The 144,179-nt window shown below is 44.5% G+C and overlaps 3 protein-coding genes and 1 non-coding gene across 4 annotated transcripts; 2 read left to right on the forward strand and 2 right to left on the reverse strand.

Annotated features, from left to right (window-relative positions):
• Positions 1-2,274: 2,274 nt before the first annotated feature.
• LOC144492413 (transforming growth factor beta activator LRRC32-like) lies at positions 2,275-9,432 on the reverse strand. Its single transcript, XM_078210423.1, has 2 exons — positions 9,305-9,432; positions 2,275-6,845 (listed from the first exon to the last, which is right to left on the reverse strand). Exons 1-2 carry the CDS (start codon positions 9,398-9,400, stop codon positions 4,812-4,814), a joined length of 2,130 nt encoding a protein of 709 aa, XP_078066549.1. The 5' UTR covers positions 9,401-9,432; the 3' UTR covers positions 2,275-4,811.
• A 36,156-nt stretch (positions 9,433-45,588) lies between these two features.
• Positions 45,589-104,573, reverse strand: LOC144493177 (retinal guanylyl cyclase 2-like). Its single transcript, XM_078212073.1, has 19 exons — positions 103,835-104,573; positions 96,755-97,056; positions 95,450-95,804; positions 87,249-87,333; positions 85,966-86,062; positions 85,311-85,454; positions 84,119-84,199; positions 79,414-79,590; positions 77,757-77,913; positions 67,651-67,800; positions 64,849-64,997; positions 64,518-64,681; positions 62,289-62,481; positions 61,351-61,525; positions 57,925-58,023; positions 53,389-53,483; positions 51,690-51,775; positions 51,481-51,585; positions 45,589-45,700 (listed from the first exon to the last, which is right to left on the reverse strand). Exons 1-19 carry the CDS (start codon positions 104,571-104,573, stop codon positions 45,589-45,591), a joined length of 3,465 nt encoding a protein of 1,154 aa, XP_078068199.1.
• Positions 57,016-57,087, forward strand: trnap-agg (transfer RNA proline (anticodon AGG)). The gene has a single exon. It is a non-coding gene; the product is annotated as a tRNA-Pro (tRNA).
• Positions 104,574-121,929: 17,356 nt separating the features above from the next.
• Positions 121,930-128,046, forward strand: nxt2 (nuclear transport factor 2-like export factor 2). The gene is made up of 4 exons (XM_078210424.1): positions 121,930-122,052; positions 123,101-123,187; positions 124,374-124,518; positions 127,540-128,046. The coding sequence occupies exons 1-4, from the start codon at positions 122,038-122,040 to the stop codon at positions 127,716-127,718; spliced, it is 426 nt and encodes a 141-aa protein (XP_078066550.1). The 5' UTR covers positions 121,930-122,037; the 3' UTR covers positions 127,719-128,046.
• The last annotated feature ends 16,133 nt before the right edge of the window (positions 128,047-144,179 follow it).

Consider the following 144,179-nt stretch of genomic DNA (forward strand, 5'->3'; position numbering starts at 1 on the left):
TGACATTTCTAGCTGAAGCTAGTTGTAGATGCTCCAGCCTTATCTTTTGGACTGACACGCTGGGCTTCCCCATCATGGAGGATGGGGACAGTTTGTGAAGCTTGAGTTAGTTGTTTAATTGTCAACCACTATTCACAACTGGATGTGGCAGGACTGCAGGTTTTTGATCCAACCCATTGGTCGCTTATCTGTCTCGAACATGCTGTTTAGCATGGACATAGTCCTCTGTTAATCAGGTTGGCACTTCATTTGTAGGCATGCTTGCTGCTGCTCCCCCTAACCCCTTCATTTATGTTGGTACCCTGGTTTGATGGTAACGGTAGTGAGAGAGGAATCCCGAATCAGGAGGTTACTTCCTGATTGTGGTTGATTACAATTCTGCTGCACTGCCAATGATCCACAGTGCCTCTTATATGCCCAGTTTGGAATTGCTAGATCTGTTTTGAATCTATACCATTTAGTACAGTGTTAGTGCCACACACGATGGAGCACATCCTCAGTGTGATCTCCACTAAGACTGTGCCATGGTCACACTTACCAATACTGTCATAGACAAATCTTCAATAGGTAGATTGGTGAGGGTGAGGTCAAGCAACTTCTTCCACTCACATTGGTTCTCTCAGCACCTGGCCCAGCCTGGCAGATATGTCCTTCAGAACTCTGCCAGCTCGGTCAGTCATGGATGCTGCTAAGTCACTCTCAATGGACATTGTCCCAAATTCAGAGTATATTGTGTCCCTTCAGTACTTCTTCCAAGTGGTATCCAACATGGAGGAGTACTGATTCATCAGTTGAGAGAGGGCAGTAGGTACTAATCAGTAGGAGGTTTCCTTGTCCATGTTTGACCTGATGCCATGAGACATGCTGAAGATTCCTAGGGCCACATTGATCTGACTGTATACCCCCGTGCTGCCACCTGCTGATGGTGGAACAGATCATACCCAGGAATGGTGATTGAGGTGTTATAAAGATGTGTCATATAAAATATTAATTTATGTTATCAGCTGGGCATACCTATATATTGGACTTTTTTTGAAAGGACACTTTCAGCCAAGAAAAGGACACAGGTACAGCAGATACAATGTTGCATTTGCAAAGAACATAAGCTGGTTTATGGAGACACAAAGTCTGTGGAGCACCCCGAGAGAGGTCATTGTGATCCAGCTCTCGGGTGTAAAAAGGATACTGGGTTTTGTATAGTCAGAGCGAGACTGCGCAGGGACAACAGCCTTATCCCATCTTTTTTTCTTCTGAAATCTATGTCATCAAAGCTGAGCTGTTTGCGATTTGGAAAACCCACCAGAGGGCCTCATTGCTGCAAACCAAAAGTTCTTAAAGGAGAATTCCGAATCAACCAGCCATGACTGCAAACTAACTGCTCCATTGTGGACTTTTCGGTTGTAAGTAAGGCTCTGGATATTCCATGATTATTTTCTGACTTTTCTACTTTTCTTGTTACTTGGCCAAATTATTTGAGATTGCCGAGTTTTACTTTTTTGCATGCCTGGAGGGATTGTGTGTGTGCTGTTTTTACATTAACAGCTATTTGGACTTGTTAAATTAAGAATCTTGGCTGGCTTGTTTCTCACACCAAGCTATACACAATTAGCACCCCCCTTCTAAATTCAAACTCTTGTTATGGCCAACTCAGGAGTGGGAAAAAAAAGGAGTCTGTTCATCCTTGTTAACCTGGTTGTAAGAGGAGTCAAGGACATTATCTGTAAGGAATGATTTGGTGAGTATGACTATATCTGGCTGCTGCTTGACTAGCCTGTGGGACAGATCTCCCAACTTTGGCACAAGTCTTCAGATGTTAGTGAGGAGGAATTTGCAGAGCCGACTGGGTTTGTGCCTTTGTTGATTCTGTTGGGTGGTCTGTTCAGTTTTATTCATAGTTAACTTTCTATAGCTATTTGATACAAGCAGCTTTCCAGGCTGTCTCAGAAGGCAATTAAGAGTCAACCACATTCCTATGTGTCGGGAATTAGATGTAGGCCTCACTTGAGTAAGGACAACAGATTTCTTTCCCTGAAGAAATCAGGTGGGCTTTTACAATCTGATGACTTCATAATCAAACTTTTTTATTCCTTATTTATTAGTTAATTGAATTTAACATCCCCCAGTTGCTGTTGTGGAATTTGAATTCATGTCCTTGGAGCATTAGTTCAGGCCTCTGGATTACTAGCTCAAAAATATTACCATTAGGTAGCTATCCTTAATCGATTTGGAAATGTATGCAAATGATAAAACAAAAGATAAAAAAACATTCATATCCATAGCTATTTTTATCAAAGATTTTAACAGCAAACATTGCTTAGTATTTCCAATAGATAGAATAAAGTTACATAAATACAAAAAAAAACAAATACTGAAATAAAAACAGAATTTACAGTTATAAAATACATTGGCTGATACACAATAAATCCAAAATCATCTCCTAAACAATATACAAGAAAGAGATTGCAACTATAATTTATTGGGTTGGATACTGGGTACATGCTCTTGTTCATTCTGTTATATACATCCCCAGAGCACAAGATACGGATGCTTGTATCCAACTCCCACTTATAAAATTTGCATATACATATGACACAAGGATAGATATTTTTCATGAGAAAAATCTTTGCTGTCATCTCTATGTATTTAGTTAGACCAATGTGTGATAGCCATGCGTAAATAAATAGTTTGTGCGTTTAATCTCATGGAGTAGAATTTTAAGGATGGCGAGTGATCAGCACTCGCCAGCCCGAGAATCGCTGCCGATCACACAACCACTGCCTCTCCAACTCCCACTGCTATTTAACACTCAATTAAGCATTGATTGAACGTTGGCAGGACTGGGTAGGGATTCCTGTCTGTGAGAACTATCAGCCAATTAGATTGGTTGATAACTCTTTAATCCAGCCAGGCACAGAGCTGCAGTGGCCAAAAGCAGCACTGCACCCCCCCCCCTGCCCCCCCCTTCCCGCCTGAGGTGGGCAAAAGGTGGAAATGTCTATTTCCCACCCTCTCCGCATCCACCAGCCTAAACATTGAGTCCAAGCGGGATAACGGCCTTAATAGGTGAATGGGCAGGTTTCCCAACTAAGGACAAAATTGCATCTGGGGTTGGGTGGGTGGGTTACTGGGAGAAGTGGGAGGACTTCTGTCCATTCAATTTTTTGCCCCCCCCCCACCTCAGAACCCGCTTTGTGGGGAGTGTAAAATTCTGCCCATGAACATAAACTAAATGTGGAATAAACACACCTTGTATTGATTCAGTAGTGCTCTGAATAGTGTTTCACTTCCATGGATAAGATACACAAAATGGCTCCAGTAGTATACAGCTGGACTGTCCTGGCATGGTCACTGCCCAAAACAACTTCAACTGAGAATCCTGAGAATATAACATGGGACCAACTTTCCCGTTCTGCCCGCCACTTAAAATAAATAAAAGTTTAAAAACAAATGGAATCAGGCCACCGCCATTTTAGGTGCCGGCCCCGAGCAAGAACAGCTGGTGAGGGGCGGACCATGTAAAGATCTGTTGACCTTGGGTGGGAATTTCTGGTTTCGGGGTGAGTGTGGCTAGAAAATCCCGGCCTATGAGTCCGAGTTAACAATACTCCAAACAGCAACAATAGATATTACACCATCGACAATATTAATCCTCTGCCCCACCAATTGTTTCCTTTTGCCTTCTCTCCAGCAGACAGCATCTGGTTTTTGAGATTGACTGTATTCTGGTATCTCTCTCAAGCAGCCATTTGTTTTATCTTAATAATAGTTAGACCATTTGAGGAATGAAATCATGAAGCACTTTGTCACTCAAAAGGACAAAGAACATATGGAAAGGCCATGAATCTTGGGTCAATTGAAATTGATAAATTTGTGCTAGTTACAGGTATGAAGGATCATTTACCAAGAGTGGGTAATTGGTACAGATTCACCATAATATAAATGAGTGGCTGGAGAACTTGAATGGTCTGCTCTTGTTCCAATCTTCCCATATTCTTTTGTGACTCAGGACAATGAGCATTAGGGAGGCAATCACTCCAGGACAAGTCCATTGGAAAGAATGAGCAACTGCCAATTGTGTTCCCCACATAGAGGTATTGTAGCATTCATTCGTGGGATATGGGCATTGCCGGCTGGGCCAGCATTTGTTGCTCACCCCTGAGGGCATTTAAAAGTCCACATTGCTGTGGATCTGGACTCACTTTTAAGCCAGACCAGGTAAGGATGGCAGACTTCCTTCCCTAAAGGACATAAGTGAACCAGATGGGTCCTTATGACAATCAACAATGGTTTCATGGTTATCATTAGACTTTTAATTTTTTTATTGAATACAAATTTCACCACCTGTCATGGTGGGATTTGATCCCAGGTCCCCAGAGCCTTACCCTGGGTCTCTGGATTACTAGTCCAGTGACAATACCACTAGGCCACTGCCTCCCCACTTCCTACACTAACTGTAACTAAGTTAAGTCAGTACTAACAAAGCATAAAAATACAGGGACATTCCTGGATCACATGACTCATTGTCACACCACAAGATGCACTTAATCGCAGAGCCATCCAACATTTGAAAAGACTTTCACATAAAAAGACAGAATTCCTTTACTTATTATCAAAGAATCCCAAGTTTCGATCCTGAGCAAAGTTCAGAAGGGTCAGTCTCATTGCATTCAGTAGTTCAGTTTCACTTGGTGTTGTACCAGGCTGTTAGTGAACCTTCCAATGGGATCCCAAATCTGCATTATATTTGAAGTGGGATCCCAAGCTTTGATCCGTCTATTCCATGGTGCGGTTCAGAAATGCATTTCACCACTTTATGTTTGTATTTTAATGACGCTTAGAGACAGCTGGCGTTCACTCTTTGTTTGAACTGGATCAGTGTCTGTCTCAAGACTCTCCTCTCCAGAGTTCAGACACAATCTGCAGCACTCCCCGACAATTAATGTTATCACAGATCCAATAACCAGTAGAAAGGCAAGTGCAGATATTAGAATCAGGAGGGGACTGACTTTTGTGATGCTTTCGGCATGACATTCCTCCGAGTGATCATTTAATAATTGGACTGTTGAAGAATCATTCTGCTTTGGGTAAAAGCATTCAGCTTTACCCATATCTGGTATTTCAACATTAGTACTATTCAGTGCATCCAGCCAGGTCAATGCGCAACAATTAAAATAATTTCCACTCAAGTACAGTGTTTTAAGAGTTTGGGACACGTTTCTAATTATTAAGTCTTGAAGAACATGAAGATTGTTGCCCCGAATATCCAGGATTTGCAATGGAGAACATCCAATGCCATCGGGTAAAAATTCTAACTGATTGTGTGACAAATCCAAATTTTGGAGGTGACTCAGGCATGTCAGAGTGACTTTGGAGGTTTGGATCGAATTCCATCTTAAAGAGAGATATTGCAAAGATTGTTCTAAGCCTGCCAGGGCCTGCCTGGGTACTTCCAGGTATTTATTTCTTGAAACATCCAAATATACCAAAGGGGTCTGATAGAATGTGTAAGGTGCCAACTGTGTAATATTATTTCCATCGAGGTTGAGGTACTTAAGAGAAGGGATTCCAGAAAAAGACACACACGTATTATTTTTATTATGGGTCTGTTGAATTTGGCCATCATACCCCATGATTTCATTTGCCACGTTGCAAATCTTCACATTATTGTTCGCAAGATTGACTTTTTCTATTTTGGGAAGAGCTTTAAAAAGCAGCGAGGGTAATAACCGAATGGAATTATTTTGAAGGTACAAGTATCTTAAAGACAGGAGCTTCTGATTATCTGCCCCCACAGATAGATTGTCGAGTATATTGTCACTCAGATCTAGAGAAGACAGAAAATTCAATTCATCACCATTTTCTATGCTAAAATTCTGAAAACAGTTTCCACTGAGGTTCAAGTGTTGGAGGGAACTAAATTTGTTCAGAAAACCATGTGATATGTCCAGCAGTACATTGTTACTTAAATCCAGAAATATTACTTCTGATAAACTTGCGTGGGCACTGTGGTTGGATGTCTTGCTAAACACCGAAAATTCTTCATATCTGTTTCTTATGTCCCATTCAGCTGAATTGTTCAATAGATCAGGTGTTACACTGATCATTAAATTGTTAGACAAATTCAAATGTTTTATCTGATGCAGTCTTGGAAGAAATGGAAAATGAAACAACCTGTTGTGACTCAGATCAAGCACTTGAAGACGGTACTCTTCCTCATTCTCGTTGGTTATGAAGAATTCAATGCCGTTTCTGCTCAGGTTCAAGACCCGGAGCTTTGGAAGATTGAAGTTGGAAATGCAAGAAAGTGAATTCATGGCCAAGTTTAGTTCAACCAAGTTTGGTAAACACTCAAAGGCTCCCGCGGCTATTTCTGTGATATAGTTTTTTTCAAGGAAGATATATTTCAAAAGCAGCAGCTCACAAAACATATCAGGTGTAAGTTTCATCAATAAGTTCCCTGAAAGATGTAATACTTCCAGTGAAGACAGATTTTTCAGATGTACAGTCACTGTGTCACTGTCCCAATAATTCTCTGACAGATTTAGCACTTGAAGCTCCTTTAAACGGCTGAAGGCTCCGTCGCTGGATGTAAAGTTCCTGCCCAGGTGATTGTTTGCCAGAACGAGCACTCTCAGGCTAGTCAGATGTGCCAGAGCCCCTGATGCTATCGTTTTCAGTTGGTTATAGGAGACATCCAGGTGCTGGAGTGAACTGAAATTTAGCAGCGATTCCTCGGTCAACATTTGGATTGAATTATGGGATAAGTCTACTGTTTTAGTCCCCGCCATTGGAAGATCAGGTACTTGGGAAAGATTATGGTACTGACAGGACACAACATGGTCTTTCTGCCAAATAAGATTGAAAACAATAAGTATTTACTTTTCTCACAAACTTTTCATATAGTTTAAAGAACACATTTGCACTACAATAAAAAACTCAGCTGGCATATTGGGGATATTCACAAATTGCTAGCAGTGAATACATGTTCTGTGGGTCATCTGTATATGACAAAGGGGAAAAATTGGCAGCTTAGAAGCACCTCTTCACCAAGCTAGGATATTTCACAAACTGAGTTGAGTTGAGGTTATTGATTTCTGCAATTCTACTTTATAAAGAGTCAGAATTTTGTAGAAAACATCTTAAATGACAGGAACACTTATATTTTTTGGTCAACTGCTACCCAAGGGGTCCACTAATACAAATAAGAAAAACTAAATAGTAAAAAAATTGTTGAAATCTTCTCCCGCCATTTTAACATTGTTGTGAAACTGTTTATTTGGAGTGAGTCTTTGGCTTAGCATGTCCTGCCTTTTGAATTAGAGGATGCAAGATTTAGATCCTATTCCAGACAATTCCAGTGAGTGAAAACCAGAGCTCCAGCTCCGATTTCTAATGCTGAGATGATATCCAGGACAGTGCTCAGGTCCGATGTCCTTTTATGGCCCTGCTCATTGTACAGGTTGTTGGAGACCATAAGCCCCCTTGCTGTAGATTAAGCACGTTATCAGCTACTATATATAGGGGTGGCATGGTGGCACAATGGTTAGCACTGCTGCCTCTCAGCGCCAAGGACCTGGGTTCAATTCCGGCCTTGGGTGACTGTCTGTGTGGAGTTTGCACATTCTCCCCGTGCCTGTGTGGGTTTCCTCCGGATGCTCTGGTTTCCTTCCACAGTCCAAAGATGTGTGGGTTAGGTGGACTGGACATGCTAAATTGCCCCTTAGTGTCCTAAGAGGTGATGGCCTAGTGGTATTACCGCGAGACTATTAATCCAGAAACGCAGCTGATGGTCTCGGAACATTCTGGTTTGAATCCTGCCATGGCAGATGGTGGAAGTTGAATTCAATAAAATCTTGAATTAAGAATCTACTGATGACCTTGAAGTGATTGTCGGAAAAAACCCATCTGGTTCACTAATGTCTTTAGGGAAGGAAATCTGCTGTCCTTACCTGGTCTGGTTTACATGTGACTGCAGAGGCACAGCAATGTGGTTGACTCTCAACTGTCCTCCAAGGGGAACTAGGGATAGGCAATAAATGCTGGCCAGCCATGTCCCATGAATGAATTCTTTTTAATGATGCGTAGGTTAGGGGAATTAGCCATGGGAAATGTGTGGGGTTACGGGGATATGGTGGGGGAGAGGGCCTGGGCAAGATACTCTGTCAGAGGTTCGGTGCAGACTCAAAAGGGCTGAATGGCCTCTTTTACACTGTCGGGATTCTATAAAGATACTTATGGCACAACACATTCCTACCTATGGATCTTTCCACTTTAACATTCCACGGTAGCACAGTGGTTAGCACTGCTGCTTCACAGCTCCAGGGACCAAGGTTCGATTCCCGGCTTGGGTCACTGTCTGTGTGGAGTTTGTACATTCTCCTCGTGTCTGCGTGGGTTTCCTCGGGTGCTCCGGTTTCCTCCCACAGTCCAAAGATGTGCGGGTTAGGTTGATTGGCCAGGTGAAAAAAAAAATTGCCCCTTAGAGTCCTGAGATGCATAGGTTAGAGGGATTAGTGGGTAAATAAATATGTAGGGGTAGGGCCTGGGTGGGATTGTGGTCGGTGCAGACTCGATGGGCCGAATGGCCTCCTTCTACACTGTAGGGTTTCTATGATTTCTGTGATTACTACTTCCAAGGAAGACTGTGAAAGCACAACAAACAAACCAAATTTATGATTTCAACCTGTAAGAAATTCAAATGTAATTCTCCTTTATAAAACTGAGGTGCAAGTTTTCAGAAGACAGCTTCAAAAAAGCCAATTGAGAACAAGGTGTAGACCAACTCAAAAATATGGGTCAGAAGGGAGGGGGGCGCGGGGGTCCATCACTTTTACCCGATCTAAGTGACCTTGTAAAACTTTTACTAACCGTGTCACTTGGATTGACTGACTCTCTGAGCGGGGCTGACTAAACCACAAATCAGAAACCTCTGACATTACTACCTGACCCACAAAGTCCAAAACTATTAATCAAACACGCCAATCCATTTGAATTCAATGCTAACTCAACCACATAGGAATGTGGGCAGAAATTGGAACAGGACATAAATCAGAAATGTTCAGATTCTCTGATAATCTACAGCAATAAAAAGCGGCCTTTCATCAGTCTGTGGACCTATATATCTACACTTCTTTCATAATTGGTATAGCTAAAAGGGAGGTAAAGGAATTTATTCTCCTCAAAATATATAAAATGACTAACTTAGTATCTCTTCTAAAAATATATTCCTTTCTTCTTCAGTAGGCAGCACGTTAACACTGCGAAGCAACAGGTTTGGAATTCAAAGGGAGAGTGGAGACCTTACCGTTTGACAGGCTGTGATCAGAGTCTGACTATCACCACTGCTGCTGGTTAGAAGGCAGGGCACCGCCGTAAACCACAGGAACAGCCAGGAATTCATCTCTCCGCCCCAGGCAACAAAAGAATGACATGACTGCTACACAGCGTGTTCAACATATCCCTGGATCCTGAGCTATCGTAATCGGGGAAAATTGGGCGAGTTTGGAAGTCATTTTACGCACAACGTGACTTCTGACCAAGTGTGTGTGTGTGTGTGTGTGGGATAGTGGCCAGGAATAGGATCAGCCACCCCCATACACACAACACGAGATTGGTGTTGTACTAAACGGGTAGGTTTTCCTTTTTAGGGTAAACGCTCGTTACTGTTTTTCTGGGTAATTTAAAGCAATCATAGGACAAATAAAAGACAGAACTCGACCCCCCCACCACCCCCCCCCCCCCAGTAGAGACCAGTCAACTAAATTTAAACTTAATATAGTGATTGTTGGAAAGTCTGGAGTGCCCGCATTCCTTTATTTTCTACCTTTTTACCGATGTGTATAAATGTAGATGTGTTTGTGTGGTACATGAATTTGTGGATGAGTGAGCTTGTGTCTTTGTGAATGTTGTCTATGGACATATGTTTGCATTTGACTCTGTATGTTTGTGTATGTGTATCTCTGGCATTTGTGTTGTTAGTATGTGTGTGAATGTTTTCGTTTGTGTGTTCGTGTATGTGAATGTTAGCATGTGGACATGTGTGTGGATGTGTTTGTGTGTGTATGTCCACTTATGGGAGTTTTTAAAAATTAACTCGTGGGACATGGCTGTCGCTGGCTGGCTCCAGCATTTATTGCCCATCCCTAGTTGCCCTTGAGAAGGTGGTGGTGAGCTGCCTTCTTGAATCGCTGCAGTCCACCTGCTGTGGGTTGACTCGCAATGCCCATTAAGGAGGGAATTCCAGAATTTTGACCCAGCGATTGTGAAGGAACGGTGATATATTTCCAAGTCAGGATGGTGAATGGCTTGGAGGGAAACTTGCAGGTGGTGGTGTTCCCATGTATCTGCTGCCCTTGTCTTTCTAGATGGAAGTGGTCGTGGGTTTGGAAGGATCTTTGGTGAATTGCTGCAATGCATCTTGTAGATAGTACACACTGGTGCTACTGAGCGTCGGTGTTGGAGGATGTGGGTGTTTGTGGATGTGGTGCCAATCAAGTGGGCTGCATTGTCCTGGATGGTGCCAGGCTTCTTGAGTGCTATTGGAGCTGCTCCCATCCAGGCAAGTGGGGAGTATTCCATCACACTGTTGACTTGTGCCTTGTAGATGGTAGACAGGCTTTGGGGAGTCAGGAAGTGAGTTACTCGCCACAGTATTCCTAGTCTCTGACCTGCTCTTGTAACCATTGTGTTTATGTGGCGAGTCCAGTTGAGTTTCTGGTCAATGGTAACTCCAATGATGTTGACAAGGTTGGATCTGTAAACACGTGAGTTTGTGTGTGAATATTTGTTTATAAGTGTATTTGCATGTGCATGTTTGTGTGTGCTTGTTGATGTCTATGTGTGTTTGTGTGTAAATATAGGAACCTGTTCTGTCATCCACCAAGATCAAGGGTGATAGAACATAGAACATAGAAAGCCACAGCACAAACAGGCCCTTCGGCCCACAAGTTGCGCCGATCACATCCCCACCTCTAGGCCTATCTATAGCCCTCAATCCCATTAAGTCCCATGTACTCATCCAGAAGTCTCTTAAAAGACCCCAACGAGTTTGCCTCCACCACCACCGACGTCAGCCGATTCCACTCACCCACCACCCTCTGAGTGAAAAACTTACCCCTGACATCTCCTCTGTACCTACCCCCCAGCACCTTAAACCTGTGTCCTCTCGTAGCAACCATTTCAGCCCTTGGAAATAGCCTCTGAGAGTCTACCCTATCCAGACCTCTCAACATCTTGTAAACCTCTATCAGGTCACCTCTCATCCTTCGTCTCTCCAGGGAGAAGAGACCAAGCTCCCTCAACCTATCCTCATAAGGCATGCCCCCCAATCCAGGCAACATCCTTGTAAATCTCCTCTGCACCCTTTCAATGGCTTCAACATCTTTCCTGTAATGAGGTGACCAGAACTGCGCGCAGTACTCCAAGTGGGGTCTAACCAGGGTCCTATAAAGCTGCAGCATTATCTCCCGACTCCTAAACTCAATCCCTCGATTAATGAAGGCCAGTACCCCGTACGCCTTCTTGACCGCATCCTCCACCTGCGAGGCCGATTTAAGAGTCCTATGGACCCGGACCCCAAGGTCCTTCTGATCCTCTACACTGCTAAGAATGGTACCCTTCATATTATACTGCTGCTTCATCCCATTGGATCTGCCAAAATGGATCACCACACACTTATCCGGGTTGAAGTCCATCTGCCACTTCTCCGCCCAGTCTTGCATTCTATCTATGTCTCGCTGCAACTTCTGACATCCCTCCAAACTATCCACAACACCACCTACCTTGGTGTCGTCAGCAAACTTACCAACCCATCCCTCCACTTCCTCATCCAGGTCATTTATGAAAATGACAAACAGCAAGGGTCCCAGAACAGATCCCTGGGGCACTCCACTGGTCACTGACCTCCATGCAGAGAAAGACCCCTCCACAGCCACTCTCTGCCTTCTGCAGGCAAGCCAGTTCTGGATCCACAAGGCAACAGCCCCTTGGATCCCAAATCTGGGATCTAATTCCACATACCCTTTGTTTAATATCCTTTAATATCTTTGGTTGACAAAAATCTATCCATTTCAGTTTTAAATTTAATAAGCGATCAATTGCTGTTTGCAGAAGGGATTTTCACATTTCTACCACACTTTGTGTTACCCCATTTTGCTCCTTAAAGGTGTGAGTCCAATTTTTAGACCATAACCCCGAAATCCAGACACCCTGAACAATACAAATAGTTTCTACCTATCATTTTTCTTTGTTCATGGGATGCAGGCATTATTAGCTAGGCCAGCTTTTCTTACCTGTCCCCAATTGTGAGGGTGATGGTGAGCTGCCTTCTTGAACCACTGCAGTCACTGAGGTGTAGGTACACCCACAGTGCTGTTAGGGAGGGAGTTCCAGAACCTTGACCCAGCGACAGTGAAGGAACAGCAATATAGTTGCAAGTCAGGATGGTGAGTGACTTGGAAGGGAACTTGCAGGTGGTAGTGTTCCCATGCACCTGCTGCCCTTGTCCTTTAAGTGGTAGATATTGTGGGTTTGGAAGGAGCCGGAGGAGGCTTGGTGAATTGCTGCAGTGCATCTTGTAGATGGTACACACTGCTGCCTGTGTGTGGAGGGAGTGAGTGTTTGTGAATGGGATGCCAATCATATGGGCTGCTTTGTCTGGATGATAAGACCATAAAATGTAGGAGCAGACGTAGGTGCTCCATTTAAATGTCTGATGGCACAAGGGAAGAAGCTGTTCTTGAGTTGGTTGCTACATGACCTCAGACTTTAGTATCTTTTTCCTGATGGAAGAAGGTGGAAGAAAGTATGCCTGGGGTGTGTGCGGTCCTTGATTATGCTGGCTGCTTTTCCAAGGCAGCAGGAAGTGTAGACGGAGTCAATGGATGGGAGGCTGGTTTGCGTGATGGACTGGGCCAAGTTCACAATCCTTTGTAATTTCTTGCGGGCTTAGACAGAGCAGGAGTCATACTAAGCTGTGATGCAACTAGAAAGAATGCTTTCTAGGGTGCATTTATAAAATCTGGCAAGAGTCATAGCAGACATGCCAAATTTCCTTAGCCTCCTGAGAAAATAGAGGCATTGGTGGGCTTTCTTAACTATAGCATCGGTATGGAGGGACCAGGACAGGTTGTTGGTGATCTGGACACTTAGAAACTTGAAGCTTTCGATTATTTCTACTTGGTCCCCATCAGTGTAGACAGGGGCATGTCCTCCACTACGCTTCCTGACGTCAATGACCATCTCCTTCATTTTGTTGACATTGAGGGAGCGATAATTGTCGTTGCACCAGTTCACCATTTTCTCTATCTCTTTCCTGTATTCCATCTCATCATTATTTGAGATCCAACCCACTACAGTGGTGTCATTGGACATTTTTTTCTAGCTTTTCACCGTTTACTTTGTACTATCCTTCTTAGGTCCAAAGTGGATGGCCTCACATTGAAATCCATTTGCCACAGTTTTGCCCATTCACTTAATCTATCCGTATCTCAGTGGCTCCCAAACTGTGGGTCACGATGCCAATTGGAATCCCAGAAACAGCAAGTGGGGTTACGATCGCCGGACAGAAGGGAACGCCAGCAGTGGAAGGTTCCAGTCAGGGAGACAGTCCCCGGCACCTGCTCCCGCAGAGTCTGGGTAGAGGCTGGAAATCAGAGCTAGGGCAGGCGGACAGCTTTCCGGAGAGCTTGGGAAGAGCATTCCTGCTCCTCCAAACCCACACGGAGTGCTAAAAGAGCCCCTTACCTTGGAGAGCCACTGATGATGTCATTGGGCATTCACTTTGGTACGTTAATTAGGCCTTGCCTAGTGGAGGTCATGCCCCTGTCTACATTTTGGGGCAGCGATTTCTGCATTGTAAAACTTAAAAGGGGGCAGAAATGTGGTTGGGTTGTCCGATCCATCCATTCTGACTTTCTCCTGCCCCCCAATTGGGGGTTAAAATTGAGTCTTCAAGCTCCATTGTTCCACGAGTTACCAGAGGGATGGTCACATCTGTGAAGGTCTCTGTCAGTGAGAACCAGTACCTTCAGAACAGCAAGAATGAGGAGAGGCCAGAAATAGAACCAGATGAAAATAAGAAACATTCCCAAGAGCTGCCACTGAATTGAAGGTTAGAGTTCAGTTTTTGTTGACATCTGGGTCAGTCACATTAATTTTTAAGTGTTAAAATGGGGTCATATTTGAAAATAGTTTGGCTTTATGATGCTACGCTTCCATTTACACTGCTTACAATATTTCCTAACTTTGTGCGATTGGCAAATTTGAATACACAACATCTAAGTATTGAAATAGAGTGAAGCCCAAACACCGATTCCTGTGAGCACCAGTAAGTCACATTCTGCCTGTTAGAGTATCTGTCCATTATTCCTACTCTCAGCCTCCCTCAGCCTTCCATTAAAAAAAACTGAGATAATAATCTATCGATGACCATGAAACCATTGTCAATTGTCAGAAAATAGGCCATCTGGTTCACTAATGCTCTTTAGGGAAGGAAATCTGCCCTGCCTACCTGGAGCTGGGAAGGCTGCCCCTCCAGGTGTCTCGCCCTGTCCTGGGGGTCATGCTGTGGGGATGTGGGTGAGGTTACAGCGAGCAGAGCTCTTACAAGGACAGAAGGAGGAGGACAATCTCTCCAACCAAGCAAGCATGGATGGAAGTGGCCATGGGAGTGTAAGAGGAATTTTCCAAGGTGTCTCTCTGGGGGTTCTTGTACTCAGTTGACCTCACTCGACCAATACAGAGACCATGAAAGACAACATGTAGTTAAAGAACAAAAGGAAGTTTGTTGCTAATGCATGCATCAGGAGAAAAGATAGTGAGTGCCGACTACCCTCTCTGGCTTCACAGTACATGTGTGAGATAGATATAGTTTTTCTGAACACTTAGATCTCCCGCCCAGCTTGTCGCTCAAACTGGAGAGTCCAATTACAATATTACAAAGTATTACCTTAGCCAATAATGCTCCACCCTGTCAGCAAGATCAGGAACTCATTAGTCCACTGCACCCGAAAGTTCCTCCCTTGTTACTAAGAATCCTAACTAGCAAATCTGGTAGATTCAAGAATATTCTCTGATCCCTGTGAATTTTAATTGGTAAAGGGAGTCAGTTCTCTTGCCTGAATCCAGCCCCCTTCATCAGTATGAGAAACTGTACCAGCCCCACTAACCAGGAGTGAATGTATTCCCGTACATTCCAAAGCCCTGATTAACTTGCAGCTGCCTAGCCCAAGCTGATAAGGAGAACTGCCCTCTTCATACTCCATTGTCTTAAAGAATTCGGTCTGTCTGCTACCGTCTACTTCCCAGCATGCTGAGCAGTAAGATCATTGGTTGACCAAGATTCACAAGACACACATTAAGAATACAGTTTAATTTCATGATACTTGGTTAAATTAATTATACAGACAATATCTTTGCATATATTGCATTAGGCACATGGTGAATCCTTATTCTATATATAAGCACCTTGTAATATTCACCTTAACCTAGTCTACTTATTATAGTAAATTTAAAACAAGGGCCTTTTATACCAGCAATTTTATACTACCCTCCTTCAGTGCCCACTTTTGGACGTTGGCCAGTCCAAGATAAGGCCACTAAATAGAGGTGTTCCAACACTTGTTCTTACATCCTGGAGGACGACTGGTTCCTTTGTATCCTTTCTTGCTCAACTTAACTGCCGTAACTGGTGCTATCCCTTCTGTGGACTTGGACAGTCTCACACCGGCACACTTGACTACATTGATGAGTGCCATCAATACCAAGATCGTCAGGAATAATATTGCAATTGCTTGTAGGATTGATGTTCCCACAGCTCCCAGCCATCCTGATAGCCATTCACCCAAGGTAGACAATGGCGGTTGTTTAAATTTCTCCACCTGTTTTCTGATGTGAGCAGTGAGATTAGTTATGTCTTCTGAGCTGTCTGGTATGTAGGTGCAGCACTCTGAACCAATCACTGCACACGTCACAGCCCTCTCTGCCAAGACATACTCCAGTGCTAATCGATGCTGGAGCACCACAGTGTGCATGGCAACCATCTCATCATTTATTGCAGCCAGGGTAGCAGCTGTGTCATTGGGGACTTGCTCCAAAATGGAGCGCAATATTATAACCTCTAGCATTGCCTTAGCCACTCCATAGCTAGGAAAGAGCATGCCAAGGAATCGTTCTGTTTCTGAAATCGCTCATCGATGTCTTGGCGAGAGAGAGAGAGTTTGTGAGTGTGGTACAGATACGGGAGCATACAATCCAAGGTAACACAATCCCTTCCATCCAATAGGGAGCCAAGGATATGCTTTGTCTCCACAGATCCAATAAGTACCATTGAGTGTTGGGTAGGTATTGCTTCCTTTAAAGTAATAGGATATGTTACATAGAACATAGAACATAGAACATAGAACAGTACAGCACAGAACAGGCCCTTCGGCCCACGATGTTGTGCCGACCTTCATCTGAAACCAAGATCAAGCTATCCCACTCCCTACCATCCTGGTGTGCTCCATGTGCCTATCCAATAACCGCTTAAATGTTCCTAAAGTGTCTGACTCCACTATCACTGCAGGCAGTCCATTCCACACCCCAACCACTCTCTGCGTGAAGAACCTACCTCTGATATCCTTCCTATATCTCCCACCATGAACCCTATAGTTATGCCCCCTTGTAATAGCTCCATCCACCCGAGGAAATAGTCTTTGAACGTTCACTCGATCTATCCCCTTCATCATTTTATAAACCTCTATTAAGTCTCCCCTCAATCTCCTCCGCTCCAGAGAGAACAGCCCCAGCTCCCTCAACCTTTCCTCATAAGACCGACACTCCAAACCAGGCAGCATCCTGGTAAATCTCCTCTGCACTCTCTCCAGCGCTTCCACATCCTTCTTATAGTGAGGTGACCAGAACTGCACGCAATATTCCAAATGCGGTCTCACCAAGGTCCTGTACAGTTGCAGCATAACCCCACGGCTCTTAAACTCCAACCCCCTGTTAATAAAAGCTAACACACTATATGCCTTCTTCACAGCTCTATCCACTTGAGTGGCAACCTTTAGAGATCTGTGGATATGGACCCCAAGATCTCTCTGTTCCTCCACAGTCTTCAGAACCCTACCTTTGACCCTGTAATCCACATTTAAATTAGTCCGACCAAAATGAATCACCTCACATTTATTACATGACTGATCCCCTTTGGGTGGACTCAGGTAGATTCAGCTGGTCTGACCCACTTTGTAGTTGCATTCACTTACCCCTAAATTCTTCCCAGGGCCTTTCTGATTCTCCACACAGTAAGTCCCCTTTGATTTCGGGTTTGGCTGTTTCAAAATCAGATTAGGAGCTGACTTCTTTAGATTATAGGCAGATTTGTACCCGATCATATAACCTATCGTCCCTGGACAGTCCCTACTGCTATGGAACCTTCTCCACATCTCTGTATTGTCAAATCCTGATATGAGGTGTCTAGGATATCTAGTCTGCTGAGATACCTGATCTGTCATTATCAACTCTGACCATGTCAGGGGCGTTAGCTGTAAAGGTATTCCTTCTCCCCGTGACTGCATAGGTTTCCTCCGGGTGCTCTGGTTTCCTTCCACACACCAAAGACTTGCGGGTTAGGTTGATTGGCCATGCTAAATTGCCCCTTAGTGTCAGGGAGATTAGCAGGGGTTACAGGGATAGGGCCTGGGTGGCATTGTGGTTGGTGCAGATTCAATGGGCCAAATGGCCTTTTTCGACACTAGGGATTATCTGATCCTCCCCCCGCATGGATGGGAATATGTGAACAAACCCAACACTTGGACTGGTTAGTCATCTTTGCATATGTGTGTTCCAGATATAGATAAGTGTTCACACGTACCTCTCCAGATTGATGAAACATCCCAGATATTGTTGCTACTTCAGCCAACACCTGTATATTCAATATTAAAATGATGTAAACACTTGTATTCATTATAACAGTCTCTACAACTCCTGTCTTACAATCAGACACAGTTATTGGTTAATGTCAAATAACAACAAAACTTGTATAATCAGCGCGCTGCATTTTATACACGCTCTCGACTTGCTTCTACGTTGGGGGATGTCCGGTCGATCTTGATTGAAGCTGTGCCTTGACTTTAGCTCCAGGTATCTTTGCTAGTGTATAATCTGTAATACAATCCAGAGTGCCTCACGGCCTTAAAACGAGTAATCAGGACAAATTTGATCTCATCAGATTCTCTCTACTTCTTCTACTATAATAAATCATTCAGTCACTGGGTCAGGTTTGCCATCTTGGGGTTTCTCACTGGGATAAGGTTTTACTGGAGTCCAGTGTCTCCTCCACAGGCTGCACTTCTCCTTAATAAAGGTGCATGTCTGCCCTGTGACCCACCACATCAAAAGGTCCTTCCCAGTGAGTTCCTAATCCCTTTCTGTCAGTCATGAGTTCCGCCATTACCTTATCTCCCGATGTAGGCAATTTAAGAGTACTCTGTCCTGCCAGCTTAGTCCAAACCCGTTGCTGCTGCACCGTGATTACCTGCTTTCTGAGAAAATGCAGATGGTCTATTAAATCCTTCATACATTGAAATACTGTTCCTGGGCTTGTTTCTAATTCTCCTCCACCTGTGATTGTTTCCCCTGGGAGGCACAGCCCTCTCTCTGTCATCAGCTCAAAAGGGATTCATCCTGTTCCACGAGCAGGAGTGGCCCTTTGAAGCAGCAATATTGTAGGCAAGACCCACGCCCAGTTGTTTCTTCATCCAGGATAGCCTTGACTAACTGTTCTTCAGTCTTCAATTCATCCTCTCCACCACCCCTGAACTCTGAGCGTGATGTGGTGTGTGAAACCTCTGCTTAATTCCCAACATTCGACAGACCTCTTTCAAAACTCTCCCTGTAAAGTGGGTTCAGAATCTAACTGAAGAGGCATTCGCCATCTGGGAATTATCTCATTTACTAATATCACAGCTACTGTCGTAGTTGTGGCATATTTACATGGGAATGCTTCAATCCGGCGAGTAAACTGATCTACAATTACTAAACAGCACCTCTTTCCCTGCACCCATGGTAACGGCCCTGTGAAATCCATTTGTAAATTTTCTTTTCTGCACTAACAACTACTGTAACTCATCTGCTGTCATCTGAATTACTGTCTGTGAGGACTGCTGCTGTGGACGTACAGCTTGGAGCGGCGCCTCAGAAGGTTGTGGGGGTGGGTCCTCAGACGATTGCCTTCTCTGTCTGGGACCCTGTCCTTTCCTCCCTTCCCCCTTCTACCAGCTATCCTTTATACGATGACCTCTTTTCTGACAATTACTACACTGATTACCCTCCATTGGTCTGCTTTTTGACATTCCCTGGCCCTATGTCCCTTTCTCCCACAGACAAAATGTCCGCTGTCGTCCCCCTGCTGCGGCCTCACGGAGTGTTGCCCATAGCTACCGGGCTGTAGATTGGGGTCATCATTGGATTTTTCTCAGCATTGGCTTCTGCTCTCATAGCCCAATTTATAATTTCCCGATAATTATTTCCTATCGAGAAACTCATTTCTATCATTCTAGTCAAAACTGAACTAAATCCTTCTTTAAGTAAACTTAAAAACATGTCACCCCTTGCAGACGCAGTGACTTCTCCTACATCTGTGTATGATCTGAATTTTCTCTCTCCCTATTTCTCAACTGTTTCTTTCGGGCGCTGTCTAATTAGTTAATGCCCCTTCTCCTAAAGCGCCTCTTCGCTAATTCTTCACTTGCCTCTTCGACTAAATCTGCGACACATTCATGTTCCGTTCCCTGTACAGTCAATCCCCTTGCGGGATTTTCCCTTGCATCTCTGCTGTTTACTACATGCTTATCTCCCGGTAAGAGATTCGCAAGTTTTACATAACTTCCCACAAAATTCCTACACTAATTAAAAAGTCTTCAATACTTTTTTACCCCTTTTCCGCTGAAAGGTCTTTGTACCCAAATAACCTTCCTCCGATCCTCTGGAATTTCTTTTTTTTTACTAAATTCTATAGCATAATAACATCTTTGAAACAGAAATCAAACCTTTCAATTTGATTCCAGGCAGTAACTTATTTTTATTTCTCCTTCTTCATCTTAAATAACATCATTTTATTACGGTAACTTGCTTACAGCATATTTTCTTATGTCAGAATTATCCCAAACTCAAAACACAGTGTTGTGGGCTTTCAAATGTCCATTAGTGTCCATCTCATCTCTTTTTTAAAGCACGTTATTCCTTCATCCATAGCTATCACCTAAACTGCGTTTTAAAGAACAAAGAACAATACAGCACATGAACAGGCCCTTTGGCCCTCCAAGCCTGCACCGATCATGTGTTTACTTTCTAGAATCCCTTTAAACGATAATGAAGGGGCTCGACAGGGTAGAGGCAGAGAGATTCTTTCCACTTAGAAAGGAAACAAGAACTAGAGGACGCAGCCTCAAAATAAGGGGGAGTCAGTTTAGAACAGAGCTGAGGAGGAACTTCTTCTCTCAGAGGGTAGTGAATCTCTGGAATTCTCTGCCCATTGAAGCAGTGGAGGTTACCTCGTTAAATATGTTTAAGACACAGGTAGACAGATTTCTGATCAATAAGGAAATTAAGGGTTATGGGGAGCGGGCGGGTAAGTGGAACTAAACCACTATCAGATCAGCCATGATTTTATTGAATGGCGGGGCAGGCTCGAGGGGCTAGATGACCTATTCCTGCTCCTATTTCTTATGTTCTTATGTCTCTCTTTTATCCAATGAATCCCACCCTTAATTCTGTCCTCCTCTGTTTCCTATTGACTCCTCTATAACGTACCTTTTTTAATCTGTTCACTTTCCTTTCTCATTTATCCCACTGAATTATTTCCCTCATCTCTAATATTAATCTGTCAATTTGGTATTAAGTGGACTCTCCCTTTTAGCTTGTCTGGCACCTAATACAGTTTTCAACCTTCCCATATTCAAAATTTACAACAGGGTTTGCTTTGTGTTCAGAACTTCTCCCAATCTTGTGATTCATTCACTAACTTTGAACATCCGTGTCACACATTTCATGTAGAATGCATTATGGCAGCATAATAATTCCCATCATTAAACACGCACTCCCATTCTACCTTATGTAATTCCTCACTAAACATTCCCTCCCTTTCTGTTAGATTTTTTATTTAAGCCAACAATTTCTACTATATAGAAAATCTACAAATAAATTCTCGAATGTCTTAAATCCACTGCGAATCTTATATCCAAATTCTCTGCTGTTTCAGCAGAGTAGGTTTGCTCAGATGGACGTCATGACGTCATCACATTTTCTTGGCAAGATTTATCATAATCACCTTTAAATATTCCTACTAAATGAAGACTTTTACACTTACAATCTCTACAGTTTAAGCTTAAAATTTGCATGTTTAATTATTGGTGCGGCTCAGGGGCACTGCTGCCTCACAGCTCCATGGACCCAGGTTCGGTCCCTGACTTGGGGCACCGTCTGTGTGGAGTTTGCATGAAGTCCAAGTCTGTGTGGGTTTCCTCCGGGTGCTCCGGTTTCCTCCCACAGTCTGAAAATGTGCAGCTAAATTCTCCCTCAGTGTACCCAAACAGGTGCCGGAGTGTGGCAACTAGAGGATTTTCACAGTAACTTCATTACAGTGTTAATGTAAGCCTACTTGTGACTAAGAAATAAACTTTAACTTTTCTGCAACTCTGCTCCCAGCCTCAGAACGATACAAAATCAAATCAGCTGTTTGCTGAAAGTTTAACTCTCCTCACAGCCTTTTAAACAGAATGTAACACCTTTTATGATTGATGCAAGTACCTTCCCAAAGGTTGCAGAGTTCAAATCTCTGTCTGATTCCTATTCTTGAAAATGACCATGGCCATCGAAAATTAGTAAGATTAAGGAATTTAGAACTTATCTTGATCCTGCATCAATCTCACTATTGTAAAATCTCAACTGGGGGAAAGTAATTTATTGAACTCACACACAAATAGAAACCTTTGCTTTCTTTTGTCCAACCGATAATTAAATTCCAAAGATAAGATTATTTGTCATACTCTACTCCACCACACGAGGGTGCTCCAACCCTTCTAATCTTACTCACTCGCTCTTTCTAAATACTCTCTTTAATCTGTGACTATCCCTCTCTCCACACACACTGTACCTGTAAAGACTCACATTCCAACCGTGCTTCACATTCCAATCTGTAATTATCTTCGCCTATATATGCTGTGTTTGCGAACCTACCTCCACTCACCTGATGAAGGAGCAGTGCTCCGAAGGCTCGTGATTCTAAATAAACCTGTTGGACTTTAACCTGGTGTTGAGATACCTCTTACTGTGCCCACCCCAGTCCAATGCCGGCATCTCCACATCTTTCTAAACAAACAGGCTTTTGCATTTCTGTCTCCCTCCCTTTTTTTTAACTCCTTGAATCCTGCTCTCAGCACACTACTCTGTGACACACACAGAAAGCTGGTTCTTTTAACCTCCCTCCCTCTATGGAATTCCAGACCAACCAATTTCACTCTGTCTCTCTCTCACACGAGTCTCCCACAGGAGAGTTGTACTCCTGGGACCTCTCCCTACTGGTTCACTCACACGCCCTTCGTCCCCTACTCCTCCGGAACCCCGCCATGTGAGTTCCACATGCCCGAGCCAGCTGCTGCCACCCGTACGGTCAACCCCTTGACGCTGCCCTACTACGCGGCTTTACACGTTGCTGCATAGGAGGTCCGAGTGTCCCTCCCTGGCCCCGCTATGTTTACACAGTAAGAGTTTTAACAACACCAGGTTAAACCCGCTATGTTTAAGCTTAGCTTCTCTGCAAACACCCTTTCTACCCAGGTGTTTTTTTGCTCCACTCTGTAGGAGGTCCAAGTGTCCATCCCCGGCTCCACTACGTTAGGTATTGTTTTCTACTATCTTTTAGGCATCCCAGCTGTGTTTGGATATTAGAACATGGATCACTTATGATTTAAAGGCCTTCTCCCAGCATCGTAGCTTTCTCTATTCCTCATCTGAAGGTTAGGTGTCTGGAATTAGCTGCTTACTGTGCTGCAGTTAAACATTGTGTAGGCTTTTGTGATTTGTCTCTGTTAGCCCTTTCACTGGACACAGTCATTAATATGACTATCATTTTCCTCCATAATTATTAGTATGGGTATCAATCCCCCTCAGACCTGACCTTCACTCACTTAAATCAAAGGAACACACACTCAGAAGGTAGATGGCGGGCAACTAGTTTTGCCATATATTGCTCGGTCTGGCTAGGCCACATGACGCACTATCACCTCCTTCCACTGTTGGCCAAACCTGCTCTCTATCCAGGATCATCCTGGAATGTCATCTTTTCTTTATTGGAAACCGTGTGCACAAACCCCTCACCTGCTTCACCTGCTTCACCTCCGAAACAAATGGAGTCGCTCAGAGACCACTTTGTCACTAAGATCGAGACCACCCAATTGGCTGCCTCCTCCACTTTGTCGTGATCCCTGTGGGGAAACCATAAACCAAAATAGCCCAAATTTACCCAGCAACCTCCAAGTGTAGAGAACACCAACAAGATTCCATCTTCTGCTGGTTTCACTTTAACACAAATCAGAACCAACACAACCACAAGTTAATGGCAAATTGCACTTCAAATAAAAAGATCCATTTTATTTCAAATAGTCAACAAAACAAAGATGTGTCTTACATAACCACAAGCATTCACATCACTTCCTACACAAATGTGGCAGTACAAAGTGACACAGTTCCACAATATGCTGTTCTTTATTCACAGTAAGAAGTCTCACAACACCAGGTTAAAGTCCAACAGGTTTATTTGGTAGCAAATACCATAAGCTTTCGGAGCGCTGCCCCTTCGTCAGATGGAGTGGATATCTGCCCTCCATCTGACGAAGGGGCAGTGCTCCGAAAGCTTATGGTATTTGCTACCAAATAAACCTGTTGGACTTTAACCTGGTGTTGTGAGACTTCTTACTGTGCTTACCCCAGTCTAACGCCGGCATCTCCACATCGTTCTTTATTCATACAGGATAGGTCAGGAGTTTGATCTAACAATAGTTTTTCACCTTCGAATTTCACGAGTACAACTATCATCAATAAGGTTCACGATCATGAAGCCTCTTTCCGCTGGATCACAAGACTCCACTGTTCCTTTTCAATTGACTAACTAATAGTATTTGATTTAGCCAGCTGTAGAAGGCACCCAGCTCTTTAGCGATGCCAAACTACCCAGAAAGCTCTCCAGGTTTTAGACTTTTTTAGCCAGTTTTCCCAGTGCCTTCAGGAGTACTCCCTTTAGGAGTTATATGGACCTGAAACGTTAACTCTGTTTCCCTCTCCACAGATGCTGCCAGACCTGATGAGTTTATCCACCTTTTCTGTTTTAGTTGTCTTCAGGAGGTCCTAGCTCCTTTTCTTCCAAACAGAAAAATTGGACTCTTCCTGAGAGTGAATCCCTTTTTCTCAAAAGAATTCTCTATGTAACTTTTTTTGTCTCTGTCGGCTTTCTTTTTGTGTCTGTCTGTGCACTGATCACCTTCAGCCCCCAGTGGCTCTGTTTGTAGCTCTCCTATGTGCCCGCTAGTCACATAGTTTCTTTCTTAATTTACTTGCTATTGGTATTGCTGCCACCAGCTGACATGGACCAATTTTTCTTAAAGCACGTGCTTTAGAATTGATGCAAACTCTTAAAAGTTATTTCAAAACATTCTTAAAAACAGTTACAAATTCCACAGACATTTGAAGGAAACTCCCTTTACTGCTTCTGGAACACAGGTGGTCACGCACTTCTTTCCCTTCCCCCAGCCTTCTGGGTCAAACTTCCTCTTCAGTACCCCCTCCCCAGGTCTGTACCAGTATCACTGTCTCGTTTCACTCCCACCCCACCCCCTACACCCATGATGTCTCTGTGCTCATTTTCTTTATGTGTCATCCCTCCTTGCTTCTTAGTGTCAGGGGATTAGCAGGGTAAATACATGGGATTACAGGGATAGGGGTTAGGTGGGATTGTTGTTGGTGCACGTTTGTTTAGTTTAGTTTATTTAGTTTTGTTTATTTATTAGTGTCACAAATAGACTTGCATCAACACTGCAATGAAGTTACTTGTGAAAATCCCCTAGTCGCCACACTCCAGTGCCTGTTTGGGTACACTGAGGGAGAATTTAGCATAGCCAATGAATGTCTTTCAGACAGTGGGAGGAAACCGGAGGACCCGGAGGAAACCCACACAGACACGGGGAGAACGTGCAGACTGCACATAGACAGTGACCCAAGGATGAAATTGAACCTGTGTCCCTGGCGTTGTGAGGCAGCAGTGCTAACCCCTGTGCCACCCATAGCTCGAGGCCATTTGGCTCGATGGGCTGAATGGCCTCCTTCCGCACTATAGGGATTCTATGATTCTATAAAACTGCTGTAAGTGCTCAAGGGCTCTAATATGTTAAAGGTGCTATGTAAATACCAGTTGTTGCCATAACACATCTCATTGATTTTCAGATAAATAAACTGGAACAATCTCTAGTCACTGGGGCACATTTGGAAGTTGGCAAGTAAATAGAACATAAAATGACCAACCACCACAATAGTGGAAATGACTTAACCATTGGGGGATGTGTGTGGAGATGTGTGTGGGGGATGTGTGTGGGGGGAAGTAGAGGGTTCAAGTATTAGAAGGGATGTGGAACTTAAGAGGACTCTTAGAGAACATCAGAAACCAAAGGACTAATGTGACGGGGAATCTGAGACAGATGAGGAATTTCCAATCTTATGCCAAAAAGAATCAGAGAAAAGTTCAGGGCTTGAAGTCTAAAATTGTGTTGTATCCTCTTGCGTTTGATTAAAACTAAATTCAGAAATATTCCGGCATCAAAATGCATGTAACAACTTAATCCTGCCTTTTCATTGCTCCTAATTAACATTTAGTTTCCTACTATTTAATAAATATGTTGATTACTTTTGTTAATATGATGGTAGAACTCAAAGATCTGCATTTAAACAACAGATTCCCTTGTGGATAGTCCAGAACGGTGTCCAAGTTTACTAATCCTTCCGGGATTGTCTCACCAGGAATTAAGGTTAAACGACCCAGACACTGATGGGAAAAAGCCAGGATTAAAATCAAAGAGGCAATTCAAAATATATGGGGTTTTTTTTGCTTTCCTTTGAACACTTCCATTGACTGGTTATTAAAATGTCGGAAGAAATGCTGTTCAACAAGTAGATGGGAGTGAGAGGTCCTGTGATAAAACCAGAGGTGGACATACAACACAGAGCGATCATCCCGGCCAATGGGACAGGCCCATACTGAGAGGTGGCCGTGAGAGCACAGATCAGAGCCTGGTAGTTCTGAATTTGCTGATAGGTTCATTCAAATTTCTTGAGCCTATCAGCAGGCAATGCAGAACAACTTCGGGCTCTGATTGGTGGAGTCTCCTGAGAGCGGGAAAGCACTGTCCCAGATGTTGAAAGGTGGTGGTGACTTACAATAACTTATTTTTTCTGCGATCTTTACCCTATATTTCTTTCTTTCCCTTATCCCTCTTTTAAGAACAAAGAACAATACAGGAGCAGGCCCTTCAGCCCACCAACCCTGCGCCGATACTCAATTTCTATCCCTCTGTTTGCCTCCCATTCACGTTTCTATAAGATACACCTTGACCGTTGCTAACGTGCCTGCTTCCGCCACCTCACCTGGCAGTGCGTTCCAGGCACCCACCACCCTCTGTGAAAAACTTCCCCTGCATTTCACCCATAAACTTACCACCTCTCACCTTAAACCTGTGCCCTCTTGTAGTCAACTCTTCCACTCTGGGAAAAAGCGTCTGACCATCCACCCTATCTATACCTCATAATTTTGTAGACTTCTATCAGGTCGCCTCTCTGCCTCAGACTTGAAAGCAATTTGGACGGATCTCCCGATTATCTGCCCTGGCATTTCTGATCTTGAGAGTTTGAGGACTAAGCAGCAACTGGACCAGAGAGGGCGGGGCTGCTGCCCTAGGGTGAGACCAGGGCAAGCCAGATAAAGCCAGCAGCAGCAGACAGGCAGGAGCACACATGGCCATCGAGGCTCAAAGCCCAGCCCCCTGAGCCAAGGGTGAGCAGCTGGGAGGTAGGAGGGCCAGGCAGGCGCTGATGTAGTTTTCAGGGAGGAGTGGGGGTGACTCGACCAGAGGCCAGGGCTTTGAGAGTGAGGAGGGCTGAACAACCAGACCAGTGAGGGCGAGAGTGCAGGCCAGGCCAGACAGGCAGCAGCTGCAGCCATTGAGCTACCAGTACACCAGCGAGCTTAGATGGTCGAGCACCATGACTCAAGGACAGGGCTGAGGAGGGCTGGGCAGCTGAAGGCGTGGCCACACCATAGCCAGGCAGCCTGAGCCAGCAGTAAGGTGAGGACTCCACATCTGGAGTACTGCGTGCAGTTTTGGTCTCCTTACTTGAGAAAGGATATATTGGCACTGGAGGGAGTGCAGGGGAAATTCACGAGGTTGATTCCGGAGTTGAGAGGGTTGGCTTATGAGGAGAGACTGAGTAGACTGGGGCTATATTCATTCGAATTCAGCAGAATGAGGGGAGATCTTATAGAAACATATAAGATTATGAAGGGAACAGATAAGATAGAAGCAGGGAAGTTGTTTCCACTGGCGGGTGAAACTAGAATGAGGGGGCATGGCCTCAAAATAAGGGGAAGCAGATTTAGGACTGAGTTGAGGAGGTACTTCTTCACACAAAGGGTTGTGAATCTGTGGAAGTCCCTGCCCAGTGAAGCAGTTGAGGCTATCTCATTGAATGTTTTTAAGGCAAGGATTGATACATTTTGGAACAGTAAAGGAATTAAGGGTTATGGGGAGCGGGCGGGTAAGTGGAGCTGAGTCCACAAAAAGATCAGCCACGATCTTATTGAATGGCAGAGCAGGCTCGAGGGGCCAGATGGCCTACTCCTGCTCCTAGTTCTTATGTTCCTATTAAGATCAGCAGAGACAACTTGACCCGAGGCTGAGGGGGGCAAAAAAGCCTGGTCTTTCTGAAAATTCACATTAATTGAAATGAAGACAGATCTGTCATAGAATCCCCACAGTACAGAAGGAGGCTATTCGGCCCATCGAGCCTGCACAGACAACAATTCCACCCTATCCCTGTAACCCCACGTATTTACCCTGCTAGTCCCCCCGAACTAGGGTCAATTTAGCATGGCCAATCAACCTAACCCGCACATCTTTGGAGTGTGGGAGGAAACCGGAGCACCCGGAGGAAACCCACACAGACACTGGGAGAATGTGCAAACTCCACACAGACAGTGACCCGAGCCGGAAATCGAACCCGGGTCCCTGGCGCTGTGAGGCAGCAGTGCTAACCACCGTGCCACCGTGCCGTCGCTGTCAATATGAAGCAACGCTATGAATCTGGCAGTCAAAAACAAGAAAATTGAAGGAGAGGCAAGAGGATGAAGCCAGACAAAGAGACAGTTTGGCAACTTTATTTTAGAAAGTTCCAAGTATTGACCAGTGCCCAAACTGGACACTCATCCTCAACAACAACATCCACTGGAGGTTTTGGTGACTTGTCTGATGATTTCGACTTGCCGATTTCCAGAGGCAACACATTGCCTGAAAATCTTGCAGCAGAATTGGACTCTGAAATGGGAATGGAACTACAAGATACTCTTCAAACTCATTCTTCTGCAGCTGGATCTAATGGCCAAAATCTGATCCACTGAGCATGATTGAATATTTCAGAATAAATAGACTAGAATACATAGGTAATATGGAAAATTGGAGAAAAGAGTTGGAGGTTTGAGGCCAGAAATCTTCATGAGTCCCATTTTCTAAAGGGTGAAGTGAAATGGTAAGACGGAAAGGGGAAATTGGTTGATATTTTTCGGAAACCTCTGAAGTAGCCTACTGTTATGTTTCAAATTATTCCCTGACCCGAGTAAAGGGAAACAATCGACCGGTGCCCTAATCATCATAACGAGCCAATGTGTGTGCATTCATTCAAAGATCATTGAATCATAGAATCCGTACAGTGCAGAAGGAGGCCATTCGGCCCATCAAGCCTGCACTGATAACAATCCCACACATGCCCTTTTCTTGTAACCCCACATAATCCCCTTGACTCTAAGGGGCAATGCCACCCAGATCTGTTCCCCGTAACCCCAAGTAGTTACTCCGCTAATACCCCTATCTTGGGACACTAGGCAATTTAGCTTGGCCAATCTACCCAACCCGCACATCTTTGGACTCTGGGAGGAAACCGGAGCACTCGGAGGAAACCCACGCAGACAGGGGGAGAACGTGCAAACTCCACACAGTCACCTGAGGCCGGAATTGAACCCGGGTCTCTGGCACTGTGAGGCTGTAAATCATCTGGAAGAACTGATTCTGTGATATCAGCTGAGTTACAAAAGGAGTGTTCTTACTGGAGGAAGACGTGTTGTTGCCACAGTCAAACTGCTCTCCTCCTTCCTTCAAGAGGAAAGGATGAGTCATCGGTGTCAAGTCGAAGAGGTAAGTTTTTAGCGTGCCTTGAATATCTCAGTGAATTTGATGAACTTCTCAAAGAAGCTATCAATATTGTGGCTCAGGGAAACTTTTTAAATGCACAGAATCCACGTTGATTTCATTACTATAATGGCAAAGCAGCTCAGAAACTAATTGACTAATGAAGTTAAAGATGCCAAACACTCTTCCGTAACAGTTGACTCAACACCAGATGTTAGCCATGTCGACCAATTAACATTAATTTTACACTATATAACCAGTGATGGTGAAGTTGTAAAGTGATTTCTCTGTTTATCCAGCTACAATCTGACACTTCAGAGTGCCTGGAGGTGACAGTTTTGGAAATCATTGCAAGTTTAGGTTTGGACATCAGAAAGATTGTCGTGGACAGAGAGCTTTGATAATGCAGGAAACGTGACAGGAGAATGTTCCGGTCTACAAGCAAGACTGAACAATGCAAGCCCCTGTGCTTTATTCATCCCATGTTCCAGTCACTCCTTGAATTTAACCTTCAATGCAGCAGCTGAGGCAGCTGTACATTTTTTTACTTCGCTCAAAACTTGTAGGCCTTTTTTTTTCGGTTTCTACACATCGATGGAATATGCTGCAATCACACGTGGAGCAGGCATAGGGGAAATACTTGATGGTTAAAAGAATTTGTGACACCAGGTGGTCCACTCGTGCAGATACTCTTTTGGATTTGAAATTGAACTTTGTTGATGTAATGGGAGCCTTATCAGGTGTAGTCGTATCAAATTCAAAGAACCCATGCATGAAAGATGAAGCAAAATCCTTAACAGTGAAGTTTGAAAGGTATGATATTGCTGCCTTTACTCTTTTACTTCAAAGAATCAATGCCAGCAACAAGTCCTCGGAGGCAGAAGTCCCTTCACCAAAATCCTTTTATCTACAAGTCTGACAGCAGCATACAGAGTTAGCAGTCTACATTCGGAGTCCCAGGGGAACTGACACTCCTGGTTAAATGCAAAGCAAGAGGCTCCCTAACTGGCCCATCAATTTGGCCCTTAATCAGGGAGTTCATATTCTAACAAGCCCACTTTAGTTGCCTGATTAAAGTCATTACAAAATCGCTGCAAAATTTTGATACAAATCTATTGATTGCTTCACAACTGTTAGCCCCGGTTAGAAGTTTTGTCATGGAAGTTCAAAGTAACTATGGCTATAATTCTCCAGCCGTTCACGCCCCTCCAGAGCTGCCAGCAAAGATGGAGAATTTGGCACTCAGCCAAGCCTCCATTCACTGCAGCGGGACCAGAAAATCCCATTGACATGAACGGCTCGAGAATCCCGGCCTATATCTCAGTGGAAGCAGAGGCGCTAAAATTAGCAGAATACAGGTCACTCTGATGATGAGAAGTGCCGAGGAAGTTACTTTTTGATGAAACTAGAGACAATGAAATCACTTTAAAAGGGAAGGAGAAGATCATCATTGAGACTGTCAATATTATTTGTAATGCAATAATGGAGCAAAATTGCAGAGTAGAAATGAATCTCTGAAGAAAACAGAATTATTTTCCATGCTTTTTGAAAGAAGTTTGGATAAGAATGCTAAGAGCTGTTGCAGTAAGAAATTAACTGAATTCTACCGGGAGGATATAGACACAAATCTTTTTGAAGATGACGTGAAACAATTCATTTGCTTCATCGATAATGATGAGCACTGTGCTTTTTTGAAATCCAAATACACTACATCTACTGGTTCCCTTTATTCTAACCTGCTTATTATAACCTCAAAGAAATCCAATTAATTTGTCAAAGATGATTTCCCTTTCACAAAACCATGTTGAATCTGCTTGATTATATTATAGGTTCCTAAATGTCCTATTACTGCCTCCTTACAATTGGATTCTCGCATTTTCTCAATGACAGATGTTAGGCGAACTGACCAATAGTTTCCCACTTTCGGTCTCCCTCCTTTCCTGAAAAGAGTTGTTACATTTGCAGTTTTCCAATTTCCTGTGACCTTCCCAGAATCGAGGAAATTTTGGAAGCTTTAAAGCTCCATTCTTCTCTTAAAACATTAGATTGAGGACCGCCAGGTCCAGGTGATGAGGGTGGTTCTCTTTTTATTTCTCCAGCCCATCACCTATCTCCCTCACTCCCCCAAATGCCTGGAAAGAAGTTGAGGTGCATGTAGTGCATGAGAGGCAACCTCATTGAGACATATTGGACTCATAAGGGGCTTGGAAGGGTAGGTGCTGAGAGGTGAAAGAGACCAGGGCCAGAGGGCATAATTTCAGAGCAAGGTGTTGCCCATTTAAGACAGAGATGAGGAGGAATTTCTTCTCTCAGAAGGTAGTGAATCTGTGGAATTCTTTACTGCAGACAGCTGTAGAGCTTGGGTCCTCGAGTATGTCCAAAGCTGAGATGGACAGATTTTTAAGGGAATCAAGGGTTAAGGGGTTAAGGCGGAATAGTTGAGTTGAGGGTTATCATATCAGATCAGTCATGATCTCATTGAATGGTGGAGCAGACTCAATGGGCCGAATGGTCTATTCCTGCTCCAATGCCTTATGGTCTTATGCATGTTACCTTTGGTGCCCTTATAACAAATGGCACAGTTCTGCATCTATCTATCTAAAAAGAAGAGGACAGCATTAAGACTGGAGACACATAATCAAAATTGAGAATACTATGGGTGGAAGTATATAAATAGACAGCTTCATGTTATTCCATTTTCAGTCTTTTGAATCATTTTAATTGAATCGATTTCACCACCTTCTTCCGTCAGGAAAAGGATACAAAACTCTGAGGTCATGTGCCAGCCGACTCAAGAACAGCTTCTTCCCTGCTGCCATCAGACTTTTGAATGGACCTACTTCGCACAAAGTTGATCTTTCTCCACACCCTGGCTTTGGCTGGAACACTACATTCTGCACCCTCTCGTTTCCTTCTCTATGAACGGTATGTTTTGTCTGTATAGCACGCAGGAAACAATACTTTTCACTGTATACCAACACATGTGACAATAATAAATCAAATCAAATCAAAAATATACGTGGGCACTTAGAATTATTTGCCACGCAACAGTTCAAGTTTCCACATGGCCAGGATTTTTTCAGCGCTCTTAACTTGCCCCCAGACTTAAGCATTGATTTTAATAGTCGGACAATAAGAGCAATATAAACAGAAAGTGCTGGAAAAGCTCAGCAGGTCTGGCAGCATCTGTGGAGAGAGAAACAGAGTTAACGTTTTGAGTTCAGATTGCTCTTTTTCAGAGCTGCTATTTATTTCCGATCTCCAGCATCCGGAGTATTTTGCTTTTATTTTAGACAATAACAGGGTGTGTGGCTGTACAATTTCCCCATAACTGTTCACTGTTTACACCAAGAAACTGAATGTGGAAGATCCCAACTTGCAGCTCTGAAAAAATATATATATAAAATTCATAATTTATCATTTTGTAGATTCAGTGTGACTGGAACAAAAACATAAATAAATGGAACATTACTTGTACCAGCAATAATACCCTACTTCCTGCTTCAGTTCCTTTTTGGGCAGGTCAGGGAAAGTTTCTCCTTTTCCCTCCAGTCTGGTGAGCCCACAATATTAAAATACATTAACCCTGAGCAATTTGTATACTTCATGCGAGTCATGGGGCTGGAAATTTATCATAAATGTTATGTTTTTACTTGGAGGGGTTGGCTTTCATGCAGCCACATGTCTTTCTTAAGCTTTGTATACATGTTCAATCCTGACCAATTTCTGGGACCTTCCTGTAATTTTCCCTCTCTTTAGTGACAAACTGTCTGGTCTGCCCTTAGCGTTGTCACATCACCGGAAACTCCCCAAAATGGGAGTCGGGCAGAGTGGAACCTACATCCTGAGATTACATCCCATCAGACATTGGAGTCCAACGCTCTGAAGCATTGCACTATTTATCCTCCAGCCTCTAATTTTTAATTCCAATTGTTTCTAAGTGTACTACTCAATGTTTCTAGAGAGATATGAATGTCAGTCTTTTGTATTTACAGGATTAGAGAGGCCTAGAGGATCGCTTTATACTCAAACCCCTTAGAGGCTAGGAAGCCCATCTCAGTTCTCCAACACAGCAGCCCAGCTCCCAAAATTAAACCACACCCATAACCCACAATCAATGCCCATGCCACTCCTGCCACCTCACATTCGTCCATGCCACCCCATAGCTCCTTGAAATCCTGTGCTGCCTTTCTCCCCGAAATGCCATCTGATGCCCCACTCATATTTCCCCCCATGCCACCCATTGTCCCTTACATTTCGCATGCCACCTCTATTCCCCAAATGCCATGCCCTCTCACGTTCCACCTATGACCCTCACAATCCCATTCTACCCCATGCTTCCATGCCCTATCACTTTTCCCATGCCACCCTGCTACCTCACATTCCTCCATGCCACCCATGGCCCCTCACATTCCCCATGCCTTTTCTATATCCCAAATGCCACCCGATGCCAGCTAAATTCCCCATGCCACTTCTATGCCCCCATGTATCCTCTATGATCACTCGCCAGTAGGCAATACATACAGTTTTAGGAGCCATGCAGTAGGAAATGAAAATATTTTAAAATCATTGGAAAAACATTAAACTTCTAACAATCTCAGTGAAAACAGAATTCAAACTCACTATCACTGATACAGGATCAAAAACTCAAAGGGAAATAATGCTGTAATCATTTGTGTCTATTAAGCTTGAAAACAAATAACAAACCACACCAAAGACGTAAACTGTTACTGTAGGTTTGTGAAAGTTGGATCAATAAGACAACCTACCGGGCTGTATCTTCTGAAACACAGCCAAGCATTCATAATGGAACAGCTGTCATAACAAAAACCTCCAGCTCCACTGACAGAACATACATCCATTTTAATTTGAAAACAGAACGAGTGTCAATCAATGGATGGGGCAGGTATACCTTCTGAAGCAGGGTTTTATTTTTAAACAGTCAGATCTGCCAGGTAATTTAAATCAGAGAACAAAAACATCACAGCAGAGGACATTTTAAAAACATTTTAATACATTATGGCACTTTCTTTGAAGTTTGAGTTCTTCAAAGATGTAAAAAGCAAGGTGAATAATGTGGATACTGTCGTTGTTGTATATCTGGTTTTCCAGAAGGCATTTGATAAGGTGCCACACAACAGGTCAATACACAAGGTCAGTTCACATGGGATTCGGGGTAATTTATTAGTTTGGATAGAAGATTGGCTAACCAACAGAAAGCAGAGAATCGGGGTGAACAGGTCCTTTTCTGGTTGGGGAGATGTAACTAATGGGGTGCCACAGGGTTCGGTCCTCAGGCCCCAACGATTTACAATGTGTATTAATGACTAGGTGCAGGGATAGCAGGTACTACAGCCAAATTTGCAGATTGCACTAAAATAGGTGGGATAGTAAGTTGTGATAATGAAATTAGTAATTTACAAATGAATATGGATAGGTTAAGTGAAAGTGGCAAAATAAGTGTGAGGTTATCTATTTTGGTAGGCAAAATACAAAGGCAAATTATTATCTACATGGAGAAAAACTTTGGAGTGCTTCAGTGCAGAGGGATCTGGGTGTCCTCATGCATAGATCGCAGAAGACTAGTATGCAGGCACAGCAGGTAATAAGGCAAATGGAGTCTTAACATTTATTGCTAAAGGAATAGAATATAAAAGTAGTGAAGCGTTGCTGCTTCTGTACAAAGCATTAGTGAGACTGTATTTAGAATATTGTGTACAGCTTTGGAGGGATGCAGTTGCATTGGAGGCAGTTCAAAGGAAGTTCACTAGATTGATTCCAGAGATGAAGGGTTTGTCTTCGGAAGAGGGATTGGGCAGTTTAGACCTAAACTCCTTGGAGTTTAAAAGAATGAGAGACCTAATTAAGGTGTACAAGATGAGAAGGGGAATCATCAAAGTAGATGTGGAGAGGATGTTTCCTCTTGTAGGGCAGTCTAGAACACGAGGCCATAATTTTAGAATAAGGGGTAGCAAATTTAAAACAGAGGTGAGGCGAAACTACCTCTCTTAAAGGGTCGTGAGTCTGTGGAATTCACAACCCCAGAACATGGTGGATGCCAGGGCATTGAGTAAATTTAAGGAAGAGATGGACAGATTTTTAATTAGTAATGGGATGAAGGGCCATGGTGAACGGGCAGGAAAATAGAGCTGAGGCCAAGGTGTGATAAGCTATGATCATATTAAATGGCGCAACAGGTTCAAAGGGCTGAATCGCCTACTCCTGCTTCTCGGTCTTATGATTCTTATGATTTTCTCCATTGAGAAAGTACTGGAATGCATGTGAACAGTGGCTCAATGCTGGTCAATGTAAGAGTCAACGTACATTTGCACAAGAGATGACTGTAGACTTTAGCAATTTTCCAGCAACAGATATTTTTCTTTTTATTAAGCAGCAACATGACAAGTGCGTTTTGCCATTCTAAAGGAATATTTCCTGAACAAAAGGTTTGAAAGATTTGATAGGGCACCTGCAATGCTCTCACCTACAACCTTTAAAATTGTAGAATAGAAACTGTCCAGTCCTTGGAATCTGTCATTCATTAGTTTTGTTTTTTCTTTAATACTGCTTTTTGTTTATGTTGACTTGGATGAAGACCTCTTCCCGATTCAATATTCCTTTCCTTAGGGTATCTGGCTTGCTGACTTCTTCCCTCCGCTGCAAATATTAGCACAAATTGAGCAGGTCTGCTTGTTCCGCATTTTCATTAACAGTGTCACCATTTTCAAGGGGCCAATATTTCCCCTACCTGCCTACCCTTTTCCTAATTTAATTGTAAGAAAATATGATTTTGATATATCTTACAAGCTTATTCTCACTCCTCCTTTGTAGCTGTTACTATCTGTTTTGTCACCTTTTGCTGCTCTTCAGATGAAAAGGGAGGAAGCCAACAGAAAGGGTGTCATCAAGTCATTAAGGTTTAGCCTTTGCATATTTTTCGTGGTGTGTGGGGAAAGATGGAACTTGAGTTGAGTTTATTTAATACTGTCACAAGCAGGCTTACATTAACACTGCAATGAAGTTAGTGTGAAAATCCCCTGGTCGCCACACTCTGGCGCCTATTCGGGTACACTGAGAGGGAATTTAGCATGCCCACTGCACCTAACCAGCATGATTTTTGGACGGTTGGAGGAAACCGCAGCACCCGGAGGAAACCGACGCAGACACGGGGAGAACGTGCAGATTCCGCACAGTTCATAAGACATAGGAGCAGAATTAAGCCACTCGGCCCATCAACTCTGCTCCGCCATTCAATCATGGCTGATATTTTTCTCATCCCCGTTCTCCTGCCTTTTCCCCATAACCCCTGATCCCTTTATTAATCAAGAACCTATCTTTCTCTGTCTTAAAGACACTCAATGACCTGGCCTCCACAGCCTTCTGCGGCAAAGAGTTCCACAGATTCACCATTCTCTGGCTGAAGAAATTCCTCCTCATCTCTGTTTTAAAGGAGTGTCCCTTTAGCCTGAGGTTGTGCCCTCTGGTTCTAGTTTTTCCTACTAGTGGAAACATCCTCTCCACGTCCACTCTATCCAGGCCTCGCAGTATCCTGTAAGTTTCAATAAGACCCCCCTCATCCTTCTAAACTCCAACGAGTACAGACCCAGAGTCCTCAACTGTTCCTCATATCATCACTGTCATACTGTCACCCAAGCCAGGAATTGAACCCAGGTCCCTAGCGCTGTGAGGCAGCAGTGCTAACCACTGTGACACAGTGCTGCTTTGTAGTTGAGAGCAAACACCCAATTAAGTGATGATTGGATCCAGGTTTGAGTACGGTGGGCAGAATCTTTCGTTCCAGCCAACAGCAGGAAGCTTACTGGGCAGTGGAACTAAATTTGGCCAAATATTTGTTTCTCAACAACAGGATGGATTATGTTTCTTAGGATTTTAAAGGTGGGCCAAACTTCGCAACAAACAACCGACTCAAGAACAGCTTCTTCCCTGCTGCTGTCAGACTTTTGAATGGACCTACCTCGCATTAAGTTGATCTTTCTCTACACCCTAGCTATGACTGTTACACTACATTTTGCACTCTCTCGTTCCCTTCTCTATGAACGGTATGTTTTGTCTGTATAGCGCGCAAGAAACAATACTTTTCAGTGTATGTTAATACATGTGACAACAATAAACCCAATCAAATCAAATCAAAATCAAACATTGAGAAGCCCTTTAGCAATGTAGTCGCAACTCATGCATGCTCATTAAAAGACCAGCTCAACAGAATTAAGCGCAGCCTCTAAATTAAGTTCCCCATCACGGAGGAATTAGAATGTTCACTTTTACCTCTGCGTGTTAATGGTGTGGACCTGACGATGTCGATTCCGTCCATGGTTAACAGTGAGTTGCTGCTGCATTGTTGTCTTTAGGATGCGTCTGTAAATGGCAGCCAATACTTGAGACTGGGTGATGGCAGTGTAAGTTGCCATCCAAACCCCCCCCAGCAGAAATCGCCCCCACCTCCGCACCCGCCACCAAACATAGAACAAAAGATTCCAACCAGTGAAACACAGGATTGGAAGCTGCTCAGATAGAGACTACACACTGGTTTCAATCAGTCAGACCAAAAGGCCAACAGCCAAGTGTTATTTTTACTGGACTTTCCAAAGTTGTTCCACCTCAATAATGTGAGCAGGGCACTATCGAGTATCTCATAGTTTGGTTCTATTTTAAGGCACATTTTGCCCCAGTGGTGCAACTTTTACACAATAAGCAATGCTGACAGAAGTCCTCAAATAGTCAGTGTGCCCTTTACCTGAAGGGTCCTGCATACTGACCACCGTGGAATAGTGCACAGCTAAAATTCAAGACTGTTGATTGTATAGACATTATGCGACTTCTGATTGGAAGCAGTCTACCTGAGCAGTTCTTCATCAGAAACTCCAGCAATGGAGGTGCTCCAATTTCTCCCACTCAGCACCACTGCAGCCAGAAAACTAACAAACACAGCTATCTGTTCACACTGCTGTCACAATACACTACCTGGCTTCATTTACTAATGCAGTAAGAGTTTTAACAACACCAGGTTAAAGTCCAACAGGTTTATTTGGTAGCTAATGGTGTTTGCTACCAAATAAACCTGTTGGACTTTAACCTGGTGTTGTTAAAACTCTTACTGTGTTTACCCCAGTCGGATGAAGTTGAAAGAGACTCAAGAATGCAGCACAATACAGTGGAGATGGTAATAATCAAGCTTTTATAGTTCTATTGTCAGACTTCACCTTGAGTACTGCGTTCCGTTAGGTTGACAAGAAACCAGGGACTTTAAAGTGCTGGAGGCAGTGTGAGGAAGAACCATGATGCTGATATCAGAGGGATTGAGTTTCGGAGCCAGGAGGTCATGTTGCAACTGTACAAAACTCTGGTGCGGCCGCACTTGGAGTATTGCGTACAGTTCTGGTCACCGTATTATAGGAAGGTTGTGGAAGTGTTGGAAAGGGTGCAGAGGAGGTTTACCAGGATGTTGCCTGGTATGGTGGGAAAATTGTATGAGGAAAGGCTGAGGGGCTTGAGGTTGTTTTCATTAGAGAGAAGAAGGTTAAGAGGTGACTTAATAGAGGCATACAAGATGATCAGAGGATTAGATAGGGTGGATAGTGAGAGCCTTTTTCCTCGGATGGTGATGGCTAGCACGAGGGGACATAGCTTTAAATTGAGGGGTGAGAGATATAGGACAGATGCTAGAGGTAGGTTCTTTACTCAGAGAGTAGTAAGAGCGTGGAATGCCCTGCCTGCAGCAGTAGTGGACTCGTCAACATTAAGAGCATTCAAATGGTTATTGGATAAACATATGGATGATATTGGAATAGTGTAGATTAGAGGGGCTTTAGATTGGTTCCACTGGTCGGCGCAACATCGAGGGCCGAAGGGCCTGTACTGCGCTGTAATGTTCTATGTTCTAACACCGGCATCTCCACTTCATTTACTAATGCCATTGTTGTGTGACACTGACAAGAAAACTAAGAAAATGGTAATAAACAGGAGAAAGTTCAGAGTCAGAATGTTATATTCCCATAATGTCGCACTTTGCTGAGCAGAAACATACTTTCCACCATCCACTCACAGTAAATGAGCCCACAGGAGTTAACTAAAATTTTTGAAATTAGCTAATTGTGGCACAGTGGTTAGCACTGCTGCCTCACAGTGCTAGGGACCTGGGTTCGATTCCCGGCTTGGGTCTCTGTCTGGAGTCTGCACATTCTCCCCGTGTCTGCGTGGGTTTCCTTCGGGTGCTCCGGTTTCCTACCACACTCCAAAGATGCGCGGGTTAGGTGGATTGGCCAAGATAAATTGCCCCTTAGTGTCAGGGGGACTAGCTCGTGTAAATGTATGGGGTTATGGGGATAGGGCCTGGTGGGATTATGGTTGGTGCAAACTCGATGGGCCGAATGGCCTCCTTCTGCACTGTAGGATTTATGATCAATTAAATTAAAACATGTTCTTTTCCTGGACCCAAGATGTTTAATCCCGATTTAATGCTGCTCCTTCACCTTATTTTTAGTATGTATCTTGAAATAACTCCACTGTAAGAGTTCATTCTTCAAGCCTTCAAGAGAGAAGGGAGTACAGATCTGTCGCTTTGAACAGGGTTGTTTCATGGGAGCACAGGTCAATGAATCTACCCCGCTGTCCAAACACAGTCTGATAGAAATGTTATCTTTAATTCCACCACTAGGTGGAGACTGCTGTTCAAGCAAGCAAAGGATCAACTAACCACATTTTCCTCTTGTATAAAACTAATGGGACTTTGGTGGGTGATACTAACTATTTGTCTGTGATTAGCACTGCTCTGAGGATTCCTACTCTCAAAAATGGATTCACGAGCCTTCGAAGAAAGTTGACTTTTTTCCAATAACAAAAGCATCATGTACTAGAGTGGCACGGTGGCACAGTGATTAGCACCACAACCTCACAGTGCCAGGGACCCGGGTTCGATTCCCGACTGTCTGCGCAGAGTGTGCACATTCTCCCCGTGTCTGCGTGGGTTTCCTCAGGGTGCTCCAGTTTCCTCCCACTGCCCGAAAGATGTGCTGGTTAGGTGCATTGGCCGTGCTAAATCCTCCCTCAGTGTACCCAAACAGGCGCCAGATTGTGGCGACTAGGGGATTTTCATAGTAACTTCATTGCAGTGTTAATGTAAGCCTACTTGTGACATCAATAAACTTAAACTCACGATTTGCTGGGATCCCTATATTCATTGTTACAGAATATGTTGTTGCTACATTGCTAAGCACTCAGGCAGATTTGGTTGCTGGATCATTCGAGAAGAGTTTACTTTAAATCCTCCACTTGGAGCCCATCCCATTGTCCTCGGAGTCATTGGATGTGATCAGAGTGTTTAAAGGCTGCTCTGTACGCTGTTGTAGTCTTGGTGTTATGTTTGTCATGTATGTTTCTGTGTCGATTACCCTGCAGCATTGAACAGCCTGTTCACACTCCCAATCTAGACTTTCATATGAAGATTGGCCATCTGAATCTAGCAGAAAATGACAAAGTTGATCAACAGGTTGGTTCATGTATGATAAATGGACAGGGGGAGGCGATGGTCTCGTGGTATTATCGCTAAACTATTAATCCAGAAACTCAGCTAATGTTCTGGGGACCCAGGTTCAAATCCCACCACGGCAGATGGTGGAATTTGAATTCAATAAAAAATATCTGGAATTAAGAGTCTACTGATGACCATGAAACCATTGTCGGAAAAACCTATCAGGTTCACTAATGTCCTTTACGGATGTAAATCTGCTGTCCTTACCCGGTCTGGCCTACATGTGACTCCAGGGCCACAGCAATGTGGTTGACTCTCAACTGTCCTCTGAAATGGCCTAGCAAGACATTCAGTTCAAGGGTGACTAGGGATGTGCAATAAATGCTGGCCCATCCAGTGATGCCCATGTCCCACAAATGAATTTAAAAAACACGGGGTTCAGATATCAGAGGACCACTCAAGGAACTCTACTGCAGAACGTGTCAGTTGTTCCTGTAAAGCTGATTGGTGATACTAAGTCACCCAACTCACTGTGTATCCTGTTTACAAACCTGATGCAATGCCTGGCAAACTATTCCGCCACCTAGCAATGGCTCTTTAATGATATTGCTGAGAAATACTTTTCCCTCCAGCGATATATGATTAAATGTTGTCATGTTGATTTGCTGGACATTAACATAATGGAAAACTATTGAATGAGTAATGGGAGAGGGGAGCACCTGGTTACATTAAAAAAACATGTGCGTAAAAGGATGACAGATGGCTACTGGAGAGGTAGATGGATTAATCTAACAAAGTGATTCTCGTGTTATAATGGACTGTGAGTGATACATAGCAGAATTTTATTATAGCAATCAAGATCCTCAAACCGATGTGTATGTGTATTATGTACATTCAGATCTTTCCTGATAGTCCCATTAAGGTGACTAAAGCAAAACTGAACCAGACAAATGTTTAAAGATTGGGGATCAATGCTTCACTGATGATGATTTAACTGATCTCAACTCGAACTACAAAGGCAACATAACGTGGATGCTGAAAACTGGAAATTTAAACTGAAAATGCTGGAAATTCTCAGCAGGGCAAGCGGCAAAAGGGAGTGTCTGTGATAGGGCGCAAGACCTGAGAGGTTAAATGACTAAAAAGGGGTGGTGCTGAAATTCGGAAGTTGGTTTCAGTGTCCTTGGGGTGAATTTTCCCATCCCGCCCACCACAGGAATCATAGCGGGCGGCGGGGTGGGGGTAGGATGTGGGCAGACCATGCAACAGCCAGTGACCTCCAGCAGGATTTTCCAGTTCTGGGGTGAACGCAGCTGGATAATCCCACTTATGTTGGGGATATGGGACTGGGAATGCAACATAATTCAGGGTTTGAGCTTCTCATGGTTATACAATTACCCGATTGGATAGTAGTGGTTGGCAAAGGGCAGGATCCGAGAGGCTGTGATGACCTGAAAGCCCTGTGGCCTAGTGACACTCACTGTGAGGTTAGCATGTGAGCGAGGTACTGGGGAGAGTGGGAGGTACCCAGTGACGTATATCCCAGCGAGTTAGTAACTTGAAAGCACAAGCAGGGAGTGCAAAGATGAAAGGTTGGGGGAGGAGATCATTATTGATTTTTCAAAAAAACTATTATCAACTTTCAGATGAAACAGGGTAGAGGTAGCAGTGGTATAATACCTGAAGATATACAATGCCATAGGTAGTGGCGCAGTGATAACATCACTGGACTGGTGATCCAGAGGCCCAGACTAATTCTCTGGGGATATGGGTTCAAATCCCATCTTTGCAGCTGGTGGAATTATTGTTCAATTAATAAGTCTGAAAAATAAAGCTAGGCTCATCAGTGGTGATCGTGACAACTATCATTAATTGTTGCAAAAACCCATCACGTTCACTAATGTCCTTTAGGGAAGGAAATCTGCCATCCTTACCCAGTCTGGCCTACATGTGACACCTGACCCACAGCTATGTGATTGACTCTAAACTTTCCTCTAAAATGGCCTAGCACGCAACTGAGTTCAAGGGGCAATTAGGGATGGACAACAAATGTTGACTTTGCCAGCGACACCCACATTCCATGAAAGAATAAAGAAAAAACCCCACAAAATACCCACAACATTCAGCACATACTCTATAATGCAACGATTTCCTGGCTGTGGATGCCAGGGCAATATAATTCATGTAAATAGCATCAGGTATAATTACAACCTGAATTGGTACATAAAATTCTCTTCAATATATATTGGAGCAAGATTCTTCCCTTTTCTATTCAAATAGAATGGTATAGATGAGTACGAGTGGATGCTGCCAATTAAAGGAAACCTCCCCTTCATAGTTAACAAAGAACAAAGAACAATACAGCACAGGAACAGGCCCTTCGGCCCTCCAAGCCCGTGCCGCTCCCTGGTCCAAACTAGACCATTCTTTTGTATCCCTCCATTCCCACTCCGCTCATATGGCTATCTAGATAAGTCTTAAACGTTCCCAGTGTGTCCGCCTCCACCACCTTGCCTGGCAGCGCATTCCAGGCCCCCACCACCCTTTGTGTAAAATGATGTCAGATGCACATCAGACTTTCATTATATTTGTGTAATTTTATGTATCATAGAACATAGAACATAGAACATTACAGTGCAGTATAGGCCCTTCGGCCCTCGATGTTGCACCGACCAGTGAAATCAATCTAAAGCCCATCTAACCTGCACTATTCCAATATCATCCATATGTTTATCCAATGGCCATTTAAATGCCCTTAATGTTGGCGAGTCCACGACTGCTGCAGGCAGGGCATTCCACGCCCTTACCACTCTCTGAGTAAAGAACCTACCTCTGACATCTGTCCTATATCTATCACCCCTCAATTTAAAGCTATGTCTCCTCGTGCTAGCCATCACCATCTGAGGAAAAACACTCTCACTATCCACCCTATCTAATCCTCTGATCATCTTGTATGGCTCCATTAAGTCACCTCTTAACCTTCTTCTCTCTAACGAAAACAACAAGTCACTCAGCCTTTCTTCATAAGACCTTCCCACCATACCAGGCAACATCCTGGTAAATCTCCTCTGCACCCTGTCCAATGCTTCCACATCCTTCCTATAATGCTGTTCGCAATACTCCAAGTGCAGCCGCACCAGAGTTTTGTACAGTTGCAACATGACTTCCTGGCTCCGAAACTCAATCCCTCTACCAATAAAAGCTAACACTCCGTACGCCTTCTTAACAACCCTATCAACCTGGGTGCCAACTTTCAGGGATCTATGCACATGGACACCGAGATCTCTCTGTTCATCCACACTACCAAGTATCTTACCATTAGTCCAGTACTCTGTATTCCTGTTACTCCTTCCAAAGTGAATCACCTCACACTTTTCCGCATTGAACTCCATTTGCCACCTCTCAGCCCAGCTCTGCAGCTTATCTATGTCCCTCTGTAACCTGCAACAACCTTCCGCACTGTCCACAACTCCACCAACTTTAGTGTCATCCGCAAATTTACTAACCCATCCTTCTACGCCCTCATCCAGGTCATTTATAAAAATGACAAACAGCAGTGGCCCCAAAACAGATCCTTGCAGTACACCACTAGTAACTGAACTCCAGGATGAACATTTCCCATCAACCACCACTCTCTGTCTTCTTACAGCTAGCCAATTCCTGATCCAAACCATTAAATCACCCTCAATCCCATGCCTCAGTATCTTCTGCAATAGCTTACCATGGGGAACCTTATCAAACGCTTTACTGAAATCCATATACACCACATCAACTGCTTTACACTCATCCATCTCTTTGGTCACCTTCTCAAAGAACTCAATAAGGTTTGTGAGGCACGACCTACCCTTCACAAAACCGTTAGGGGTTGCTGTACTAATATAGTTTAGGATGTTATTCAGGGTGGCACAGTGGTTAGCACTGCTGCCTCACAGCTCCAGGGACCCGGGTTCAATTCCAGCCTTGGGTCACTGTCCGTGTGGAGCTTGCACATTCTCCCCGTGTCTGCGTGGGTTTCCTCCGGGTGCTCCAGTTTCCTCCCACAGTCCAAAGCTGTGCGGGTTAGGTTGATTGACCAAGGTAAATTGCCCCTCAGTGTCAGAGGGTTTAGCAGGGTAAATATGTGGGGTTGGGGGGATAGGGTCTGGGCTGTCGATGCAGGCTCGATGGGCCAAATGGCCTCCTTCGGCATTGTAGGGATTCTTTGATTCCATGATTCTAAAGTTAATCCCACTTCAGCAATGTAATACAGTGCAAACGCCTTGAGAAAAGCATGTATCATGTTGATTGATGTTTGAATAAATTCCTAACTTGACCGCATGTGTAGAAAGTAGTCTTAGGTCTTCTGAAGCCTTGAGATTCATGCTCAAAATATCTCTGCCACATGTTGGATTTTTAAAACTCTTTTTTTAATGGGGTAAGATCAAAAGCCCTTTACACGAGAAATATTCAACATCTAAATTTCTATACATCATTACTGTGATGGACGGGCATCAAATTGAGTTAACGTTCCTCCAAGATTACTTTTAATAATCCACCTCTGGTTTATCTGCCGCAATGGTCCTAATGCCACTAAGAATAACCTTTTGCAATGTCCTTGTTAATCAGGTGATAGCCTCTTAATCAGAGGATGAGGATTAAGGTTGCCATCTGTGAAGCTATCGTTGTCCCCCTGGCTGTGGGAGCTGTGCTGTCGCACATTGTCTTCTTCCTAAACAGATTTTTGTTGTCAGTGCTGAAAGTAAAAAGCGAAAACATGGGTTAAAAGTGAAACTCACGGTCCACCACCATTCGTTCAATCAATATTATACTGTAAATGGCTTGATAGGTCTTAGGATCATAGAATCGCTACAGTGCAGAAGGAGGCCATTCGGCCTATTGAGTCTGTACCGACCACAATCCCACCCAGGCCCTTATCCCATAACACCACGCATTTACCCTGCTAATACCCCTGACACCAGGGTTAATTTAGCATGGCCAATCAACCTAACCTGCACACCTTTGGACTGTGGGAGGAAACCAGGGCACCCGGAGGAAACCCATGCAGACACGGGGAGAACATGCAGATTCCACGCAGACAGTGGCCCGAGGCTGGAATAGAACCTGGGATCCTAGTGCTGTGAGGCAGCAGTGCTAACCACTGTGCCACCATGCCATCTCCTAATGTCTGATTTTTCCCGAGAATGCTGATAGCCTTTGCAGTTGCTCTACACATTTGATGAATACCAAAACAATAGTAAAAAAGGACTTGCACCCTTTTGCAACCTCAAGATGTTCCAATTTCCTTACAGCCAATGAAGTACCATTTAAAAGTTGTAATGTGCCGGCCAATTTGTGAACTGCAAGGTTTAAAAAAGCAATCATGTGAGACCGGAAATCTGTGTTAGGTTTTGGTTGAGGGATAAACTTTGACCAGAGGATGGGAGAACTCCTGACTCGTTTTCGAATTGTGCCCATGGGAACTTCTACATCCACTGGGGTGGAACGGTGTCCCAGTGGTTAGCATTGCTGCCTCACAGCGCCAGGGACTCTGAGTGGATTCCAGCCTTGCGTGACTGTCTGTGAGGAGTTTGCACTTTCTCCCATGTCTGTGTGGGTTTCCCCCGGGTGCTCTGGTTTCCTCTCACAGTCCAAAGATGAGCAGGTTAGGTGGATTGGCCATGTTCAATTGCCTCTTAGTGTCTAGGTTAGGGGGATTTACGGGATAGATGCGTGGGTTGCGGGAATAGGATGGGGGGTGGGGGGGGGGGTTAGGCCTTGGAAAGATTATCTGTCGAAAAGTTGGTGCAGACTCGATGGGCCGAAGGGCCTCCTTCTGCACGATAAGGATTCTATGATTCCACCTGAGAGGGCAAATGGGACATCTGCCAGCATTCCATTTGAACGGTAACACCTTAACCGTGCTGTACGCCAGCATTGCACTGCAGTGTCATAGAAACAAGAAGCAGGAGTAGGCCATTCGGCCCTTCGAGCCTGCTCTGCCGTTCATTTTGATTATGGCTGATCATCAAATTCAACATCCTGAATCCTCCCCTTCCTCCCATATCTCTTGATCCCTTTAGCTCCAAGAGTTATATCTAATTTCTTCTTGAAATCAGACAACGGTTTGGCCTCAACTATATTCTGTGGTAGTGAATTCCACACATTCACCACCCTCTGAGTGAAGAAATTTCTCCTCACCTCAGTTCTAAAAGGTTTATCCCTTATCCTCAAACTGTGACCTCTAGTTCTGGACTCGTTCACCATTGGGAACATTCTTTATGAATCCACCCTGTCTACCCCCGTTAGAATTTTGTAAGTTTCTATGAGATCCCCTCTCACTCTTCTAAACTCCAGTGAATATAAACCTAACCAATTTAGTCTCTCCTCATATGACAGACCTGCCATCCCAGGAATCAGCCGGGTAAACCTTCGCTGTACTCCTTCTATAGCAAGGATATCCTTCCTCAGATAAGGTAGCAAAACGGCACACAATACCGCAGGTATGGCCTCACCAACGCCCTATACAATTACAGCAAAACATCCCTATCTCTATACTCAAACCCTCTCGCTAGGAAGGCCAACATACCATTTGCTTTCTTTACTGTCTGCTGGATCTGCGCGCTTACTTTAATGCATGAGGACCCCAAGGTCTCGTTGAGTATCTCTCTCAATTTACACCCATTCAAGTAATAATCTGTCTTCCTATTATTTCTACCAAAGTGGATAACCTCACATATATCCACATTATACTGCATCTACTATGTAGATGCCCACACACTCAGCCTGTCCAAATCACGCTGAAGCTTCTCTGCATTATCCTCACAGCTCACCCTCCCACCCAACTTTGTATCATCTGCAAATTTGTCACTAGGGATTATGTGTTCAAGTTTCAGGATTGGGACTTGAACACATATCTTCATATTCACTTGCAAGAGCCACAGTATATTGAAACATTGGATACAATGCTGTGAAATTGTTTTATGAGTGTATAAAAGGCACAATATGGGTTTATTTTGGGGTTCAACATCCTTTGCCCAATTTAAAATGATACTTGATTCATGCTGGGATATTGTTTCATAGTATTGGGTATTAGCAGGTTTTTGGACTAAGCTGTGGTTAAGTCCTAACTTACCCTCACCTCTTGTGCGACAGCAGTCCATGGATAGTGATTGAGAGCAGAGACTCTGGCTGGCTTTCCCCTTTCCCCAGATCAGGAGATCAGAGGCCATTATGGGAATCCTACACCAGCTTGACTGAGGTCAGCTAACACAACACTAACCAGGGGATCAAATCTAGGAATCTCTTAGTCTGGATGGCTCTGTACCATATTGGGTGTTAAGTTAACCCAGTAAACCACTGGGGCTATTATTTTCACCCAGTTTACACTTTTTCGCTCCTAAGAGACCATAAGACCATAAGTAAAAGGAACAGAGCAGCACAGTGGCACAGTGGTCAACACTGCTACCTCACAGCGCAAGGGGCCCGAGTTCAATTCCGGCCTTGGGTGACTGTCTGTGTGGAGTTTGCACATTCTCCCCGTGTCTGCGTGGGTTTATTCCAGGAGCTCCGGTTTCCTCCCACACCCAAGGATATGCGGTTGGGTTGATTGGCCATGCTAAATTGCTCTGTAGTGTCAGGGGGATTAGTAAATGGGTGGTTCCGGGATAGGACTTGGTAGGATTGTTGTCGGTGCAGGCTCGATGGGCCGAATGCCCTCTTCCTGCACTGTAGGGATTCTTTGATTCTGTTCTATGAACAGGAGTAGGCCGTTTGGCCCCTTGAGCTTGCTCCACCATTCAATAGGATCATGGCTGATCTGATATTCCTCAAGTCACTTTCCTACTCTGAGCAATAATAAAGGATGGTCCCATGGATCCTTCTCCAGTAGCTGAACAAAATGCTCATTCTTTGTGCATCAGCCTACACAGCGAGGGTTACTGGGGAATATCAGACCAGAGGGAGTATCATGGCTGTGATTCATAGACATCCACACGTCCCCTTTGGAGCAGGAGTCACTGCTTAGTAATCAAAAGCAGGAACCGTGACCACATTTATTTCCAATTGCACTACGCTGCGTCCTTTCATTCCCAATGCTAAAATAAGTTTTAAGTTTATTTATTAGTGTCACAAGTAGGCTTACATTAACAGTGCAATGAACTTACTGTGAAAAATATAACTGCTTTAGGATTGCTTTAAAATACTAGATGTATGGGCACCGTATACATCATTAAAGTACATATAGAACAAAGAACAAAGAAAATTACAGCACAGGAACAGGCCCTTTGGCCCTTCAACCCTGAACTGACCATGCAGCCCGACTGAACTAAAACCCCCTACCTTTCCGGGGACCATATCCCTCTATTCCCATCCTATTCATGTATTTGTCAAGACGCCCCTTAAAAGTCACAATTTATCATTAAAAGTCATATTTGGAAATCAATGATAAAATTGATAAATCATTGCCTGCTTTAAAGGTCATGATGTGGAGATGCCGGTGTTGGACTGGGGTGAACACAGTAAGAGTTTTAACAACACCAGGTTAAAGTCCAACAGATTTATTTGGTAGCTAATGGTGTTTGCTACTAAATAAACCTGTTGGACTTTAACCTGGTGTTGTTAAAACTCTTACTGCTTTAAAGGTCACAGGAGCAAATAAAGTGATGGAGTGCTTCAGGATAAATTTGGGATGCCTGGATTTAAATGGGATGCTTCGGTTTTTTGGGTTGGACAATCGTTAACAGTCACTATTTAATCCAGATGTTAATACCTAGAAATTGATGTTGATCCTGTATAAGAGGTTAAACATATACCATATTCACAAGATTCCTTTGTCGAAAACAGCAGCATTAACCACTGAGAATGAACCATTGAGAATGGATAAATGATACATTGGGGCGATATTTATCTCTGATAAAGACCGCTCTCAGAAATCAGAGATGCTGTCTAATTACAAGAGGAGAATATTACCCAGTACATTGTTTCCCATTGTTACTTACTCCTGAGCATTAACTAAAATGGCAGAATTGAGGCAAATAGAGTGATTTTGCCCAACATGTATGGAACATGGAACTTAAGAGCAGGAGTTGGCCATTCACTCCTTCAAGCCTGCTCTGCCATTCAATAAAATCATGGCTAATCTGGGTGTGTCTCAACTTCACTTTCCTATCTGCCCCCACCACCCCCACCCCCCCTCCCCACCCCAACCCCCATGATCCTTAACTCTGTTGTCTATCAAAAATCTGCCAACTCTACCTTAACTAAATTCAATGACCCAGCCTCCACTGCCCTCTGGGGAAGAGAATTTCACAGATTAATGGCCCTCGTGAGAGAAAAGAAATTCCCCCCCTTCCCCCTCTTGAATGAGAGACCTCTTATTCTTGTTCTGGTCTCTCTCACAATGGGAAACATTCTCCAGGTATCCACCCTATCAAGTTCCCTCAGGATCTTCTGTGTTTTAATAAGACCACCTCTCAGTCTTTTAAACCCCAATGGGTATAGGCCCAACCTTTTCAACCTTTCTTCACAAGGTAAGCCCCTCATTTCAGGGATGAATTGAGTGAACCTTCTCCGATCTGCTTCTATCACACAGTACACAGTATTCCAGATGTGGTCTCACCATTGCCCTGTCCAGCTCCAATACAACTTTCCTGCTTGCATATTCCATTCCCCTTGCAATAAAGGCCAACATCCCATTTGCCTTCCTAATCACTTGCTGTACCTGCATACTAATTTTGGTTCATGTACTAGGACACCCAGATCCCTCTGCGCCATTGAGTTTTGCAATCTCTCTCCAAGTAAATGGAGTGGGGTTGGGAGTGGGTTTAGGGGTGGGGGGGAGGAGGGAGTACTCTGTAGGTAAAATCACCTCCAAAAACCTATTGGCTTACTGTTGTTTGATTCCTCCCCTCCTCTACCTTAACTTTAGTAAAGGAAGTGTAGACCTTGACTGCCCTACATGGCCTCCCACTCTCTCCACCCGCAAGACTCTGCTGAACTTTTGTACTCCTCCCTCACCCCACCTCCACATGTCTTAACTGAGCACTAGGGAAGAGCTCTGAACTGTCCAATCATCATCTATCAACAGTCAACCATTTCAGGTGGGCAACTGACTAGTGGGTTGTGAATGAAGGCTGGGAATAAAAGTCTGAGCCACAACTGATAAAATAGATTGGGGCACAAATTGATTTTAAAAAGTCTTAGCCACAAATTAACGGCAAAGGGACCTCATCCACCTGAAACACAGCCTTTATTCAAATTCATCCTCCTTTGCCAACCCCTCCACCCCAACACATACACACACACACACAAACAGACACACACACCCACACACATACTCACACACACACACACCCATGAATTAGAACCAATATAAAGTGTTTTTGGTGAATGAGTAAGAATGGTGATAGGAAAAATTTTTTTTTGATGTAATCATACACAAAAATGTTAAAGTGAATGAGACAGTGCACAAGACACAGAATAGTATACATTTATATACACAGAATAGTATACATTTATATATACAGAATAGTATACATTTGTGTATACGGCTTTACCTGGACACTTAGTTTTTGCCGTTTTTGGTCTTTCATTTTTTTGTATCTTGCCATTTCTTCCATCTGCAAACCATGAGTGTTTTGCCTATGTGAACAAGAACATTTTGTGATGAGATGGGGTAACTACAATTGACAGCAATAGTTAGTTCACCGTTGCTTCAGTTGTAAAGGTTTGATTGTTTTGCTTACCCTGGCTTCAATTCTGGAGGTTTTGGTAATGGCTTGGTAAAGCCCTCTTTCCCTACCAGCCAATAGGTCTCCTCAAAGCCTTGGTCCTTACAAAATAAGGAGAATGACACCATAGCAACTTTATTTCTGTAGCACTGAACCCAACACTGGAGAAATTCTGACGAACAAGACTAAGTAAGAAGTCTCACAACACCAGGTTAAAGCCCAACAGGTTTATTTGGTAGCAAGATCCACTAGCTTTCAGAGCGCTGCTCCTTCATCAGGTGAGTGAGAGTTTTATTCACCAACAGGGCATATAAGCTCAATTTACAAAATAATGGTTGGAATGCGAGTCTTTACAGGTAATCAAGTCTTAAAGGTAGAGACGGTGTGAGTGGAGAGAGCGTTAAGCACAGGTTAAAAAGATGTGTATTGTCTCCAGACAGGACAGTTAGTGAGATTTTGCAAGTCCAGGCAAGTCGTGGGGGTTACAGATAGTGTGACATGAACCCAAGATCCTGGTTGAGGCCATATACACAGGATCTGCTCAGATGAGGAGGATCGCAACAGACACCTCCAGACGCTGAAAGATGTCCTCATAAGAACAGGATATGGCGCTTGACTCATCAATCGACAGTTCCGACGCGGCACAGCGAAAAACCGCACCAACCTCCTCAGAAGACAAACACAGGACACGGCAGACAGAGTACCCTTCATCGTCCAGTACTTCCCCGGAGCGGAGAAGCTATGACATCTTCTCCGGAGCCTTCAACATGTCATTGATGAAGACGAACATCTCACCAAGGCCATCCCCACACCCCCACTTCTTGCCTTCAAACAACCGCAAAACCTCAAACAGACCATTGTCCGTAGCAAACTACCTAGCCTTCAGGAGAACAGTGACCACGACACCACACAACCCTGCCACAGCAACCTCTGCAAGACGTGCCGGATCATCGACATGGATGCCATCATCTCACGTGAGAAGACCATCCACCAGGTACACGGTACATACGCTTGCAACTCGGCCAACATTGTCTACCTGATACGCTGCAGGAAAGGATGTCCCGAGGCATGGTACATTGGGGAGACCATGCAGACGCTACGACAACGGATGAATGAACACCGCTCGACAATCACCAGGCAAGAGTGTTCTCTTCCTGTTGGGGTACAGTTCGGCGGTCACGGGCATTCGGCCTCTGATCTTCGGGTAAGCGTTCTCCAAGGCAGCCTTCACGACACACGACAGCGCAGAGTCGCTGAGCAGAGACTGATAGCCAAGTTGCGCACACATGAGGACGGCCTCAACCGGGATCTTTGGTTCATGTCACACTATCTGTAGCCCCCACGACTTGCCTGGGCTTGCAAAATCTCACTAACTGTCCTGTCTGGAGACAATACACATCTCTTTAACCTGTGCTTAACGCTCTCTCCACTCACATTGTCTGTACCTTTATGACTTGATTACCTGTAAAGACTCGCATTCCAACCATTATTTTGTAAATTGAGTTTGTGTCTCTGTATGCCCTGTTTGTGAGCAGATCTCCCACTCACCTGACGAAGGGGCAGCGCTCTGAAAGCTAGTGGCTTTTGCTACCAAATAAACCTGTTGGACTTTAACCTGGTGTTGTGAGACTTCTTACTGTGCTTACCCCAGTCCAACGCCGGCATCTCCACATCAGAACGAGACTAAGACAGGGGAATGGGGACTGCTACCTACCATCAGGTCTGTCCTTTCTCTGGGCACCAACTTATAGCCTTCATTCAGACTGAGAAGAATTTTGACAGTGGTGTGGTTGACATGAATGCGATAAGCTGCGAAGATATATTAAAAAGTCAAAATCATGTGACATTGTTTTGATGCATTACAATAATAGAATCTCTACAGTACAGAAGGAGACCATTCGGCCCATCAAGTCTGTACCGACCACAATCCCCACCCAGGCCCTATTCCCATAACCCCACTCATTTACCCTGCTAATCCCTCTGACACTAGGATTAATTTAGCGTAGCCAATCAACCTAACCCACACATCTTTGGCCTGTGGGAGGAAACCGGAGCACCCGGAGGAAACCCACGCAGACACGAGGAGAATGTGCAAACTCCACACAGACAGTGACCAAGGCCGGAATCGAACCCGGGTCCCTGGCACTGTGAGGCAGCTGTGCTAACCACTGTGCCACCGTGCCACCTGTATTGTATCATTGTAGCACCCTTCCACCTAATCTATGTTATCTCACCACCCCAGAACAGCATTGTAAGTAATCTACAAGGAAGCATGAAATTACAAAGCCATGTTAATAGGTTAAATCACTGGGCAAAAGTGTGGCAAATGGATTCCAATGTAGGTAAATGTGAGGCTGTCCAGTTTGGACAGAGAAAGAATAGAATAGTAGATTCTACATTAGTAGTAATAATAGTAATAGAATAGTATTTTTTCTCATGTGTGAAAAAGCAGGAAGAGTGGAGGTCCAAAGAGATTTTGGGGATTTAGCTGCATCAACCATTAACGTCTCAGAAAATAATCAAAAAAAAGCTCATGGAATGCTTGCTTTTAGATCTGTAGGGCTAGAATACAAGGGATAGGAGTCATACTACAGCAATGCCCTGGTTAGATGTCACTCGGAGTACTGTGAATTGCTAGGGACACCACAGCCGGAATCTTTTCACCATTCACACCGGTGGGATTTTCCCATCCCGCTGCAGTGAATGGAGATTTCGCTGGCTGCCAAATTCTTTGACCTCGCTGCAGCGGGACAGTGGCATGGACGGACGGTAAGATCGCTCCCCGCATCTTTAGGAAAGCAAAATTGGTCTTGGAGATTTACTAGAAATATGCCTGCACTTCAAGGATTGAATCATGGCATGAAGGTACACAAGCGGGGTTGTATTTCCTGGAGTGTAGAAGGTTAATGGGTGATTTGATCCACATTTTCAAGACATGAAGGAGAATGTCTGTAGGGTAGATAAAGAAATGATTTTCACTGGTTGGGGAATCTAGGATTAAAGGACATAGTCTAAAAATTGGAGCCAGACCTTTCAGGAGTGAACTCAGGAAATACTTCTACACACACAATGGGGCAGTAATAAACAGAGGTGGTGGGCTACAGCTCCTCGGACGGTAATTAATGGAGGTTAGAGAGCCAGTAGGAGACCTGCGTCGCCACTTTTAGCCAAGTATGGTCAGATAACTGGTCAGCAACAAGCCTTTGCCAGGATCAAGCACTCCATGGGTTGCAGGCACATGGGAGCAGAAGAATCACCTGCTCTCCATTGCTCAGCAGCGCCACCCAGGAGGCTCCTGCTGGTACTACATCCACTCAAATCCTAGCATCGTCGTGGGCCCAGATGCAGGTGAATGATAGCGGGGAAGGGTGGGGGGGAGGGGGGGGTGTTGCAGGAAATGGGGGGTGGCGCCATCAGCACAGACAAGGGCGGCTCTCAGCAGCCCATCTCCCCTTTCCACATGGTGCGATCCCCACTCACTGCTGGGTGAATTCCAGTGGCAGCTGGATGAAGCTTTCCCACTTAAAGGCCTCAGTTGACAGCGGGTCAGGAGATCACCCATGGGCTTTCCCACTGCAGCCTTTATTGGGGCAGAAGTGGGAAGGTGAAGGGGTTGCCAATTGCCACCCTCCCATCTGTTTAAATGCCCCCCCATCACCAAACTCTCCACAGGGGAGGGGGCATTAAATTCTGTCCAAAAGGTAATAGATGTTTGACACTTTCTTCCACAAATGACAACTGATGCTGGATCCATTGTTAATTTTAGATCTGAGATTGATAATTAACCAAAGGATGAAGGGACATGGGGCAAAGGTGGGTATGTGGATTTGGGTCACAGAACAGTCATGATCTCACTGAATGGTGGAACAGGTTCAAGAGGTTAATGGGGCTAAATGGTTGACTCCTGTTCCTGTGATCCATTAGGAAAGAAGGAAACCTTTTTTAAAAATCATTATTTGACCCCCCATTTTTCTCTCTCATGAAGGCAATGACTCATCATAAGGTACAATTTCTTCCTTCCTGGAATATCTCATCCAGTGGGTCATTGGTCATGTATGAGACAGTTAATTTTGTGAGGCTATTCAACCAGGTGAGGGACCACAATCAAGCCCAATTCTACCCTCACCCAACATCCATTTACCGGGAGAAATCACTGGCTAGCAATCAGGTGCCAAGAGTACGTGATGAATCTTTCCATTCCTGGCCAAGAGACTGAGACAATATTTCAATGCTGCCAAGCTAAGATCAATTGACTCAAAGGGTGACATTTATTCATCCAATCCTGGAGGCGAGGGGCCCACGTAATCAGACAGGAGGAAGGTGGGTGAAGGCCGTATTGCTTTCCCAACCAAGTCCAGAGCAGGAAGGATCAAGACAGCGTTCCTGCCCGGAAACCAACTGAGGGTCTTGAATGGCTCTTAAGGGCCTTATCGCACTAGTGCTCCTAGTATTCAACAAGAGGCAGGTGGGGAACATGCCATGTGGGCAACCCAGCAAGTAAACCTTGACAGGTATGTCTGTAGCAGGTTTGGGTGGGGGTCATCCCACCTACTTGGGCAGCCTATGCCCAATGGAGAGACCTTCTGGAGTTGTGAGCTTAAAACTAAACTGTTGACTTTGGGGCCTCTTCCACTGGCCCTGCTTTACCTACCTTCATTCTAATCTCCAGCAATGATCTTCAGCCTGGACCTCATACAGTACCCGATGGTGCGATTGGCAGCTCACAGAGGCGGGATATCCGCCTAGACCACAACAAGGACCCTGCCGCCAACTAGATAAGTTCCTGATTGACATTAAATTGGATCAGGGGCTCAGAGTGGCCACGGTGGGGTTGGCACCAGCTCTCTAGCCAATGGGCAGGCAGCACCACCAAGGGCATTTAATTCCTCCCAACATCCGCTGGGGTTTGAGCCTGGGAACCTCGGCTCCCTCAGGTACCAGGTAGCATACTTACCCAATTCAATGATTCAAATGATAGTACATCAGTGAAGACATTTTGTACCCCAGACAGCACAAAAGATCAAGCCTAAAAAAGTAATTTATTTTTAATGAACTCTCCCCACTCATTGTGCCTGTGTTGGATGCTGCTTGCTTCTTCCTGAGGAAGACACCATTGCTTCTTCTCCTTCTCATTGTTTCCATGGAGAGCAAGAGAAAGCAGGCAAACAAGGTGGAGACAGGATAGTCTAGAGGTGTGCAGGTTAAGTGGATTGGCCATGGTAAATTGCCCTTTAGTGTTCCAAGATGTGTGGGTTAGATGGATTAGCCATGGGAAATGTGTGGGGTTACCATAAGACCTTAAGATATAGCAGCAGAATTAGGCCATTTGGCCTATAGCATTGGCTCATTGGTCTAGGGGTATGATTCTTGCTTAGGGTGCGAGAGGTCCTGGGTTCAAATCCCAGACGAGCCCTGTTTTAATTTTCTATTTTTTTTACCAGGATGTTGCCTGGTATGGAAGGGCTTAGTTATGAGGAGAGATTGGGTAAACTGGGGTTGTTCTCACTGGAAAGACGGAGGATGAGGGGTGACCTAATAGAGGTGTATAAAATTATGAAAGGCATAGATAGGGTGAACGGTGGGAAGCTTTTTCCCAGGTCGGTGGTGACGTTCACGAGGGGTCATAGGTTCAAGGTGAGGGGGGGGAGGTTTAACACGGATATCAGAAGGACGTATTTTACACAGAGGGTGGTGGGCCTGGAATGCGCTGCCGGGCAAGGTGGTGGAGGCGGACACACTGGGAACGTTTAAGACTTATCTAGATAGCCACATGAATGGAGTGGGAATGGAGGGATACAAAAGAATGGTCTAGTTTGGACCAGGGAGCGGCGTGGGCTTGGAGGGCCGAAGGGCCTGTTCCTGTGCTGTATTGTTCTTTGTTCTTTATAGAGTCTGCTCCACCATTCAATCATGGCTGATATGATTCTCATCCCTATTCTCCTGCCTTCTTCCCGTAACCCTTGATCCATTTATTGATCAAGAACCTATCTATCTCTGACTTATAGACACTCAATGACCTGGCCTCCACAGCCCTCTGTGGCGATGAGTTCCACAGATTCATCATCCTCTGGCTGAAGAAATTCCTCAAGGATAGGGTGGGAGAGAGGGCCTGGGTAAGACATCTCTGTCAGAGAGTTGGTGCAGACTGGATGGGCTGAACAACCTTCTTTTGCCCTGTAGGGATTTTATGACTCTATGAATCATTCCTCGTCAATGATCTGAAGCTGGTTACTCAAAGTCGGTTACTCACGTTGCCCTGTGGACTCCATGCGTGAGGCTGTAGTAACGGTATCTCCAAAGAGACAATAGCGAGGCATGGTCAGCCCCACGACTCCTGCAACAGATGGCCCTATAAAAAACAAAATAACTTCTGATCTTCTATAGAAGCGGTGAAAGTGGAAAAACAATGTTTGGTGATAGAGGTGGGCAAGATCCTGAGAACACATTGTCAGTTATCCCCTTCTCTTTAACTGCAGGCTCTGATTCATCTTCTGGGATCATCCCAGGACAGCACCAGCCCTCTGCTACCTCATTCAAGTCAACCACCTTCACACATTTAACAGCGACTATTGGCAACCCGTTCAATCATGGAGAGTATCACAGGGAATAGAAATCTTATCCAAATGTAATATTCACATACACAAACATTTTCCATCAGGGGTTACTGGATGCCAATCAGGAGTGGGAACTTGGCTAATTTCCCTGCCCCCCCCCCCCCCCCCGCCCCCCCGCCGCCCCTCCTCTGCAGAGTAGGAGTAATGTCACCAAAATCACTCTCCCAACTATACTGCTTTAATTGTGATGTGTTATCTCAGCCTATAGATCAAAGGTCAAAAATTGACTAAGTTTCCCATTCCTGTGACAGTGACAGATGGGCCCTCGATTCAACATCTTTGCAATGTCCCTGGAGCTTAGAAAGTTCTAGCAGACCCGGTCTCTTCTGCAGTTTGAAACCATGTACTCCACAAGGGCAGGTCAGCTATAATCTGCTAAGGTGCAGGACAGCACCAGTCCCCCCAATATCAGCCCATACCTAACAGTGAGGAAGGCTGTGGCACAATGGTATTGTTGCTGGACTAGTAATCCAGAGACCGAGGGTCATGCTTTGGGGACCTGGGTTCGAATCCCAACATAGCAGATGGTGAAATTTAGGCTGCGATTCTCCCATCGTGACCTGCAACTTTTCTGGCAAGTCAGGGTGGGAGATGTGTGTTGCTGGCCTTATTCCGGGATTTGGGCATGTGCCGGGAACACATGCACATCTCCCAGAGCCGGAGAACAGTCGCCGGTCACACCACGCTGGAAACTGGCGAGTAGGTAAGTAATTTAAATCTGATTTTAATATGTTTTAAATGTAATTTGAATGTAATTATTGGGTCCTGATTGAATCTCCCACCCAGCCAGGAGTATTTCATTCCGGCGGGGTTTACACTAGCTCCCCATGTTTGGAGAACTAGCGGGAGACCCCATCCAGAATGAAGTGGGGGGCAATCGGGGCCCCCAGGAGGTTGGGTGGCAGGGGGGTGGTGCCCCCTGGATATGGGCACCCTGGCAGTGCCAGCCTGTGCTCCGGCACTGCCCAAGGGGCAAAGTGTCCATGCCCAGGGGACACCTTGGCACTGCCCACCAGGCTTTGGGCAATGCCAAAGGGATGGGCCTGCTGTGGGCAGGGCCTAGGGGCAATCGGTGGGGCTGGGGCTCCTGCTGCCACTCTGCATTGGGATTGGTCTGGGATGGAGGGAGGCCAGCGATCAGGGCAGGCTGGGGGGTGGGGGGGGGGGGGGGGGGGGGTGGGTGGGGGGGTGGGTGGGAGTGGTCTGCTGGGGGAGAGGAGGGGGAGACCCGCCTCCGGGAAGGGGTCTGCTAGGGTGAGGGGGGGTGGGGGGATCACCATGGGATGCTCCGGGGCAGGGGTGGGGTGGGGTCAGGGCTGGCCTGAGAATTGTTGTGGAGACCACGATCAGGCCGTGGGGGGGGGGGGGGGGGGGGGGAGGGGAGGCGGGCGCGGGGGGGGAGGGAGCTGGAGGGGCAGCACTGCAGGGGGTACTGGGCTGGCCAGCGATCAAGCTGGCCAGCAAATGGGGAATCTGGCATTTCGGGGCCACTGCGCATGCGCAGAGTTCCAGAACTGTCAGACTCCGGCATGAATAGCCCCCCCCTCCCCCCACCGGGTTTTTAATGAGATTCACGACTGGGACCTCTGCAGTGCACAGAGTGCAGAGATTCAGGTGAGAAACTAAACTGACAAAACAGTCGGGATCTAGAACAGGTTTCCCGCCAATTTGGCACTTTTGGGAGAATTGCGGCCTTGGTTTCAATAAAAATCTAGTATTAGAAGTCTAATGATGAGTCATGAAACCATTGTCGATTGTTGTAAAAATCTGCCCTTTAGGGAAGGAAATCTGCCATCCTTACCTGGTCTGGCCTGCAGGTGACTCCAGAGCCATTGCAATGTGGTTGACTCTTAAGTGCCCTCAGGGATGGTCAATAAATGCTGGCCCAGCCAGCGATGTCCACATCCAATGAACAATTCAAAAAATACCCTGCATTCTGGGAAAAAACCTGTCGTCCTAACTGAAACTCCTGCCAGGAATGGCTATGGCCCTGTCAATATAGATTCACAAAATATTAAATCCTCAGTCTGTTATGGAGTTGGTACATTGTCTAATCATGTACTATGGGATGTATCACAAGCCCAGAAAATATACAAACCTGATGAAATCCAAAGAATTGCAGTAAGAAATAATTTCTAAAAAGAATGTTTACCAGTCCTTTATTTTGGCCATACGCTGTGATGCTATGACACAAATCATATCAAGGCATGATACTATCATACAAACCATGCTAGACATGTTGAGGAAAATGACAGGGTTGTGCTTTGTAGCTTCCCTCCCCCAGATATAAACAAAGTCCCTCCTAAAACTTTAGCTTAGTTCAAATACTCCTGGTGATTATCTCAGCATCAGCTGATGTAAATGGCTTTCTGCATTGCTGCAATTGGCATGCAAGTGAGACTTGATGACACTGTTTTAATGCTCCCATAGAATCACTTGGATTAGAAGGAACATTGGTAAGTAAAGACCCCATGACATGAAGAATTGCTTTAATTTAAGTGATTTCCTCCTTTATTTTCCTGAAAGTGCTGACATGTACAAGGCTTTGTCCCACATTAGCTGGCTTTATGTAATATCTCACTTCACATGCAAACCTTGTCAGTGTTAATAGATAATTTGATTACTTTACACACACACATGCATGCACATGCAGCTTGCATACACATGCACACACACATGCATGTAAAGCATCATCATCTTGCTTGATCATGACTTCTGGGCCACAAATAACAAATCTCTGTGTTGGAGATAATTTAACAAAGCTCCACTGGCAGTGAGCAGGGGTTAGAAAATTGGGTCATGATTTTGTGGTTCTATCTCCATCTTTGCGTTTAGTGAGGATCCATTGTAAAATTATCCTAAACATTCCATTTCGAATTGTTAAATCTTCCTCTTTGCCAATCAGCCTTGCTATACTTTCAATATCCTTTGCCCATGACTTGATCATAGAAACTGATTGCTGCTTCTTGTGACAACAGTGGTGTGAAATGGCGCAAAGATATCTTACAGGTTCAATTGAAGCCTTTACCAGGCACAACATGATTCAACAGTGAGTGCCTTACCTGAGTGCAGACCTATCCTTATTCTAACCGGCACATCTGGCATATGTCTCATTTTGAAGGTGCCTACAGCACTCAGGATATCCAGCGACATGTTTGCAATCTCGGCTGCATGTCTGTTACCATTCCTTGTTGGGAGGCCAGAGGCAACCATGTAAGCATCCCCAATTGTCTCCACCTGCATGTAAACAAGACACAAACACAATAATGTTATCCAGATTTATTGCTCAGATACATTAGATAGATAGATAGATAGATAGATAGATAGATAGATAGATAGATAGATAGATAGATAGATAGATAGATAGATAGATAGATAGATAGATAGATAGAATCCTACAGTACAAGGAAGCCATTCAGCCCATCGAGTCTGCACTGACCACAATCCCACCCAAGCCCTATCCCCATAACCCAATGTATCATAGAAATAGAATCATAGAAACCCTACAGTACAGAAAGAGGCCATTTGGCCCATCGAGTCTGCACCGACCACAATCCCACCCAGGCCCTACCCCCATATCCCTACATATTTACCAGCTAATCCCTCTAACCTACGCATCTCAGGACACTAAGGGGCAATTTAGCACGGCCAACCCACCTAACCTGCACATCTTTGCACTGCAGGAGGAAACTGGAGCACCTGAAGGAAACCCACGCAGACACGGGGCGAATGTGCAAACTCCACATAGAGATTGACCCAAGCCAGGAATCGAACCCGGGTCCCTGGCGCTAACCACTGTGCCACCGTGTCGCCTAAAAATTACCTTCCAATTGTGGCCTTTGTAGCGAAATGTTTGCAGCTAAGTGACAAAGCTGAAAGAAAAAAGGATTTGGCAGTAGAAAGAGAAAACTTGGAAGTAGTATTGGTATCACTGCAGGTTTGTGAATCTGTAACTAAAACTAGTAATATTCATCAATAGTTGCTAATGTTATTTACTCACCTTGTAGACATCATGATCATCTAACACAGCATCAAAAAGTGTGTAGAGATCATTCAGGAGGTCAACCACTTCGATAGGTTCACTCATTGCTGATAGTGTTGTAAAACCAACGATGTCACTGAAGTACAAGGTCACCTGGTCAAAGTACTCGGGTTCAACGGTACAGCCAGTCTTCAGCGACTCTGAAACTGATCTAAAATTCAAGCATCATCATTCCTACCAAATTTTCCAGTAGGCAAGCTGTCGATAATTTTTGCACATTGTAAGTAGTCAGCATGTTGTTGGCTTACAATAAGGTAAGTCTGGACTTAACTGGGCTTTATCGCATAACAGAACTTTGAAGGGTTTGTAAAAAAAGAAATAACTTCAATAATTTAGGTATATATGTTTAATGATAGAATCATAGAATCCCTACAGTGCAGAAAGAGGCCATTCGTCCCATTGAGTCTGCACTGACTTTCCGACAGACCATCCCACCCAGGCCCTTTCCCCCGTAGCCCCACGTGTTTGCCCCATTAATCCCCCTAACCTACATATCTTTGGACACTAAGGGGCAATTTAGTATGGCCAATCCACCTAACCTGCATTTCTTTGGACTGTGGGCAAAACCAGAGCACCCGGAGGAAACCCACGCAGAGACAGGGAGAACGTGCAGACTCCACCCAAGGCCAGAATTGAACCGGGTCCCTGGCGCTGTGAGGCAGCAGTGCTAACCCGCTGTGCCACCGTGCCATCTTAATAGCTGGTAGCTTCCTGTGACACCATCTATGACAGCATGCTGTTAGAAATTGCATGCAAACAAAAATGTTTCAGAAGGAAACAAGATTAATGATTTGTCGATCCCGCCAATACTGTTGTCAGGGTTAGTATGTAGGGATGAGCACAACAGTTAACTCAAGCAATAAAAACATAACAACAGTATGACATTCGGGGTGCATATGTTGTTTTTGTAATTTTCTTCTTTGGGTGAAATTTGAAGTTCTTGAGTGCAATATTATCTCATTTCAGGAACCCAATATTAGCATCAACCTCTTTCTTGTAAGAAGCAGTAAAATGTTAATTGATCCTCGTGAGGCTATCCAGTCTCAATGGGGATTGACGGTTTAAATGAAACATAGAATGTTGAGGACAGTTGTATGGAAATTGACAAATCTACCAGTATACATCGCAAAGTCAAATAAATTAACCTGCTTCATCACAGGTACACAACGTCACTGGTCCATGAGGAAAAAGTACACTTTCAGGCCATGATATATGCGGCCGAGAGACCCATGGGTCATAAAACCGGGTGGAAACCAACATACTTCAAAGCTGTGTTTTGCTTTGATACAATTAGAACCTTGCTTGTTCCATCAAGTCTGATGATGAAGAGCATCAAGGCACAATGTCTGTTCTGGGGTTTATAAATCCCAACCTCAGAGATTTAAATGGTGTGAACATAGAGTTATAACAAGTGGAACTACTTGTTATAGTGAAGCTACAGGGAACAGTGCCGGGGCCTCAATCATTTACAATCTAGACCAATGACCTGGATGCTTCTATTACTATTGCTCCTCCATTCATAGAATCTTATAGTGCAGAAGGAGGCCATTCGGCCCATCGAGTCTGCACTGACCACAATCCCACCCAGGCCCTGTCCCCATGCATTTACCCTAGCTAGTCCCCTGACACTAAGGGGCAATTTAGCATGGCCAATCCACCTAACCCACACATCTTTGGACTGTGGGAGGAAACCAGAGCACCCGAAGGAAACCCATGCAGGCCCGGGAAGAATGTGCAGACTCCACACAGACAGTGACTCAAGGCTGGAATTGAACCCGGGTCCCTGACGCTGTGAGGCAGCAGTGCTAACCATTGTGCCACTGTGCCATCACAAAGGAAATTAAAACAGGGCTCATCCAGGATTTGAACCTGGGACCTCTCGCACCCTAAGTGAGAATCATACCCCTAGACCGAAGAGCCAATACAACAATTTCTCCTTCCTTCCGCTTCGGTGTGTCCCCACAAACAGGATTCAATGAATCATCATCAGGTGGAAGAATCTTGGTGAATTTTCTCTCCTCCTTAACCCAGGTACACTCATCTGTGTGGGAGGAGTTAACTCTGGGGCCATTTATAAAATTTTTCAAGGAAGAAATGACCAGAATGAAATCAATGTAGAAATCTCCATCAAGATTCAGGGCAAATACATTGTAATTTGAAAAAAAGACACTCAAAGGATATACTCACGGAGGTAACATCTGTGTCAGCAGTTTCTCTGTTTTCTGTTTTTCTATTTCTAATTCTTCCGTTCGCTCCCTTATCAGATCTTCCAAGTTACTGGAATATTGCTCAAGCATTCTCAGCATCGAGTCGATAATATTGGTCTTTCTACCTTTGTTAATATTTTTGAACTGCAGAAGTAGAAAGGTATATATAAATATATAATATAAACAGTGCATTATATGTGATTCGTGTCCAAAGAATGGTGGAAGGTGAGGATATGGTTTGCTATGACTGCAATAAGGCTAGCTAAATGCACACAACATAAGCACCAGGTAAATTGGTAAAACTATCTCACGTTATCAAAGACTTCATCACAGCATGGTCTCCTTTCAGGTATTTCATTCCAGCATTGCCTCATTAACTGGATGCACTCCATAGGAGCGTGATCTGGGGTAATAATGGGCCTGAATAAAGGAGGAGGCTTTCTAATATTCTGGATAATTTCTGGAAAAGATTAGTATATACAATTAGTATCATTTCAAAATCTTTTACTCATTCAGTTTTTTAAAAAAAATGTTTCTTCCCTATTCTATACTGGAGAGAGTGGATGGGATTTTCAGGCTTTTCCCGCAGGCAGGATCATCCGGGCCTGCCAAAGGTGATGGCCTAGTGGTATTATTGCTAAACTATTAATCCAGAAACTCAGCTAATATTCTGAGGACCTGGGTTCGAATCCCGCCATGGCAGATGGTGGAATTTGAATTCAATAAAAAAATCTGGAATTAAGAATCTACTGATGACCAGGAAACCATTGCCGATTGTCTGGTTCACTGATGCCCTTTAGGGAAGGAAGGGAAGGAAATCTGCTGACCTGACCTGGCCTACATGTGACTCCAGAGCCACAACAATGTGGTTGACTTTCAACTGCCCTCAACAAATAGGGATGGGTAATAAATGCTGGCCAGCCAGCGATGCCTTTGTCCCATAAATGAATGAATAAACCCACCCCCCAACAACGAGTTCTCTGGTGTTCCCTGGCATAGACATTGGCCAATGACGAGCCACCTTCACCACTGTAAAACATGCCACGATGGGGCAAATAATCACACCCACAGACTCCTCCCAAGTATAATTTAACAGGATACAGAGGAAAAAAAAACATAATGGCAAAAGCTGGAATCACGACATATGCAAAATATCCCCTGATAATGCACAAAGTATTCAGCAGATCATTTAGAATCATAGAATCCCTACAATACAGAAGGAGGCCATTCGGTCCATCGAGTCTGCACCGACAACAATCCCACCCAGGCCCTATCCCCGTAAACCCACGTATCTCCCTGCTAATCTCCCTGACACTAGGGGGCAATTTATCATGGCCAATCAACCCATCCCGCACATCTTTGGACTGTGGGAGGAAACCCGGAGGAAACCCACGCAGACACGGGAGGAATGTGCAAACTCCACACAGACATTGACCCAAGGCTGGAATCAAACCCAGGTCCCTGGCGCTGTGAGGCAGCAGTGCTAACCACTGTGCCACCGTGCCACTTTAGTATCTATAAAAAGAAGAGGCGGCTAACTGTTCAATTGTAACTTTGGTCAGAACTGAAAAGTGAAAAATAATTGCACAGCTTAGGAGGGTCGCAAATAAGGAAAGATTCTACCCGGTCTAAAGAGCTGAATTGGAGAATTGTGGATTTTGCTCTTTTGGAAAGAAAGAAAGACCTGTATTTACCTAGTGCCTTTCATGACCTCAGGACATCCCAAAGCACTTTGTAGCCAATTCGATACTTTTGAAGTGTAGGAAAAGTGGCTGCAAGGTCCAACAAACTACAACATGATAATGATTTGTTTTTGGCAGATTGCTGAGCGAAAACTGTTGACTAGATCAACTCCCCTGCCCTTCTCTGAAATAATGTCTTGGAATCTTTTCTACTCAATTGAGGGAGCATACATTGGTTTAACTTATGAACATACAAATTAGGAGCAGGAGGAGGCCACTCAGCCCCTCAAGCCTGCTCTGCCATTCAATAAAATCTTTGCTGATCTGATTGTAACATCAACCCCACATTCCTGCCTACCCCCTATGACCTTTCAGCCCCTTTATTAACCGAGAATCTGCCTTAAAAATCATCGACTCTGCTTCCACTGCTTTTTGAGGAAGAGAGTTCTAAAGACTCATGACCTTCTCATAGAATCATAGAAACCCTACAGTGCGGAAGGAGGCCATTCGGCCCATCGAGTCTGCACCGACCACAATCCCACCCAGGCCCCACCCTCACATATTTACCCGCTAATCCCACTAACCTACGCATCTCAGGACTCTAAGGGGCAATTTTTAACCTGGCCAATCAACCTAACCTGCACATCTTTGGACTGTGGGAGGAAACCGGAGCACCCGGAGGAAACCCACGCAGACACGAGGAGAATGTGCAAACTCCACACAGACAGTGACCCGAGCCGGGAATCGAACCCGGGACCCTGGAGCTGTGAAGCAGCAGTGCTAACCACTGTGCTACCGTGCCGAGAGAGAAAAAAATCTCCTCATCTCTGTCTTAAATGAGCATCCACTTTTTTTCAAACCGTGACTCCGAGCTCTAGATTCTAGCTAAAGTTGATTCTGATCCTATCCTCACCAGAGGTTACATACATGTAGGATTTGGACATCGTCATTCAGTAGCAGTTAGGAGTTTAAAGCTTATTTATTAGAGTCACAAGTAGGCTTACATTAGCACGGCAACAAAGTTACTGTGAAAATCCCCTTGTTGCCACACTCCGGCGCCTGTTCAGGTACACTGAGGGGGAACTTATCACGGCCAATGCACCTAACCAGCACGTCTTTCGGACTGTGGGTGGAAATCCACGCAGACACGGGGAGAACATGCAGACTCTGCACAGATAGTGACCCAAGCCAGGAATCAAACCAGGGTCTCTGGCGCTGTGAGGCAGCAGTGCTAAGCATTATGGCAGCGTGAGAGCCTTGGCTGATTTCTCAAGACGTTAAGGCATATTATAGCATGTTACTGAGGCTTGACTGAGAACAGCCCAGGCATTAAGCCACTTCCTTCATATCCCATTTCTATTCTGTGCAGTGCATTTACTAATTAAGATACCGGGGGAACTTGCATTTTAATGTCACAAAGAAGCTGCTTACCTTCTGCAGACATATCAAACATGCAATATGGTGGCCCTCGGATAACCACCTCTTGCATTATGATTGAGAAACTATAAATGTCGCCTTTGATGGTGCCATTCATTAAAGGATAAGGCTTTCGTAATATCTCAGGAGCAGTCCAAAGCAATTCTGAAATAAACAAGTATCAAAGTATCACATATAGTATATATTGACAAATCAAAACTATGGGCTGAATAATACATTTAAGCGTCAATGGGCAGATGGGGGGTCCACAGCTGGAGCATTCTGACTTCTGGGCCCCCCCGTCAATGTATGTCTGGAAATTGCTGCCAATTAGCAGCTGGAGTGGGTTAAAGACCATCATCAGTGCGGGAGGGTGGGATGCCTGGTCTCTGAGGCTGTAGGCTGTGACCCAAAACAAGGTCACGGCCGGTCCGAGCGCTGCACAGTGTCAGCGGACCCATCAGATGATCAACTGAGCGCAACTACTCTGCATACTAAAGGTTTTCAAATTTCTCAGTTTAAGTTGTTGCTAATATCTGCCAACCATATCAATCCTCATAGCTGTACAATTTTTTTAATTCAGCAACTTTCCCACCGTTTGGCATTTCTGGCTTTATGCATGCAGTCAATGGCTCCCTGCACATTGGGGAAATCACTGCAAATCCTTGGGCTCTATCCATCTGGCTATAGACACCCTGCATGAAGAAGGTGTAGTTCTCAGCTCTTCAGAACACTGCACCTGTGAACACCTTTTTTCAATGGTGTGCAGCAGGATGTGTTATCCCACTGCGGTCTCCACAAGCTGGGTGGAAGGAGCTTGTTGCAAAGAGGTTCAGCGCCATTGCCACCCTCAATGTGACAGGCATCTGTTGGCCCTCAACGCAGTTCAACAAGATCTCTTAAACACAGAAGCCCTACAGTGTAGAAGGAGGCCATTTGGCCCATCGAGTCTGCACCGACCACAATCCCACCCAGCCCCTATCCCTAGACCCACTTATTTACCCTGCTAGTCCCCCTGACACTAAGGGTCAATTTAGCATGGCCAATCCACCTAACCCGCACACCTTTGTACTATGGGAGGAAATCGGAGCACCCGGAGGAAACCCACAGGCACGGGGAGAATGTGCAAACTCCGCACAGGCAGTTACCCAAGTCAGGAATCGAACCCAGGTCCCTGGCACTATGAGGCAACAGTGCTAACCACTGTGCCACCGGGCTCCCCAGCGAGCATCTTACAGCGTGATGTTACAGTATATATAGAAAGCCTAATGCACTGAGTTTCACTTTAGCAGATAGCTAAATCTCTTCCTGTATACCTCTGGGGCAGCATAAGATAGTCCGCTCCTCCGCTGAGCGTTCTGGGTTCCTCCTGACCCTCAGGGTCTGATGCTGTTCTGGGCTCTTCCTGAAGAACCACAGCATCTTCAGCCTCACCCTTCTCCTCCTAATTCTTCGCTCCTCACTGGAGGTTGCGCCTCCAATTGAGACCACAATCCCCATCTCTGTCAAACACTTTTCATCTCTCATCCTTGGGTAATGGACAAGAGACAATTCAATCAAAAGAGCCCTCTAAATCAGAGTCCTCCTCATGCAAAAATATCCTTAAGATTCCTCTCTGTTCATTAAGGAATTAAGGGTTATGGTGAGCGGGTGGGTAAGTGGAGCTGAGTCCACAAAAAGATCAGCCATGAGCTTATTGAATGGTGGGGCAGGCTTGAGGGGCCAAATGGCCTACTCCTGCTTCTAGTTCTTATTCACATGAGCAGCCTGTTTGTGTCTATTGTTCATTATGAAAAGGGGGATGTCCTGGCTTATCTTAGTGATGTGACCTCTACCATGAAGGACTCCCTGCAGGCAGACACATTACAGTTCAATTAAGATGCCACACTAGAAAGACATTACTTAGTCTCAGATCATGTAACATGGTGTCAGAAGTGAAGCTGGAATTGAGTTTTGAAAAGCTGGAAGAAATGGGCAGCACGGTGGAACAGTGTTTAACACTGCTGCCTCACAGTGCCAGGGACCCAGGTTCAATTCCGGCCTCAGGTCACTGTCTATGTAGAGGTTGCACATTCTCCCCGTCTCTGTGTGGGTTTCCTCTGGGTGCTCTGGTTTCCTCCCACAATCCAAAGATGTGCAGGTAGGTGGATTGGTCAGGCTAAATTGCCCCTTAGTGTCGGGGGATTAGCAGGGTAAATATATGGGGTTACAGGAATAGGGCCTGGGTGGCATTGTGGTCAGTACAGAGTTGATGGGCTGAATGGCCTCCTTCTGTATTGTAGGGATTCTAAATGTTCCAACCTCCTAAAAGCTGCTTGAAAAAAGACACAGACTAAGCAAAGTTAACACAAGCTGAAAGTTGCAAGTAAAATACTGGGTGAGACAAAGTTGGCCGTAAAACTTCCACTCCCAGCTCCTGTAGAAATGAAAGGAGATATACGACAGTACTGGCAATGTTTCAACTTGCAATGGCAAAACTATGAGATTTAAACAGATTTAATTAACAAGCTGGAACCAATACTTTTCGTACTGCTGGCGAGAGCATGCCGCAAATTGTATTCCACCCTAAATCTATCCAAAGAACAGCAAAAACAGACAGCAGCTGATCAGGAAGGTGGGATGTCACCAACTGCACAGAGTACAGAATGACCATCACTCCCATAGGTCCACTGGTCCCCAACAATGGAAGTGGAACAACAGCAACAGTCACCACGGCAATAACAAGTGCCACGGGAATGACACTTCCCAGAGAGGGAACAACATGCTGAAATACAGCCAATGGCAAAGCACACGTCTACCATTAAGAGAACTACTTGATTTAATGACTACATTTGCAATGCATATGCGGCAGCTGAGGGTGAATAACGAACAGTTTGTTAATGCATGAAAACAGTTGTGGTACAATGAGTGACTAGGGTAACTCACAGTGACACGTGATTGTACAGGCAAATTTGTCTTTTGCTTATTCAGAACAGAGGAATTCTTATATCTTCTGTTTGTTAAGAAATGGGGAATGTTTGGATTTTCATAGAATCCCTACAGTGCAGAAGGAGGCCATTCGGCCCATCGAGTTTGCACCGACTCCAATCCCACACAGGCCCTATTCCCCCAACCCCACATATTTACCCTGCTAATCCCCCTGACAATAAGGGCCAATTTAGCATGGCCAATCCACCTAACCCACACATCTTTGGACTGTGGGAGGAAACTGGAGCATCTGGTGGAAACCCACGCAGACACGCGAAGAACATGCAAATTTCATACAGACAGTGACCCGAGACTGGAATCAAACCCGGGTCCCTGGCGCTGTGAGGCAGCAGTGTGCCACCATCCCGCCCATGATTGCATTTGAAATGCAATTATTACTACACGTCCGATCTGGCTTGCCATAGTCATGTGAACTCTGCCTCGAGGGTCTCCCAGTAGGCAGCCACTTTACACTAAGTTCAATAAAGACATTACACTGAAGAGACTAAGTTTTGAGCTCGAAACACAGTCGCTGCAGTCAATGGCGTTTGAACTGCGAAGCTGAGACTCTGGTCTCAGGTGCAGTTTGAAAACACACTGAAACAAGCTCACCCATAAGAAAAGAGATTCCCCATTTGTTATGAGTCTCACCTTGAAGGTGCATTATTGCCTTCTGAACATACTATAGCATTGAGTTGGATCATGAATTACATTAATTGGCTTGTCATTTGCAATTTAAATAACTTGGGTGAGTTCCTGACCTTTTGACCCACCGGCGTACCATATTATTGAAAACCAGCACAACAACATCATAAACAGCACCCACTGGCCGGAATTTTACCGGCACGCCCGCCCTGATTCCGGGGGCAGGGGCGGCTCGGAGAACGGCCTTCTCTGTTGGCCTCGAGCGGGATCGTATGAACTCGGGCGGACGTGCCGGTAAAATTCCGCCCAATGTCATCACATCCCCAAACATAAGAACATAAGAAATAGGAGCAGGAGTAGGCCATCTAGCCCCTCGAGCCTGCCCCGCCATTCAATAAGATCATGGCTGATCTGAAGTGGATCAGTTCCACTCACCCGCCTGCTCCCTATAACCCCTAATTCCCTTACCGATCAGGAATCCATCCATCCGCGCTTTAAACATATTCAGCGAGGTAGCCTCCACCACCTCAGTGGGCAGAGAATTCCAGAGATTCACCACCCTCTGAGAGAAGAACTTCCTCCTCAACTCTGTCCTAAACCTTTATTTTGAGGCTGTGCCCTCTAGTTCTATTTTCCTTTCTAAGTGGAAAGAATCTCTCCATCTCTACCCTATCCAACCCCTTCATTATCTTATAGGTCCCTATAAGATCCCCCCTCAGCCTTCTAAATTCCAACGAGTACAAACCCAATCTGCTCAGTCTCTCCTCATAATCAACACCCCTCATCTCTGGTATCAACCTGGTAAACCTTCTCTGCACTCCCTCCAAGGCCAATATATCCTAATAAGGGGACCAATACTGCACACAGTATTCCAGCTGCGGCCTCACCAATGCCCTGTACAGACGCAGCAAGACATCTCTGCTTTTATATTCTATCCCCTTGCGATATAGGCCAACATCCCATTTGCCTTCTTGATCACCTGTTGCACCTGCAGACTGGGTTTTTGCGTCTCATGCACAAGGACCCCCAGGTCCCTCTGCACAGCAGCATGTTGTAATTTCTTTCCATTTAGATAATAATCCAATTTGCTATTCTTCCAAAGTGAATAACCTCGCATTTGTTAACGTTATACTCCATCTGCCAGATCCTCGCCCACTCACTCAGCCTGTCCAAATCTCTCTGCAGACCTTCTACGCCCTCCACACGATTCACTTTTCCACTTATCTTTGAGTCGTCTGCAAACTTTGTTACCGTACACTCAGTCCCCTCCTCCAGATCGTCTATATAAATGGTAAATAGTTGAGGCCCCAGTACTGATCCCTGCGGCACGCCACTAGTTACCATCTGCCAACCAGAAAAGCACCCATTTATTCCGACTCTCTGCTTCCTGTTGGATAGCCAATCCCCAATCCATGCTAACACCCTACCCCCAACTCCGTGTGACCCAATCTTCTTCAGCAACCTTTTGTGAGGCACCTTATCAAACGCCTTTTGGAAATCCAAAAACACCGCATCCACCAGTTCCCCTCCGTCAACCGCACTAGTCACATCTTCATAAAAATCCAACAAGTTCGTCAAGCACGACTTTCCCCTCATGAATCCATGCTGCGTCTGCTTAATCGAACCATTCTTATCCAGATGGCCTGCTATTTCTTCTTTAATGATGGATTCCAGCATTTTCCCAACTACAGACATTAAGCTAACCGGCCTGTAGTTACCCCCCTTTTGTCGTTACACGCTCCAAGAAGCCGTGAATGGTTCCAATCTGGGATCTTCTTGTTCAGCTCTATGTTGTTACCATGTACATGCCTGATCATCTAATCACAGCAAGAATAATGTCCCCTTGAAAGGATACAGCACCAACTAATACAATTTTTCCACATTTTCAGAATCTAAGTGATTAGATTTGTTCTCTGTGAAAGAAAGGAGAATTTGATTTGCCTTCATTGAATCATGAGAATTAATGATGTTCATTCAGATAAATCGGTGATGAAGATGAAGAGTTCAAATGTTAATTTAAGTTATGTGAGTATTTATTAACATTCCTAGGTTCTGCTTTTCTGAATTATTTACATTGTTTGCTTGAAATTACTGGATAAAATATTCCACTTCCAAAAAATAACCTTGACTGAATCATGCTGCACAAGTAAAACGTAGAGTTATTGGTACCTGTATAAGCTGCAAAGCATGTTAAACACATGGAATATTTTACTCAGGGTGACCATTGAAGCAAACAGTAAAAAATGGAATCTAAGGTACAATTAGATATGCTTTGGCACGAGATGTGATTGAAGAGAAATGGTGAGAAGGTGATGAATAGGTTGTTGAACAAGGGCGGCACGGTGGCACAGTGGTTGGCACTGCTGCCTCACAGTGCCAGTGACCCGGGTTCAATTCCAGGCTTGGGTCACTGTCTGTGTGGAGTCTGCATATTCTCCCCATGTCTGCGTGGGTTTCCTCCGGTTTCCTCCCACAGTCCAAAGATGTGCAGGTTAGGCAGATTGGCCATGCTAAATTGCCCTTCACTATCAGGGGGACTAGCTAGGGCAAATGCATGGGGCTACGGAGATAGGGGGTGGGTGGGATTGTGGTCGGTGCAGACTCGATGGGCTGAATGCCCTCCTTCTGCACTGTAGGATTCTATGAAGGGACAGCCTTGTTGGGCCTAACAGTCTTCATCTGCTCTTTGAAGTTTTTTTTGTTTTTAGACCTATCTTTATCTATTATTTCAGTGGTTGCATAGTCTTATTCCCTTCTTAATTTTTGTCTTTTTCACTCTTTTGCTGTGCCTTGTTTCTTTGCAGTTTGAGAGGCTGAGCTTGGTAAGTGATTGCAAGAGAGATAGGGAGGTTAGAATAACTTTTTAACAATTGTAAAATCAAACCCAGACAGCACAGGAACGAAAGAAGTAAAGGGTATATATCTGTATATAGAATGTATATAAAGTAAAGGGTATATATCTGTACATAGAATGTATATAAAGTAAAGGGTATATATCTGTATATAGAATGTATATAAAGTAAAGGGTATATATCTGTATATAGAATGTATATAAAGTAAAGGGTATATATCTGTATATAGAATGATTTCTTCACAAATCTTCCACATGGACTGTATTTGTCAGATCCACATCTCCTCAGTGTTTTTCTCGGTGGTGGCACACCGTCTGCTGGCGGTGGGATCTTCTGGTCCCGCAACTGTCAATGAGAATTCCCACTGAAGCCACCCCATGCTGCCAGGAAATCCATGATGTGGAGATGCCGGCGTTGGACTGGGGTAAACACAGTAAGAAGTCTCACAGCACCAGGTTAAAGTCCAACAGGTTTATTTGGTAGCACAAGCCACTAGCTTTCGGAGCGCTGCTCCTTCGTCAGGTGAGTGGGATTTCTGTTCACAAACAGGGCATATAAAGACACAAACTCAATTTACAGAATAATGATTGGAATGCGAGTGTTTACAGCTAATCAAAACTTAAAGGTACAGACAATGTGAGTGGAGAGATAGTGAGTACAGATAGTAACCCCCACGACTTGCCTGGACTTGCAAAATCTCACTAACTGTCTGGAGACAATACACATCTCTTTAACCTGTGCTTAGTGCTCCCTCCACTCACATTGTCTGTACCTTTAAGACTTGATTAGCTGTAAAGACTTGCATTCCAATCATTATTCTGTAAATTGAGTTTGTGTCTTTATATGCCCTGTTTGTGAACAGAACTCCCACTCACCTGACGAAGGAGCAGTGCTCTGAAAGGAAATCCATGGCAGGGGGTGCGCAGCCGGGGAGTTCTGGACCAGATACCAGTGTACATGAACAATACCTGAATTTCTGATACACTTCTCTCATTAGTAGAAATGAGAGTCATTTCCACCCAGCCAATATAGTAAAATGCTGTATAGGAAGATAACAACACAGTGCAAATGTCGTCAAAACAAATTACTGCATTCACCCGTCAAGTACATTGGCTTCTACCTGTTTTAGGTGCACGACTAACAAATAAATAATGCATTTATACGTTGAATGCAATAATTTGTTTTGACAACATGTACACTGCCTCATTATTTTCCATTACAACACTTTACTGTTATGACTAATTTTTTTTTTTGCATAACAAACATGCCCTCAATGGAAATGACCTTTACGAGGAAAGCTATCATTCGTTTTATTGAAGTCAGTTTTGTAGCTGTTTTTCATAGTGTCTGTTTTGGGGTTTGTGAATATTTGTTCCTCTCAATAACAGGCATTTATGAACACTTGCTTTACCACTTGCACTTCATGGTGGGTATTACCTAAAGTGTACATTGTAATATGGTTTGTGTGGTATATTGTAAAAGTGCTGCATAATATATGGGGGCTTCGTAAAAGGCTTTGTGAAGAAAGCATTTGTTAAGTATTTTCCATCTGTGCAGAAACGCATTAAATGATTGTCTGACATAAATGAGGCCGAAACATATTGTATCACTTGTTCATAGTTGATGACACTAACATATGGTTCCTCTGGCTTCCTGCTATCCTCCACCCACAATTATTTAATAAGCACCTCAACTTTCAAGAATTGTTCCCGGGATGAGAAACTTCAGTGATGAGAATAGATTGGAGAAGTTAGCACTGTTCTCCTTGGAGAGAAGAAGGTTCAGAGGCGATTTGATAGAGATGTTCAACATCATAAGGGATCTGGACAGAGTAGTTAGGGAGAATCTGCTTGAAAAAGGATCAAATTTAAAATGATTTGCAAAAGACGCAAATGTGATGCGAGAAAAAAGACTTTTTCACACAGCGAGTGGGTGGGATCTGGATTGCTCTGCCTGGAGGTATGGTGGAGGCAGGTTGAATCGAGCCATTCAAGAGGACATTACATAATAGAAACAATGTGCGGGGTATGGGCAAAAGGTAGGGGAATGGCACTAAGTCATAATGCCCATTTGGAGAGCTGGTGCTGACGCAATGGAGAGAATTTTCCTCATCCCGCTCGCCACAGGAATCGTAGCAGGTGGGATTGCCGGGGGGGGGGCACTCGCCACAGGAATCGTAGCAGGTGGGATTGTGGGGTGGGGGGGGGGAGCGGGAAGGGAACAGGGTGTGCGGGGGTGGGGGTGGGCGGTGGCGGGGGGGGGGGGGGGGGTGGTGGGCGGGGGGGGGGTGGTGGGCGGTGGACCATGCAAGGTCTGTTGACCTCGGGTGGGATTTTCCGGTTTTGAGGCGAGTGCTGCCGGAAAGTCCTGCCCAACGGGCCAAATGGCCTCCTGCTGCACTAACAATTCTGTGATTCTGTGAAACTGTGGCATTTTAAAATGATTGCAAAGTTCACAGTGCTAACCTTCAGGAAGAAAGAAAGTAGCAATTTCTATCACTCAGGATAACCCAAAGCATTTTACCTCTGGTTAATTATCTTTGCAGGGCTGTTCACCATTGTGTTGAAGTAATTTATCAGCAGTTTCATAAGTTTTTGAATAATTAACATATAGATGACTGCTTTATGATGCAATACCAATAAAGAATGAAAAAAGAATGAAGAAAACAACAGATTTGTCAGGAGCAGCTTGTATGTTTTTAACTGCGAGAGTTAATCAGGTGCATGTGGCACTGGGTGAGAACAGGACTGGTTTTGCTTTGATGGCTTCACAGTGTCTAAATAGCCGACCACCTCTGGTTAGATAGAATCTTGTACAATCAGTAGCTATTTGGAGGAGCCACCACATTGCAGCTAGGATACACACAGCCTTTCCTCACTATAATATACTGCCCTTCATTACGGTATAATCCCTACATAGTCATTTCTGAAATCAAATTGTAGAAGCAATTGGTTTGAAACTTCCAAAAAGTATTTTTACAACCCAAATATCTGTAAGGCAGAAAGGTTTCAAAATAACATTCTATGAGGATTAGCACATGGGCACTTAATGCTTTTGAGCAATGTTATTTCACAGAGGCATGAACCTATTATAATAAATATATGCCTCTGTTGGAATAGTGAAAGAAGGAATTTAATTTGACATGCTAAGTGATCATCACACAGTGTGATTTCAAGGCTCAAAATACATGAATACGTCACAGACGGAAGAGACGGTGGCAGCTGGTGGAATTTCAATTCTCGTAATAATCTGGAATTAAAAAGATAGCCTCAGTAATGGTGCCATGAAACCATTGTCGCATAAACCCATCTGGTTCACTAATGTCCTTCAGGGAAGGAAATCTGCCACGCTTACCTGGTCTGGTCTACATGTGACTCCAGATCCACAGCAATCTGGTTAGCGTTTAACTGCCCTCTGCAATGGTGTGGCAAGCCACGCAGTTCAAGAGATGGACAACAAATTCTGGCCTTACCAGTGATGTCCGCATCCCAGAAAAGAATTTAGAAAAAACACGACAGCTTAATGTATAACAATTGCCGATTGCCCAGCTCCCAGCTCAATAAGAAAAGTTGGCATGGATTGCATATGGAAGACTTATTACAATAAATGTACATCAAGGTGAGACGCATTAAATTCAATCTGCTCAGCCTGTTTTACCTTCTGCTGGAGGTTCCATCAATGGAATGTTTTGGGCTTTAGCCACGTCGATAAATCCATAATCCGTCACTTTAAGGACAAAGCGTCCATCTACCACACAATTTCGTGACTTCAGGTTTCCATGCACATAATCTCGATGGTGTAAATACCTCATGCCCTGTGGTGGTAGATGAATGGAAAATTGTCCAATTACTTGCGTTGAATTTGCTTATCATTTTCAGACTAAATAATATTTAAATCATTCTTCTCATTCTGATACACAGTCCACAATTCTATGTAATACCACACAAATCAACAATGAGGGGTGCTTAATGATGGTTGGTTGGCAATTGGATGTCACCTAGAGCTGTGTGTGAATATGATGGCATAGCACCTTTATATCCAATGAAATAATCAAATACTTTATTTCAATGCTAACTGATATCGTGTGTTTTCTCCCATATATATATTTTACAGAGCAACAAAAACAATATTGGATACAGATATTTTGGGATTTTTGTAATGATCTCAATGATAGCACTGAAAATACTGATTCATTCATGTTGTAATTCCATAAATAATTGGCACTTATCACTGGCAACCTATTTGTCCATTCGGGCACTACAGCCAAACCCGATCCTCTCTTTACAAAATGGGCACAGTATTTTCCAGCAGGGATCATTAAACAGGATTGGAGGTAAGAACCTCTGGCTGCTTTCCCCTCTCCCTACTGATGATGTGGGGTTTCCGGCGTTGGACTGGGGTAGGCACGGTAAGTAGCCTCACAACACTAGATTAACGTCCAACAGGTTTATTTGGTAGCATGAGCTTTCGGAGCGCTGCTCCTTCACTCACCTAATGAAGGAGTAGCGCTCTGAAAGCTCGTGCTACCAAATAAACCTGTTGGACTTTAACCTAGTGTTGTGGGAATACTTCCTGTTCCCCCTACTCAGAGAGCAGCAACATGATTTGCAACACCTGTACAATTGCTGGAGTTGAAATCAGCTACTCAATACAAAATTGGGCGGAAAGGTATAATAGGGCTTTTTTGGAGCACATTGCTGTATGTAGCAGCTTGTCATGATTCCTATAATACAAAGGTGACCATTCTTTAATTCAGTGGGAGGCATTGTGGCACGGTGGTAGCACTCCTACCACTGGATCAGAAGCTCTGGATTCGAGTCCAACACCAGGACTTGTTGGTCACAGAAGGAGCATTCAACTTGGTTCAACGGACCGACAATCAGCACAGAAATCCTCCCATCACTTCCCCCACTATTCCCCAATGGGGGAAAAAAATGGGTGTGAAGATACACGAACAACAACAACTTGAAGTCAGTAAAGTGACATCCTGCGGTTGTGACAGGTGCTATTGATGGAAATGCTAATCTTTCTTTCCTGGCCCCTTTTGTATTTGTTTATTAAAGTACTCTGACACAATCAGCAATTTGTAATGAAATGCAACAACGTCCCTTTGCATACTGCATTGGCATACATTCCCTTCCATTTAAAATCTCTTGGTGAATGACTCAATGAAGATTAGCTCAGGTTCCATTCTTGTAATGTAAAATTAATCTTCCCCCCCTGTAGTAAGACTATATTGCATGGTTTAACAGTATCAGTCTCTGCAATGTTGACAGGAGCAGGAAGGGCCAATAATATCAGGAATATCATCAACCTTGATCAGATCCAGCAGGAGTGATGATTTGAACATCCAGTCCAATTTTACATCTTCATTCCTCAGCAGATCTAGCAGACTCCCACGGGTGCAGAACTCCGTCACAATAGCAAGCATTCCACAGTCAAAGAAGAATCCAAGGAAAATGTTTATGTTTTCATGCCTAAAGTCCTTAATCTAAAGCAATGAAAATCTATCAATAGGTTTGACCATAGAAAAGACAGATTTCAATCAATCAGAATAAACCTCTACCCACACAAAAATAAATTTTGCTATACACTTTTGATGAAAACTATGATCCCCTAACCAGATTGATGGGTAGAATGGCAGTGTCCTGTTTTGTATTATTTTACTGCATTTTACTGTATCTCTCTTATGGTGTACACATGTCACCAGGAGAGATTTGATAGAGATGTTCAAAATCATGAGTGGTCCGGACAGGACAGATTGGGAGAAACTGCCCCCAGTGCTGGAAGGATCAAGAACCAGAGGGCACAAAGTTAAAATTGACTGGCAAAAGAAGCAATGGAGACAAGAAGAAAAGCTTTTCCACACAGTGAGTGGTGGCATGGTGGCACAGTAGTTAGCATTGCTGCCTCACAGCACCAGGGGCCTGGGTTTGATTCTGGTCTTTGGTGACTGTCTGTGTGGGGCTTGCACATTCTCCCTGTGTCTGCGTGGGTTTCCTTCGGGTGCTCCAGTTTCCTCCCACAGTCCAAAAGATGTGCAGGTTAGGATTGGCCATGCTAAATTGCCCCTTGGTGCCCAACGATGTGTAGGTTAGGTGGATTAGCCATGGTAAATACGCGGATGTTCTTTCAGAGAGTCGGTGCAGACTCAAAGAACAGCACAGCACAGGAAACAGGCCCTGCGGCCCTCCAAGTCTGTGCCGCTTATTGGTCCAACTAGACCATTCGTTTGTATCCCTCCATTCCCAGACTGCTCATGTGACTATCCAGGTAAGTCTTAAACGATGTCAGCGTGTCTGCCTCCACCACCCTACTTGGCAGCGCATTCCAGGCCCCCACCACTCTCTGTGTAAAAAACGTCCCTCTGATATCTGAGTTCTACCTCGCCCCTCTCACCTTGAGCCCTCGTGATTGTCACCTCCGACCTGGGAAAAAGCTTCCCACTGTTCACCCCATCTATACCCTTCATAATTTTGTACACCTCTATTAGGTCTCCCCTCATTCTCCGTCTTTCCAGGGAGAACAAGCCCAGTTTACCCGATCTCTCCTCATAGCTAAGACCCTCCATACCAGGCAACATCCTGGTAAACCTTCTCTGCACTCTGTCTAAAGCCTCCACGTCCTTCTGGTAGTGCGGCGACCAGAACTGGACGCAGTACTCCAAATCTTTGGGTACTCGATGGGCCAAATGGTCTCCTTTGGCACTGGAAGGATTCTATGATTCTATGGTTAGGATTTGGAATGCACTACCAGACAGTGTGGTAGAGTTGGGTTCAATTGACAGCTTGAGAAAGGAATTGGATCATTATCTGAAAAGGAAGAAAATTGCAGAGCTACAGGGAAAAGGCAGGGGAGTGGCAGTAAGTGAATTACCCATTCAGAGGGCTAGGACAGATATGATGGGCTGAATTGCCTTCTGTGCTATTACCATTCTGTGATTCCATGATTCAATGTTAATATCCAGTATTTGACATATAGCAATTGGCTGTGTTGAAATTCATTAGGCCCCCTAGAGATTCACAAGAACTTTTCAAGGGGTCTGCCAAATTTTCAGAATGTTTCTAAAATGATTTCACATTGACCTCCTATTGCTTTATCCTCAATAATGCCTGTCAAAGACATAGTTCCCTGGAAATGATTATCTTTCTGTGGATAGATGTGCAGTTTACAAGATATGACAACCTCGCCTGTCAAGAATGAAGGTGTCAGACAGATTTCAGTGCATGCGTGTATAGAACAGACAAAGTGGTCTGTTTGTACTGAGGCAGCCTGCTCTCTGGGTGGGTGAAGGGTGAGATATTGCTGGGCCAGCTACAGCTTTGCCTTTCAGCATCCCATGATGCTGTGAGGCAGACGTTAGGAGCAGTAAATGTACTGTTTAAAGTTTTATTTATTTGTGTCACAGGTCGGCTTATATTAACACTGCAATGAAGTTACTGTGAAAATCCCCTAGTTGCCACACTCCGGCACCTGTTCGGGTACACTGAGGGAGAGTTCAGCATGGTCAATGCACCCAACCAGCACATCTTTCAGACTGTGGAGGAAATCAGAGTACCCGGAGGAAACCCACGCAGACACAGGGAGAACGTACAAACTCCACACAGACAGTGACCCAAGCCGGGAATCAAACCAGGTCCCTGGTGATGTGAGGCAGCATTGCTAACCGCTGTGTCACCATGCCACCCCCATTGTCTTGCAATGTGTCAAAATGACACAGAAGTAATCACAGCACATCTTACCCTGACACATGCTGCAAGGGTCATGCTGTGTGTTGTTTTGGAACTTTATTCATTTTATTCATTTTTAGTACGTTATTCTAAGGCCCATGAAATGAGTTGCCCATTGTTGTGTAATGCAGTAACAGGCTACTTAGCTTTACATGAGTTGGGATACATAGAGACATAGAGGTTTACAGCATGGAAACAGGCCCTTCAGCCCAACTTGTCCATGCCACCCTTTTTTTTTTAAACCCCGAAGCTAATCCCAATTGCCTGCATTTGCTCCATATCCCTCTATACCCATCTTATCCATGTAACTGTCTAAATGCTTTTTAAAAGACAAAATTGTACCCGCCTCTACTACTACTTCTGGAAGCTTGTTCCAGATACTCACCACCCTGTGTGTGAAAAAATTGCCCCTCTGGGCACTTTTGTATCTCTCCCCTCGCACCTTAAGCCTATGCCCTCTAGTTTTAGACTCCCCTACCTTTGGGAAAAGATATTGACTATCTAGCTGATCTGTGCCCCTCATTATTTTATAGACCTCTATAAGATCACCTCTCAGCCTTCTACGCTCCAGGGAAAAAAGTCCCAGTCTATCCAGCCTCTCCTTATAACTCAAACATTCAAGTCCCGGTAGCATCCTAGTAAATCTTTTTTGCACTCTTTCTATTGATACTGATTTCATGAGGACAGTTTGACAAACTTTGGAGGACAATCTATTCGATCACGGCATAACCAGCCAATATAAACATTTTCATCTGATAAAACAATTTCTAGATATAGGTCGAAATTTTACTATCCCGTCCACCACAGGAATCGGAGTGGGCAAGGGGCGGACCATGGAAAGGTCCGTTGACCTCGGGCAGGATTTTACAGTTTTGGGACGAGCGAGGCCATAAAATCCCACCCATAATGAATATTGATCCCCGATTAAGCAAGAGGCTGAAAACATGAAGTGATCATGTTCTGTTTTTAAGCAGTAAACTGTTCAGTGAAATCCCAATTTATCATTGAGAAACTGCTGCAAAGAGAGGAATTCAAATGCTTATCTAATTGAGAAAAATGATTTGACAGTCGGCTGATCGGTCTCAAGAATTTTAATGTTGCAGGTTATCGATACTCACGCTGTGTGGAATTCTTCCAACCTTCCTGCCACTGCACTTAGTATCGAAATGGGAGAATTTCACCCAGTTTATCAGAATCATTGTGTTTACAAAGCCATTCAGCTTTTGAAGTCTGTTCCAAAAGGGAGAAATTCCTTTTGATTTCCCTTTGAACACATACAATCAGTCAATGGCGCATCCAGCATCAGCAATGAAGAGAACTGGCTTCAAGCTGGCAGATGCAGTATAATGTGGATCAATGTGAGGTTATCCACTTTGGCAGCAATAATAGGAAGACAGGTTATTATTTGAATGGGTGTAAATTGAGAGAGGCGGATACTCAGCGAGACCTTGGTGTCCTCGTGCATCAGTCGCTGAAAGTAAGTGCGTTGGTACGGCAGGCAGTAAAGAAGGCAAATGGTATGTTGTCCTTCATTGCGAGAGGATTTGAGTATAGGGGTAGGGATGTTTCGCTGCAATTGTATAGGGTGTTGGTGAGGCCACACCTGGAGTATCGTGCACAGTTTTGGTGCCCTTCTCTGAGGAAGGATGTCCTTGCTATAGAGGGAGTACTGCAAAGGTTTAGCAGACTGATTCCTAGGATGGTGGGTCTGTCATATGAGGAGAGACTAAGCCAGTTAGGATAATATTCACTGGAGTTTAGAAAAGTGAGAAGGGACCTCATGGAAACTTATAAAATTCTAACAGGGTTAGACAGGGTAGATTCAGAAAGAATGTTTCCAATGGTGGGGGAGTCCAGAACTAGGGGTCATAGTTTGAGGATAAGGGATGAACTTTTTAGGACTGAGGTGAGGAGAGATTTCTTCACCCAGAGGGTGAATGAATGGAATTCACTACCACAGAAAGTAGTTGAGGCCAAAACATTGCTTGATTTCAAGAAGAAATTAGATATAGCTCTTGGGGCTAAAGGGATCAAGGGATATGGGGGTAATTGGGGGATCTGGATATTGAATTTGATGATCAGCCATGATCATAATGAATGGTAGAGCAGGCTCGAAGATCCTAGTTTCTATGTCTCTGTGAAAGCTGAATGACTAATCCTGTTCCTATGCTCCTTTATTACTCCCTATCACCTGGCCAAAAAGTGCCAGTGGCAGAACCTGAACTCCACACTCACCAGCTAATGTGGCTAAACTTTGCAGCATCTGTTTTTGTTTGATTTTAAACCTACCGTTTCAAACACAGCATTTGCACCTGGCTTAATCTTTCCATATGCTTCATGAGGAAACTTTTTCAACCAAACCCAGTCACCCTGCGAAGAGGAAACAGTTTCATTTAGAATGCATGATATCCTCTTGATGAACAGTCGCACTTGGAGCCATAGTTACATATAATAAAAGACAAAACCTCACAGCAGCCAGAAACATGTTAAAGGGGCACTACTTTTAAACAAAAATATTGGCAAATACTTTGCACTTGTTTGTGAAATATTCATGACGATGGAAAAGGCAAAATTTTGGTGCTGACATGTGATGTTAATGAGGCAATGGTGAGTTTAGCAATTTTCTACTTTTGATATCCGCTAATTCGTTCTCTTCCATTTTAAAATTAGCTTATAAGTTTTCAATCATTTCCCTGATGATTTATATATTAAGGTTTTACCAATGGAAAAGATCCTCTTCAGAACCCCCCCCGCCCCACCATGTACCCCCCACCCCGCACCCCCCGCTCCCACCCCCACTCTTCTGTGGTGCCTATTAGTAATATATGGATAAATTCAGTGAATGGACACACTGGTGTAATGTACACCTAGCCCTGCTGTATTCAGTCAGGAGTAGCACAAAACAAGGGCTGTTTCATAGTAGCCGAGACAGAAGATAATTGGTGGTGGAGGGTGGGGGGGTGGGGAGGCTGGAGCTTGGGAATTGGGAAGGAGGGAAAGATCACAGAGAATGCGGGCAGCTGGGAGGGAGGGTGGGGGGTGAGGTCGGTGGTGGAGCAGAGAAGTCGCGGTTGGCAGGAGTTTGGTTGAGGGGTCAGAGGAGGTGAACAGTCCCGCTCCTTCTGGCCTACAAGGATTACCTCATGAAGCCAGCAGCTCCCACCTCCACTTAGCTGTCTGGTTTCTCAAGCCCTGACATCAAAGCTCCTAACTGCACTGTGAAAGTCTAATTTAATTACTTTACTGACGTAACCCACCTCCCCACTAGGATGGAACACAGACGCACTCGGCATCTCTCCACTGTAAAAATGGATGCATAAATGACTTTTAATTTTTAGCCCTGCCCCTCCCTTCCCCCCAATGCTTTCTCACCCATCGAAGGAGTTTACTTGTAATCAGAGCCTTTTTTTAACTGTTAAAAATTAGAATTGTAAATGCTACAACCACAATGCAGCGAATGTAAATACGAAATAAAAATTACCTCATAAACTGCTACATTTGAGTTTTCGTGGGTGGCAGGAGTCAGACTTCTCATTGAGTATGACCACATTGGAGACTTCCTGTCTCTGGTCTCAGAAGTGCTTTGTCCTCCTTCACTAAATTGACTATCTTCACCACTGAGTTTCTTAAAAACCAGACGTGGAAATGTTAAGAGTCAAACAGAAATGATATTTATCATGCGCAATTATGAAGAATATTGATTTTACTCACTATTTTTTAAGTTTCAAATTAAGTTTTAAAGTTTATTTACTAGTGTCACCAGTAGGCTTACATTAACACTGCAATGAAGTCACTGTGAAAATCCCCTAGTCGCCACACTCCGGCGCCTGTTCGGATACACTGAGGGAGAATTTAGCATGGCCAATGTACCTAACCAGCACATCTTTCGGACTGTGGGAGGAAACCGGAGCACCCGGAGGAAACCCACGCAGACATGGGGAGAACGTGCAGACTCCCCACAGACAGTGACCCAAGCCAGGAATTGAACCTGGGTCCCTGGCACTGTGAGGCAGCAGCGCTAACCACTGTGCCACTCACAGTGCCACCGTGCCACTCACGGTGAATTAAAAATGCATACATTATAATATAAATGATTTTAACTGGTAATATTATGAATATTTAGCTAAATTACCAACCTTTCCACTGAGCTGTGGGTTGATAAATGTTACATCATTGAGTGTCAGTAAAATCTTATCTGGGCCCTTCAGTAATTTTATTTGGATTATTCTCCGCCTGGAAATGACAAATTAGAAATCAGACCATGGGAAAATTATAAGTTAAAATACTCCCTTTTACTGTTAGTTGTCCTCAATGTGTCAGCCTTGGTGCAGTGCCAAAGCTCTCACCTCTCAGACAGTAGGCTAAATGTTCATCTTCCACTCCTGAGATCTGAGCACATAATTCAGGCTGACACTGCAATGCATTACTGAGGAAATGCTGCACAGTCAGAGGTGCTGTCCTTTGGAGGAGATGGTAGACCAAGGCACAGTCAGGTGCAGGTAAGAGAGAGAGTGCAGAAGAGGTCCACAAGAATGCTGCCAGAGAGGAGAAACTTCAGTCATGAGGATAGATTGGAGAGGTTGGGACTGATTTCCTTGGAGAGAAGAAAGCTGAGAGGAGATTTGATGGAGATGTTCAAAATCATGAGGGGGCTGGACAGTACAGATAGGGAGAAACTGTCTCTGCTTGTAAAAGAATCAAGAAGGAGTGGGATCAGATTAAAGTGACTTGCAAAAGAAGCAAACGTGATGTGAGAAAAATCTTTTTCACACAACGAGTGGTTCAGATCTGGAATGCACTGCCTGGAAGCGTGGTGGAGACAGGTTCAATCGAGGCATTCACGAGGGCGTTAGATGATTACTTGAATAGAAACAATGTGCTAGGGGTACGGGGGAAAGGCAGGGGAATGGCACTAATTCAAAATGCTTTTTTGGAGAGCTGGTGCAGACACGTTGAGCCAAATGGCCCCTTTCTGCGCTATAACAGTTCTGTGATTCTGTGAAATGTTGGAAGGATTAGCCAATTGATTAGCAGCCTGTTGACCCACATCATGAATGTTCCTTCAAAGGCCAACAAGTCCTGGAGTAGGGCTTGAACCCAGAATCTCAAGGGCAGGGGCATTATCTACTGAGTCACAAGTCCTTTTAACTGGGCTATGGCCGGGTCTGAAACTTTAAAGTCACATCAACTCCCTCATGCAAGATCTGGATGAAATTAGCCCCAGTCACCGGATGTAAATTTGTGTAATATCTGAGGATGAATGCAGTGTAACCTGCCACCAGCCCACTGTCTGTCAGTAATTCAAAATTGGGTGATGGCCAAAAATGTGCATAAATATCTGTGATAGAAGAATAGATTGCAACTTAATGCTTGGACTTGAAACCTTTTACTATTAAGGGTAATTAGCCAAAGGCTATACCTGATACAATAGGCAAGACCCACGACGAATAGCACAGCAAAGATGATCATCAGTGACACTGTTACAGCAAAGAAAGGGTCAATTCCTGAAATAAGAATTAAATAGAACAACGTTACAATAGAATAAAGTTAAAGAGAAATAAAAGTACTTGAAACTTCTGGCAGTTTATTATAATCACCCCACTTCTTCCATATACTCCGACACATGAGGCGGCACGGTGGCACAGTGGTTAGCACTGCTGCTTCACAGCGCCAGGGACCCGGGTTCAATTCCAGCCTCAGGTGATTATCTCTGTGGAATTTGCACATTCTCCCCGTGTCTGCGTGGGTTTCCTCCGGGTGCCCCAGTTTCCTCCCACAGTCCAAAGATTTGCGAGTTAGGTTGATTGGCCATGCTAAATTGCCCCTTAGTGTCAGGGGTGTCTAGCTAGGGTAAATACATGGGATTATGGGGATAGGGCCTGGGTGGGATTGTGCAGACTTGATGGGCCAAAATGGCCTCCTTCTGCACTGTAGGGATTCTATGGTTTCTTAGAATCTTAGAAACCCTACAGCACAGAAAGAGGCCATTCGGCCCATCGAGTCTGCACCGACCACAATCCCACCCAGGCCCTATCCCCATATCCCTACATATTTACCCATTAATCCCTCTAACCTACGCATCCCAGGACACTAAGGGCAATTTTAGCATGGCCAATCAACCTAACCCGGACATCTTTGGTTCTACGGGTGCCGAATATGGATTCAATGCTGAGTCATGGGCAGGATTTTTCAGCTGGGGAAATTTGGTCCTGCCACCCAAACAGTCAGTGGGGAATTCATCCACGCCGATCACAATAGCCCCGCTGCCCTTTAACGCTCCAACTGGAGACGGGACTTTTACCCCTGAGGTGGCGGAACTCCCACCTCAGCCAGCTGCCAACCAATGAGATTGACTGGCAGCTCTGTGGTCCCAACAGTAAGAAGTCTCACAACACCAGGTTAAAGTCCAACAGGTTTATTTGGCAGCACGAGCTTTTGGAGTCTCAGGCTCCTTCAGGTGAGTGAGGAGTTGTGTTCACAAACAGGGCATATAAAGACACAAACTCAATTTACAAGATAATGGTTGGAATGTGAGTCTTTACAGGTAATCGAGTCTTAAAGGTACAGACAATGTGAGTGGAGAGAGGGTTAAGCACAGGTTAAAGAGACGTGTATTGTCTCCAGCCAGGACAGTTAGTGAGATTTTGCAAGCCCAGGCAAGTCGTGGGGGTTACAGATAGTGTGACATGAACCCAAGATCCCGGTTGAGGCCATCCTCATGTGTGCGGAACTTGGCTATCAGTCTCTGCTCAGCGATTCTGCGTTGTGTGTTGTGAAGGCCACCTTGGAGAACGCTTATCCGAAGATCAGAGGCTGAATGCCGTGACTGCTGAAGTGTTCCCCGACTGGAAGGGAACACTCCTGCCCCAACAGTGCCAGCGGCAGCAGTGGCCAGGACCAGGATTGCAAGCAGTCACCAGATTCTCAGGGCGGGATTTGATGGCCCCATTGCAGCGAGGTTGTGGCCGGAAAATACAGTGAGCCGTTTCAAACTCAATTGACTGCAGCAAGACCAGAAAATCCCGCCAGTGGGAGGGGTCATGAAATTCCACTCCAAGTCACAGAGTCGAGGCCAAAAGAAGTGTGGGGGTGTTCGCAGTGGGAAGGCAAGGCGAGATCCTGGGTGGAGGGGGTGGGCGTGGGTCTCGATGGAGAGGCCACTGGGGAGGAAGCACTGTGAGGGGGGCACTCTGCCCCCTTCATGCCCATGACCCAAGAAGGATGACCTGCCAGACTTCCCCACCTATCCCAGGAAACGGTCCTTGTGGCCAATAATTGGCCAATTGAGAGCCTGAACTGGGGTGATTGTGGGTGCGCTGTCAAAGACCTCGTCTGCCCCTCGTTGAATTGCGGACAGGGTGGCGGCTGGCAGGAAGGTGGTGGGAAGTTTGCAGCTTCATTCATTCACTTGTGGATGGCCCGACTAGAGAGGGGGCAAAACTTGACCTCCTCTTGCGAAATAAGGAAGGGCAGGTGACAGAAGTGTTAGTGAGGGATCACTTTGGGACCAGTGACCATAATTCTACTAGTTTTAAGATAGCTATGGAGAATGGTAGGTTAGGCCCAAAAGTTAAAATTCTAAATTGGGGCAAGGCCAATTTTGATGGTATCAGGCAGGAACTTTCAAAAGTTAATTGGGGGAGTCTGTGGGAAGGCAAAGGGATGTCTGGTAAGTGTCATGCTTTCAAAAGTGTGTTAACCAGGGTTCAGGATAAACACATTCCTCTTAAGAGTGAAGGGCAGGGCTGGCAGAAGTCGGGAACCCTGGATGACTCGGGATATTGAGGCCCTGGTCAAGAAGAAGAAAGAGGCACATGACATGCATAGGCAGCTGGGATCAAGTGAATCTCTTGAAGAGTATAGGGGGTGTAGGAGTAGAGTTAAGAGAGAAATCAGGAGGGCAAAAAGGGGACACGAAATTGTTTTGGCAGATAAGGCAAAGGAGAAACCAAAGAGCTTCTACAAATACATAAAGGGCAAAAGAGTAACAAGGGAGAGAATAGGGTCTCTTAAGGATCAACAAGGTCATCTATGTGCGGATCCACAAGAGATGGGTGAGATCCTAAATGAATATTTCTCTTACTGTTGAGAAAAGCATGGATGTTAGGGAACTTGGGGAAATAAATAGTGATGTCTTGAGGAGTGTACATATTCTAGAGAAGGAGGTGCTGGAAGTCTTAAAGCGCATCACGGTAGATAAATCCCCGGGACCTGATGAAGTATATCCCAGGACGTTGTGGGAGGCTAGGGAAGAAATTGCAGGTCCCCTAGCCGAGGTATTTGAATCATCGATAGTCACGGGTGGGGTGCCTGAATATTGGAGAGTGGCAAATGTTGTGCCTTTGTTTAAAAAGGGCTGCAGGGAAAAGCCTGGGAACTACAGGCCAGTGAGCCTCACATCTGTGGTGGATAAATTGTTGGAAGCTATTTTGAGAGACAGGATCTACAGGCATTTAGAGATGCAAGGACTGATTAGGGACAGTCAGCATGGCTTTGTGAGTGGAAAATCATGTCTCACAAATTTGATTGAGTTTTTTGAAGGGGTAACCAAGAAGGTAGATGAGGGCAGTGCAGTTGATGTTGTCTACATGGACTTTAGTAAGGCCTTTGACAAGGTACCGCATGGTAGGTTGTTGCATAAAGTTAAATCTCACGGAATCCAGGGTGAGGTATCTAAATGGATACAAAATTGGCTTCTTGACAGAAGCCAGAGGGCAGTTGTAGAGAGTTGTTTTTCAAACTGAAGGCCTGTGACCAGTGGTGTGCCTCAGGAATCAGTGTTGTGTCCTCTGTTATTTGTCATTTATATTAATGATTTGGATGAGAATATAGGGGGCATGGTTAGTATGTTTGCAGATGACACCAAGGTTGGTGGCATAGTGGACAGTGAAGAAAGTTATCTCCAATTGCAACGGATCTTGATCAATTGGGCCAGTGGGCTGACGAATGGCAGATGGAGTTTAATTTAGACAAATGCGAGGTGATGCATTTTGGTAGATTGAACCAGGGCAAGACTTACTCAGTTAATGGTAGGGCGTTGGGGAGAGTTACAGAACAAAGAGATCTAGGGGTACATGTTCACAGCTCCTTGAAAGTGGAGTCACAGGTGGGCAGAGTGGTGAAGAAGGCATTCGGCATGCTTGGTTCCATCGGTCAGAACATTGAATACAGGAGCTGGGACATCTTGTTGAAGTTGTACAAGACATTGGTAAGGCCACACTTGGAATACTGTGTGCAATTCTGGTCACCCTATTATAGAAAGGATATTATTAAACTAGAAAGAGTGCAGAAAAGATTTATTAGGATGCTACCCGGACTTGATGGATTGAGTTATAAGGAGAGGCTGAATAGACTGGGACTTTTTTCTCTGGAGTGTAGGAGGCTGAGGGGTGATTTTATAGAGGTCTATAAAATAATGAGGGGCATAGACAAGGTAGATAGTCAATATCTTTTCCCGAAGGTAGGGGAGTCTAAAACTAGAGGGCATTGGTTTAAGGTGAGAGGGGAGAGATACAAAAGTGTCCAGAGGGGCAATTTTTTCACACAGTGGTGAGTGTCTGGAACAAGCTGCCAGAGGTAGTAGTAGAGGCGGGTACAATTTTATCTTTTAAAAAGCATTTAGATAGTTACATGGGTAAGATGGGTATAGAGGGATATGGGCCAAATGGGGGCAATTGGGATCAGCTTAGGGGTTTTATAAAAAAAAAGGGTGGCATGGACAAGTTGGGCCAAAGGGCCTGTTTCCATGCTGTAAACCTCTATCACTCTGTGATTCTATGACTTACACTGGCAGTGAATGTGCACACTCACAATGGCTGTCAATGTGCACATGTGTTGGTTACTGAATGGTGTTTCTTAAAGTAGATTAACACCAAGTCTGTAACTACATATATTTAGGTAAAGTCACCATAGTCCCAGATGACCACAGGCTGCTCTGAGGGGGGGAGCTGACTGGTGGTAATTTAACCTGAGGATCACCACACCTCGGGAAAGGTGCAAGGTTGAGAAGGCAGGGCCTTCACAAATGACCTGTGTGCATCAGGGTTATTGCTCATAAGATATCACCCCTCTTCCATCTGTGCCACAAGTCTGCTAAAACCTGGCTCCACACCTCCCTCCCTAGGTGCTCTGCCAGAAACAACCCCCCCATCCCCCCATGTAGTTATGGGAACTATCTGTTCATGAAATGCACACATTACTATTATCGGCAATCTGCATACAGATTCATCTGCCGTGTATATTTGTACACTCTTCAGACACGCTCCTGTATAGCTACCAGCAAAGCCACACAAGGCCAGCACTATCCAGGTGCAAACAGGCAAATAAAATCTGTACCATTTACCTGCGCAAAACATCCATTTTTCAGTTGCCAAGGACAAGTCACAACATTATCTCTGTAACTGTGATTAGAACTCTGGTAGAACAAAAACCTCAGGACTTTTATTTAGTGCTGTCCTCAAAAACTTTAAAATTGCTGTCAATTATTCACAAAATCAGAGCTGATGCTTGATCGTGATTTTGTTTTCTTTGGGGCAGACTCTAGTTTTCTAATTGTCCAAAAAATTGCTTCCCAGGGATATTTATTTTCGGTACTTTTCAATAATAACCAGGGTTGGAGAGGGGTGATAGTTACAGGCAGCAGATTTCTGTGTAGCCTTGTGAAAGGCCAGTCTTTCTGTCAGCAAAGTAGATAGAATCCATAGAATCACTACAGTGCATAGGAGTCTGCAACGACAACAATCCCACCCAGGCCCCTTCCCCACAACCCCACATATTTACCTCGCTAATCCCTCTAACCTACGCACCCCAGGACACTAAGGGGCAATTTAGCACGGCCAATCAACCTAACCCACACATCTCCCTGTGGGAGCACCCAGAGGAAATGCACTCAGGTGCGGGGCGAACGCGCAAACCCCACACAGATAGTGACTCAAGCCGGGAATCAAACCCAGGTCCCTGGAGCTGTGAGGCAGCAGTGCTAACCCACTGTGCCACCGTGCTGGCTGCATCATAGCTGGCTACAACATGGATAAGAAGAGAGATTTTTCTTTGAATAACTGTAACGCTACAGATAATAAGACCATATTTACACTTATAATTTAGGAGAAATGATGGAACTGCACTGACGACTCAGAGGGTAATTGTGCCAAAAGCTATGATGCCAACCATTCAACCAAGGATTTCAATTTGATTTATTTTGATTTGATTTATTGTCACATGTATTGAGATACAGTGAAAAGTATTGTCTCTTGCGTGCTATACAGACAAAACATACCGTGGATAGAGCACAAAGGATAAACAGGAAAAGGAGAGGGTGCAGAATGCAGTGTTGCAGTTACAGGTAAGATGAAGAGAAAAATCAGCTTAATATATGATAGGACCATTCAAAAGTCTGATGACAGCAGGGAAGAAGCTGTTCTTGAGGCATAGACAGGGTGAATAGTCAGAGGCTTTTTCCCAGTCAATTATAAGGGGGCACAGGTTCAAGGTGAGAGGGGAAATTTTAAGGGAGATGTGTGGAATAAGTTTTTCACGCAGAGAGCGGTGGGTGCCTGGAACGCGCTGCCAGAGGAGGCGGTGGAAGCAGGCACATTAGCAACATTTAAGAGGCATTTGGATGGGTCCATGGATAGGGAGGGAATGGAGAGACACGTTCCAAGTAAGACTAGAAGGTTTTTTTTTCCAGTTTATTTAGGGCATTATGATTGGCATGGGTTTGGAGAGCTGAAAGGCTTTTTCCTGTGCTGTACATTTCTTTGTTCTTGTTCTTTGAGTCTGTTGGTACATGTTTTCAGACTTTTGTATCTTTTTCCTCACAGAAGAAGGTGGAAGAGAGCATGTCTGGGGTGTGTGGGAGCCTTGATTATGCTGGTTGCTTTCCCGGGGTACCGGGAAGTGTAGACAAAGAGCAAAGAACAACACAGCACAGGAACAGGCCCTTCGGTCCACTAAGCCTGCGCCGAGTAGACGGAGTCAATAGATGGGAGGTCGGAGTGGGCTATGTTCACAACCCTTTGTAGGGTTGTGGAGGCCTCAGGTTTGAGTCCCAGTTAATACTGAATTTTTGCACAATCTGTTGAGGCAGCAATAGAAGCCCCACAGGTGGTCTCAGTGCCCTGGGCGAGGAGATTGGAAATCAGCAGAGTCTCCATTCCTGCGGCGACTTCTGTACAAAGTGCCATGGTAGATTCAGTGGGGTCAGATCTGACTTGAGTGACACTCTCTGTAGTTACTGTTGGAGCGATTAGTCTGAGCAGACATCCATTTATAATGTCACTTAATAGAACACACAGTTAATGAACAACATATTGAACCATAATTTGCTGCAACAAGGCATCTCGCAGCATCTGCCATTACTTAGACTTGCCGTTGCACATTTAATCACATTGGGATTTTTCACTATAGGTTACTGAGAGTGCAAGCTGATAACTCACAGATGGAGAAAACCAGGCATCAGAAGCTGAAGTGAATGTGTCACCAAAAGCACATGGACTGAGCAGAAAGTGTTACAGCAGAGTGGGTGATTCAATGTCAATTTCAGCTACAAAGTAATTTGATTAAGGGAGAAAAGAAGAAGAGAAATAATTTGTTTTTAAATGCCATTTAGGAAATCTCCAACAATTATTAAAACCTGAAGGAATAAGTTTCTGTACTGCTATAATGAATGTGAGGTTTTATAAAATGGTTATGCTTTGGGCTGTCTCTTTACTTCCAGGTAAAATGGAGTAGTAAAGAGAGTCAGGTGATCTACTTCGACTGTTGCCTGACAACAAGCCTGGGTGGTTTGGTTACCATGGGGACAGGGTGATACTCACTGGGAGGAAAGTGTAAAATGTTCGCAAGGCGGCATAGTGGCACAGTGGTTGGCACTGCTGCCTTACAGGTCCAGGGACCCAGTTTCAATTCCAGTCTTGGGTGACTGTGAGGAGTTTGCACATTCTCCCTGTGTCTGTGTGGGTTTCCTCCAGGTGCTCCGGTTTCCTCTCAAAGTCCAAAGATGTGCAAGGAGATGGATTGGCCATGCTAAACTGCCCCCTAATATCTCAAGGTGTGTAGGTTGCGTGGATGAGCGGAATAAATATGTGGGGTTGGGCGGATAGGGCCTGGAAGGGATGCGCTGTCAGAGAGAGAGTTGGTGCCGTCTTGATGGGCTGAATGGCCTCCTTCTGCATTGCAGGGATTCTGTGATTCCATGAAACCAAAGGCTGATCTCACTGTGGATAGACTTTCGGCCTGCATGTTTGTGGATGGAAAAAAGAGAAAGAGAGAATGCAGCTGGTGTGGAATAGAGAGAAGATGATGCAGGCGACATGTTACAGGGTCAACTGGCTTGTTAACAAGCTCAATTGACCCTTGATTATTGATTAAAATATGGCAGCAACGCTGTCGACTTTGACATGGGGGTGAGCTCAGGCATGGGCAGGAGGGTAGCGAGGTGGATTCCTGCTCTATTATAAGTGCCCCCCCCCCCTCCACCACTGAAAACATGCCTGTCATGGGCACAAAATACCCAGCCCGTTAATCTTTGACATCTGTGAAACATCACATTTTTGCCCAGGCAATGAACAAACTCCCAACTGGAACTCTAAGCAGTGTAAAATTTTAAGAATGTCATGTTACCTCCTGTGCAGATTTTCCCACGAGTAAACCAGCAGGCTGAGTCTGCTTTCGGTAAGATTCCATTGGGAAAATTAATTGTTCTCCCTGTCAATCGTAGTAGACCTGTTTCCATATCTACGGTGTACGTGTGATACAGTTCTGTTCCTTTGCCATCAGTGTCCAGGATTACATAATCGGTGAAGCTGTCCCCATTTTGATCTGTCCAGATCTTCTGATTAAAACCATCAAATTTTATGTTCTTGGAAAATTTTGCTATGTTACTGCCGGAGACCCAGACTTGATGTTTTCTGTTGTTATTCATAGCTTTGGCTACAAAATAGATAGCGTTATAGATAGTTCCAAACAGCGGTGATACCTGGTGACCAAAAGGGAACTGTTTGAGAACCTACCATCACTGGCAGAAGGATTTAATGACATTGTGACAGGTTTACATAAGCGGTTTTCTTTATAATTGTGAACACGGGGATTTATACATGTAATGGGCAGGATTTTCCCGCTTTGTGGCAGTGGAAGTGGACCTCTATTAGCTGGTGGCGGAATCTTCCAGTCCCACCACTGTCAATAGTGTTATTCCCATTGTTCTCACCCTCCATCACCAGGGAACCGTGAGCGGGGAAGCGGAGGAGGTATTGGTGGGATTGGAAGATCCCTCCGGTGGGAACGGCTGGAAAATCCCACCCAATGTAGAGAAAAGACACAATCACTTTACAATGGAGCCTGAAATATGCCTGCCCTGGTGTTGATATATCCCAGCCTCTAACCATGTTTCACTGGATGACTAAACTTGACCCTGACTCCTTGGGGTAGTGATTGACCCAGAGGATCAATTTGAATGCCACAAATATGTGAAGGAAGTGTGGCTTAGTGGGTAAATGCGAGCTGTGGTGCAGTTACTGAGTGACAGGGGCCACAGACGTGTGCTGATTGGGAATGTGGTGGAGACAGATTCTATTGTGGCTTTCAAAAGAGAATTGGAAAAAGTTCTGAATAGAAACATTTGCAGTATTATGGGGAAGAGGAGGGGGAGTAAGACTAGGTGAGCTGGCACAAACATGTAGACAGAATAGCCTCCTTTTTTGCTATAAGTGTTCTAATCTAAAACTAAAATAGTACTTCTATTAGTGCAATCCACCCTAGTGCTTAACATGTATGGATGGTGGGTTTTGGGTAATGAGAATAAAATGCTTTTTCAACATGTACTGCCAAACTCATCCATAATAAATTTTCTCTTGGCAAGGAACCTCCAGCACACAACCCTATCTTCAGCAAAAGTGGAGAGATGGCTGAAAAATAAGGAAGCGGTACCTGATCAGGCTTCAAGTGCGTTACAATTTCCCGGCTCAGCACACGTTCTTGAAATGCCTGACGGAATGACATTTTTTCAGAATCCACAGTGATTGTCAGCACTGAATCGTATGCCTTCTGCAGCTTGGAGTTGTTGACCAGCACTGGGTAGGGAGTGTTTTGGTATGGGAGACTGTAAAGAAGAGCATCATAGGGTATAAATACGTAGCCGCCGTCAGTCATCTGCAAATCATGGGCAACTTCCAAAAGGTGTTTCTGTTCCTCACCTCCAATTAGAACTGAGTGCATACACATGATTATCACTGAAAAACACACAAGAGGATTTTGTTATCAAGCTGTCATTGAGGTATCAAGATTCATAATTCTGGCTTTATACTATAAAAAGTAGTATTACATAAGGACATTGGAAATAGGTGTTGGAGTGGGTCGTTTGATCCTTACAACCGGCTCCACCATTCAATCCAAAAATGGCTGATCCTCGACCTCGGTTCTGCTTTCCAGCGCTATCTCCTTTTTCCTTTAGTTTTCTCAGCATCCAAAAATGCTACTGCTCTCTGGCTTGTATATATTCAGCAGCAAGTTTTGTAACCTCTTGTGTATTACTGATATGAGGCTCCATGTCAAGTCAAACTGAACTGCAGGTTTTCTGGTAGGAATGCAACATATGAATGTCGTAGAATCCCTACAGTGCAGAAGGAAGCAATTTGGCCCATCGAGTTTGCACTGACTTTCTGACAGTGCATCTTACCCAGGCCCTATCCCCATAAACATGCCAGTAAAAATACAGGTTTGTCCAGTCAAGTGTAAGTGTATTTTTAACAGTGCGATGGTCATAATTACTACCAAAGAAATCTCTCTGGCATGGAAACTTATGTTTTTCAAGTGTGGAGTGCTATTCCCTCCGATTTTAATTATTTTTGGAGATTATAAAAGAATTGAAATTTTTAAAACAACTGTTTCTTTCTGCTTCTTCTCTCTCATTCCCATCTATCTTTCCCTCTATTTATTTTACCTTCTGTACATGATTTCTCCTTAAATTCAAATACCATATCTTACACTTTGTGATTTAAATTCTGTGGGTCCAAATTTTATAATTTTAATCATTTATTTTATTTATTTGTGTCACAAATAGGCTTACATTAACACTGCAATGAAGTTACTGTGAAAATCCGCTGGTCGCCACACTCCGGCGCCTGTTTGGGTACACTGAAGGAGAGTTCAGCATGGCCAATGCACCTAACCAGCATGTCTTTCAGACTGTGGGAGGAAACTGGAGCACCTGGAGGAAACCCGCACAGACGCGGGGAGAATGTGCAAACTCTGCACAGACAGTGACCCAAGCCGTGAATTGAACCCGGGTCCCTGATGCTGTGAGGTAGCAGTGCTAACCGCTGTGCCTGGGCTTGGTGGCGCCTGTTGTTTTGGATATGGGTATGGCTTGTCGACCAAACTGGTGTCCACAAATCACATTGGCTGTTATCCTGGTGAGGGCATGGTGTGGGCATTCAACATTCGTGAGAAGCATGCAGAACAGGCAAATGTGGATTACAGGGTCAAAGGTAGGGTTCTGAAGACTGTGGAGGAACAGAGAGATCTTGGGGTCCATATCCACAGATCTCTAAAGGTTGCCACTCAAGTGGATAGAGCTGTGAAGAAGGCCTATAGTGTGTTAGCTTTTATTAACAGGGGGTTGGAGTTTAAGAGCCGTGGGGTTATGCTGCAACTGTACAGGACCTTGGTGAGACCACATTTGGAATATTGTGTGCAGTTCTGGTCACCTCACTATAGGAAGGATGTGGAAGCGCTGGAAAGAGTGCAGAGGAGATTTACCAGGATGCTGCCTGGTTTGGAGGGTAGGTCTTATGAGGAAAGGTTGAGGGAGCTAGGGCTGTTCTCTCTGGAGCGGAGGAGGCTGAGGGGAGACTTAATAGAGCTTTATAAAATGATGAAGGGGATAGATAGAGTGAACGTTCAAAGACTATTTCCTCGGGTGGATGGAGCTATTACAAGGGGGCATAACTATAGGGTTCGTGGTGGGAGATATAGGAAGGATATCAGAGGTAGGTTCTTTACGCAGAGAGTGGTTGGGGTGTGGAATGGACTGCCTGCAGTGATAGTGGAGTCAGACACTTTAGGAACATTTAAGCGGTTATTGGATAGGCACATGGAGCACACCAGGATGATAGGGAATGGGATAGCTTGATCTTGGTTTCAGATAAAGCTCGGCACAACATCGTGGGCTGAAGGGCCTGTTCTGTGCTGTACTGTTCTATTATCTATAAATCATAATCATAACCAGCCTGAAATGCTAATTTGATGCCAGCGGTGCCTCTTTCAAGCTCAATGTTACAGCTAATGCCATTTCTTAAATCTCACACAGCTAAATATGTGTTAACACAAGAACACGAGATAGGAGCAGGAGTAGACCATACAACCTATTGGGTCTGCTCCATCCGCCATTCAATATGATCATGGCTGATCTTGGACTTCAATTCTACTTTCTCACCCATTCCCCATATTCCTTGATTTTTTGAGAGGCCAGCAAGCTGTCTATCTCGGCCTGAAATATATTCAGTGATGGAGCATCCACAACCCTTTGGGGTAGAGAATTCCAAAAGATTCACAACCCTTTGAGTCAAGAAATTTCTCCTCCTCTCAGTCCTAAATGATCAAACCCCCTCATCCTGTCATTGAGTGCCCTGTGTTTTAAATTCCCCATATGGTAGAAACGACCTCTCAGTGTCTACCCTGTCAAGCTTCTTCAGAATCTTCAGTATGTTTCAATGAGGTTATCTCTTATTCTTCTAAACTCCAGGGAATATATATCCAATTTACTCAGCCTTTCATCGAAGGACAGACCCCTCATCCCAGAGATCAATTTAATGAACTTTCAATAAACAGCCTCCAATGTAAATATAGACTTCCTTAAATATGGAGATCAAATTGCGCACCGTATTCCAGGTGTTGTCTCACCAAAGTCCTGTAGATTTGCAGCAAGACTTCTTTACTCTTGCACTTCAATCCCTTGCAATTAGGACCAACCTGCCATTTGCCTTCCTATTTGCTTGCTATGCCTGCATGCTAACTTCCTTTGTTTCTGGTATGAACACACCCAGGTGCTTCTGAACATCAACATTCAGAAGTTTCACACCTTGTAAAGAATATTCTACAAAGAAAGTGAATGACCTTACAGTTCCCCACAATATATTCCATCTCCAATCTTGTTGCCCACTCACTTGAGCTGTCTATATCTCATTGCAACCTTTCTGCATCCACTTCACAGCATACATTTCCACCTAACTTGGTTTCATCATGGGATGTGAGCATTCATTGGCCATCCCTAATTGCCCTTAAATTGAAATGAGTGGCTTGCTCAGCCATTTAAGAGTCAACCACATTGCTATGAGTCTAGAGTCACATATAGGCCAGTCCAGGTAAAGATGGCAGATTTCCTTTCCTCAAGGGCATTAACAAACACATGGGATGGAATTTTACCGCCATCTGCCTTGGGATTCAAACTGGGATCCTCAGAGCATTAGCCTGGATCCCTGGATTACTAGTCCAGTGACAATACCACTACACTGCCACTTCCCTCTTACGTTACTATCTGTCTCTTCATCCACAATGTTAATATAGATTGTAAATAGCTGGAGCGCCAACATTGACCCATACAGAACTTCACCAGTCCCAGCCTGTTAACTTGAAAATGTTCCATTTATGTTTAATCTTTGTTTCCTGTGCTGTCTAATCCTCTGCCCATGTTGATATATTACCCCCAGTCTATGAGGCCTTATCTATCAGCCTTCTATGTGGCAGCTCATTGAATGCCTTTCTCTTTTATCTCCCCTACCAGTTACATCTGCGGCAAACTCTCAACAAATTTGTCAAACACAATGTCCCTTTCATAAAACCATGTTGACTTTGTCTGATCATCCTATGATTTTCTAAGGGCATTGTTAAGACTTCCTTAATAATAGATTTCAGCACTTTCCTCATGACTGATGCTACGTCAACTGGCTTGTCGTTCACTGTTGCTTTCTCCCTCCTTTCTCGAAAAGCGCTGTTGCATTTGCTAACTTTCCAATCTGCTGGGGTCATTCCAGAATTCAGAGAATTATGAAAAATTGTACCCAGTGCTCCCAATATTTTTGCATCCGCCTCTTTTAGAACCTTAACATGTAGGCCATCGGATCCCAGGATTTGCTGGATTTTCATCCCTTGAGTTTCTCCAGTATTTTTTCCCTGTTGATATTAATTACCTCAAATTCCACACTCTTTTTAGCACATAGTTATCCTCTGTTCCTGCACCTTGAATCTTCTAGTATGAAGACAGACACATATGGTTGGAGTTTGGATACAAAGGCAAACGGCTCAAGCTAGGAAATTTCCTGACTTGCTGGACCCACTTTGGTTAAAAGCACTCCAAAACATATGACTTTTACTCTGGGGTGTTGGGGAATGGGAGAGGGGTGGGTGGGCTATAATTGGAGGCAGAGGTAGGTAGTCATGGTGTTGGGTGATTGCCAAGGCAGTCTGGTTAGAAGGTCCACCTTGATTTTCTGGAAATTTTTCCCAGTTGTTTTAGAAGTTGTTGGGCCATACGGCTCTCACCCTTTGACACATCCATCCATTTGTGACTCACATACAGGGGTTAAGGCCCTTGCATCAACTAAAATGGGGTCTGTGAGTTCAGGTTTCCCTCCTGTGTGAAACACACCATGCTCCCTTTTCCTTTCCAGCAAAAACTGGATCTGTCAAAATTGAGGACAGGGCTTCCAAATTTTGGTCCCATCCGCCATTTTCAAAGGTTTGTGGGTCGTAAAATATGACCCAAAATATTTGTTCATTGTCATTGCCATTTCCTCATTGCCCATAATACTTTCTCCTGTCTCTGCTTCAAAGGGACCAATGTTTAATTTAGTTATTCTCTTCCTTTTTATGTTTCTAAAAACATTCTTAATTCAGATTTGTTACTATTTTTGTAGCATTTTAAACCTTTCCTTTCATATATTACTATCCTAGAATCATAGAATCCTGGAATGCCTACAGTACAGAAAGAGGCTATTCGGACCATTGAGCCTGCACCGACACCAATCCCACCCAGGCCCGATCCCTGTTATCACATGTATTTACTCTACTAATCCTCCTGATACTGAGGGTCAATTTAGCATGGCCAACCCACACATTTTTGGAGTTAACCATAACCTCCTGAGTAAGCTCTTTCATCCAGTGCAATTTAAAGGGATGAACCGTACAAAGGATAGTTGTTGGTGACTCCTTCAGGCTGTTATTATCATTGGATCAAGGGTGAGGTATCTAAATGGATACAAAATTGGCTTCTTGACAGAAGCCAGAGGGTGGTTAGAGGGTTCTTTTTCAAACTGGAGGCCTGTGACCAGTGGTGTGCCTCAGGGGTCAGTGCTGGGTCCACTGTTATTTGTCATTTATATTAATGATTTGGCTGAGAATATAGGAGGCATGGTTAGTAACTTTGCAAATGACACTAAGATTGGTGGCAGCAAATAAAGTTATCTCCAATTGCAACCCAATCTTGATCAATTGGGCCAGTGGGCTGATGAATGGCAGATGGAGTTTAATTTAGACAAACGCGATGTAATGCATTTTGGTAGATTGAACCAGGGCAGGACTTACTCAGTTAATGGTAGGGCGTTGGGGAGAGTTACAGAGCAAAGAGATCTAGGGGTACATGTTCATAGCTCCTTGAAAGTGGAGTCACAAGTGGACAGTGTGGTGAAGAAGGCATTCGGCATGCTTGGTTTCATCGGTCAGAACATTAAATACAGGAATTGGGATGTCTTGTTGAAGTTATACAAGACATTGGTAAGGCCACATTTGGAATACCGTGTGCAGTTCTGGTCACCCTATTATAGAAAGGATATTATTAAACTAGAAAGAGTGCAGAAAAGATTTACTAGGATGCTACCGGGACTTGATGGTTTGGGTTATAAGGAGAGGCTGGATAGACTGAGACTTTTTTCTCTGGAGTGTAGGAGGCTGAGGGGTGATCTTATAGAGGTCTATAAAATAAACAGATCAGCTAGAGAGTCAATATATTTTCCCAAAACTAGAGGGCATAGGTTTAAGGTGAGAGGGGAGAGATACAAAAGTGTCCAGAGGGGCAATTGTTTCACACAGAGGGTGGTGAGTGTCTGGAGCAAGCTACCAGAGGTAATAGTAGAGACGGGTACAATGTTGTCTTTTAAAAAGCATTTAGATAGTTACATGCGTACGATGGGTATAGAGGGATATGGGCCAAATGCGGGCAATTGGGATTAACTTAGGGGTTTAAAAAAAAGGGCGGCATGGACAAGTTGGGTTGAAGGGCCTGTTTCCATGCTGTAAACCTCTATGACTCTATGATTCTATGACAAGTGTTTGGTGCTTCCTATGGTAATTTCAAGTTTCAAGTGTTTAAAGGAAGTGTTGGGGCAGGTGGCAAAGGATCTTCTTTTAACTTTGAAAACCCCAGAATTATGGAAAGGAAGGGAACACTGTTGAAGATAAAGAATTCCTCAGTTTTGAGGTTCAAGGACAGAATAAGATGGAACAAGCGATGGCATGATAAAATATTTCTGGGATTTAGGGGAGTGGAGTTGCAGAGGAGAGGAGGTAATTGTAAAATGTTATATTTTTGCGTTTTAGGAATAGACGAAGATTTGAGAAAACATAATCATGGGATTGTCAATAGATTAGAGGAAGACACGCAATCAGCTGTAGCTCAGTTGGTAGCACTCTTGACTCTGAGACAGAAAGCTCAAGGTTCAAATCCTGCTCCAGGACCCCCAAGCAAGGTTGATGCTTTAGTGCAATGCCAAGGGACTGCTGCACTGCCAGAGGTACTGATAGTCATGAAAGGCACTATACATATGCAGTTTTTTCTGGGCTATTCATCCAGCAGTCTCATCTACAGGTCCTCCGAGAGCACCTCACTACTGAGTGGTGCTGGAAGAACTGCACAATCTTCCAATGTTAAGATATCGGCACTGTTCCAACAGGCTACAGTTTGCAAATTCCAAGGATTACTTTAGTTCCAGATGTTGAAGAAAGGTTTGTACATACCGTGAAATCTATCAATAGCTTTTATTTTCTTTAGAACGTTTCTGATGCTCTGCAGTTGGTTTTTCATTGGCAACACAACTCTCACTGGCAGTCCTTTTTTGCGGAGGACACTAGCCACTTTCGCAGCCGTGTCTACCCAAATGTCTTCAGCTGATGAGATGATGGCTACATGGGCCCACCGAAAATATCTCATTACAGTGAAGAGGACTCTGGTTGGAGATGGTAGAGTTCGGGCAAATGTTGGGTAGTTTGTAGCATCGTCCAGTTCATAGTTTACACAAGCCCATGAAAATATGATTCTGTTCCAATTTTTCCCCAGAAGGGAAGCAGCGTCACAGTAGCCTGGATTTGTTGGGCCGATGAATCCGGATGCCAGTTCTGAATAGTCAAGAAAAGCAGCCAAAGCTTTGGAGGTCTGACAGTCTTCATTTAGTATCACGTAATCAAAGTGGTTACCGAGGCTTAACGATGCATCCTTGTTGATTCGGTCAATCGCTAATTTAGCAGCGATATTTGGAAGAGCTTTGGCAAAAATAGGGTCACATCTCCAGGGCCCTATGACTCCCACCCTGTATGTTCCACAATGCACTGAACATGGAAGTGTCAACACCACCAGAATGACACAAAGCAATAGCAAGGGCGACAATGGAGCTGACATAAACTGTTGCTTTTTGATGTCAATCCGGATGGGATGGTTCGATAATTTCACTGTATAGAAGTAAGAGCAGTGGATTATCATGGCTATCTTACAGCACTCCAGACCATTCAGTTAGAAGGATGCATTTAGAACTTAATCCAGACTTTTTTGAAAGTGTTTCCAGAAGTAAGTCCTGCAAAAATAAAAAAAAAATAGATTTAGGTTATTCTTCCTGTGAATGCCTTCACATTCTTGCTGACTTTCACAGTCTGTGTTTTGTTGATAACTACTATGGTCCTGCTCCTCTTTATTTTTCAAAATCCAAATATACTACCCTACATCCTACACACCCTTCTTAATTTGGATACCTTCATGGGCAGCACGGTGGCACAGTGGTTAGCACAGCTGCCTCAGAGCGCCAGGGACCTGGGTTTAATTCTGGCCTCGGGTGACTGTCTGCATGGAGTTTGCACATTCTCCTCGTGTCTGCATGGGTCTCCTTCGAGTGCTACGGTTTCCTCCCACAGTCCAAAGATGTGTGGGTTAGGTTGATTGGCTATGCTCAATTGCCCCTTAGTGTCAGGGAGATTAATAGGATAAATGTGATTAAGGGGTTAGGGCTGGGTAGGATTGTTGTCGGTGCAGGCTTGATGAGCCGAATGGCCACTTTCTGTAGGGATTCTATGATTCTATGCTGAAAATTGATGGCAGGTTTGGTACTGTCATGTTCCTGGTGTGAAGAGATGAAGCATCCTAAATGCGGGAACCATTCATCAATTTTAATTTATTGTAAACTTTAGGTCTGGGCATCTGTAACGTCTTAAATGCAGTTTCTAGGGGTAAGGCACCATGACGGATTAGCGAATTACATCTCAATATTCACTGCAACGTTGCTCACATTAATGTGTTCTTTTTTGAAATTTCAAAGCTATGAAAGTTCATATTTCCCTCAGTTTTTTTTCCCCCTTTAATTCTTGAAATTGAAGGTTAGTTATCACCAAACAACTATCATTTGATTTATCTCTCCTTTCCTACATTTTTAAAAATTTCCATGGCATTCTGCACTGTTGACCATTCATCGAGGCTTCTCACCAACACCTTAAAGCGCTGGCTCAGTGCAGTGCCCCACATAGCCTTCTATTGTCTCTGCACGGAACCAAACATCATTCTTTTGTCATATTCTTTGATAATTTCTATAAACTAAATTGGCTGGATAAGTTTAAATTGGTACAACTTTGATCCATTTTGAAATCAGGCCGAACCAGATACAATTTCAATATAATCATTAAAATGACCTTCCAGTAAAAAGACAATTTCCAATTGATGCTTATTTACTCATTCTATAATAAACCCAGCACAAAATCATTCTGCCTAATCTCTCACATGTTGCACAATTGAATACACAGTGCGACTGAATGATCTTGCATTCTGTACAATTACAATGGACCATAAAATGGTCAGGGAAAGAAACAGATAGAGGAACATTTGTATTACGACCTTAATGTGACAAGTTGAAGTGAATTGACAACTCAGCCTTATTAGAGTTCTGTTCAATGCTGTACTAATATTTTTATTCTATTCACTGAAGCTAAGTTGCAACCCACTTGTACATTTGATTAAGCAAAGCTTGTTGTAACCATAGCAAGATCAGATTATTCCGCCAATCTCACAATCTAAAATCTATTTATTCATGTTGCAATTTGACTTTTAAAATGGTGAATAAAATCTAAACTTACCGAGTTTTAGGATGAAGAAATGAGAAGGTTACTTTCCCTCATTCCCGGTTTAACAAAGTCTTAGGTTATAGTGACTGATCTGATTAAATCCAATCGCATCAGCCTGCTTAGCACTTTTCACCTTTCAACATTAATATCATTCGTTCCTCCTTCTTTTCCTTCGCTAGATGTCAATTTTGACCGAATGTGTCCAAAACCTTTACACGGAATATATATTTATTTCCCGACAAGGTGTGGGGACAAACAGTTGCAAAGTGAGAGGTTGGTGTTTTGGACGGTACAGGTTGCAGCTTACAGGCAATATTGTGCCCAAGGAATTGTAAATCCTTTAAACTGACATGTAACAGAGCTGTGTATCCCAATGACCTACATACAATGACCTTAAGATTGTGTTTCAATTGTCCAGAAATGCTAAATCCCAGTGCCAGTTTTACAGAGGACGATTTCAAAGGAAAATTAGAGGGAAATGAATCAGGACCACAAATTGATATGACTAGAAAAACAGTAAATGAGAAAAGGTTTAAATAAAACAGTAAGTAAATAGCTTGTGTGTTTTACACTACGCACACAAACTTCCCGTGAATTTATTATTCACTGGCATAAATTGAATTTAAAAAAACACAATATTGTTACTTCTTTCTTGCAGATATTTACAACATTCACCATCCAATTTTGTTGTATAAACAGCAGAATTCCTAGACCCTGGCCACACGATGGTTCTATCGAATAATTCTGAAACTTCTTTCCTAATTTGATGTCCACTTCGTGCCTAAAGAAATTATAAGACCATAAGATGCAAGAGCAGAAGCAGGCCATTCGGCCCATCAAGGCTGCTCCACCATTCAATGAGATCATGACTGATCTGATGTGATAATCCTCAACTCCACTTTCCTGCCTTATCCCCTTAACCTTTCATTCCCTAATTGATTAAAAATGTGATTATTTCAACTTGAACATATTTAACAACCCAGCCTCTACAGCCCTCTGTGGCAAAGAATTCCACAGATTCACTATCCTCTGAGAGAAGAAATTCCTCTTCATCTCTGTCTTAAATGGGCGATTGCTTAATCTGCGATTATGCCCTCTGCTCCTAGATGCTCCCACAAGGGGAAAACAGCTTCTCAACATCTATCCTGTCAAGGCCCCTGAGAATTCTATATGTCCCAATAAGGTTGTCTCTCATTCTTCTAAACCTCAATGAGTACAGGCCCAACTGACTCAACCTCTCAACACTAATAAATAAACTTCAAACTTTAAACTTTAAAAACTTTAAACTTTTAAACTTTAAACTTTAACTCTCCTCATAAGAAAATTCCTCCATATCTAGGATCAACCTAGTAAACCTTCTCTGGACTGCCTCCAATGCCAGTATATCTTTCTTTAGATAAGGGGAAAAATACTGTCCACAATGTTCTAGGTGTGTTCGAACTAGTGGTTGCATGGCTTTGGCAAGGCTTCCCTATTTTTATACTCCATTCCCTTTAAAACAAAGGCCAATGTTCCATTTGCCTTCCCTCTGACTTGCTGACCTTGCATGCAGGTTTTTTCTGATTTGTACACGAGGATCCCCAAATCCCGCCGTGCTGCAGCTTTCTGCAATCTTCCTCCATCTAAATAATATTCAGCTCATCTATTCCTCCTACCCAAGTACATAACTTCATGTTTGCCTCCATTATATTCCATCTGGCAAGTTTTTGCCCACTCACTTAGCCTGTCGATATCCCTCGGTAAACTGTGGGCCTGATTTTACCGTCGCGTTGCACCTGTTTTCGAATGCAAAAATTTGGTAAAGTTGGGTGTGAGGCGAGTAGTGCGATCCATGCCCGCCTCCGCGCCGGTTCCCTCTTTACCAAGGCCTGAAAATGACCGCGATCGGGACCGCGCCCAAAACGGCGATTTAAGTGCATTTGCATGCATTTAAATTGATTTAATGGGCTGCACACCCAACTTTACTGGAACTTTCCCCTATACCACCGCGTTCGCTCATCCAGAATTGGCGCGAAACAGGCATGCTCCATATAGTCTGATTCGGGCGCTCCAGTTAGTGAGGAGGTAAGTGCCAAGCTGAGATCGGTGGGGGAGGGGGAAGGTGGATCCACTGACACTCTGCCTGAGATCAATGGGGTGGGAAGAGGGGGTCCACTGCCACTCTCCCTGTGATCAGTTGGGAGGTAGGGGGGCCCGCTGCCACTCTGCCTGAGATCAGTTGGCAGGAAGAGGGGTCCGCTGACACTCTGCCTGAGATTGATGGGGGGGGGGGGGGGGAAGGGGGGGAGGAGCCTGCGATCCTTCTGGGTGGCGGGGGTATTGGGGGATAAGGTGGTCAGTAATGTTGTGGGGGTGGGGCAATGTCTGTGGGGGCCAGGGGGAGGTATTATCCGGCTCGGGAGGGATGTGGCAGGGGAGCAGCATTCTATTTTGTTTTGCACATGCGCGGTTGGAGGTGCCGATCGGAGCTGCAGGGTTTCGGGCGCGTTAAGCCCCGCCCACAGGCTTCTGCAGCACGATTCGGAATCGCTGATATTCTTACAGGCAGAGTGCGTGTGGGGGCGCCTGGGAACGGGTCTAAAAGTCGGATCTGAAACACTCCCAGCTTCAAGTCTGCCCAGCACTTAGAACCAAAATGGTAAAATAGGGCCCTGTGTGTCATCCTCACCATTTGCCTTCCCACCTATTTTGCGCCATCTGCAAACTTGACAATAACACATTCACTTCTCTCATCCAAGTTATTAATTAATATACGTTATAAATAATTGTGGTCCACACTGATCCCTGTGGCACTCTCCTAGTTACAGGTTGCCATTATGAAAATGTCCCTCTTATCCCTCTTATGTCCCTCTGTTAGCCAATCCTCTATAATCTATGTTTATATAATACCCTCAACACCATGGGCTCTTACCTTACTAAGTAGCATTTTGTGCGGTACTTTATCGAACACCTTTTGGAAAGCAAAATATATTACATCTACTGCTTCCCTTTTATCTATCCTACTCAGTATTACGTCAAAGAATTCAGATACATTTGTCAGGCATGATTTCCCCTTCATGAAGCCATGCTGACTCTGCTTGATTATATTATGTACTTCTAAATTTTCTGCCATTACATCCTTTATCCTTAACGGACTCTAAAATTTTCCAATCAAACTGATCATGGGAGACTCCTTCAGTTCTCTACCCAAAGGCAGGGCCGATACACAGTGCCACATTCTGCACCACTGATAGGGCAAGGAGACACATCACACAACTACCCCAGCTGGAGCAGGGATCAAACCCCATGCTGCTGGAATTCATCTGACCCATTTTGGCTGTCCTTCCAACTGAGCCAACCAGCCCCCCCAAGGAGCCCAAGTTGCTGTGGCAGCATACACAACTACATGTATGTACTACATGCTGCCTCACAGCGCCAGGGACCCAAGTTCAATTCCGACCTCGGGTAACTGCCTGTGTGGAGTTTGCAAGTTCTCTCAGTGTTTGTGTAGGTTTCCTCCGGGTGCTCCGGTTTCCACCCACACTCAAAAGATGTGTGGGTTAGGTTGATTGGCCATGCTAAATTGCCCCTTAGTGTCAGGGGAATTAATAGGGTAAATACATGGGATTACAGGGATAGGGCCTGGGTGGGATTGTTGTCGATGTCGAATGGTCTCCTTCTGCACTGTAGGAATTCCATGATTTTATGTATTTTTTAAAATATTAATTTATGGGACATGGGCATTTCTGGCTCGGCCAGCACTTATTGCTCATCCCTAATTGCCTTTGGGAAGATGGTGGTGAGCTGCTTTCTTGAACCGCTGCAGTCCATGTGGTGTAGGTACACCCACAGTGCTGTAAGGAGGGAGTTCCAGGATCTTGATCCAGTGATAGTGAAGGAATGGTGATATATTTCCAAGTCCGGATGGTGTGTGGCTTGGAGAGAAACATTGCAGGTGGTGGAGTTCTCCTGTGTCTGACGATCTTGTCCTTCTCGATGATAGAGGCTGCAGGTTTGGAAGGTGCTACAGTGCATCCTGTAGATGATACACACTGCTGCCATTTTGCAACAGTGGTGGAGGGAGTGAATGTTGAAGGTGGTGGATGTGGTGGTCTGCCTTGTCCTGGATGGTGTCGAGTTTCTTGAGTGTTGTTGGAGCTGCTCCTATCCAGGCAAGTGGAGAGTATTCCATCACATTCCTAACTTGTGCCTTGTAGATGTAGATGATGGACAGAGGAGTTTAGGGGTGGCATGGTGGCACAGTGGTTAGCACTGCTGTCCAACAACACCAGGGACCCAGGTTCAACTCCAGCCTTGGTCACCGTCTGTGTGGAGTTTGCACATTCCCCCATGTCTGCATGGGTTTCCTCCAGGTGCTCTGGTTTCGTCCCACAATCCAAAGATGTGTGGGCTAGGTGGTTTGGCCATGCTAAACTGACCTTAATGTCAGGGGGATTAGCAGGGTAAATGTGTGACATTATGGGAATGGGACCTGGGTAGGATTGTGGTCAGTACAGTCTTGATGGGCTGAAAGGCCTCCTTCCGTACTGTAGGGATTCTATGATCCTATGAGTTAGGAGGTGAGTTACTCACCCTAGCTTTCCTTGCTGACCTGTGGTCCACTTCAGTCCATGTTGTAGTCTGGAACAATGAGTATTGATAGTAGCTGCTCCAACTCTCTTTCCATCGTACAGTTGACCAGGAATCTCTCCCACTCTTACCCTTTGTGAGTGTTGGAAGGATTTTCAAGTTGATACGCTCCCTGTTTGGCCATGTTATGAACACACCTTTCATGCCTATCAAGTCCTGGAGTGGGACTTGAACCCAGATCTTCCGCTTCAGAGGCAGGGACACTACACAAGACCTCCACAATTTACCAATTGTATTATGGAAGAGTCAACATTACTGCAACCAGAAACAACACAAATGAATCATTAAATCACAACATTCTTCCAGCCATGTAAGAACTTGTGATTTTGCTAAATATTGCACAATGTATGAAATATATATATTTTATTCAAATATCTACACAAAGTTATAAAAGAAGAGCATGAAATGTTGAATACTGAATATCCTAGAAATATCATTAAATAGAGAAACATATGTTTTGTTTCATATAAGCAGTGGGAAATCCTGTCAGTTGTTATTTGAAAGTTTATTTATTAGTGTCACAAGTAGACTTACATTAACATTACAAGGAAGTTACAGTGAAAATCCCTGAGTCGCCACACTCCGGCACCTGTTCGGGTACACTGAGGGAGAATTTAGCATGGCCAATGCACCCTAACCAGCACGTCTTTCAGACTGTGGGAGGAAACCGAAGCACCCGGAGGAAACCCACGCAGACACGGAGAGAACGTGCAAACTCCATACAGTGTCCCAAGCCAAGAATCAAACCTGGATCCCTGGTGCTGTGAGGCAGCAGTGCTAACCACTGTGCCACCGTGCCAATTGTTGTGTTCCTGCATCTTGGGGTAAATATCTCCCTCCAATCCAAACAATTGAAAGTACAGTTCAGTGACAAATCCAAGCAAATTTCATGCATTTTCTGAGGAATCACTCTTTTGAGAGAGAAGCAAACTGAGGCTGCGTGCAGCTACGTCAGGGTGGCGGGTTTCCTCATGAAGCAGGGTGCTCGTGCCTGCACACACATTGCTTTATATGTGTCAATTCTGAGAGGAACAGCAATCACAATTGTTCCACTCCCTCATTGTGGATGCAGCAAATCTTAAATAAAATCCAAAAATGCCAAAATGCTTAACGGGTGCAAGGCAGCATTTGTGGAGAGAGAAACAGAGTTAACATTTCAGATCAATGTAGGAGGCCTTGTGGCGCTGTGGTAGTGCTCCTACCTCTAGACCAGAAGCTCCAGGTTCAGGTCCAAAACCAGGTCTTCCTGACCTCAGAAGGAACATTCATAACGTCGTTTCAATGGGCTGATAATCAGTTCAGGAATCCTTCCACCACTTCCAGCACCTGCCTCACAGCACCAGAGACCTGGGTTCAATTTGATTTGATTTGATTTATTATTGTCACATGTATTAACATACAATGAAAAGTATTGTTTCTTGCACACTGTACAGACAAAGCATACTGTTCATAGAGAAGGAAACGAGAGAGTGCAGAATGTAGTGCTACAGTCATAGCTCGGGTGTAGAGAAAGATCAACTTAATGCAAGGTAGGTTCACTCAAAAGTCTGATGGCAGCAGGGAAGAAGCTGTTCTTGAGTCGGTTGGTACGTGACCTCAGACTTTTGTATCTTTTTCCCGATGGAAGAAGGTGGAAGAGAGAATGTCTGGGGTGCGTGGGGTCCTTAATTATGCTGGCTGCTTTGCCGAGGCAGTGGGAAGTGTAGATAGAGTCAATGGATGGGAGGCTGGTTTGCGTGATGGATTGGGCTACATCCACGACCTTTTGTAGTTTCTTGCAGTCTTGAGCAGGAACTATACCAAGCTATGTTACAACCAGAAAGAATGCTTCCTATGGTGCACCTGTAAAAGTTGGTGAGAGTCGTAGCTGACATGCCAAATTTCCTTAGTCTTGTGAGAAATAGAGGGGGTACTTTCTTAACTATAGTGTTGGCATGGGGGAGGGGGGGGGTGCCAAGACAGGTTGTTGGTGATCTGGCCACCTAAAAACTTGAAGCTCCTGACCCTTTTTTTGTCCCCGTTGATGTAGACAGGGGTATGTTCTCCTTTCCGCTTCCTGAAGTCGATGACAATCTCCTTCATTTTGTTGACATTGAGGGAGAGATTATTGTTGCCGCACCAGTTCACCAGATTCTCTATCTCATTCCTGTACTCTGTCTTGTCATTGTTTGAGATCCGACCCACTATGGTGGTGTCATCAGCAAAGTTACAAATTGAGTTGGAGGGGAACTTGGCCGCACAGTCATAGGTGTATAAGGAGTATAGTAGGGGGCTGAGAACACAGCCTTTTGGGGCACCAGTGTTGAGGATGATCGTGGAAGAGGTGTTGTTGTCTATCTTACTGATTGTGGTCTGTGGGTTAGGAAGTTCAGGATCCAATCACAGAGGGAGGAGCCAAGGCCCAGGCCACAGAGTTGGAGATGATTTTTGTAGGTAAAATGGTGATGAAGGCTGACCTGTAGTCCATATATAGGAATCTGACATAAGTGTCTTTGCTACCTTGGTGTTCCAGGGTTGAGTGCAGGGCCAGGGAGATGGTGCCTGCTGTGGTTCAATTCCGGGTTCAGGTGACTGTGTGGGGTTTGCACTTCTCCTTGTGTCCACGTGGGTTTCCTCCCACATTCCAAAGATGTGCGGGTTAGGTTGATTGGCCATGCTAAATTGCCCTTTAATGTCATGGGGATTAGCAGGGTAAATACATGGGATTACAGGGATAGGGCCTGGGTGGGATTGTTGTCGATGTCGAATGGTCTCCTTCTGCACTGTAGGAATTCTATGATTTTATGTATTTTTTAAAATATTAATTTATGGGACATGGGCATTTCTGGCTCAGCCAGCACTTATTGCTCATCCCTAATTGCCTTTGGGAAGATGGTGGTGAGCTGCTTTCTTGAACCGCTGCAGTCCATGTGGTGTAGGTACACCCACAGTGCTGTAAGGAGGGAGTTCCAGGATCTTGATCCAGTGATAGTGAAGGAATGGTGATATATTTCCAAGTCCGGATGGTGTGTGGCTTGGAGAGAAACATTGCAGGTGGTGGAGTTCTCCTGTGTCTGACGATCTTGTCCTTCTCGATGATAGAGGCTGCAGGTTTGGAAGGTGCTACAGTGCATCCTGTAGATGATACACACTGCTGCCATTTTGCAACAGTGGTGGAGGGAGTGAATGTTGAAGGTGGTGGATGTGGTGGTCTGCCTTGTCCTGGATGGTGTCGAGTTTCTTGAGTGTTGTTGGAGCTGCTCCTATCCAGGCAAGTGGAGAGTATTCCATCACATTCCTAACTTGTGCCTTGTAGATGTAGATGATGGACAGAGGAGTTTAGGGGTGGCATGGTGGCACAGTGGTTAGCACTGCTGTCCAACAACACCAGGGACCCAGGTTCAACTCCAGCCTTGGTCACCGTCTGTGTGGAGTTTGCACATTCCCCCATGTCTGCATGGGTTTCCTCCAGGTGCTCTGGTTTCGTCCCACAATCCAAAGATGTGTGGGCTAGGTGGTTTGGCCATGCTAAACTGACCTTAATGTCAGGGGGATTAGCAGGGTAAATGTGTGACATTATGGGAATGGGACCTGGGTAGGATTGTGGTCAGTACAGTCTTGATGGGCTGAAAGGCCTCCTTCCGTACTGTAGGGATTCTATGATCCTATGAGTTAGGAGGTGAGTTACTCACCCTAGCTTTCCTTGCTGACCTGTGGTCCACTTCAGTCCATGTTGTAGTCTGGAACAATGAGTATTGATAGTAGCTGCTCCAACTCTCTTTCCATCGTACAGTTGACCAGGAATCTCTCCCACTCTTACCCTTTGTGAGTGTTGGAAGGATTTTCAAGTTGATACGCTCCCTGTTTGGCCATGTTATGAACACACCTTTCATGCCTATCAAGTCCTGGAGTGGGACTTGAACCCAGATCTTCCGCTTCAGAGGCAGGGACACTACACAAGACCTCCACAATTTACCAATTGTATTATGGAAGAGTCAACATTACTGCAACCAGAAACAACACAAATGAATCATTAAATCACAACATTCTTCCAGCCATGTAAGAACTTGTGATTTTGCTAAATATTGCACAATGTATGAAATATATATATTTTATTCAAATATCTACACAAAGTTATAAAAGAAGAGCATGAAATGTTGAATACTGAATATCCTAGAAATATCATTAAATAGAGAAACATATGTTTTGTTTCATATAAGCAGTGGGAAATCCTGTCAGTTGTTATTTGAAAGTTTATTTATTAGTGTCGCAAGTAGACTTACATTAACATTACAAGGAAGTTACAGTGAAAATCCCTGAGTCGCCACACTCCGGCACCTGTTCGGGTACACTGAGGGAGAATTTAGCATGGCCAATGCACCCTAACCAGCACGTCTTTCAGACTGTGGGAGGAAACCGAAGCACCCGGAGGAAACCCACGCAGACACGGAGAGAACGTGCAAACTCCATACAGTGTCCCAAGCCAAGAATCAAACCTGGATCCCTGGTGCTGTGAGGCAGCAGTGCTAACCACTGTGCCACCGTGCCAATTGTTGTGTTCCTGCATCTTGGGGTAAATATCTCCCTCCAATCCAAACAATTGAAAGTACAGTTCAGTGACAAATCCAAGCAAATTTCATGCATTTTCTGAGGAATCACTCTTTTGAGAGAGAAGCAAACTGAGGCTGCGTGCAGCTACGTCAGGGTGGCGGGTTTCCTCATGAAGCAGGGTGCTCGTGCCTGCACACACATTGCTTTATATGTGTCAATTCTGAGAGGAACAGCAATCACAATTGTTCCACTCCCTCATTGTGGATGCAGCAAATCTTAAATAAAATCCAAAAATGCCAAAATGCTTAACGGGTGCAAGGCAGCATTTGTGGAGAGAGAAACAGAGTTAACATTTCAGATCAATGTAGGAGGCCTTGTGGCGCTGTGGTAGTGCTCCTACCTCTAGACCAGAAGCTCCAGGTTCAGGTCCAAAACCAGGTCTTCCTGACCTCAGAAGGAACATTCATAACGTCGTTTCAATGGGCTGATAATCAGTTCAGGAATCCTTCCACCACTTCCAGCACCTGCCTCACAGCACCAGAGACCTGGGTTCAATTTGATTTGATTTGATTTATTATTGTCACATGTATTAACATACAATGAAAAGTATTGTTTCTTGCACACTGTACAGACAAAGCATACTGTTCATAGAGAAGGAAACGAGAGAGTGCAGAATGTAGTGCTACAGTCATAGCTCGGGTGTAGAGAAAGATCAACTTAATGCAAGGTAGGTTCACTCAAAAGTCTGATGGCAGCAGGGAAGAAGCTGTTCTTGAGTCGGTTGGTACGTGACCTCAGACTTTTGTATCTTTTTCCCGATGGAAGAAGGTGGAAGAGAGAATGTCTGGGGTGCGTGGGGTCCTTAATTATGCTGGCTGCTTTGCCGAGGCAGTGGGAAGTGTAGATAGAGTCAATGGATGGGAGGCTGGTTTGCGTGATGGATTGGGCTACATCCACGACCTTTTGTAGTTTCTTGCAGTCTTGAGCAGGAACTATACCAAGCTATGTTACAACCAGAAAGAATGCTTCCTATGGTGCACCTGTAAAAGTTGGTGAGAGTCGTAGCTGACATGCCAAATTTCCTTAGTCTTGTGAGAAATAGAGGGGGTACTTTCTTAACTATAGTGTTGGCATGGGGGAGGGGGGGGGTGCCAAGACAGGTTGTTGGTGATCTGGCCACCTAAAAACTTGAAGCTCCTGACCCTTTTTTTGTCCCCGTTGATGTAGACAGGGGTATGTTCTCCTTTCCGCTTCCTGAAGTCGATGACAATCTCCTTCATTTTGTTGACATTGAGGGAGAGATTATTGTTGCCGCACCAGTTCACCAGATTCTCTATCTCATTCCTGTACTCTGTCTTGTCATTGTTTGAGATCCGACCCACTATGGTGGTGTCATCAGCAAAGTTACAAATTGAGTTGGAGGGGAACTTGGCCGCACAGTCATAGGTGTATAAGGAGTATAGTAGGGGGCTGAGAACACAGCCTTTTGGGGCACCAGTGTTGAGGATGATCGTGGAAGAGGTGTTGTTGTCTATCTTACTGATTGTGGTCTGTGGGTTAGGAAGTTCAGGATCCAATCACAGAGGGAGGAGCCAAGGCCCAGGCCACAGAGTTGGAGATGATTTTTGTAGGTAAAATGGTGATGAAGGCTGACCTGTAGTCCATATATAGGAATCTGACATAAGTGTCTTTGCTACCTTGGTGTTCCAGGGTTGAGTGCAGGGCCAGGGAGATGGTGCCTGCTGTGGTTCAATTCCGGGTTCAGGTGACTGTGTGGGGTTTGCACTTCTCCTTGTGTCCACGTGGGTTTCCTCCCACATTCCAAAGATGTGCGGGTTAGGTTGATTGGCCATGCTAAATTGCCCTTTAATGTCATGGGGATTAGCAGGGTAAATACATGGGATTACAGGGATAGGGCCTGGGTGGGATTGTTGTCGATGTCGAATGGTCTCCTTCTGCACTGTAGGAATTCTATGATTTTATGTATTTTTTAAAATATTAATTTATGGGACATGGGCATTTCTGGCTCAGCCAGCACTTATTGCTCATCCCTAATTGCCTTTGGGAAGATGGTGGTGAGCTGCTTTCTTGAACCGCTGCAGTCCATGTGGTGTAGGTACACCCACAGTGCTGTAAGGAGGGAGTTCCAGGATCTTGATCCAGTGATAGTGAAGGAATGGTGATATATTTCCAAGTCCGGATGGTGTGTGGCTTGGAGAGAAACATTGCAGGTGGTGGAGTTCTCCTGTGTCTGACGATCTTGTCCTTCTCGATGATAGAGGCTGCAGGTTTGGAAGGTGCTACAGTGCATCCTGTAGATGATACACACTGCTGCCATTTTGCAACAGTGGTGGAGGGAGTGAATGTTGAAGGTGGTGGATGTGGTGGTCTGCCTTGTCCTGGATGGTGTCGAGTTTCTTGAGTGTTGTTGGAGCTGCTCCTATCCAGGCAAGTGGAGAGTATTCCATCACATTCCTAACTTGTGCCTTGTAGATGTAGATGATGGACAGAGGAGTTTAGGGGTGGCATGGTGGCACAGTGGTTAGCACTGCTGTCCAACAACACCAGGGACCCAGGTTCAACTCCAGCCTTGGTCACTGTCTGTGTGGAGTTTGCACATTCCCCCATGTCTGCATGGGTTTCCTCCAGGTGCTCTGGTTTCGTCCCACAATCCAAAGATGTGTGGGCTAGGTGGTTTGGCCATGCTAAACTGACCTTAATGTCAGGGGGATTAGCAGGGTAAATGTGTGACATTCTGGGAATGGGACCTGGGTAGGATTGTGGTCAGTACAGTCTTGATGGGCTGAAAGGCCTCCTTCCGTACTGTAGGGATTCTATGATCCTATGAGTTAGGAGGTGAGTTACTCACCCTAGCTTTCCTTGCTGACCTGTGGTCCACTTCAGTCCATGTTGTAGTCTGGAACAATGAGTATTGATAGTAGCTGCTCCAACTCTCTTTCCATCGTACAGTTGACCAGGAATCTCTCCCACTCTTACCCTTTGTGAGTGTTGGAAGGATTTTCAAGTTGATACGCTCCCTGTTTGGCCATGTTATGAACACATCTTTCATGCCTATCAAGTCCTGGAGTGGGACTTGAACCCAGATCTTCCGCTTCAGAGGCAGGGACACTACACAAGACCTCCACAATTTACCAATTGTATTATGGAAGAGTCAACATTATTGCAACCAGAAACAACACAAATGAATCATTAAATCACAACATTCTTCCAGCCATGTAAGAACTTGTGATTTTGCTAAATATTGCACAATGTATGAAATATATATATTTTATTCAAATATCTACACAAAGTTATAAAAGAAGAGCATGAAATGTTGAATACTGAATATCCTAGAAATATCATTAAATAGAGAAACATATGTTTTGTTTCATATAAGCAGTGGGAAATCCTGTCAGTTGTTATTTGAAAGTTTATTTATTAGTGTCACAAGTAGACTTACATTAACATTACAAGGAAGTTACAGTGAAAATCCCTGAGTCGCCACACTCCGGCACCTGTTCGGGTACACTGAGGGAGAATTTAGCATGGCCAATGCACCCTAACCAGCACGTCTTTCAGACTGTGGGAGGAAACCGAAGCACCCGGAGGAAACCCACGCAGACACGGAGAGAACGTGCAAACTCCATACAGTGTCCCAAGCCAAGAATCAAACCTGGATCCCTGGTGCTGTGAGGCAGCAGTGCTAACCACTGTGCCACCGTGCCAATTGTTGTGTTCCTGCATCTTGGGGTAAATATCTCCCTCCAATCCAAACAATTGAAAGTACAGTTCAGTGACAAATCCAAGCAAATTTCATGCATTTTCTGAGGAATCACTCTTTTGAGAGAGAAGCAAACTGAGGCTGCGTGCAGCTACGTCAGGGTGGCGGGTTTCCTCATGAAGCAGGGTGCTCGTGCCTGCACACACATTGCTTTATATGTGTCAATTCTGAGAGGAACAGCAATCACAATTGTTCCACTCCCTCATTGTGGATGCAGCAAATCTTAAATAAAATCCAAAAATGCCAAAATGCTTAACGGGTGCAAGGCAGCATTTGTGGAGAGAGAAACAGAGTTAACATTTCAGATCAATGTAGGAGGCCTTGTGGCGCTGTGGTAGTGCTCCTACCTCTAGACCAGAAGCTCCAGGTTCAGGTCCAAAACCAGGTCTTCCTGACCTCAGAAGGAACATTCATAACGTCGTTTCAATGGGCTGATAATCAGTTCAGGAATCCTTCCACCACTTCCAGCACCTGCCTCACAGCACCAGAGACCTGGGTTCAATTTGATTTGATTTGATTTATTATTGTCACATGTATTAACATACAATGAAAAGTATTGTTTCTTGCACACTGTACAGACAAAGCATACTGTTCATAGAGAAGGAAACGAGAGAGTGCAGAATGTAGTGTTACAGGCATAGCTAGGGTGTAGAGAAAGATCAACTTAATGCAAGGTAGGTTCACTCAAAAGTCTGATGGCAGCAGGGAAGAAGCTGTTCTTGAGTCGGTTGGTACGTGACCTCAGACTTTTGTATCTTTTTCCCGATGGAAGAAGGTGGAAGAGAGAATGTCTGGGGTGCGTGGGGTCCTTAATTATGCTGGCTGCTTTGCCGAGGCAGTGGGAAGTGTAGATAGAGTCAATGGATGGGAGGCTGGTTTGCGTGATGGATTGGGCTACATCCACGACCTTTTGTAGTTTCTTGCAGTCTTGAGCAGGAACTATACCAAGCTGTGTTACAACCAGAAAGAATGCTTCCTATGGTGCACCTGTAAAAGTTGGTGAGAGTCGTAGCTGACATGCCAAATTTCCTTAGTCTTGTGAGAAATAGAGGGGGTACTTTCTTAACTATAGTGTTGGCATGGGGGGGGGGGGGGGGGGTGCCAAGACAGGTTGTTGGTGATCTGGCCACCTAAAAACTTGAAGCTCCTGACCCTTTTTTTGTCCCCGTTGATGTAGACAGGGGTATGTTCTCCTTTCCGCTTCCTGAAGTCGATGACAATCTCCTTCATTTTGTTGACATTGAGGGAGGGATTATTGTTGCCGCACCAGTTCACCAGATTCTCTATCTCATTCCTGTACTCTGTCTTGTCATTGTTTGAGATCCGACCCACTATGGTGGTGTCATCAGCAAAGTTAAAAATTGAGTTGGAGGGGAACTTGGCCGCACAGTCATAGGTGTATAAGGAGTATAGTAGGGGGCTGAGAACACAGCCTTTTGGGGCACCAGTGTTGAGGATGATCGTGGAGGAGGTGTTGTTGTCTATCTTACTGATTGTGGTCTGTGGGTTAGGAAGTTCAGGATCCAATCACAGAGGGAGGAGCCAAGGCCCAGGCCACAGAGTTGGAGATGATTTTTGTAGGTAAAATGGTGATGAAGGCTGACCTGTAGTCCATAAATAGGAATCTGACATAAGTGTCTTTGCTACCTTGGTGTTCCAGGGTTGAGTGCAGGGCCAGGGAGATGGTGCCTGCTGTGGTTCAATTCCGGGTTCAGGTGACTGTGTGGGGTTTGCACTTCTCCTTGTGTCCATGTGGGTTTCCTCCCACATTCCAAAGATGTGCGGGTTAGGTTGATTGGCCATGCTAAATTGCCCTTTAATGTCATGGGGATTAGCAGGGTAAATACACGAGGTTAAGGGATAGGGCTTGGGTGGAACTCTTGTCGGTGCAGGCCTGATGGGCCGAACGGCCTCCTTCTGCAGTGTAGGGATTCTATGATTTCCCCAAAAGGGTTAAAAGGGTTAAACAGTGTGGCTATGAAGATAGGTGCATTGGCCAAGCCAAATTGCCCCTTAGTGTCCTGTGATGCGTAGGTTAGAGAGATTAGCAGGATAAATATGTGGGGTTACGGGAATAGGGCCTGGGTGGGTTTGTTGTCAGTGCAGACTCAATGGGCCGAATGGCCTCCTTCTGTACTGTAGGGATTCTATGATATGCTTAAAAACTTAAAAACCTTCATCTGAATTCTTAAACATAGAACATTACAGCGCAGTACAGGCCCTTCGGCCCTCGATGTTGCGCCGACCAGTGGTACCAATCTAAAGCCCCTCTAATCTACACTATTCCAGTATCATCCATATGTTTATCCAATGCCCAATTAAATGCCCTGAAATGCCCTTCTTCCTCAGTGGCCTCCCCTAGATTGAAGAAGTAAATAAAAAGAAAAAGCTGCAAATGCAGAAAGTAGACAAAACATAAATCAACATCCGTAGAGAACAAAAATTGGTTTAGACCAGTGGCTGGGAAGGAACATGCTTCATCTTTGCAGAAGTCACTCTTCATTAAATCACAACATTCTTACAGCCACAGAAGAATTTGTCGATTTGATTTGGTTTATTATTGTCACATGTATTAGTATACAGTGAAACGTATTGTTTCCTACGCGCTTTGCTAAATATTCTTTGCTAAATGCACCTAATTTCCCCTCATTTACTGAAACAAGTGCTTTTAAAGTCCCCCTCCCAGTCTCCTGTCATTTCCATCATCACCTGGAGAGGGCGCAGTCCAGGGCGGAACTGAAATCGCCGGGTGGAGTTTTCCAGGAAACGAGGCGGAAGTTTTATCGGCGTTGTACACCGGAAGCGGAAATTAGTTGGTGTGGCTGGAGGAAGCTCCGCTGGGCGGGAAGGTGGCGGCGGCGAGTTGGGGGCTGGGGCCTGGCCTGTGGCTGCTGCCCGCCTGATGGCCGGCTCTCTGGTGAGAAGCGGGGAGCCCGGGTCCGGGGTGTTAGTGTCCCCCCCCCCCCAGTCCGGCTGCTCCCCTCCTGGCCAGCGGGCGGTCAGTAACAGCGCCCTTCCCCCACCCCCCCCTCAGCACCATAGGGAGCGAGGCTGGAGGCTGCTGGACATCAGAAATACAAACTCTCAGCCAGTCTGGCAGAATCTGTGGAGAGAAACATTAACCATTCGCACCCACCCGCTTGTGGCCTCTCCACAGATACCCCTGCACAGTGTTTCCAGCATGTTCTGTCTCCTTTTAGCTTTCAAAGAGCTGCCATGGGCTGGAAGGGCTGAATGGCCTGTGTTGTATCATTTTTAACATCTTTCCCATAGCATTGGCCGTGCTAAATTCTCCCTCAGTGCATCCCAACAGGCACCGGAGTGTGGCAACTAGGGGATTCTCACAGTAACTTCACTGCAGTGTTAATGTTAGCCTACTTGTGGCACTAACAAATACATTTTGAACTTTAGCATTCCCTTGCCAGGTGAATGACTTACTGGACAACCTGCTCTTGGTAATCCAGTTTCTCCCCTACAACTTATTACAAGGAAGTAAATCTCTTTCCCTCCTCTGCTCAACCCTATGGTTCTTTGATGCTGGCAGCACGGTAGCACAGTGGTTAGCACTGATGCCTCTCAGCACCAGGGACCCGGGTTCGATTCCCGACTTGGGTCACTGTCTGTGCGGAGTTTGCACGTTCTCCCTGTGTCTGCGTGGGTTTCCTCCCACAGTCCGAAAGATGTGCTGGTTAGGGTGCATTGGCCATGTTAAATTCTCCCTCAGTGTACTCGAACAGGTGCCAGAGCGTGGGCGACTAGGGGATTTTCACAGTAACTTCATTTCAGTGTTATTGTATACCTACTTGTGACACTAATGAATAAATTTAAATTGCATCTCATTGACCACAACTTGTAATGTAGCAGAACTGATTGTAATGGTTTTAGAGTAGCATTTGCATTTTATAAACACAGGTATTTTATCTTCGAAACATTGTACATTTAAATAAAAAAGCTTTATTTTTCAGGACTTCAAAACTCATGTGGACCAGGCATGCAGGGCCGCAGATGAATTTGTCAACATTTATTATGATACAATGGACAAAAGGAGAAGAGTAAGTACCTTTGCATTTCCGTAGCTGTACATGGCTTTCCTTTTCTTGCTCGTTCTGCACTTGAAGCTATTTTGACTGGGTTATGGGACAGGGAAGAGACAGGGACAAGACCAGGAGAGAAAAAGTTGGAACAGGCATCTGCAGCTTCAACTCCAATAAAATGTTGTGCCATTTTTGTTAGTTACATAGAAGATGTGGTTTAAAATATGGGCGGCACAGTGGTTAGCCCTGCTGCCTCATTGTGCCAGAGACCCGGGTTTGATTCATGGCTTGGCTTGCTATCTGTGCAGAGTTTGCACGTTCTCCCCATGTCTGCATGGGTTTCCTCCGGCTGCTCCGGTTTCCTCCCACAGTCCGAAAGGCGTGCTGGTTAGGTGCATCGACCCGAACAGGTGCCGGAGTGTGGCGACTAGGGAATTTTCACAGTAACTTCATTACAGTGTTAATGTAAGGCTACTTTTGATACGAATAAGTAAATTTAAACTTATATTTTGGATTTTCATGGGATTGTTTATACTAACTCTAGTACTGGTGCAATAAATATGGTCATGTGTAGGCAGTTACTTGAAGTTCGTTCATGTACAAATAATCTCACCAAGCTTACCTTACCGCCTCTGACAGTCCAACAATTGCAAGGAGTACTGTGATTCCTGAGCTATTATTTTTTTAAAGATTTAATCTTGTAACACCAAAAGTTATAAACTCGCACTTTTTGATCTTCCCTGATTCTGTCCTCTGTTTGTTCTCATACTCATTTTCAGTTTAATTTTACATGAAATCTTCACTTTTATTTTTAACTTTGAACTCTGGAAAACGTTGGAAAGACAGAAAGAAGGTAAGTTTAAACAATGTCTCATAGTCCATTCTGGTGCTAGGACACATGCCTTAAGAATAGGCACTTAAAACGGCTGAAAAATGATCAGGTGATTTATTTTTAAAAAATGATTTGCGCATTGTAGTTTCATCTTGTCTTGCTACCAAAATGCCAGATCTCACCTTGCAAATGCTGCATCTCAATGAGTTACCTCATAGTCACCTCAAGGGATTGGGACTTGCTAAAATGAGCATCCGATCAGTAGCATCAAATATTTAGTGTTTATTTAATTTGCCATTTGTCACATTGCGTTATGTTTTTGTCTTCAGCTTTTGATCGCTGTATTTTCCTCCTGCATTTTATTTTTCACAGGTATTGACCAAATTGTACCTGGACACAGCGACCTTAGTGTGGAACGGTAATGCAATATCGGGCCATCAAGCACTTGCTGAATTTTTTGAAATGTTGCCTTCCAGTGATTTCGAAGTAAACATGCTGGATTGTCAGCCAGTTCATGGTATGCTTCAGTTACACCTGAAATGAATCAAATATAACATGCTTTGAATTGTTAAATCCTAATAACTGCATCTGTATCAGTATTCTCAAAGTAGATTGGAGTTTTATTTTACATTGGGTGACATGGTGACACAGTAGTTAGCACTGCTCCTCACAGCACAGGGACCCGGGTTCAATTCCGGCCTCGGTTGACTGTGTGGAGTTTGCACGTTCTCCTGTGTCTGTGTGGGTTTCCTCCGGGTACTCCGGTTTCCTCCCACAGTCCAAAGATGGACAGGTAAGGTTGATTGGCCAAGCTAAATTGCCCCTTAGTGTCAGGGAGGCTAGCAGGGTAAATACATGGAGTTAAGGGGCTAGGACCTGGGATTGCTGTCGATGCAGGCTCGATGGGCCAAATGGCCTCCTCCTGCGCTGTAGGGATTCTATGATTTAAATCTTTTTATTATCTTTAACAACAAAAGCAACATGAAAAAGAGTTGGCCATGAATCTTATGATCTTCACTGCTGTATTTCTTTATCAATTTTCCCCTTCATCTACAGAAAAAGATCAATAACATTTTATTTTTAAAAATTATTTGAAAAACACAAAACACTTTTTTACGGGGCGGCACGGTAGCACAGTGGTTAGCACTGCTGCTTCACAGCTCCAGGGACCTGGGTTCGATTCCCGGCTTGGGTCACTGTCTGTGGAGTTTGCACATTCTCCTCGTGTCTGCGTGGGTTTCCTCCAGGTGCTCCAGTTTCCTCCCACTGTCCAAAGATGTGCGGGTTAGGTTGATTGGCCATTCTAAATTGTCCTTAGTGTCCTGAGATGTGTAGGTTAGAGGGATTAGTGGGTAAATATGTAGGGATATGGGGCTAGGGCCTGGGTGGGATTGTGGTCGGTGCAGACTCGTTGGGCCGAATGGCCTCTTTCTGTACTGTAGGGTTTCTATGATTTCCTTTTCATAGAATCCCTACAGTACAGAAAGAGGCCATTCGGCCCATCGAGTCTGCACTGACCACAATCCCACCCAGGCCCTACCCCCATATCCCTATATATTTACCCACTAATCCCTCTAACCTACACATCTCAGGACACTAAGGGCAATTTTTAGCATGGCCAATCAACCTAACCCGCACATCTTTGGACTGTGGGAGAAAACCGGAGCACCCGGAGGAAACCCAAGCAGATACGAGGAGAATGTGCAAACTCCACACAGACAGTGACCCAAACCGGGAATCGAACCCAGATCCCTGGAGCTGTGAAGCAGCAGTGCTAACCACTGTGCTACCGTGCCGCCCGCTTTTATCCATGTTTTTTTTGTTGTCCAACTTAGTTTCTGTTTCAAAAACAGAAAATGCTGTAAAATCTCAGCATCTGTGGGGAGAGAATGGAACCAACGTTTAGAGTTCTGACACCGGATCATCCTGACTGAATGTTGCCTCTACTCTCTCTCCACAGAAACTTTCAGGCCTGCTGTGATTTTCCTGCATTTTCTGTTTTTGTTTCAGATTCCAGCATCCACAGTATTTTGCCTTTATCTCGTTTTCTGTTTGGTTAATAATATTTGTCTGTTAAGAAAATTTGTGGGATTTTGTCCCCTCTGCCTCCTGGATTCAATCATCCCTTTAAGAGAAGACGTTGATACTGAAAACATTGTTCTTTGACCAGCTCATGACTCTGTAGTTAGCCGTTGATTTGGCTAATCTCAGATATTTGAGTAGATATTTGGTAGTACAGAACTTGGAGTGTTGCTGAAAAAGTGAAGTTTTTCATCAAAGTTTTTCATCTTGCACTCATCAGGACAATTCACAAGAATTCCAAATATAGAGAGAGCAATAATTCCCTTTACATTTGGTATTCTTGTGAATTATGCTGATGACTGCAAGACAGCAAGCTTTCATGAAAAATGTCTCTTTCAGCAATGCGTGAGATATATCAGAGTTGGTGCTTGTATTTTGTAACAGCAAAGGCTGCTTCATCATTGCACTAGCTTCTTTTGCATTGCAGCAATGATCCAGTACAAATGAGTGATGTGTATATATTTGATTAGTTCATTTGCTTCTTGTAACAGGATGATTACACAGCACATAGCTCTCCATTGCACACTTCTAAGGTCTCTCCAAAACATACACTCTGTTGAGAGGATAGTGTTATCAAAATAAAATGCCCAAGGCCGCTTATTACGTTTGTACACAAGTGAACAATAGTTGTCACATCTGGCACCTTAATCTTTTCCTTTACAAATGACAGAGAAGCTTTTTCCCTGGATTTGAAACTGGCTATAAAGATGAAAGGGACAATAAGGGTGGCACAGTGGTTAGCGCTGCTGCCTCAGTGCCAGGGACCCGGGTTCAATTCCGGCCTTGGTGACTGTAGTTTGCATGATCTTCCTGTAACTGCGTAGGTTTCCTCCGGGTGCTCCAGTTTCCTCCCACAGTCCAAAGATGTGCGGGTTAGGTGGATTGGCCATGCCCCTAGTGTCAGGGTAAATATGGGGGGGTTATGGGGATGGGGCCTGGGTGGAATTGTTGTCACTGCAGGCTCAATGGGCTTGTAGGGATGCACTGTACGGATTCTAAGATTCATTGTATTTTTCTTTTCTCTGTCCCTGTACACTATCCTGAATATTTTTAGTTGTTGCATATGAATTTGTCTATAAGGCATTGTGGATTGTAAGCTTAATTATTTGTTTACTTTACAATATACTCTTTGCACGTGGCAGGAGTTACCAATGTATTAAAGATCGGGTATCAAATATTCCTCTCCAAAGGAGGTTTAGCTTGCTTTAAGAAGGGAGCGGGAAAACAAAATTAAAACAAGGAATTAAAATAGAAGCAAAACCAAGTCAATATTTCTGCTATGTAAAATTCTTGTGTTTCAGCTATTGCTTTCCAGAAAGATACATTCCATCCCTTTTTGCAAAATTGTGTATCTAGTCACTGAGTAACTATGTTAGCTTTGTAATTATTTTGAGGCTATTGGATGTGCTACTGATTCATCTGTTTGTAATGAAGCTTTTTGTTTGTCTCAATCTAGAGCAAGCCACTCAAGGACAGACCACCGTGCTGGTAGTCACCTGTGGAACAGTGAAATTTGAAGGAAATAAACAGCGATACTTCAATCAAAATTTCTTACTCACAGCACAAGTAACCCCACAAAATACAGTGTGGAAAATTGCAAGCGATTGCTTCCGCTTTCAGGACTGGGCCGGTTAACTCTCGGTTTTAATTGGAGGAGTAATCGAATTGACACTACTTGGGTTTAAGTCTGTGGTAAACGGTGAAAGAATAAACAGCGCAGGAACTGTGTGAAGCATTGTGACCAGAGTAACGCAAAGAAAACCTGGATCATCCTCTTGTAGAGAAGCATAAAGCCAGCACATCTCGTACTGATATTCAGTGTATGTTTTATAAATGATACTTGGCAGAGCCTGAGGTCTATAAGCCATGGTTTCAATCTGAAATCTGACACTCTTTACTGTTTTCACTTTGTATACCTTGCTGTTTGAAACTGACTTCAGTAAAACAATTGAATTACACCATGTTCGTGTGTTGCTCACGCTTTAGATTCTCTATTAATGTTTGGTGAGTTTACCTCCCACTCTAGTTTTCTGTCTATCTGTCATGGTGTGGAGATGCCGGCGTTGGACTGGGGTAAGCACAGTAAGAGGTCTCACAACACCAGGTTAAAGTCCAACAGGTTTATTTGGTAGCAAATACCATAAGCTTTCGGAGCACTGCTCCTTCGTCAGATGGAGTGGAAATGTGCTCTCAAACAGTGCACAGACACAGAATACGTTGTCTGTACCTTTGAGACCTGGCTGGCTGTAGAGATTCTCATTCTAATTAGTATTCTGTAAATTGATTTCTGTGTCTGTGCATTGTTTGAGAGCAGATATCCACTCCATCTGACGAAGGAGCAGTGCTCCGAAAGCTTATGGTATTTGCTACCAAATAAACCTGTTGGACTTTAACCTGGTGTTGTGAGACCTCTTACTATCTGCCATGGGACATAGGACTAGGAATGGGCTATTTTGCAACTTGAGCTTGCTCTGTACGTGGTTGCTCTGTTGTGGGTCACCCTTGGTACCATGTCCCAATGCGTATATTGTGAGAATGAGTGTTGCTAATCTTCTTGACCCTGATGTGGAGATGTCGGCGTGGACTGGGGTGGGCACAATAAGATGTCTCAACACCGGGTTAAAGTCCAATAGGTCTATTTGGAATCACAAGCTTTCGGAGCGCTGCTCCTTCATCAGGTGAGTTTTTTTAATGGGGGGACCGGGAAGTTCACCTGATGAAGGAGCAACATTCTGAAAGCTCATGATTCCAAATAAACCTGTTGGACTTCTTGATCCTGTTATTGTTCTCACTTGAATGAGGTGCACACTTTCTAGCAGTGTTTCAGTGGATAGCAAACAGGAGCCGCACCCTGGCTTATTTTTGTCACTGCCAAAGTACTGAGGTCAGTTGTACTCATCTCTTCTCAAACGCAATGAGGTAACTCAGCGCAGACAGGGAATTAAAACTAAGACGTCTCTATTTTGATCACACCATCGAATGCCTCCCTACTGGTGTTCTGCTGGGTGAGAATGCTCCCGCCTAGTTCCATTCTTGGCTAATTGTAGCCGGAGAATCATTTGCAATGATTTTCCTTCCTGCTCCATGCAGCGTTATCTCCCAAGGATCTATTCCTGGCCCCCTCCTATTTCTTATCTACGTGGTGCCTTTGATGACATTGTCGGAAGGCATGGCATGTTGGAGTGAGGTGCAGTTGACCAAGTGGAGGCCATTTATCCGGTTGTGATACATGCTGGTTTAATTAGCCAGTGGTGTGTTCATTGGATTGAAGTGAACATGATTCCAACGAGCTGAGTATTTAATAATCTTTCATGAAATGCAAAGACATCAAAATGCAGTTTCTAACAAGGTGCAGCAAGCAACCCAAACCACCATGACCGCCTGGAGGAGAAAACTGCAACTCAATTACAAACATCAGCGGAAGCAAACTTTTAGCTGACTCTGAATTTTCCTGTCACACCTGTCATGACACCTGCCACTAGCAAGACCCGAAAATCCTGTCCATCCTCATAACAACATACATCTTTGCTTCTAAACACTTCATTTGAAAATAAGTCCAATCAGCACTAGGTGCTCAGGTAATAATTTTCCCTGCTGGATTGGCAGGGGACATAGTGGAGAAGCAATCTACTGTGAGGCCATATGCTCTGAAATTTATTTCCTACTTAAACCTTTCCCCACTCACGCATGGTGGCACAGTGATTAGCATTGCTATCTCAACACCAGGGACCCAGGGTTCGATTTTCAGCTTGGGTCACTGTTTGAAAAGTCTACACGTTCTCCCAGTGTCTGTGTGGGTTTCCTCCGGGTGCTCCAGTTTCCTCCCACAGTCTGAAAGATGTGCTGGTTAGGTGCATGGGCCATGCTAAATTCTCCCTCTGTACCCGAAGAGGTGCCGGAGTGTGGCAACCAGGGGATTTTCACAGTAACTTCATTGCAATGTTAATGCAAGCTTACTTGTGACATTAATTAACACTCCTTAAAACCAATCTCTTTGACAATCTTTTAGACAACCCCACCCCCAACATCTCTGAATCGGTATCTATGTGCTGTGTAAATACAAGTTTGTTCATTTGAGGGGCAAATAAGGAGTTACGCTGGAAAGAAAGATGGGACAGCTGGGCTGCTGTTAGATGTGTTCATTATTGCCTCAGATTGTTCTATGGAATATATCAGCAACTTGGTGACAGGAGCTCTAATTTTACAATATTAGAAATAAGCAAAGTCTACCTAGCCTAACTTTTCTAAACTCTAACTGTAGAAGCAAAACATTATCAATCAAAGCTATCATTTATCAAAGAAAACATAATAGTCTTTTTCCCAACAAAGGCAATTATTTGGTATCACTGGTGATAGTGAAAGCTCCTGAACCAATATTATTTTATGTCATGGTGATACATACTGGTATTTTATACCAACCCTTGATGTGCTCCTCTTCCAGATACACAGCTGCTGTGCCATTATTAAGTCAATAATCCCTATGATTCCTCCGGTGAGAATGGTGGAGTTTTTATTTCAAATCACAGATAACTTAGGAGCTTTTACTAATTCATTCTTAGCATTGTTGGCAAGGCTTGCATTTATTTATTGCCCATTAGTTCCTAGCTGCCCTGAGAAGATGCTGGGCTTCCTTCAACCACTGCATGTAGTTGACTAGGCCGTATCAGAATGAACCACATTCGACTGGAGTTGCATATTGGCCAGACATCCCACAAGGAATATGATGAACTAACTGGGTTTCTGACAATTTGACAAGTCACCTTTTCCGCCCAGAGTTTTAAAACCGAATTCACATTCTCAGATTGCTCAGTGGGACTGAAACTCATTTTCTGGATCACTAGTGCAGTAACATAACCACCTGGAGGGCTTGTGGGGCAGTGGGAAGCATCCCTGAGCCAGAAGCTCTGGGTTTGAATCCCCACTCCAGTGCTTGATGGTCAAGGAATGTGTGTTCATAATGTGGGTGAGTATCAACCTGCAAAATCCTTCCAACACACCAGTGGCTGGTGTTAAGAGCAGGAGAGACTCCTGGTCAGCCAAACTTGATGCAGAATGGCACCCCTCAAGCTATAACCCCTGCAACAGATGAGCAACCTGTTCCAGGAAAAAACTCACAATGAGAACAGATGAAAATCTGTCTTGTGCTCCATTAGGTGTGGGAAATGAAACAGCCATTAAAAAAAAATCTCCGTTCTCAGAGTTACAAAGCTAATGCATAGAATGGACAGGGCCAGGTCTTAGTCCTATGATTCTATAATTCTTTCAGGATAATGCAGAATAATTGAGAGTTGGAAAGGAATAAGTAAATAAAAATAGGAAATACTGGAAAATGCTCAACAGGTTTAGCAGCCTCTGCGGGGAGAGAAAGAGAATTAACTTTCCAGGTTGTTGACCTTTTAAAAAAAAGTGGGTGGCACAGTGGTTAGCACCGCTGCCTCACAGCTCCAGGGACCTGCGTTCAATTCCCAGCTTGCATCACTGTCTGTGTGGAGTCTGCACGTTCTCCCTGTGTCTGCATGGGTTTCCTCCGGGTGCTCTGGTTTCCTCCCACAGTCCAAAGATGTGCGGATTAGGTGGATTGACCATGCCAAATTGACCCCCGTGTCAAGGGGATTAGCAGGGTAAATAGGTGGGGTTACAGGAATAGGGCCTGGGTGGGATTGTGGTCGGTGCAAACCCGATGGGCCGAATGGTCTCCTTCTGCATTGTAGGGATTCTATGATTCTATCTCTTTGCTTGCTCCAAAAAAACAATTCAAATTCAAATTGATTCCAATTTATGGTCTCCACAAAAGAGATAAACAAGATCCAAGCTGACAAGAACAAGCATTATACCTGATCTTGGACTTAATCCTACCCTCGATCTTGTTTCTGAAATTTTTTACTCCATCCTTAAAGATACAAAGCCAATGCTCAGAGCAGATCGGGCAAACCCAAACCCATTCCTTGCTTTCTCCAAAAACCAAATTCAAAATCCAATTGAATCCAATTCATGGTCCCCACAAGGGAGACAAACAAGATCCAGCTGACAAGATGAAACATTGCACCCTATCTTGGGCCTGATTCTATGCTCAATCTTAACCAAAAGTCCACACTACCTGAAACTGGTGTTTGATAAACTTCCTGGGGGACTCACAATTCCCATTTCTAGTGTGGTCAAACAACTTCTCAGTCAGTCTGTGCTGTCTGTTTTGATGTACATGCAAAAGCACTTTGCTCTGATGCAAACTATAAATGCAACCTTTAATATCATCTATCTTACACCAAATGACACACAATTACTAGAGGAGCAGTAGATAATCTTGCATTACGCCCCTAACATCCTGGCTGCATGTAGAGATTGGAGTTCAGCTCCCTGCTCCCAGCTATTTCTCTGCAGAAATTCCCCAAATACCGAGTGAAGCTTCACAACAGGTGCTACCACACACCCGAACTGAACATGACCAGCAAAAGCACAGTAAAAGCATATTTAGCAACTTAAGTAATAGATACTTCTTCATACAAGTCATTTGTTTTTACAGTTTTAAGTGAAAGAAGTGAAGGGAAGATGAGAAGAATTAGTTACCAGCAGCACGTTGTGGTGAAAGATGTTGGAGATTCGCTATCTTTCAGAAGGGAATTGAAAAGGGAATAAAAATGTTAGGCTATTGGGAGAGAGCAGGGAAATTGGACTAATTGTATAGCTCACTGAAAGGCACCAATAGCCGCCTTCTAAGCTTTATGTGTCTGTGAATAGATTCTGGACAAGTGGGTTTCAGCAGAGATCTGTGACCTGTATGTTCTGTGATCTGCATGATCTGTGACCTGCATGATCTGTGACCTGTATGATCTGTGACTTGCATGATCTGTGACCTGTATGATCTGTGACCTGCATGATCTGTGACCTGTATGATCTGTGACCTGCATGATCTGTGACCTGTATGATCTGTGACCTGTATGATCTGTGACGCGCATGAACTGTGACCTGTATGCTCTGCTTATCTGTGGTTTCCTCCCACAGTCCAAAGATGTGCAGGTTAGGTTGATTGGTCATGCTAAAAATTGCCCCTTAGTGTCCTGAGATGCGTAGGTTAGAGGGATTAGCGGGTTAGTATGTAGGGATATGGGGGTAGGGCCTGGGTGGGATTGTGGTTGGTGCAGACTCGATGGGCCAAATGGCCTCTTTCTGCACTGTAGGGTTTCTATGATTCTATCTCCTGGGGCTTCAGGACGTGTTGGAGGTCAGAGACTTTCAAATCCCACAGCTAATACCCAGGAGGATATTTTGTTTTCCAAAAGAATACTTTATTCATAAGAAATCTGCAAGAACATTACAACCATTCCAAAATGGCCATCACACAAAAAGCAATAATATTCAGGTTCTTTACACACATCAAGTAACACACTGAGATGCTTCAAAACAGTCAAAGAAACATTACAGACATTTTACAATGGTCTTTACAAACATTGCAAAGTTATTTTAAAGGTTGTCTACGTGGAACAAGTTGCACTCCAAGGTGCTTCAGTATAACTGAGAAGGCGGCAAGCATGGTGGCACAGTGGTTGGCACCGCTGCCTCACAGCACCAGGGACCCGGGTTCGATTCCCGGTTTAGGTCACTGTCTGTGTGGAGTTTGCTTGTTCTCCCCGTGTCTGTGTGGGTTTCCTCCGGGTGCTCCGGTTTCCTCCCACACTCCAAAGATGTGCCGGTCTTTTTTACAGTTTTTCCAATTAAATTGCCCCTTAGTGTCAGGGGGACTAGGGTAAATGCATGGGGTTATGGGGATAGGATCCAGGTGGGATTGTGGTTTGTGCAGACCCGATGGGCCGAATGAACATGTAATAGTCACCGTATACATTCAGTGAGTCATTCGGCCCAAGTCAGTTCTGCTCCCCTCAGTTCACTGTAGTTGAAAGATCTTAGACAGTGACCTTCCCCATTGCGCCTCTGCAGCAGCTGCCCAAGCTTCAGTGCGTCCCTCAGCAGGTTGTCCTGGGCTTTGGAATGTCTGCAACACACTAAAAGGGAGGGTACCTGCCTCTGTCAAAGCTGAGAGTCAACACAGGTCTCAAATGGCCATCAGACCTCTAAAAGCAGGTCATCTACACTATTGTGCCATCAATGTCAGGATCACTGTCCCTCTCCCGGTCAGCATTATTTCAACAAAAAAGTGCCTGAAAGTGAAAAACAGCCTTAATGATGTGGTTGGAACTCTTCCTCAGAACCGTCAATTCACACACTGATAGATTTGACTAACCGTTCAGCTTTTACCATACTTCAGTTTTCTAGCATTCTTTTCATGTACACGTCAGTTTTTATATGGGGGTGGGGTGGGGGGGGGGGTGAGTTGGATTTGCCAAAGAGCTTGATAATAAAATCAAGCACTTTATTTTAAATATGATGTGGAGATGCCAGCGTTGGACTGGGCTGGGCACAGTACGAAGTCTCACAATACTAGGTTAAAGTCCAACAGGTTTATTTGGAATTACAAGCTTTTGGAGCGCTGCTCCTTCGTCAGCTATTTTAAATAGGATTTCTTTGATAAATGCAATCGTACAATCCACCTATACAGGTCTGCCATTTCACATCTGGATTGAGATCATTTTAAATATGAGCCACTTGATCACATCACCTTCAAAATTAAGCACATTCCAGAAAGGAAAGCTATCCTTTGTGCCGGTACAGTGCAGAAAAACTGTCAATATGATTATCAATGATTTCCCTTCACCTGAGGGTGAACATAGGAATTACATATATGTTTAAATGAGGCTGAGATCTCACTGATTCATAGAATCATAGAATTGCTACGGTGCAGAAGGGGGCCATTCGGCCCATTGAGTCTGCACCAACTCTCTGGCAGACCATTTTATCCAGGCCCTATCTCTGAACCCCACATATTTACCCACCAATCCCTGTAACCTTGGGACACTAAGGGGCAATTTACCTTGGTCAATCCATCTAACCCGCACATCTTTGGACTGTGGGAGGAAACTGGAGCACCCGGAGGGAACCCACACAGACACGGGGAGAACGTGCAAACTCTACACAGACAATCACCCAAGGCTGGAATCGAACTCAGGTCTCTGACGCTGTGAGGCAGCAGTGCTAACCACTGTGGCACCAAAGCCCACGCACCCCAGGCATACTCTGTTCCACTTTCTTCTGTGGGGAAAAAGATACAAAAGTCTGAGGTCATGTACCAACCAACTCATGAACAACTTCTTCCTTGCTGCCATCGGGCTTTTGAATGAACCTACCTTGCATTAAGCTGATCTTTCTCTGCACCCTAGCTATGACTGTAACACTACATCCTGCACTCTCTCCTTTTCTTCTCCCCTAGGTACTCTATGAACGGTATGCTTTGTATAGCGCGCAAGAAATAATACTTTTCACTGTATGCTAATACGTATGACAATAATAAATCTAATCAAAATACATCTCGTTATAAATCTCTCGGCACCTTCCTGCTACCCTGAGGAAACAAGCTTCACCTTGTTGAGGTTACTATGCTGGAAGGTGGGCTATATGTTGACACAGACTTGCAGCGTGGACATACCAACCTCAACAGATCCCTGATTTGCCTTTTTGCATCTTGTTATACGTTGCAAAGGGTTATTGAACTTCACACAACAGCTTTCAAGCGCTAAGCTTCAACAGCAGCAAAAACTAGGCAGGCATCAATTCACAAACAGTTCCTAATATTTGGTACAGAAATGCTGCTTTTTTTAAATGACCCGCAGAGAAAAATAATAAAACAATAATTTTCAAAACGATTTTAGTATCGGTCCCCCGAGTTGTGGCGGTCTTTTTTTCCCTCCTTGGATCTGGTGCAGATCTCTTCTGGGTGGTCTACCTGGGACTTGGCTGTGTTAGAGCGGGTGTAAGCCAGAATCAATCCTCCCGTTAGGAAGGCGTAAAAAGCCATGATTAGAAGGATGTAGAGATAGGCGTGCCTTCTGTCCTTCCCACTGGCAGGTTTCTCTGTGCAGGTGAGATTCGCAAGATCTGCTGATGTTCTGTTCAGCTGGGTTAAAAGTCCTTGCAACTGAGCCACCAGCTGGTTATAATGCGAGGAGTTCATGGCTATAACACTTGTACAAACCTGCAGACTGCACTGGGGAGAGTTCCAGAGAGGCTTGATTCTTGTTCCTGTTTTTGACACAGACTGCACAGACTGTCCTTAATCCGACAGGATAGAGACTCCTTAAAACATCCAAAAGCGTCACGTCAGGTCTTAATAAAAAACCAGTGTAGCTGGCTGCTTCTTGATCAACTGTCCCTTTCCAACTCGGATCGAATGTCTGATCTATATGCAGTAAGAAGTCTCACAACACCAGGTTAAAGTCCAACAGGTTTATTTGGTAGCAAATACCATAAGCTTTCAGAGCGCTGCTCCTTCATCAGATGGAATGGAAATGTGCTCTCAAACAGGGCACAGAGACACAGAAATCAAGTTACAGAATACTGATTAGAATGCGAATCCCTACAGCCAGCCAGGTCTTAAAGGTACAATGTGGGTGGAGGGAGCATTGAACACAGGTTAAAGAGATGTGTATTATTGTCTGGAGACAATACACATCTCTTTAACCTGTGTTTAATGCTCCCTCCACCCACATTGTCTGTACCTTTAAGACCTGGCTGGCTGTAGGGATTCGCATTCTAATCAGTATTCTGTAACTTGATTTCTGTGAGTCTGTGCACTGTTTGAGAGCACATTTCCACTCCATCTGGTGAAGGAGCAGCGCTCCGAAAGCTTATGGTATTTGCTACCAAATAAACCTGTTGGACTTTAACCTGGTGTTGTGAGACTTCTTACTGTGTTCACCCCAGTCCAACGCCGGCATCTCCACATCAGATCTATATGCAACAGGGATAAAACAAATCTGAGCAACAGCGTCATTGCTGTAACTAAGAGATTCAACCTCCTACCCCCAGCATCACATATGTTACCAAAGCTCAGCAAACACCGCCAGTGTATCCAGGTAAATTCCCTGCAGTACAGAAGGAGGCCATTCAGCCCATTTAGTCTACATTGAATCCCCAACAGGGCATCATACCCAGGCCCTATCCCTGCAGCCCCATTAATCCCCTCTAACCTTGGGACACTAAGGGACAATTTAGCATGGGCAATCCACCTAACCTGTTACCTGTGGGAGGGAACCAGAGCACCCGGATAAAACTCAAGCAGACACGGGGAGAATGTGCAACCACCACTCAGATATTTACCCAAGACTGGAAGTGAACCCGGGTCTTTGGCGCTGTGAAGCAACAGTGCTAACCACTGTGCCACTGACCAATCATTTTTGGATTGCAGGATGCAGAAGGTCAGGGAGGAGATAGCAGATGCTCTGAGGATGATTTTCCAATCCTCACTAGATACAGGGGAGGTACGAGAGAAATGCAAATGTAATTCCATTGTTTAAATTGGGAATCAAAGGAAATGCCAATTAGAGGCCAGTTAGTCTTACATCAGTGGTGGGCAAATTATTTGAGGAAGTGACAAGAAGGGTTGATGAAGGTAGTGCAGTGGATGGGGCAGCACGGTGGCACAATGGTCAGCATTGCTGCCTCACAGCGCCAGGGACCCGGGTTCAATTCCAGCCTTGGTTGACCGTGTGGAGTTTGCACATTCTCCCCGTGTCTGTATGGGTTTCCTCCGGGTGCTCCAGTTTTCTCCCACAGTCCAAAGATGTGGGTTAGGTTGATTGGTCATGATAAATTGTCAGGGGGACTAGCAGGGTAAATATGTGGGGTTACAGGGATAGGGCCTGGGTGGGATTATTGTCAGTGCAGGCCAAATTTAATTCCTCAGCCATTTCTTTATTCCCTGTTGTGAATTCTCCTGTTTCTGACTGTAAGGGGTCTACATTTGTTTTTGTCAATCTTTTTCTCTTTAGACATCTACAGAAACTTTTGCAGTCAGTTTTTATGTCCCCTGACTTGACTCCTGAATGGCCTAACTCTAGTTTAAAGATGGTGTCCTCTCTATTTAGATACCTCCACCCCAAAACACATGGAACACTCCCATTTGATCATCCCTCAACCTTTTAAAATCAAGGAAACACAAACTAAGCTCACCCAATCTGAGCCATAATTGAACCGTTTCAGCCTTGGTCACATCCTGATGAACTTGTGTGGCTAGTATACTTTTCCCAAGGTCTAGTGTTCAAAGCTGAACACAGTCCTCTAGATAGGGCTTGCTCAAGGTTCTGTACAATTGTGTTATATCTTTCCCTCCAGTGGATTCCAACCTCCTTGAGAATACAAACATTCAATTAGCTTCTTTTGCGTCTTGTACCTTAGCTTTTAATGATTGGTGTACCTGCCAACCATATCCCTTTCCTTCTCCACCATTTCTGCTCTTTTACCATTAAGAAAATATCCAAAACTTTCTTTCTTGCATCAAAAATAGGTGCTCACCCACATTGATCTGCAGCTGTCAAGGTTTGAGTGTATTGTATCATTGTGGTTTTTGATTCCTAACTGGCCAATTTACCATGTTTCCCTTTTGATTTGATTTATTATTGTCACATGTATTGGTATACAGTGAAAAGTATTGTTTCTTGCACGCTATACAGACAAAGCATACCGTTCATAGAGAAGGAAATGAGAGAGTGCAGAATGTAGTGTTACAGTCATAGCTAGGGTGTAGAGAAAGGTCAACTTAGTGCGAAGTAGGTCCATTCAAAAGTCTGATGGCAGCAGAGAAGAAGCTGTTCTTGAGTCGGTTGGGACGTGACCTCAGACTTTTGAATCTTTTTCCTGACGGAAGAATGTGGAAGAGAGAATGTCCAGGGTGCGTGGGGTCCTTAATTATTCTGGCTGCTTTGCTGAGACAGCGGGAAGTGTAGACGGAGTCAATGAATGGTTAGCACTGCAGCCTCACAGCCCCTGGGATCCAGGTTCAATTCCGGCCTCGGGGCACTGTCTGTGTGGAGTTTCCACATTCTCTCCGTATCTGCGTGGGTTTCCTCCGGGTTCTCTGGTTTCTTTCCACAATCCAAAGATGTGCTTGTTAGCTTGATTGGACACACTAAATTGACCCTAGTGTCAGGGGGACTACAGGGTAAATGCATGGGGTTACAGGAGAAGGGCCTGGGTGGGATTGTGGTTGGTACAAACTCGATGGGTTAAATGGCCTCCTTCTGTATTGTAGGGATTCTATGATGAAAAGCTGATAACAGCACCCTGAGGTGCTGTGAGGGATTAGTCATTGCAAGTGTTAAATTATCCTTTTTTGGAGATCCTGTTATGCAGAAATGTTTTTGGACTTTCCGCTGACTTCTGGAAGGTGTGATACCTCAATTAGTCTTGTTATTGCAAGACCAATCCTGCAAGACTGCTGATAAAGAGGGAAAAAAAATAAAATGAGACTTATCGCCCTTCTCCAGTTATTCCTTAGCACATTCAATGCTACTGGAAGTTGAGAATATTTGAAATTATAATCAAATATAATGCATTTACTATTGTTAAAGTGCAATCTAGCAAAGATGAAGTTTTCCAACATTGCAGTTCTGTTTCTCTGTAGTTAGTAAAGAGAATGAATGCTATTTAAGTCAGCGTTTCTTTACAGTTAAATCCCTTCTTGTCTTCAAGGACCTGGGTTGTGTCATCAACTGCGAAAACAGAAATGAACGCTTGTGCTAAAGCTAAAAGCAGATAAGGGAGGTTCTAGATGTGCACCTGCGATGACAAGGTATTAAAGACTATGGACCAAGGGCGGCAGGGTGGCACAGGGGTTAGCACTGCTGCCTCACAGCTCCAAGGGACCAGGGTACAATTCCGGCCTCGGGTGACTGTCTGTGTGGAGTTTGCACATTCTCCTCGTGTCTGCATGAGTTTCCTCCGGGTACTCTGGTTTCCTCCCACACTTCAAAGATGTGCGGGTTAGGTTAATTGGCCATGCTAAATTGCCCCTTTGTGTCAGGGGGATTAGCAGGGTAAATACGGGGGGTTATGGGGAGAGGGTCTCGATGGGATTGCTGTGCAGGTTCAATGGGCTGAATGGCCTCTTTCTGCTCTGTAGGGATTCTATGATTCTATGAAGTGCTACAAAATGGATTAGAATAGTTGGGTAGTTTGTCTTTGACTGGCACAGATTCAATGGGCTGAAGGGCCTTTTTCTGTGCTGTATAACCCTATGATTCTAAGACCTTTGCCTCAACTCAAAACCTGCAGAGCCTATGATTGGATGGAGTTTTCCAAAGCCCCCTCCACCCTTTTTGACCATATTGTAGGGCGGGTGAGGGGGTGGCGGGTTGTTTACGGTGAAGGACAAGAAGGCCACAGACTGGTGCACAAGTGTACGTGACTAGCTGGTATATGAGGAATGGGCCCCATCTTATACCTGAGGATCAATGGAGTGATGTATTCCTTGTAAACCGCTACCTATTTACTATAATAGTGGATGGTCTACTCTGAAGGAACTTTGAATATATAATTGCAGACATCTGCGCTCCGTCTTTACCGATGAATTTGTACTAAAGTATCAATCACTGCTTTGAAGGATAGAACGCTTTGTGCTAATTCAAGTTCAGTCACATTCATTTTTCATTTGATGGAAAATGCCCCAATTACATCGTTTGCTCAGTTGTACCTGCATTCCGTTTCCCTTTATTATTTGACCTGGAGATATTCTACTTACTGATTTCTTTGTTGTTTCATTTTGAAGGCTGGCACTTAAATTACCAACTTTGTTCAAGAAAAGCTTACAGTCCAATGTGGTCACAGTTTCCATTTTCCATGAGGAAATTGGCAGCATACTTGGTTTGGAGATTCTTCTGTAGCCAAATTGGGAAAAGTTTGTTTTATTTTCAGCAATATGTGCCTCTTCATTGGTATCTGTAAACTCTTGCCTTCATCCCTACAACGCTTTGAGATATCTGCTCTCATCCAGTCCTAGAATCCATAGAATCCCTACAGAACAGAAGGAGGCCATTCAGCCCATCGAGTCTGAACCCACCACAATTCCACCCAGGCCCTATTGCCGTAACCCCTCATATTTACCCTGCTAATCCTTCTGACATTAGGGTTAATGTAGCATGGCCAATCAACCTAACCTGCACATCTTTGGACTGTGGAAGGAAACCGGAGCACCAGCAAAACCCCACGCAGACACAGGGAGAATGTGAAAACTCCACACAGAAAGCGACTCGAGGCCAGAATTGAACCCGGGTCCCTGGCGCTGTGATGCAGCAGTGTTAACCACTGTGCCACTGTACCGCTCTCCTGGCCCTTCTCACATTCCAGATTTTAACAGCTCCACCATTGGCACTAGCCGTGCCTTCGGTTGTCCAGGTAGCAAATTCTGGCATTCTCTCCTTAAATGTAGTTTGGTAAGAGCCCTGTGAAGCACTTTGGCCATTGAACAAGATATATAAATGTAAGTTGTGGTTGAATGATGGTTTGGAATTTTCCCAGGAAGTCCATAGTTACTGCACTTCATTAAAAACAGATTTCAATCATTTAGTTTTAGTGCATTCAGCACCTTTCCCACCCCACATGAACTACACACTACAAAACTTTGGTTTTGGAAACAGCAATATCAAAAATGAAATTTAAATGAAGTGTATTTCCTATTCTACAGAAGGAAAAGTGTCAAGCAAAGGATCTAACCAATCTTAGTGTTTTGAGAAGACAGGGACAATTAATACAATTCTCCTTCCCAAACAACAATTGATGTAGCTAACCCCAGTGGTGCAGGCCTCACACTCACCTTCACCAACAGAGAGGGAAAAACACCGAGCATGTAACATTGCCAAATACTTCCTGCTGTATTGTAATGACCGTATGACAAGACATATCTGGTCACAAGATCTTACCCGATTGCAGATGCAGCAAAACTCAGTTGCTAATTGAATCCGTATGCTTTCACCAGGGAGGACAACAAATGAAAGAGCTTAGGCAGCCAAAGTTTTTGTTTGTAAAGTAGGTTCCACAGCAGCTGAATATGATGCAGATTAAACTCACTAGAGGAGTAGAGTTAGAGATCTGTCACTTGGCATCTCACTTTTGGAGCTATTCCAATAAAACAAAAATGACTAACCGCTGTAATTGTGGATAAACCACATTGCTCGACACCAGCACTAGCGAGTCAGAGTTAGCAGAACTGGAACTACAGCAGCATAGAGGTCAGCATTGCTGTCTCACAGCACCAGGGACCCAGGTTCAACTCCAGCCTTGGGTGCCTGTGTGGAGTTTGTACGTTCACCCCGTGGCTGTGTGGGTTTCTTCCGGGTCCTCTTCTTCCCTCCCACAGTCCAACGATGTGCAGGTTAGGTAGATTGGCTATGCTATTTGCTCCAAAATGTCCCAAGGTGTGTAGGTTAGGTGAGTTAGCTATGGTAAATGCATGGGGATAGGACTGGTAGGTGGGCCTGGGTGAGATATTCTGTTGGAGTGTCAGCACAGACTCAAAGGGCCAAATGTAGGGATTCTATGGTCCTAAGCCTTTAACATGGTAAAACTTCCGAAGACATTTTTGGGTAGCAAGATGGCACAGTGGTTAGCGCTGCTGCCTCAACACCAGGGACCCAAGTTCAATTCCAGCCTTGTGCGATTGTCTGAGTGGAGTTTGTACATTCTCCCCATGTCTGTGTGGGTTTCCTCTGGCTGTTTCCTCCTACAGTCCAAAGATGTCTGGGTTAAGTTGATTGACCATGGTAAATTGCCTCTTAGCATTAGGGGCATTAGCAGGGTAAATACATGGGGTTACAGGGATAGGGCCTGGATGGGATTGTTGTCAGTGCAGGGCCAATAGAATCTCTACACTGCAGAAAGGGTCTGTGATTGAATGATTCTCTGAAACCAGAGATCAATAGACAAAAACAGAAAATGTTGGTGAAAATCAACAGGTCTGGCAGCTTCCTTGGAGAAACAGTTAACAATTTGAATTTGTATGACTTTTTATAGGTTGTAGATTCAGTCTACAATTATATGGAGCATTGGGACAACTGGAGAAGCTAATAGTAATTTCATTTAAGGAATCGATCAACTGTTTGCTCAATTGCCATGAGCTCAAAGACCCAACATTAAGAATTTCCTTCATTGTTGAACAGAACAATGCAGAATGGTTAAATACAGAGGGATTAAAACTTTGTTGCTTTTCTTTAAATTTATTTTGTCCTGTGCTGAAGATACTGCTGATTTCTGCTGGGGGCACAGCTCCATAGATCCTAGGCAACTTCAGCATCATGTAGACTTCATGTAGGGGCTTAGATAATGGGTGCAGACAGCATAGTCCACCATCGCATTGGTAATGGTAGGAAACTGGACCAAAATCATTCCACCATAGCAATGTGAAAAGGAAGCAAATGTGTCCAAAATATATAGGCTAGCATTAGAAAAACTGACCATAAAAACTTAGAATCACTAGTGCAGAAAGAGGCCATTCAGCCCATCAAGCCTGCACTGACAATTCCACCGAGGTCCTGCTCCCCTTCACCCCACACACTTACCCTGCTAGTACCCCTGACACTAAGGGGCAATTTAGCATGGCCAATCCACCTAACCTACACATCTTTGGCATGTGGGAGGAAACTAGAGCACCCGGATGAAACCCACACATTCACAGGGAGAACATGTAAACTCCACACAGCGACCAGAGCTGTGAAGCAGCAGTGCTAACTACTGTGCCACTGTATCTATCCCATACAAACTTGCTAGAACTTAAAAGGGGATAAGTAATTCAGCAGTCTGTTTTGTCCATTAGATCATCTGCACCTCAACTCCATTGACTTGTTCTTATTGCATTATCTCTGGTTATCCTCACCTAAAAACAAAATACATCAGCTTAGGTTTACTCTTGGCATCCACAAGGGTAGATTTTCACCAGCCTCCGATTTTGCTCTTAAATGGCCCAACTTTAAGGTTGTATCCCCTTGTTCTGAAGCCACTCACAAGAAATAGTTTTTCTGTATCCATCCCCTATACAACTGGTTTACTATTACCCATCATGCAAGAAACCAGAGACACCAACCAATCTGACTTCAGTCCCACATTAAGTGATTGACTCATACATACCACCCGAGATTGTCTTGCAAGTCATTTTACTTTCAAGAGCAACTAGAAATTGAGGAAGCAGTGGTTAGCACTGCTGCCTCACAGCGCCAGGGACCC

Source organism: Mustelus asterias, chromosome 4 (assembly GCF_964213995.1).
Source record: "Mustelus asterias chromosome 4, sMusAst1.hap1.1, whole genome shotgun sequence".
Lineage (NCBI taxonomy): Eukaryota > Metazoa > Chordata > Chondrichthyes > Carcharhiniformes > Triakidae > Mustelus > Mustelus asterias.

Coding starts and splice junctions, on each gene's coding strand:
- nxt2 (XM_078210424.1), top strand. Junction 123,188..124,373: donor CAATGGACAAAAGGAGAAGA/GTAAGTACCTTT, acceptor TATTTTTCACAG/GTATTGACCAAATTGTACCT. Junction 124,519..127,539: donor GGATTGTCAGCCAGTTCATG/GTATGCTTCAGT, acceptor GTCTCAATCTAG/AGCAAGCCACTCAAGGACAG.
- LOC144492413 (XM_078210423.1), bottom strand. CDS start 9,400: ATGAATTCCTGGCTGTTCCTGTGGTTTACGGCGGTGCCCTGCCTTCTA. Junction 6,846..9,304: donor TGATCACAGCCTGTCAAACG/GTAAGGTCTCCA, acceptor CTTATTTGGCAG/AAAGACCATGTTGTGTCCTG.
- LOC144493177 (XM_078212073.1), bottom strand. CDS start 104,573: ATGATAATCCACTGCTCTTACTTCTATACAGTGAAATTATCGAACCAT. Junction 85,455..85,965: donor ACCCACAGCTCAGTGGAAAG/GTTGGTAATTTA, acceptor CTGGTTTTTAAG/AAACTCAGTGGTGAAGATAG. Junction 62,482..64,517: donor CTGACACAGATGTTACCTCC/GTGAGTATATCC, acceptor CTTGAATTTTAG/ATCAGTTTCAGAGTCGCTGA.